At 33.4% G+C, this 129,142-nt stretch overlaps 2 protein-coding genes and 3 long non-coding RNA genes across 6 annotated transcripts in view; 2 read left to right on the top strand and 3 right to left on the bottom strand.

The window, feature by feature from the left end:
• Window positions 1–14,676: 14,676 nt before the first annotated feature.
• LOC122513609 lies at window positions 14,677–97,008 on the bottom strand. Of its 2 annotated transcripts, none has more exons than XR_006302801.1 (3): window positions 96,629–97,008; window positions 88,744–89,759; window positions 14,677–14,933 (listed from the first exon to the last, which is right to left on the bottom strand). It is a non-coding gene; the product is annotated as an uncharacterized LOC122513609 (long non-coding RNA). The 2 variants fall into 2 exon arrangements; XR_006302800.1 differs by lacking the exon at window positions 14,677–14,933 and adding an exon at window positions 50,018–50,508.
• On the bottom strand, window positions 42,626–43,410 carry LOC122513610. The gene is made up of 2 exons (XR_006302802.1): window positions 43,273–43,410; window positions 42,626–42,932 (listed from the first exon to the last, which is right to left on the bottom strand). It is a non-coding gene; the product is annotated as an uncharacterized LOC122513610 (long non-coding RNA).
• A 2,277-nt stretch (window positions 97,009–99,285) lies between the features above and the next one.
• LOC122513512 (putative oxidoreductase GLYR1 homolog) overlaps window positions 99,286–129,142 on the bottom strand; it is a 38,176-nt gene continuing 8,319 nt past the window's right edge. The window contains exons 8-10 of the mRNA XM_043629911.1: window positions 101,656–101,766; window positions 101,062–101,506; window positions 99,286–100,968 (exon numbers count right to left, since the gene is read on the bottom strand). Coding sequence (XP_043485846.1) covers window positions 100,769–100,968; window positions 101,062–101,506; window positions 101,656–101,766 — 756 coding nt within the window. The 3' untranslated portion in view covers window positions 99,286–100,768. The remainder of the gene's footprint in view (window positions 100,969–101,061; window positions 101,507–101,655; window positions 101,767–129,142) is intronic.
• LOC122513516 lies at window positions 102,884–103,450 on the top strand. The gene is made up of 2 exons (XR_006302774.1): window positions 102,884–103,071; window positions 103,320–103,450. It is a non-coding gene; the product is annotated as an uncharacterized LOC122513516 (long non-coding RNA).
• Window positions 120,702–125,607, top strand: LOC122513511 (leucine-rich repeat neuronal protein 1). Its single transcript, XM_043629910.1, has 4 exons — window positions 120,702–121,549; window positions 121,909–123,767; window positions 124,045–124,327; window positions 124,551–125,607. Exons 2-4 carry the CDS (start codon window positions 121,918–121,920, stop codon window positions 125,205–125,207), a joined length of 2,790 nt encoding a protein of 929 aa, XP_043485845.1. The 5' UTR covers window positions 120,702–121,549; window positions 121,909–121,917; the 3' UTR covers window positions 125,208–125,607.

Here is a 129,142-nt window from a genome sequence, read left to right on the forward strand (position 1 = left end):
AGTAGAAGATGGACAGCAGACATAATAGACACAAAGATAGAGAGAGAGACCGCGAAGCACGCTTGTGGTGCGTGCGCCTGCGCGCGGCGCACTGCTCCGAACGGGACGATAGTCGACGAGAAACTGGGCACCTTCCGGTCGAAAGGAGAGGCCGCGCGCGATGTACTAGGGAGATGGCAAGAGCGGAAGGGGGGTGGTGGTGTGAGGAGAGAAGAGAACTGGCTGTGGTGGTAGTAGAGTAGGAGGAACCGATGGAGTTGGCTGTATGTTCGGGGAACAGAGACGGAGGACAACCAGACGTAGAGACACAGACAGAGACAGTAAGTGAGAGAAAGAGCGAGGAGAGAGAGAGAGACAGTGTAAGAGAGAGAGAGGAGAGAGAGAGTGCAGTATATGTTACTATATAAGGTATATAACGCGTGTTGAAGGAGCGATATAACGCGTGTTGAAGGAGCGAGAGAGAGAGGTAATCCGCGACACTAGCGACCACACCAACACCAACCAGGAACGGCGGCACCGACTATACACACTTTGCCGCAAAGCTCGCTCGGAGGCACACCAGAGAAAAAAGCACGTACCGGGAGAGGAGAGGAGGAGAGGAGAGGAGTAGATAGAGTAGAGTAGAGTAGAGTATTGTCGGGGGGAGGAGGAGGGGGGGGGCAAAACGGATGGACGAAGAGAGGCAAGAGACCAAAAAAGAGACAGAGAGAGAGAGTGATGGAAGAAGGGGAGGAGGGGGTGGGAGGCGCGTATTCGATGGTAGAAGGGAGATTATCACAATGGCCCGCGCGCGCCACCCTCCCCGCCGACCCCCCCTCGCTTCTTCACCTCCTCATCCTCCACCACCTTATTCTCATCCTCATCTTCCTCCTCTTCCACGACGACGTCGCCGACGTCGACGTCGTCGTCGTCGTCGTCGTAGTTCGACCGACACGCCGCCTCGCGCGGAAACCGCCCAGGCCAGCCACCCGAGACCGATATAATAGTACCGGACTCTTCTGACAGCCGTAAAAGTGGTAGTAGTACTCTGTTTATAGTCACTCCTCACCCCCCTCCCCCCCTCCCCCCTTCTCCCCATCACCCACCCCCTCCTCCTCCCAATGCTGCTTTACCAGTACACTCATTCGCATTCTCTTCGCTCTTTTTCGTCGTCATCGTCCTCCCCCTCCTCCTCCACCTCCCCCTCCTCTTCCTGCTACCTCTCACCCCCCTCCCTTTTCCCTTCTTCTCTCTCTCTCTCTCTCTCTCTCCTTATTTCTCCTACGTATTATATACACGATACACGGCTTGTGCCTAGCTCTTGGTTGACTCGCTGTTGCTGCTGTTGCCGCTAAAAAACTGTACTCTACCTCCCCTCCAATCCTCCTCCTTCCTCCTCCTTCCTCCTTCTGTTCCTCTCTTCGTCTTTTCATCTCATTCTCTAACTCTTTTCTTTTCTTTTCTTTTCTTTTTTACTTGGATATAATACACCCGCGCGTACTACACATATACAATGCGGTTGTTTCGATGTTCCCCAACGTTCAAAAGCCTACAACTTCGCGAAGTATATTTCTACTTATCGATAGAAGCAAATCACGTTCCGTTCTTATCTATCCTACCCTAAAAGTTATCGAGTGTGTATATGTATGTATGTGTATGTATGTATCTTTCATTCGAGAAATAATTATTATTTATTTGGAGCATGTAATAGATAGTAATAATGATAACAAAACGATTCATAATTTTTCTATCGATGATCAATGCGATCGTTTAGATGAATAAATGTTTATTTATTAATTAATATTTATTATTAATTATTTATATTTATATTTATTATATTTATATAATTTATATTTATTATTATTATTATTTATTTTTTTTTAATTATTAATTATTATTAATATTCATTAATATCCAACCACGTGGAAAATCGTATAAACAATATCGTTAGCGTGAATTCATTTAAAAAAAAAAAAGAACTTATATCGAAGATGATCGAAATATATAAATCGAACAACGTTCGGATCGATGTTAGGAAAAAAAGGAAAAAGAATAAAGTACGATTAAAAACCCCGAACAGATTCGTTTTTCTTACGCGTGTATAAATTATTATTTGAGATACGTAAGAGAAATCGTGTTAAATAATTTTAAACGAAATAATCGAATATATCGTTTTCGCGAACGTTGATATTTATTTAAGACTTTTTTTTTATGATAAAACACATTCGAGAAACGAGATCGATTAATTTATTTATATAATAATACCGTTCGATTAGTTTATATCATCGTAACGTTCAATTAAATTTCAAATTTTGCGATTTTGTTGTAAATAAAAAATAAGAAAAAAGCGTGGCAAACGTTCTGTAAGATAGAAACACAGTCGCAAATATAAATTAATATTTATTTATTAATTATATTATAATTATTATTATTTATTAATATTGATTTATTTAATAATAAATATTATGCGAGAAAAAGAGAATAGACGAAAATAAAAAACGTTCACGTGGGGGATGGGGTGGGGGTGGGTGGTGGGTGGTGGGGGTGGGAGGAAATGATTGGTCTCGTTCAGGCAGACGCCATCGAGTCGTCGTCGATCGGTTTTCGCTTAAATTGCCGTGTTGAATAAAAAAATCCCGGTTAGTTATCCTGTCATTCTATTCGATCTGTCGTCTGGTGACAATCGAACGAAGTTTGGTGGTGGTGGTGGTGGTGGTGGTGACCGGGTGCCCTGACCTACGACACGGTATCGCGACTTGTCCTTCGTACCACCCCCACCATTCGGACTATCGTTACGTTATTCTCACTCTTTCTCTTTCTTTCTCGAGAGGAAAACAAATATTTAAGGGAAATATTAAAACCGTAATTATTATTTTTCACTCCTATAAATATTAATCGATAATAATATCATTTTTTTATCAAAAAAAAAGAAAGAAAATTACGCGAAAATTGGGATAAACGATTACAGTTCACTTTTTCTTTTAAATTTACACGATTTTTTTCCCCTAGATATCAAAGAAATATTTAAAAAGAGATAATAATTAGATAATTAATTAAAAAATAAAATATTCATCACATTTTGAGTGATTCGAAATATCGTATCGTATGGTAAAAGATCGTTAAAAATTTCTTCTATAAGCGATGATGGTAACATAACATTGACTAGAGGAAAATCTCGTTTAGCAAAGTAAAATAAAGTGCGACAAATTCTTCCTAGATGTCAGGAGGGATCAAGTCTCGACTCTGAGGAAGTGGAAAATGAACAGTAGATGATGGAACTAAAGACAGCAAGAAAGAGAAAGAGAGAGAGAGAAACAAACGATGCAATTCGCACTTCAGGCGTCCTCATTCAAATTCAAACTCTGTAAACGATAGCGTTAACATTAAAACGACCATCAACAAGTTAACAATGTAGGAAAAGCCAGACTGTAAAACACCAAGTTTCAGATAAATATATCAGCTTGAACGAGGCTCGTAGAAAACGTGTTATCGTCTAAATAATTCTATCTCTCTCTCTCTCTTTCTTTTTCTATCTTTCTTTTTTCTCTTAGATTGTCTATTTCGCGAACAAATAAAACGATGCATTTGAAATGGGGGCCAAGAAGAGAAATCAGTCGCGCGTGTTTAGGTTTTTACGACGCGTACAACTACTACAACACCTCTGAAGAAAATTCGCGCGTTTCTTTTTCTCGTCCAACGATGCGCGAGAGAAGAAGAGTACTCCGACTAATAATAGTTCGCCAAAACCTAGATCTTAGTCAGTAGATTATTTTTATCTTCGGCTTGTGAGCGAGTAACTACCACGACGACGACGACGACAACGACGACGACGATATCAACGCTACTCGAATTCCCTTTTTGAAAAGCGCGCCAATCTAACACCGGCCATCTTGAAATTACGTACGCGTGACGACGAACATCAACTACGGCCTTGGTCAAAACCTACGATTAATTATTGTCGCAGATCGTAAATTACGTTCAACGGTATTAGACGTAATAAAATATAACAAACGTTTTCTCAAACATTCTCCTCATAAATAAAAACATTTTATATTTTCTATGTTAATTACATTAATAAATATATATATACGAGTAATGCGTAAATTAAAAAATGAAAAGTAAAAAACAAAAAATGGTCGATAAGTAGGAATAGAAAAGAAAAGAAAAGAGATGAGTAAAAAAAAAAAATAAAAACAAGAATTGTTGTTCGAACGCGTTTCATCGATCGATGGCTAGAGTCGAAAGAGGAACAAAACAGGAGGAGGAGGAGGAGGAGGAGGAGGCTGCGTTCCATTGCCCTAGATAAGAGAGCTCAGCTTTACCCTCGCCCCCTTCCCCTCCCCCTTGTCCCCATCTTTACCCCTTTACCCCTCTTCGCCATTCGTCGTCCACCATCTACCTCATCTCTCGTCTTCCTCCCTCCTCCTCCTCCCGTTCCTCTACTCTGTCTCTTTCTAACTTTCTTTCTCTATATCTAGTTCTAGACCGTTACAACTATACTAGACGATTCCGACTTCCTACGAAGGTAGAAACGGGGGGTGGGAGGGAGGGAGGGAGGGAACGATCTCTTCTTACAACATGGATGGAGGTGAGACAGGAATGAGAGGAGGAACGAGGCCACCGCCCTGAACCTCTTCGCGAGTTTCCTCTTTCGCATGAAATTTCCTACATTGATTCGCGAAGAGTAGAAAGAGAGAGAGAGAGAGAGAGAGAAAAGAGTAGGAATGTGTATTCGTATGTATGTGTGTGTTGTGGGTGGGTGTGTATGCGCGCCTTCCTTTCCTGTCGACCGAAATAGACATTGACGAAAAGAAGCAGAATAATCGCCGGTAGCCACGCGAATTTTCGTCGTCGTCGTCGTCGTCGTCGTCTCTATATTTCTTCGTTTGTTTTTTTAATCGTTTCTATTTGAATTTTGAATTTTCCCGCTCAATAAAATGGCGCGACAATTCGAATTTGTCGTTGTCGTCGTCGTCGTCGTCGTCGTCGTCTCTTATGTTTTTTCGTTTGTTTTTTTATTTGTTTCTATTTGAATTTTGAATTTTCCCGCGCCGCGTTAAGGCGAACTTCGCGCTCAATAAAAATGGCGCGACAATTCGAATTCGTCGTCGTCGTCGTCGTCGTCGTCGTCTCTTAAGTTTTTTCGTTTGTTTTTTATTTTTTCTATTTGAATTTTGAATTTTCCCGCGCCGCGTTAAGGCGAACTTCGCGCTCAATAAAAATGGCGGGACAATTCGAATTCGTCGTCGTCATCATCGTCTCTTATATTTTTTCATTTGTTTTTATATTTGTTTCTATTTGAATTTTGAATTTTCCCGCGCCGCGTTAAGGCAAACTTCGCGCTCAATAAAAATGGCGCGAAAATTCGAATTCGTCGTCGTCATCGTCGTCTCTTATATTTCTTCGTTTGTTTTTTTATTTTTTCTATTTGAATTTTGAATTTTGAATTTTCCCGCGCCGCGTTAAGGCGAACTTCGCGCTCAATAAAAATGGCGCGACAATTCGAATCTCGAGACACTCTTTTTTTTTTTCACGTGTTCGATGTTCGTTTTATATACGCGTTTTCTTTCATTTTAATAAATTAATTAACTCCTAACCCCGATTTCCAGGTACCTCCACCCCCTCCCCATTCTCCCACCCCCAAGCCCGTCGTCGTGAGGATAAAATTTTTCATAAGAATTTGAAATATCGTTTGGAAGAATGAAAATCGATTATATTACATCGATCTTGTTTAGTTTCGATTATTCTCGACTTTTTTTTCGATTTCGATTATAACACGCCGTTCCTTCCGCTAAATTTCTATCGCGAGAATCTATCATTAAATTAAGTCGCGTTGCTCAAGAATTTTATTTAATAATTATACAAAATAGTTCATTTCTCGTAATACTTAATCTTTCTCTCTCTCTCTCTCTTTCTATCTTTCTTTCTTTCTTTCTCGCTCATAGGTAGTGTTTATTCAAACCGAGTTCCACGTCATTCGATCAAACAAACAAACAAAAAAACTGTAAAAAATCACGCGAAATTTCAAAATTTTGTTTATTGTAATAAAAAAAAAATTATACAAAAATTCGTATTTTATTTTCATCTCTAACAAATAATTTATAATTTTGATTTACAATTTACTACATTTGTCATTGCAACGAAAGACGTTAAAAGATCGAACGATAATCAGGCGTGGGGTGGTGGGTGGGTGTTAAGAAAAGGAGTGAGGGGAGAGGGGGTAGGAATGAATACTAATCCTTTATCCTTCTCTTTAATCTTAGCACGAAAAGAAAATGGTAATCGCGTATGGTAGACGATAATAATTCGTTAAAAGAAGTACCTAAAGCAAATAAATTAATGCTCGGAATAAAAAAAAAAATATCGAAGAGAACCACCACTAGGAGGAAGAACGGGGGTGGGTGGGTGGTGGGTGGTGGTGATAGCAACGACCAACTTATATTCATACCAATGAGAAAGAAAGAAAGAAAGAAAGAAAGAAAGAAATACAAAGACAAAGATAAGAGAAATAGAAATAGAAAAAAGAAGAAAAGATAAAGAGAAAAAGAGAGAGGGGAAGTTCGAAAGAATTACGACGAGCTATCACGAAAACAGAGACTCGTACCACCTCCCTCCCACCCTCTCTTCCACCCTCACCCTCTCTCTCTCTCTCGTTTTCAATTTTTATTCTTTTTCTTTTCTTTTTCCGAAAATACACAATACTCGTTTCATGAACATGAATACTACCATTACTTCAACGATCCTTTCTCTCTCTCTCTCTTAATCTACCTTCATGCACCTACCACCCCCCACCCTCTAACACCCTCTAACACCCTTTAAATGTCCACCAACGTCGACGTTCCTATTTATAAATCCGTTATCGCGTTATCGTTACATATACGCTACCGCACACACAAACTCAATTACTATGATATGTTTTAGTAGACTTATGACCATCACCCTCACCCCTCCCACCTCCACCCTTCATCCCCTTTCTCGTTATCTCTCTCTCTCTCTCTAACTCTCTTTATTTCTTTCTATTTCTACTTCTTTTTATAAGTTTGAACGCATTATTATACGAATGCACATTTATATATGTTACTTTAAGCTCGTATATGTGTAACTGTATATGTGTAATACGTTTAAGGTGTGTATGTGTAACTGCACGCATTAGTTTATCGGACGGATATCGTTCAGCTCGTAGCACGAGCTGTACAAACGAGTCTCGAGGTTTTTTATTTAAGTGTACCCGTTCATCTCTCTTTCTCTCTCTCTCTCTCTATGTGTGTCTTTTCCTCCCCCTCACTCTCTCCCCCTTTTATAGATGCGTACATACATACGTTGAACTCGGGTATATATTTACTCGCGTATTCGTGCACGTGTTTGTTCCCCCCGCCCCTCGTAGTTTACAACGCGGCTAGTTTTACCTATGCATTTTTTCGATTTATCGATTAACTACACCTATACTTTAAACATCGCGCTCATCAATGTGTTTTTTAATATATCTGATGAATAAATTTATTATAATTAATAGGAGAGACTATATGTGTAATTATGAAAGTGGTCTAAGTCATATATTTCTTGTTTCGAGATATTGAAACGAATTATATATGAACATTCAATGAATTTTATATAATATTGAAATAAAAAATACTATCTAACGGTTCATTTTTTACAATACCGTGAAAATTATATTGAATTCGTTTAGTTTCGAATAACGTGATGTGAAATAACTGATACATTTATTTTTTTTTTTTTAATTTTGACTTAGACCGATTTCATAATTATATGCACATATGTAATGTTTTATCTGGAAATAGAAAAAAATGATATAATAATGATTAGATGTAATTATGATATAGTAAGAAGAATTGAAGAAAATGTTTGTAATACGAACAAATATGAAAAATATAACATATGTGAACATATAATAAATATATTATACATTTAATATAACAAAAAGATGTAAATTACACGGACGACGTATGTGCACCGAGAATTATTTTTAAGTAAAATATTTAAGTATGAAAAATATGATAGTTTAGGGAATGAAAAAACCACGAATAAAATTCAAATTAAAAGATGCAGTGTTCGGAATGGAAAGAATAACGCAAATTAGATAAATTAGATCAATTAATAAATAGCAAAAATTTACCGATATACGATTTTACCGAATATTAAACAAACAAATATTTATAAACTATCAGTGCAATGTTTTAGCACAATATGATAATTTGGGGAATGAAAAAACACGGATAAGATTCAAATGAAAAGATGCAGTGTTCGGAATGGAAAGAATAACGCAAATTAGATAAATTAGATCAATTAATAAATAAAATTCACCGATATACGATTTTACCGAATGTTAAACAAATAATATTAATAAACTATCAGTGCGATGTCTCAACACAGTGAATGTACCGTTTTTAAGTATTATAGATATAGTAAGCATGCAATACGCGAACCACCCCCCCAGGCATTCAAGTCTCCGAACGCGGCAAATGAGTTTTTAAGCAGAAAAAGGATTCTAATTAATATTATTTGTACCTCGATGATATTTTCAACGGAAATTATTTTCAAGAGTATGAGAAATACTCTTTCGTATCCTCTTACCCCGTTCCTAATCATTTTTCTAATTCATTTATACAATTTTACATATTTATACAATTTATACATTTATACAATTTTACTATTTATACAATTTATACATTTATACAAGTATATTATTTATACAATTATATTATTTATACAATTATACATTCATGCAATTATACGTTCATGCAATTATACGTTCATGCAATTTTTTTTCTTCTTTTTCTTTTTTTCTTTTTTCAATTTTTTTTTTATTATAAAAAACAAATTTTAACTTTTAGGAGCAGGGATACGAACTACCAATCTTTAAACGATTTTATAATATACGAATATTATACAAACGAACGTTTCCGGTTTTAACATTTTCCCCCTTTTTTTTTACTAATTCGGAAATTGAAAAAAAGAAAGTTTTGTAAATTGAGGAAAAGCATGACAGAGTTGAAGATATGGAAGGGTTTATACAGAAGAAATACTAAGACATTAAGAAATTTAGTTATATTACCGTTGCATAAGGAAAATCAAAATGAAAATACTTTTATTTACATTATTCTTCCATTCTTTCTACTTATTTTGATTTTAATATTTAGGAATAAGATGTTTTTTGATGACTAGAAGAATATTTATCACGAGAAAAAATTATTTCCATTAGTTTTAAGTATACTATTTCCTATCCCGTACCGTTTTTAATGATTTTTTTAACTCACTTATACTAATCCCATCCTAATTTCTATTTCTTTAATAAACATATAATACATATATACACGAAATCAAATAATTTTTCGAATATAATTCTGATCTATATACTATATAATAATAATAATAATATATATCTATATACTACAAAATAATTTCTAAGTACAGGGTTGATGAAAAGAATTCTTTTCATCCACCCCCCCCCGATAACCGCGTCTAAACTTAAATATATTTAATACGTAACACATACAACCGTCGGAAAAAGTAAACGCTAATCGGGAATGAAAAAATAAAATTAGCGAATTAAAGGAAAAACTCCAAAACGAGTTATTCAAATAAATAATACAAAAAATCACAATCGTGAAAATGAAAATACGTTAGTTTTCTCCGATTGGCTGTTACTTTATCCGCGAGATTATTAATTACATTATCTCAATTACAAAGATATAAATAAAACACATGCGAGTAATATCGTTTGTAATAAATGTAATTAGTGTTACGAGATAAAAAATAAAATACTTACATTGGTAAATATGGGGAAATACCCCTCTCTTCACAGTTTTCGATAAACCTTTGGATCCAATCCCAAGTGACATTTTTGTCTCTATTTATAAAATTCTGGTAATATTCAGAATTTTCGATCCAGCAGTCACCGTAATTAACTTTAGATGGAGTCCAAAAATCTTCTGGATCCACATTAATATCATATGAAGAAGATGGAATTGGTTCGGGTTCTGAGTTTGTTGCAGTCTCACATGTCACATTATTTGTTTGTGGAACATTTGTGTCTGTATCACTAGTACGCGGCACTTTTGTGCCCGAATGTGTATCATTTTTATCATTTTTTCTTTTAGTAACTTTGTCTTTTCGCGGTTTTGAGTTTGTAGTCTCACGTGTCACATTATTTGTTTGTGGAACATTGTTGTTTCCATTACTAGTACTCGGCACATTTGTGTCCGAATTTTTATCCTTCGGATCATTTTTCTTCTTAGTAATCTTGTCTTTTCGATCATTATTTTTAGGAACATCATTATTTCCTGATCCATTCACGTTTGTAACTATATTATTTTGAAGATTTGCGTTTGGTAAACTATTATTTGAAACGTCACGTATCGGCACAGGATTGTTCCGAGCTTTTATCTTTTTAACAAGTTTTCTAAAAGCCTCCTCCCTTGCCTCAGGATCTAGTCTTGGATCACTTAAATTACAATCATATATGGCATCAGGACTATAAGTTGTAGGAATATTTATATTTTCATAAATACTCCTCGTGTAATTCTCATTCATTTTCAACCTTATAAATTTTACTTTCTTAGAGGGATTCATTATTACTTAATTATTTTCGTCAAAATATAAAAAAAATCAAATCATTTATAATATTAACACTCAGTGTAATTACACTGTATATACTGTAATATAATGGCCTACTAGCACAAACTATAGTGTAACATTCATATATACTTATACACAAACAATAACAATAACAAAACTGGAGATCACAATTATGCACAAAAAAGAAACTAAGTTCTATCTGTACGAAATCAGAGAAAAACCCGTCCATCACGCAGCTACTCGTTTGGTCAAATGATCAAAGATCTCGCACGTGAGCACGGTTAAGGGATCTAGCGCTGCATGATCGATTCGCATTGGTCAAAGTAGGAACCACGAACGGTTGTCTTTCACGAATAACATTTCGTTCTCTACTACAGTAAACGTCACCTCCACCAATAATTCGAGAAGGGGGGATAGAAAAAAAGAAACGACCAATCATCGTTCCCATTTTTAAACAATTCCGACCTTTTCTAACAATGTCCCCACTCTCTAACAATCCAAAAAGAGAAAGTCTGCGCGTTAAAAAAAAAATTATATAAACTATTAGAAACGAAATATAATATTAAGGAAGAAGGTGGAAAGTGGGTGGTAGGTTGGAGGATGAGGGGGGTCAGAATGCATTCGTTAGAAATGTAGGGGTGCTAACTCGAAAAGTTTAAACAAAAATTGTTTATTGTAACATATTTTGTACGTCTATGTCTTGTTCTGACATTCCAGAATGTTCTGACATTCCAGAAAGTGAGAGAGAGAAAGATTGACAGTCTTAGGGAGGGAGTGACAAAGAAAAAGAAAAAATCGTTAGCAAACGAAAAATAATATTAAGACAGAAGGTGGAAAGTGGGTGGTAGGTTGGAATGAGGGGGGTCAGAATGCATTCGTTAGAAATGTAGGGGTACTAACTCGAAAAGTTTAAACAAAAATTGTTTATTGTAACATATTCTCTACGTCTATGTCTTTTGTATTCATTTCAGAGAGTGAGAGAGAGAAAGATTGACAGTCTTAGGGAGGGAGTGACAAAGAAAAAGAAAAAAATCGTTAGCAAACGAATAATAATATTAAGACAGAAGGTGGAAAGTGGGTGGTAGGTTGGAATGAGGGGGGTCAGAATGCATTCATTAGAAATGTAGGGGTGCTAACTCGAAAAGTTTAAACAAAAATTGTTTATTGTAACATATTCTCTACGTCTATGTCTTTTGTTCACATTTCAGAAAGTGAGAGAGAGAAAGATTGACAGTCTTAGAGAGGGAGTGACAAAGAAAAAGAAAAATCCGTTAATAAACGAAATATAATATTAAGCCAGAAGGTGGAAAGTGGGTGGTAGGTTGGAATGAGGGTGGTCAGCATGCATTCATTAGAAATGTAGGGGTGCTAACTCGAAAAGTTTAAACAAAAATTGTTTATTGTAACATATTCTCTACGTCTATGTCTTTTGTTCACATTTCAGAAAGTGAGAGAGAGAAAGATTGACAGTCTTAGGGAGGGAGTGACAAAGAAAAAGAAAAAATCCGTTAACAAACGAAAAATAATATTAAGACAGAAGGTGGAAAGTGGGTGGTAGGTTGGAATGAGGGGGGTCAGAATGCATTCGTTAGAAATGTAGAGGTGCTAACTCGAAAAGTTTAAACAAAAATTGTTTATTGTAACATATTCTCTACGTCTATGTCTTTTGTATTCATTTCAGAAAGTGAGAGAGAGAAAGATTGACAGTCTTAGGGAGGGAGTGACAAAGAAAAAGAAAAAATCCGTTAACAAACGAAAAATAATATTAAGACAGAAGGTGGAAAGTGGGTGGTAGGTTGGAATGAGGGGGGTCAGAATGCATTCGTTAGAAATGTAGGGGTGCTAACTCGAAAAGTTTAAACAAAAATTGTTTATTGTAACATATTCTCTACGTCTATGTCTTTTGTTCTGACATTCCAGAAAGTGAGAGAGAGAAAGTTTGACAGTCTTAGAGAGGGAGTGACAAAGAAAAAGAAAAAATCCGTTAGCAAACGAAAAATAATATTAAGGAAGAAGGTGGAAAGTGGGTGGTAGGTTGAAATGAGGGGGGTCAGAATGCATTCGTTAGAAATGTAGGGGTGCTAACTCGAAAAGTTTAAACAAAAATTGTTTATTGTAACATATTCTCTACGTCTATGTCTTGATCTGACATTCCAGAATGTTCTGACATTCTAGAAAGTGAGAGAGAGAAAGATTGACAGTCTTAGGGAGGGAGTGACAAAGAAAAAGAAAAAAATCCGTTAACAAACGAAAAATAATATTAAGACAAAAGGTGGAAAGTGGGTGGTAGGTTGGAATGAGGGGGGTCAGAATGCATTCGTTAGAAATGTAGGGGTGCCAATTCGAAAAGTTTAAACAAAAATTGTTTATTGTAACATATTCTACGTCTATGTCTTTTGTATTCATTTCAGAAAGTGAGAGAGAGAAAGATTGACAGTCTTAGGGAGGGAGTGACAAAGAAAAAGAAAAAATCCGTTAACAAACGAAAAATAATATTAAGACAGAAGGTGGAAAGTGGGTGGTAGGTTGGAATGAGGGGGGTCAGAATGCATTCGTTAGAAATGTAGAGGTGCCAATTCGAAAAGTTTAAACAAAAATTGTTTATTGTAACATATTCTCTACGTCTATGTCTTTTGTTCACATTTCAGAAAGTGAGAGAGAGAAAGATTGACAGTCTTAGGGAGGGAGTGACAAAGAAAAAGAAAAAATCCGTTAACAAACGAAAAATAATATTAAGACAGAAGGTGGAAAGTGGGTGGTAGGTTGGAATGAGGGGGGTCAGAATGCATTCATTAGAAATGTAGGGGTGCTAACTCGAAAAGTTTAAACAAAAATTGTTTATTGTAACATATTCTCTACGTCTATGTCTTTTGTATTCATTTCAGAAAGTGAGAGAGAGAAGATTGACAGTCTTAGAGAGGGAGTGACAAAGAAAAAGAAAAAATCCGTTAACAAACGAAAAATAATATTAAGACAGAAGATGGAAAGTGGGTGGTAGGTTGGAATGAGGGGGGTCAGAATGCATTCGTTAGAAATGTAGGGGTGCTAACTCGAAAAATTTAAACAAAAATTGTTTATTGTAACATATTCTCTACGTCTATGTCTTGTTCTGACATTCCAGAATGTTCTGACATTCCAGAAAGTGAGAGAGAGAAAGATTGACAGTCTTAGGGAGGGAGTGACAAAGAAAGAGAAAAAAATCGTTAGCAAACGAAAAATAATATTAAGCCAAGTGAGGAGGTGGGTGGTAGGTGTGGATGAGGGTAGCACGGGCATCTGTATCTTGAATTTTTTTTTTTCTTGTGTATCCTGTAAAATGTACGTTTCCACGACCATGTCATATTTGCCTAAACTCGTTTTTACGTTTGAAGTGCATACATTTACCACCGTGTAGTGAAGAATTTCGGGTACGTTATATTTCTTCGTGCGTCAATACGGAAATGTTTTCCTCACATCTGTTTACGTTTACCATCTTACCTTCGTTATTTTAAATATATTTAAAAACTATTCGTTTCTCAGAATTTGATTTTATATGGAAAAGGGTAACGAAATTTGAAAATCGAAGTTTTTCCGGATTTTTTTTCTACTCGTAAATCATTTTGACTATTGAAAAGAGTCAGAAACTTTCTCTAAACCCGTAGGAAGGAAAAGGGGAAAGAAGGGTGAGGCGTATTATTTGTACGGAAATGTAAATATTAAAGATCATGGGTTTTCCCGATTTTACTGAAAGAAATCTTTTCTCTAGTAGTAGATATATGGTATTTCTGAATTAATAGAAAAAAACCTTGGACTTTAGACTCTTGCCGAAAATTTGTCCACAGCAAAGTCATCGAAAAAGGGCTTGGAAAACTCAGCTCCAAAATATTGATCGTAGATATTTCAATTTACTGAAAATGTAGTTCTTATTCTGAAATATAATATTGTAAAAAAATATTGTAAAAGGTATTGTAAAAAAAAGAAGAGAGGTAATTTTACAGTAAAAAAACAAAATTTATTTTATATTACATATATATATAATAATAATAATATAAGATATACGGAAAATAAAAATATAATACTTTTTATTAATAAATATTAAAGATGCAATACACTGCATCGTTTAATTTACATTTGGTCGCATTGACAATCGGATTTTAACCCCGCGAGAAAATGAACATACTCGATAAGCGATAAGCGTATACACCGGAAAATACACTTTTAAAGAAAGACGTTACAGCAAGTGGAAAATGTCCAAATACGTTTCTGTATTGAGTGAAGATAAGAGGTGAATGTGGTAGTGGACCCTCACAGCGGGATACTCACAGCGGGATACCTTAACTCGAAGTATCGGTGCACGTGACGAAAACTTAACCTTGAACCTAGGAGTAAAACGCATGACTAATACGTAATTTTACAGATCAGAACCTAAACAAATAAACGAAAGAACAATGCAAGAGAAAACTTTTCGAGAGATAATGACTTTGTTAACCTACTTTCAACCTTTCGTTAAGAGTAAACTAAAACGTTCGAGATTATAGAAATATAATGCGACAACTTTTATCATAGCTAGAGAGAAAAAAGAAAGAAACGGGGAATGTTTTACAGTAAAAAGTCATTAAATATTATTTCCTTCATTGCATAAGAATTTGGTTGTTAATTCTTGTAAAATATTATGAATCGTCGATAATAAATGTAGGGAAAATCCAAAATCCTTTTAATTAGGTAAAACTAATGCATATCTTATCGTTAATACTTTAACGATATTATAATGTATCTCGCAAACCAATGTAAATATCATTAAGAAAGATATCTACAAATCGTTAATAGAAGATATCTTTATGTGTAATATCCACCACCCACCGCCCAACCCATTGAACAACGAACGAAACTATTAGGTAAACCGATGATCTTACGAAAGGAAAGAGGAAAACAAAGATCTGCTGAAAAAGAAAAAAACAATATAGAATATAAAAAAAGAAAAAAGTATTACGGTCGTTCGTTGCTTTAATTGTAATATCAATTTTACCGTATTAAAGTTCGAAAAATCAATTTATACTTGACATAGCAAAATGATATTATTCATATAACATTATTAAACATATTAACAAAATATAAAATTATCCCCAACCACCCACCACCCACCATCAGCTACGCACCACCCACCACCCATCGCTCATCGCCCAACCTATTGAAAAACGAACGGAACTATTAGGTAAACCGATGATCTTACGAAAGGAAGGTGAAAAAGCAGGTCTGTAGAAAAAGAAAAAAAAATATAAAATATAAGAAAAAGAAAAAAGTATTACGGTCGTTCGTTGGTTTAAGTGTAATATCAATTTTACCGTATTAAAGTTCGAAAAAATCAATTTATACTTGACATAGCAAAATGATATTATTCATGTAACATTATTAAACATATTAACAAATATACAATTATCCCCAACCACCCACCACCCACCATCAGCTACGCACCACCCACCACCCATCGCTCACCGCTCAACCTATTGAAAAACGAACGAAACTATTAGGTAAACCGATGATCTTACGAAAGGAAGGTGAAAAAGAAGGTCTGTAGAAAAAGAAAAAAAAATATAAAATATAAGAAAAAGAAAAAAGTATTACGGTCGTTCGTTGGTTTAAGTGTAATATCAATTTTACCGTATTAAAGTTCGAAAAAATCAATTTATACTTGACATAGCAAAATGATATTATTCATGTAACATTAATAAACTTATTAACAAATATACAATTATCCCCAACCACCCACCACCCACCATCAGCTACGCACCACCCACCACCCATCGCTCACCGCCCAACCTATTGAAAAACGAACGAAACTATTAGGTAAACCGATGATCTTACGAAAGGAAGGTGGAAAAGAAGGTCTGTAGAAAAAGAAAAAAAAATATAAAATACAAGAAAAAGAAAAAAGTATTACGGTCGTTTGTTGGTTTAATTGTAATATCAATTTTACCGTATCAAAGTTCGAAAAAATAAGTTATACTTGACATAGCAAAATGATATTATTCATATAACATTAATAAACTTATTAACAAATATAAAATTATCCCCAACCACCCACCACCCACCATCAGCTACGCACCACCCACCACCCATCGCTCATCGCCCAACCTATTGAAAAACGAACGGAACTATTAGGTAAACCGATGATCTACGAAAGGAAGGTGAAAAGAAGGTCTGTAGAAAAGAAAAAAAAATATAAAATATAAGAAAAAGAAAAAAGTATTACGGTCGTTCGTTGGTTTAATTGTAATGTCAATTTTACCGTATTAAAGTTCGAAAAAATCAATTTATACTTGACATAGCAAAATGATATTATTCATGTAACATTAATAAACATATTAACAAAATATACAATTATCTCCAACCACCCACCACCCACCATCCACTACGCACCACCCACCACCCATCGCTCACCGCCCAACCTATTGAAAAACGAACGGAACTATTAGGTAAACCGATGGTCTTATGAAAGGAAAGAGGAAAAGAAAATATAAAATATAAAAAAAAGAAAAAAGTATTACGGTCTATCGTTGTTTAATGTGTAATATCAATTACACATTAATCAATATTATATTTTACATTAATTTACATTAATTATTATCAATAAAATCACATGTGTCGGGAACGTTATAGGTACAATAAAATTACCTTCTACATAAATTATCTTATAAAAATTGTTATATTTTCATAGTTTATTTATATTTCTACCATTAAGAATATAATTTTCTAATTTCAATCTCTGTATTTTAGTTTTGTATGATAATTTACAAAACATTGTCCAAGACTCAAAAGAACCGTTTACTAATTCAAATCTTATCTCTGTTACGATGTTTTATTTGAACCTTGATACGAAAGGGTATTAACAGTTGAGGAACATTCTCAAATACCTATACGGCATTCCTATTGTTTATAACACAATTGTTAATTATTGTTAATAACGCAATCAAACATAAACACCGTTTAGGCAAGTAAAAAATAGCTAAACTGGAATTTCTTTCGGCTACAATCTGATTTTTTGATCTAAGGGTAAATTAATGACGCTGAATCGAATAGTGCTTCGTTATAGTTTAGCTTTTTTTGTTAAGCCTACGTTGTCGCGTCTCATGCGTCATCCGACCTGCGGCACGAACAGCCGTGGCGCACGAGAGGCACCTTCCGACCGCAACAAGTTAACCTGGTAATCTTATCGTTAATACTTTAACGAAATTATAATGTATCTCGCAAACCAATGTAAATATCATTAAGAAAGATATCAACAAATCGTTAACAGAAGATCTCTTTATGTGTAATATCAATTTAACCGTTTCAAAGTTCGAAAAGAATGAGTAATATTTAAGTGTTTGGGAATAAACATTCCCAAGGAACGGCGGCAACCTACAGTTGTCGCACCAGGAAAACGCATTGTTCCCGAGCGCTTTTTGACGCCTAGCCGCAACGCCGGCCTTTTCGGCAGCCCGGCAGACAATAGAGTTAAAATTCTCAAACGGTTACCACGTGCTCACAAGTAAGTCATCTCAGTTTGCTCATTGTCAAGCTCGTTCCGTTTCTCTGATCACTCAAATGATTAACACGTTCACGCCGGGGTAGCCCACCGGTGGGTCGCACGTGTCTGTTTTGTGGGGCGGCGCGATCCACCGGTTGGTCGCACTTTTCCTTTACCGTGGGGCGGCGTGATCCACTTGTGGATCACTTGTTTTCAGAAAATTTGTCATTAAAAAAATAAGTTGATTTTATTTTTTCTCAACATTACTCAAAAAACGTTCTTTAAATCGCCTCACGTACGAAAACACTTAACGACCACCTATTTGTAACGGAATTATTTAAAATTCAAATTTGCAATTGTAAAGTACTCGGCGTTCATCTCATTTTTTATTTTATTTACTCAACATTAACAAAGAAAATAATATTATTTATATAATATTATTAAACTTATAACAAAATATGAAATAATACCCCAATAACCCATAACCCACCACCCACCGCCCAACCCATTGAAAAACGAATGGAACTATTAGGTAAACCGATGATCTTACGAAAGGAAAAGGGAACAGTAAAAGGTCTACGGAAAAAAGAAAAACAAAATATAAAAAGAAAGAGGGAAATTTTACATTAAAAAGTCATTAAAAATTATTTCCTTTATTACATAAGAATTTGGTTGATAACTCTTGTAAAATATTATCAATCGTCGATAATAAATGTAGGGACAATCCAAAATCCTTTTTCTAATTCATATCTTATCGTTAAGACTTTAACGAAAATTATAATGTATCTTGACAACCAATGTAAATATCATTAAGAAAGATATCAACAAATCGTTAATAGAAGATCTCTTTATGTGTAATATCAATTTAACCGTTTCAAAGTTCGAAAAGAATGAGTAATACTTAATTATTTGGGAATAAACATTCCATAAACAACCTACAGTTGCCGCACTAGGAAAACGCATTGTTCCCGAGCGCTTTTTGACGCCTAGCCGCAACGTCGGCCTTTTCGGCAGCCGTTGCCCGGCAGACAATAGAGTTGACATTCTCAAACGGTTGCCACGTGCCCACAAGAAAGTCATCTCAGTTTGCTCATTGTCAAGCTAGTTCCGTTTCTCTGACCACTCATCAAACGATTAACACGTTCACGCCTTGGCGAAAACCTGCGTTCCGCCACCTGTGGCGGGAGCGTCTTACCGCGTTACGCTTCCTGGAGCGGGGCAGTATCGTTGCTAGTTTGAACACGCTTATTGCGGAATCATTACAGTTTGAGGCTTCTAATGCGCTAAATGCGAAATTGGAACAATTCTGACATTGTTTAAATGTAAATGCATGGTATATCCACAAAAAATGGGCAACTAAAAAAATTCCAATTTTAAAATTTCGAGAACAAATTATCGATCATCTTTTGAACAAAGATCATCACAGAGATATCGAAGAAGCTGAAATAGAAAAGAGAAATCCGTCAAGAAAACGTACACATTTTCTACAATCATACAAAGGGGCGTGCCAGGAACACAAGAAAACGATGTAAACAATGTTACAAACAATTATCAAAAAAACAAAATAGATTATATGCCGCGAAAAAAAGTAAAAAAGTAACGACATATTGTACGCGTTGTAAGGGCCAGCCCACATTATGCTTAGAATGTTTTAAAAAGTTGCATAAATATAAATAAATAATTGTTATCAATTGAAAATATTAAATGTTAATGTTTATAATATTCAATTTTTATATGTAATGTTGAGAAAAAATAAAATCAACTTATTTTTTTAATGACCAATTTTCTGAAAACAAGTGATCCACAAGTGGGTCACCCCGCCCCACGGAATGGACAAGTGCGACCCATCGGTGGGTCGCGCCGCCCCACAAAATAGACACGAGCGACCCACCGGTGGGTCACCCCGGCGTGAACGTGTTAAATCGCCTCACGTACGAAAACACTTAACGACCACCTATTTGTAACGGAATTATTTAAAATTCAAATCTGCAATTGTAAAGTACTCGGCGTTCATCTCATTTTTTATTTTATTTCCTCAACATTAACAAAGAAATAATATTATTTATATAATATTATTAAACTTATAACAAAATATGAAATAATACCCCAATAACCCACCACCCACCACCCACTGCCCAACCCATTGAAAAACGAATGGGACTATTAGGTAAACCGATGATCTTACAAAAGGAAAAAGAAACAAAAATATAAAATATAAAAAAAGAAAAAAGTATTACAGTCGTTCGTTGCTTTAATTGTAATATCAATTTAACCGTATTAAAGTTCGAAAAAAATAATTTATACTTGACAAAGATAATATTATTATTCATGTAACATTAATAAACATATTAACAAAATATAAAATTATACTCAACCACCCACCACCCACCACCCACCCACCACCCACCATCAACCAGCCACTGCCCAATCCATTGAAAAACGAACGAAACTATTAGGTAAACTGATGATCTTACGAAAGGAAAAAGAAAACAAAAATATAAAATATAAAAAAGAAAAAAGTATTACAGTCGTTCGTTGCTGTAAGTGTAATATCAATTTAACTGTATCAAAGTTCGAAAAAAATAAGTTATACTTGACAAAGATAATATTATTATTCATGTAACATTAATGAACATATTAACAAAATATAAAATTATACGCCACCACCCACCACCCACCATCCACCACCCACCACCCACCACCCAACCTATTGAAAAACGAACGAAACTTTTAGATAAACCGATGATCTTACGAAAAGAAAGGCAAAAGAAAAGATCTGCAGTAAAAGAAAAAAAAAAAGAAAAAATAAGAAAAAGAAAAAGGTATTACGGTCGATCGTTGCTGCGGGATGATAGAAATGTGCAACTTTTTACAAAAGATGACAAGGAGGAACAGCGAGGAGAAACAACAAATGGAAACAACAAATGGAAACAGCGAGAGAGAAAAGTGGAAGTTATAGACAGTTGTTTGCAATAAATAAAACATAGTAATTGTCAGTAGTGTATAATGTTCTATGGAATCGATAACCACCTCTCATCCTATTCCACCCTCACACCCATAGGAAATGTGTACTGTTTCCTCTTCCTCTCTCACTTTCCCTTTTTTTGTTTCTTTGCGTTTTCCTCTCTTTTTCAACAAGAATACGAACATAAATCAATGTAAGACCTTAGATTTCTTGTAATTGTATTCTTTTTTTTTTATTATACCTCCATAGAATCCTATACCTCACTTTATTTTTTTTTATTATACCTCCATAGAATCCTATGTGTTTTATTTAGAAAACTACGCAGCACCGAAATTCTTTCGGAAACAGACGAACAATCTAGAAAATTCGTCGTTAGAAACCTTTCGATTTCATTTCGTAGAGATGGAAATAAAAAGAAAGAGAAAAAGAAGAAAATTCGTTGCTAGAACCTTTCGAATCGATTTAGTGAGGAAAGAAATAAAAAGAAAGAGAAAAGGAAGCATTGAGAAGAATAAAAGTAGGAATAAGTCAAAGAATTTGGAACTAAATCTATTGAAAATTGAATTGAAACGATGTATTATTTCGAATCTTTCTTTTTTGAATGTAACAAATCCATTAATTATATCGAAAATGAAAGTTAAAACGTGAAGCACACAACAACGTCTTCAAACAAACCTTTGTCAAAATGAATTGTCTACTGCAAATAATACCTGTTTGACAATAGGAACATTCTTAGAGAGAAATTTAGGTAGAAAAAAAGAAAGAAACAGACGAAAAGGTGAAGTAAAATCAAAGAATAAATGGAAAGAGAAAAATAAAACTAAATAAATTACATTGACAACCGCATCCAATTCATTTTGTCTGTATTTTCTACTAATATTTTTTTAATTGGGTTACATCTGCAAAACATTCTAACATTCTTGTAGAATTTATAAGCATTTGGTTAGCTTAATAGAAATAAAAGTTAAAAAAAAGAAGGTTCGTAAAATAACACGTTCCGACCGTAACCGTTGAAAAATTCTATTCAGATCTTTCCAAATACTTTGGATAGGTGATTTCTAACAAAATAATATTGACACAAATAACATCAAAAGTTCCGCACGATTTTAATGAAAAATCAAAACCAAACAATAGGGCATAATTTTAGAAAGAAATCAAAGAAAATACTAAAAGAAATATAAAAAAAAGGTCCATGATTTTAGAAATCTTTTCACATTGTTCCTGGTATAGTAAAAGGTAGAAACATCTGTGCCTTCGAAGGGTCTATTTTTTTTCAAAAGAGGATTTGACAAAAGGAAAAGAAACGACGAACACAAATACATGGACAAATTAAAATGAATTTAAAATCAAATGGTAGACAAATTTTTAGCTTACTAGATTTTTATTTGAAAATTATTAATATTACAATATTTTTAGTATACAAGTAAATTTATAAATAAGTATATTAGCGTGTACTTACATAACATATTTAATCAGTAATACTTAAGAAGATATTTCATAAATTTTAAGACATTTCGTTAGGTATCGAGTGTAATTATAAAAAAAACAACATTGAAATAACGTTAAAAATCATGGATGATCAACATTATTATACATGAAAAAAATACTAGTGGATTATTTATATTATTAAATATTATTATTTATATATATATATATATATTATTATAGTATTATCTATTTCCTTGTTACGAGTCAATACTCGTACATTTCAATAAGTATTGAGTCTAATATTAAACAACATTTAAGTTACGTTAAAAATAATGTATGATCACAATTATTATACATGAAAAAAATACTAGTGGATTATTTATATTATTAAATATTATTATATATATATTATTATAGTATTATCTATTTCCTCGTTACGAGTCAATACTCGTACATTTCAATAAGTATTGAGTCTAATATTAAACAACATTTAAGTTACGTTAAAAATAATGTATGATCACAATTATTATAGATGAAAAAAATACTAGTAGATCATTTTCATCCTCACTCTTCAAACCGTTGCTAAGCACGCCCTACAGGGCCTATTAAACAAAGCACTCGTCCCATTCTTCCACTGGACGCTTACGACGACACGTCTTAGATAAGCAGCAAAGAATTTACAAAGAAAGCGACAAACAAAGCGATTTAATTTAGAAACGAAATAAGAAAAGTATAAGTATTCCATACACTTCCATAAACGAGGTGAACCTTTTTGTTGAATCCGTATACAAGCGAAGCGAGCAAGAGGTGAGATACGTGTTTAATCTTTTGTTTAAACCGCAATTCCTTATTATATTTAATTTAACAACCAGAGCTTTTATGCTACAAGGCTTTTTCCTGACGAGCTAATATAATATTATACTTTGTATTGATTTAACCAAGTGTTTTTCTTTTTTCTTATTTGTTGTTTTATTTTATTAATTTTTTTAATAATTGTATTTTATTTAATTTGTATTTAATATCTTTATTTTATAAAAGTTTTTATTAAAGTCATATTTTATTTTATTTACAAATGTAGAGTACATATTGGCATTCGGGAAAATTGTAGTTATTTCATATTGAATACAATGAAGATGGAAAAGTAAATGTTGTGTGGCTTAAGTTTTCAGATTCACTAAAGATTGGCAAGAAAATCGTACAGAAAGTTGCTGGACACGTTGCGATTCAAATTAATAAAACAATAGTGCCGATCGAACGTAGATCTTCAACTATTCTCCTTAGCAACAATACAAAAATTAAGGTAAAGCGTTCACATTTATCTATAGTTTAAATTGAATTATTTGTTATTAATTATTGTTGAAAATTTATTTATTTTATTTTAATTATTTTAATTTTGAAGTTATTATTAAACTATAATCTCTTGCAGCTTTTTATTGACCAGGATCAGTATACATTTAAATTTCTGTTTTAGTTTTCAATATGCCTAAAACTAATGCAGAGAAATGTAGAGATTATCGTCTTCGTAGGAAAAGGAATAAGGAAAATAAGGAAAATAATGAGGAAAATAAGGAAAACATAATGCACGCTAATGCCACACGTTGTAGGGTTCTTGGGCTGCGAAGAAAAATTATTCAAAAAGATTATGAATTGCCTGCGAATGAAATTTTATGTACTCCGTCAACTTCTAATTTACTTTGCGAACCATCGGCTAAGTCTGTGATTACCGGTACAAATTTAAATAATTTAAATGTCCCAGCAATAACTAATATTATTGCTAATTATTTATTTTTTTTGTTTGATTTTTATGTTTTGAAGTTATTTGAAGTTACTTACATTTATTTTATTTAACATTTATTTTACAGTTATTTCTTCAAGAAATCCAATTGTCTGCGAATGGAACTTTATGTGCCCCATCGACTTCGAATTTACTAGTGACTTCTGAACCATTGGCTCAGCCTATGATTAACGGTATAAATTTATACAATTTAAAATTCACAGCAATAACTAATAGTACTGCTAATTATTATTTTTGAACTTATACTTCTTTTTGGTACGTTTGGGAATTTGGTCTTTATTTTTTACTTTTACTTCTTCAAGATGCATCGTTGTCTACTGCAAAAGATGACTATCACAACTATATTACTGTGCAAGCTGATGTGCATATGGAAAATTCTTCTATGCCTTGTCATCATCGTATAACATCAAAAAACATTACATTAACAAACATGGAGCAAAGTTCACGATCTCAAGCACGAAATAATCAATATTTTGCTGATGCTTCGATTATACATGTATTGTCTAATCAAGACATTGTACCGGATGAAGAACGCAATTCGTTAAACCAAGACACAATCATGGATCAGAAATTACCTCAATCAGATGTACCCTCTATTTATTCTAACTCTTCAGACCAGTAGTAATTAATCATTCCACTGGCGAGCAAATTGATATGGATTTAGATCCTTCTTTACCATATAGCAATTATCATCAATTTAAACGAGCTCATAAGGAATTTAAAATAAAATTCTTGGGCAATTCATTTGAAATCCATGCTCAGTATGTGACAGATTGTGGTTTAAAAAGGATTTAAAAGAGCCATCTAATGAACATAAGGATATTCTAATACAATTTATACCTAATGTACCTATGGAAAATACTAAGCTTTATAATACATGCATACAAGCTTTAAACAAGAAGAATATTGCTCTAATATCAACATATAACGGCTTCAAATATCCAGATGTACCTTAGCATCTACCACCTTTATATTTAGTTTTTGAAAGATTAATTTCGCCACGTATTTCTTTTATGCAAATCAGACGTCTGAGACATGTGAATGGTAAATACGCCAGTTATGGTCAATTAATTAACCATCCTGTTTCAGTTAATACAATAGTCAAATCTCTTCAAAGAAATATCGATAACGATTATTGTATAAATGTACATATTAAACGTAAGAAAATTGACCGATCTAGTTACTTACATGGCATTGTTAACAAGCCTACAATTAAAGCTTGGCTACAATTTTTAATACCGTCTCCATTGTATAAAATGTACGATATTAAAATTGATGATTCATATTTTAATGATAATCAAATTCACGACAAAGTTGGACAAAATGATGTCAGCGAACACATTCCTGTAGAAGAGAGTCTTACGGCGCACCAACCGACATTAATGTGGGATGAAAAACAATATTTACGTATTGCACCTGGCGAAGAAAATTTACCTCAAAGTATATTATTTGATGAATTTTTTTATTTCTTATTTCATATTTAATTTTTTATTTCTTATTTTATTTCTTATTTATTTTAATTAAACCCTTCTTCTTCTTCATGTATAAAAAAATAAGATTATACTTATTTTTTTTGAAGTTATTTTTGATGTTGTTGATGCTATATTCATTTTGGTACGCCAAAAAAGTATAACTTCTAAAGTACGTACATAAGGAACACACACGAGTTTTTTTTATAAACTAAATGATTCAATATAACTTAGATAGTGTTTGTCATTTCAACATTATATGGAATTTATTCAGCCCATAATTATGAAAATGGTCTAAATATAAATTAACAAAGAAATAAGTGTATCAGTTATTCCACACTACATTATTTTATAAACTAAATTAATTCAATATAAATTAGATAGTATTTGTCATTTCAAAATTATAGGGAATTTATTCAGCCCATAATTATGAAAATGATCTAAATCAAAATTAAAAAGAAATAAGTGTATCAGTTATTCCACACTTCATTATTTTATAAACTAAATTAATTCAATATAACTTAGATAGTGTTTGTCATTTCAACATTATATGGAATTCATTCAGCCCATAATTATGAAAATGATCTTATTCAAAATTATCAACAAAATAAGTGCATCAGTTATTCCACACTACATTATTTTATAAACTAAATGAATTCAATATAACTTAGATAGTATTTGTCATTTCAACATTATGTAGAATTCATTCAGCCCATAATTATGAAAATGATCTTATACAAAATTATCAACAAAATTAGTGCATCAGTTATTCCACACCACATTATTTTATAAACTAAATGATACAATATAACTTAGATAGTATTTGTCATTTCAACATTATATGGAATTTATTCAGCCCATAATTATGAAAATGATCTTATACAAAATTATCAACAAAATTAGTGCATCAGTTATTCCACACTACATTATTTTATAAACTAAATGAATTCAATATAACTTAGATAGTGTTTGTCATTTCAACATTATGTAGAATTCATTCAGCCCATAATTATGAAAATGATCTTATACAAAATTATCAACAAAATTAGTGCATCAATTATTCCACACTACATTATTTTATAAACTAAATGATTCAATATAACTTAGATAGTATTTGTCATTTCAACATTATATGGAATTTATTCAGCCCATAATTATGAAAATGATCTAAATCAAAATTAACAAAAAATAAGTGTATCAGTTATTCCACACTACATTATTTTATAAACTAAATGAATTCAATATAACTTAGATAGTATTTGTCATTTCAACATTATATAGAATTCATTCAGCCCATAATTATGAAAATGATCTTATACAAAATTATCAACAAAATTAGTGTATCAGTTATTCCACACTACATTATTTTATAAACTAAATGATACAATATAACTTAGATAGTATTTGTCATTTCAACATTATATGGAATTTATTCAGCCCATAATTATGAAAATGATCTAAATCAAAATTAACAAAAAAATAAGTGTATCAGTTATTCCACACAACATTATTTTATAAACTAAATTAATTCAATATAACTTAGATAGTGTTAGTTACTTCAACATTATATGGAATTCATTCAGCCCATAATTATGAAAATGATCTTATACAAAATTATCAACAAAATTAGTGCATCAATTATTCCACACTATATTATTTTATAAACTAAATGAATTCAATATAACTTAGATAGTATTTGTCATTTCAACATTATATAGAATTCATTCAGCCCATAATTATGAAAATGATCTAAATCAAAATTAACAAAAAAATAAGTGTATCAGTTATTCCACACTACATTATTTTATAAACTAAATGAATTCAATATAACTTAGATAGTGTTAGTTACTTCAACATTATATGGAATTCATTCAGCCCATAATTATGAAAATGATCTTATACAAAATTATCAACAAAATTAGTGCATCAGTTATTCCACACCACATTATTTTATAAACTAGATGATACAATATAACTTAGATAGTATTTGTCATTTCAACATTATATGGAATTCATTCAGCCCATAATTATGAAAATGATCTAAATCAAAATTAAAAAAGAAATAAGTGTATCAGTTATTCCACACTACATTATTTTATAAACTAAATGATTCAATATAACTTAGATAGTATTTGTCATTTCAACATTATATAGAATTCATTCAGCCCATAATTATGAAAATGATCTTATACAAAATTATCAACAAAATTAGTGCATCAGTTATTCCACACTACATTATTTTATAAACTAAATGATTCAAAGTAACTTAGATAGTGTTTGTCATTTCAACATTATATAGAATTTATTCAGCCCATAATTATGAAAATGATCTAAATCAAAATTAACAAAAAAATAAGTGTATCAGTTATTCCACACTATATTATTTTATAAACTAAATTAATTCAATATAACTTAGATAGTATTTGTCATTTCAACATTATGTAGAATTCATTCAGCCCATAATTATGAAAATGATCTTATACAAAATTATCAACAAAATTAGTGCATCAGTTATTCCACACCACATTATTTTATAAACTAGATGATACAATATAACTTAGATAGTATTTGTCATTTCAACATTATATGGAATTCATTCAGCCCATAATTATGAAAATGATCTAAATCAAAATTAACAAAAAAATAAGTGTATCAGTTATTCCACACTACATTATTTATAAACTAAATTAATTCAATATAACTTAGATAGTGTTAGTCACTTCAACATTATATGGAATTCATTCAGCCCATAATTATGAAAATGATCTAAATCAAAATTAACAAAAAAATAAGTGTATCAGTTATTCCACATTACATTATTTTATAAACTAAATGAATTCAATATAACTTATATAGTGTTTGTCATTTCAACATTATATGGAATTCATTCAGTGTTCAAATATAATCTTTCAAATATCTCGAAACAAGATATCTATGACTTAAACCACTTTCATAATTATCCTCCCCTTTCCACCTCACTCCTTCTCCATCTCTTACTCTTCGTACTTTTCTCTATCATTTGCCATATACGGATCGAATAATGTTTTCATAATTGAGCATAGACAACGCATTCTCAAATACAACAAAGCCAGGTAAATTCGAAACCACGAGCAGTTAACCGCGTTACGCAGCATTACAAATCGGCCGAAAACGTGCTCGTGTGCGTGCGCATGGTGAGCATGGTGTGTGCGCGCGTGCACGTGCAAACATTGCTTACGTATTCCTTCCACCCCTCCACCTCCTCCTCCCAGTACTCGTAAACGTGAGTACGAGAGGGTGGTGTACATGCGCACGTTCTACTCTTCTTCCCCCCCCCCTATCCTATTCTCTATTCTCTCCTTCTCTCTCTCTCTCTCACTCTCTCTCTCTCACTCTTATTGAACACGCATAAGGTATTTCGTAGCGCATATATCAACGAATTACAAATTCGTCGAGTTCATCGGCTTCGTACGAGCAAACCGAATTTTCCTCTCTCTCTCTCTCTCTGTCTGTCTGTCTGTCTGTCTCTCTCTCTCTTTCCTCAACGAACCCTTCTCTCCCACTATCTTTTTTTTATTTCTTAATTTAATCTTTTTTAATATTATTAATTTAATTTTTTAAGAAATAGAAAAGATTAATATTAAATTAATTAAAAAAATTAATTTAATATTAATCTTTTCTATTTCTATCAACGAACCCTCTTTTCTCCCACCCCATTCGACTAATTCTCTCCTACGACCACCATCACACCACGAGCAGCATCCCTTTTCCAGTTTCCTGTTTTCTACCTTCGTGCAGTTAACGAGAATACGCGATACAAGCAAGTGTCGAGAGGAGAGTCGTTAACGACGAGAAGAATTCGTGACGCGTGCACGCCACCCCAACCAACCCACCCACCCACTCACTCACCACCGGTTTCATTAATTTACGAGAAACGCGGGATGGTAAGTTGCTTTTTATCTTTGGAAATATTCCAACCACTCTTTCTTTCTCTTTTTCTTTTTCTTTCGTACTCATCCCACGTTACGATTTTTAATATCAAACTGTATACCGTTTTTTCTTTGTTGCTATACCTCAGCTAGCACCGATAACGATACAAATTAACTTCTTATTTATGTGGGATGCGAGCACCTCCGGGCCAAAAACTTAGATAGGCATTCGTGAGGAGATTGGACGGTGGCCCTGGATAGTTCAATTGGTTAAAGAGCAGTTGCCCGGAAAGCGGAAGATCCGGGTTCGAGTCCCGGTCCAGTCTGTCCAACGGCCCAATTTTTTCACGAATCCTACATTTTGGGGGCTCAGCCGGGATGAAGGTTTGCTTCGTGTCATATTTTTACGGCCGGGCAATAATTAGGGAAAAATAATTAATTGAACATCTATCAAAGAGAGGTTACGCCGACGTCTTACGTATAGTGGCGACGTGAACGGATTGGCTGGGGAACTAGGCAAGACGGCCTTTAGACAGCAACGCATCCTTCATTTTTATCTGTAACGTTTAAGTAGTTCACGATTTTGTGTATAATTAAGACACACCGATATATTGAAACTTTTTTATAAAATATTATATATCACCTATACATTTGCATATGTAATTTTTGTGTGTAAATACGGTAATCTCTAACAACGCCTAAGCTAACAATTATTATAATAATAATAATGATAATGATGATACTAAAAAAAGAAAACAAGATAAAACGAAATACGTGTACTTCGAATAGTATTACGAATTGTTAAAACGTTTTAACGAACGTTTTTAAAAGAAAATAAAATACAAAATGTTAGAAAGTAAAATAACGTTGAACTAAAACACTCGTGTAAGTATCGTTTAAAACAATACTCGAGTTATAACTATTAAATCTTCTAGGATTACTTGGGATTGAGTTTGGTTTTCCTTTCTTTTTTTTTTTTTTTATTTCTTCTTCTTTTTTTATTTTTAATTCTTATTTTTATTGTACTCATTCGTACCGTGTACTTTTGTATGTATTCTCGCGCGTGCAAACGTTGGTTTGTGTCTGTGTACGTCTGTATGTGTGTTTATACGTATATAGAGTAGTTTTACTTCGCTACTTTTATTTTTCTTTAAACTAAACGGGAGAATCAGAAAAGTAAGTAAGAAGAAAGAACGGAAGAACGGTGATATCAAGTGCAGAACACTCCTCGTTTTCTGCATAGTTTATGTTCTCGAGTCTGCGTTCTTGAATTTGTCGCATACTTCGAACATTCTAAAGACTTTTTTCCTCTGTATTCTGTAAAACTTTCGAAAGAAGGAAAAAAAGAGAGAGAAATAATATCATTTTGTATAATGTATGTAACTATGTACAATTTATCGATTGATTTTTAATATTCTCATATAAAAATCGTAAGAAAATATTCAAAAAGATATGTAAGGAAACGATTTCGATATATCGATCATCTATCGATCATCTATCGATTGTCTATCGATTGTCTATCGATCTTTGATAAATCAATAATATTGCCATATCAATTTATAAAAGTTATTAAAAACAAAGTTGAATATAAAATCGATCATTTATCGATCTTCGCGAGAATGCAATACAAATGATATTAGAAATGTTAGACAACATTTTATTTTTTAAATAGATAGATATTACAATATTATCGATATCGAATATCATATCGATATTATCGATCATCGAAAAATAGATATTAAGGTAAAAGCCCCCTCTGTTGGCCAGGCCCCCTCTATTGGCCACTTTATGCAACAACAGTGATTATAAATTATATGCTGATGTGCACATGGTGACAGTTTTTTTAAAAAAAATTCTAATTTTAAAATATCATTGAAAGTAATTCGGATTATTTTAAAAATATATTTGAAAACGAAAAAAAATAAAGTTGTGCAAGACTTCTGTTTTTGGATGGTTTCTTGTTAAGTAAGGTAAGGATACTGTGATTTTTATTAACCTATATATTTCATTCTTGACAATAGCAACCAAAATATTTTTTTTTTCTGCAATTAACATAGCTTAAAATTATTATAGAAATTGAAAATTAAGTGATTTTTAATTATTCTCCATTAAAAATATGGTGGCCAAGCATGGAGACAGTATTATTGCCTCTGTTTTATCATTACCCAACTTATGGCTACTCGCTTTGAGGTTATATATATTTGTACATAAAGTATTCAACTAGTTTTTTTAATACTAATGAGTAATTAATTTCTTTGTACACGAGTATTGAATTATTCAATTTTGATTTATTTAATAAATTAGTTATTAATTAATTATTTATTTTAAATAGGAAACATGGCCAAATGAGGGGACATGCGTGGCCAGAAGAGGGAGAAAGTTGGCTAAAAATAGGGACATTGCAAATCTATGTTTTTTTTAATTTATTATTAAAATATTTATGAATAATTTGTCTTTTCTTTATTTTTATTCAAAGCTGAAAGCTCAAGCTTACAGGTTAAACCATTAGTTTAGATGTAAGTTATTTTATTGAATGAATATAATTTTTTTAAAAAAGAAAACGGCTTAACTGGCCAACCGAGGGGGCTTTTACCTTATGTACAATTTATCGATTGATTTTTAATATTCTCATATAAAAATCGTAAGAAAATATTCAAAAAGATATGTAAGGAAACGATTTCGATATATCGATCATCTATCGATCATCTATCGATCATCTATCGATTGTCTATCGATCTTATATATATAATAAATATATATAAATAAATATATTATATATAATATATAATAAATATATAGTATGAATAATAATTATTATTATTCTCATAATTTTTAATTGATAATATTGAATAACAATCGATATCTACATATCTATAATCAAACGAATGAATCAATATAATCGATCTTCCACAGATTAATCCAGTGCCCTCTACCTGTTGACGCGTATAAAAGTGGAAAGAACTCGTGCGCAATTCCGGACGATAAACTCTCAACTATCACGAAAAACAATGGTGAGTGTTACAGTAGATGCTATTACGAGAATCGAGATTACGAGAAAAGAACTATTTTCAAACGATTACGAAATCATCCTCTGCTTGCTTGCTTCCTTTTCGTAGTAGTAGTTGTGTCGTGTTCGTATCATGCATGCTTGCTTGGGCTTCCAAGTAATACGCATTCGCGACACATACACGTACAACTACACCTACACATACGCATATATGTAACACGTACACGTACACCTACACATACGCATATATGTAACACGTACACGTACACCTACACATACGCATATATGTAACACGTACACGTACACCTACACATACGCATATATGTAAACACGTACACGTACACTTACACATACGTATATATGTAACACGTACACGTATGCTCGCACTTCGTTACTAGTGGTAATGTACAGTTATAAATAGTTTTGCTTCACCGCTATCTTCTTCTCTTATATTTTCTCTATCTATCTATCTATCTATCTCTCTCTTTCTTTTCTAACGACTGGAACATGATCATCTTTTACGTGTGTTGGAATTACGTTGACGATAATATCAACGCGATTAAATTCATTTTTAACGTCATAATAACTATCATTAACTCATTTTCAAGAATTAATATTGTATAATATTATTTACCCAAAAAAATAATATCAAATATAAATAAGTTAGATAAATTTAAATATTATATAGAAGTAAGTAGGTGTATTTAATATTATATAATAATATTATTCATTAAATGAAATGTTATATTAATATAGTATAACTAGTATGTATGAGAATGGGTTTAACTATACTAAGTTTATATTTTATTTAATATACTTTTAAGTTTATATTTTATTTAACTATATTAAGTTTAACTATACTAAGTATGTGTGGGAATGGGGTTGACAATATTTTTAAACTATAAAATAGAAAGAATGTTTCTTTATTTCCAAAAAAAATATCAAATAAATAACATAAATTTAAATATAATATAGAAGTAAATAGGTGTATTAAATATTATATAATAATATTATTCATTCAATGAAATATTATACTATATATATATAACTTTTTATTATACTATATATGAACCGCTTATTTTGAAAGTGGCCTAACTCCATTTTTAAAAAATAAAGAAAAAAATAAAAAAATAAAAAATCTAGGATACGCATAGAACAAATAGTTTCACTCTATTAATTTACATTACACGCGAAGGAAAGAGAGAGATAGAAATATAAAACCACGATAAGAATGCGCGATAAACATGCGGTTTAAAGATCACCGTTTTCATTGTAAACAAGTAGTAGTATATCTAATTTTCTCGTTACAAGATATTATAAATATACGTAACATCAAAACATTCAGATTAAATCAAATACAAAAGATAATATTCTATTAATGTTCTAATTCAATAATCTTCAAAACAAATAATATATAATAAATTTTCAATATAATTATATCAATATTCTTATTATTCATTCGATATTTATCGATATCTATATCGATTTATAGAAGTTATCAAAAACAAATAAAACAAAGTTAAATATAGAATCGATCATTTATCGATCTTCGCGAGAATGCAATACAAATGCTATTCAAATTGTTAGACAACATTTTGTTTTTTAAATAGAAAGCAATTATAATATAATCGATTATTTATCGAAAAATAAATATTAGCCTAATAAAACTCTAAGATAATGAAAAATATAAAAAATAGAATAATAATATTTATTTTTATATATTATATAAATATATTATAAATATTTATTCTATTAGAATAATAATATTTTAGAATAATTATTAAATAATATATAATAAATTTTAAATATAATTATATCAATATTCTTATTATTATTCTCTCTTTGAAATATTAAAATCATTAGAATCATTTAAAAAAGAAATGCATTCAGATAAGTCAAACACAAATAAAAGTGTAATTTGAAACTGTATTAGAATAGAAAGAGAGAGAAAGAGAAAGAGAGTGAGAGTGAGAGTGAGATAGAAGAGTATATGTTTTGCTAAGAATATAATCCATTATTCGTAGACAAGGCCGAGGGAATAAATTAAGCGTTAAGACGCGTTAATCGTGTAGGTGGTTTATACACTCGCATTTATGTTATTAAAATCTCCAGTTTAAATCTCGCGAATGCACTTATCTTTACCGTTCATCGTCCTTCTATCTATTACATTCAAATGTATTCCCTTTCTCGAAAGCTTCTGTCTCTGTCAGTTATTTTCATTTCTTCTAATCGTTTCAAAAAATTCATTTCTTTCCCACCTATCATTTATTATTTAATTTAATTTTTTGATATATAAGTGCTCTAATTTCTTTTTTTTTATTTTTATTATGTTTTACAACAACTTTCTATGCTGTAAGCAATCATGTAAAACGTAAAGAGGTGTACAAGGGGTTTTAAGATTTTCAAAAGTAACTGAACAAATTTATAACATATTTCAATTGAATTTTAATTATTGATATACTTTTTCATTTAATTCTAGTTGTGTGTATATAATTACTGCATTTATTGCTTCGACTATTCCTATGATTTTATTATACGTGTTGCATAATTCATTCTATATGTAATACAATGTTTTTATTCGTGTCTGGTTAATCCTTCTATTTATTACAGTTAAATTTATTCCCTTTCTCAAAAGTTTCTGTCTCTGTCCTCCCAGTTATTTTCATTTCTTCTAATCGTTTCAAAAAATTCATTTATTTCCCACCTATCATTTATTATTTAATTTAATTTTTTGATATATAAGTGCTCTAATTACCTCTTTTTTTATTTTCATTATGTTTTACAACAACATTCTATGCTATAAGCAATCATGTAAAACGTAAAGAGGTGTAAAAGGGGTTTTGAGAGATTCAAAATTAACTGAACAAATTTATAACAAATTTATTTATATATAATATAATTAAATATAATATATTTAATTATATTATATTATTATTATTATTATATATTTTATTATATATTTAATATTATATATTTTATATATATTTATATATTTTATTTTATATATATTTATTATATTATTAATATTATATATTTTATATATATTTAATTATATTTTATTATATATATATTTATTATATTTATATTTATTATATTTTATATTTATTATATTTATATATTATATTTATACTATTTATAATATAAATATATATATATATATTTATATTTATATTTATTATATTTATATTTTATTAAATATAATTTATATTATATAAATTTTAATAATTTATATAACAAATTGATAACATATTTAAATTGAATTCTAATTATTAATATATTTTTACATTTAATTCTAGTTGTGTGTATATAATTACTGCACTTATTGCTTCAACTATTCCTATGATTTTATTATACGTCTTACATAATTCATTCTATGTGCAATACAATGTTTTTATTCGTGTCTGGTTCTAATGTTAATAATAATTATTACACGTGGTAAAACCTAGCCGTGCATTCTAAGAAAAATTGATCTATCATAAACGAGTACTAGGAATATGTAAATTTAATTCTCTAACACATATTTATTTCGTATTAATATATATTTTAGATTTGCAAATGACTCCATTGAAACAATCAGCAAATTTGTAGGACACGAATATCGCGTGTATAACATTATTGTTATTTCACACAAACACACACATACGTGTGTGTTCACCACTCGTATAACACGTTCAATTACTTTTTCTTTATTTTTTACCCTTGTTATTTTTTTTATATTCTTCAACGACTATTATCCTTTCACTATAGGATTTTTATCAATATTCCTATTCCACTTTTCTCCGTTCAATAATATTTGTTTAAATCTATGTGCGAGTGAGAACGGGAGGCAGAGAAAATATATTTTTTTTTCTTTTTTTTAAATTGCAGAGATCCCCTATTAATTGTTTATACGTATATACAAATGTAATCTTGTTGAAGTATTGGATTAATTAAATGCAATAACTCATATTTATTTGTTTATCTCTACGAATGGATGATTGTTTTCGGTTTGGTTATATTACATTTTACAATAAAATAATTTTCATCTTTGTTTATTTAACTTTATTCGATGTATCGAAATAATTGTTAAGTTCTACAAATATATACAGGGTGTCGCAAGAATTGCACGATCCAGTCTCAAAAAAAAAAGAAATATATGAACATCAATGTGTGCGATAAAAATCTGTTTCGAGGGTTTTCAATCTTCCAAATTTTAATATCAAAGCTGCACCGTGTCGTTCTAATCAATTAATCACAGATAATATCGATGAAATCATGGATAAAAATTGAGAAAGAATGACGCATCTACGGGACACGATATCGATAAGAATATATCGATTATAAATTATTTTTAAACAATTCGAGAATATCTAACAAATACAAAAGACAACATTTGTTTTAATTGTGCATTAAAATAAAAGAGAAAAATGAATATAATATCTTTTTTCATATTTATTTTGAATTATCATGGAAAGTTTTTTCGGATCTTTTTCGGATTTTTTTCGGATCTTTTTCGGGTTTAAGTAGAAGCTACGCTAAAAAAAGGAAGAAAAAAAAGATGATTCCAGTTGAATAATAACAGAAGTTAAACGAAAAACGATGAATCGATAAATATACGCCGCTGCGATGAATCCCCATTTCAGAATTGAAGTTTCAAAGTAAGTTCCGTAAGCGTGTTAACAGCGATTAGATAAGACGAAAGGGAAAATTATCGATTCCGTTCGGCAAAGCAACGTTCGACGAGAAGCAACGAAGTTGAAATACTCAATTATGTAGGAAGATATGGTGGTGCTGGTACTAGGATGCTTCTGCTATGTTATGCTATGCTATGCTATTCAATCCAATGCAATGTGATGCAGTGCAGTGCAGTGCAGTGCAGTGCAATGCAATGCAATGTAATGCAATGAGATGAAATGAGATGAGATGAGATGAGTCGAGTTGAGTTGAGATGAAATGAGTTGAGATGAGATGAGATGAGATGAGATGAGATGAAATGAAATGAGGTGCGGTGAGATGCGTTTGTTTGTAAGTACTACATTCGTACAACTGTTTTATTGAATCTAACGTAATTCAAACAATACTCCCGACAAGATTCTCTTAACAGGGAGAAAGATTTGACGAGATAGAATAATTGATAAGGGAGACACGTTCCTAACATACTTTTCCAAATGCCTACCAATCCTGATGGATCCTTTATTAAAACGTTAATAATACAAAAACATCGATTAACGCAAACTGAATCAATTCATCGATAATCGTATTGAGATAATCCAATAATACAAAAGCACGAAAGTTAAATAAAACGTTAATAGGGAAAGTGTTGCACGATCGAATAATGAATTCAATCGATAATCGTACAATCTCGTTTTACTTTCATACGAAATTATTCGCACAAACGTATGTTTCTTTTTTTATTATTGTTCTACGAACAATTCCACTTTTCTTCGACGTTATTCTTATTCGTTTAACTTAGGATAATTCACATTTTTAATTTACAAAATACTCTACTTTTTTATTCTACGTTTAACCCTTTAACATTGACATTTTACAGGTACTTTAAAACACATTTATAAACAAACAAGCGTATAGAAATAATAAAATATCATCAATTTATTCATTTATATATCGAAAAAAAAACAAACTTTGATAAATACTACGCTCCGTAATTAGTTTCGGTTGAGTTGACGCTTAAAATAGGCTACCGGGCGCCGTATCGGCGCCGCTCGAGTGCAAACGGTTAATCTGCATATATAAAATACATTAGATATTTTATTTAATTTTCCTAAAAAAATAATAGAAAAGAAAAGAAAGGAAAGGTGACGACTAAAATAATAATATACAAAATATTTGATTTAAAAAAATCTCAGACGAGAGTAAAGCTCTGCAGATTTCTTCTTCTTCTTCTTCTTCTTCTTCAAATTTCTTTTCAGTGCTGATCTTCTTCGTCCTTTTTACTCGAGTTAGTCGTTGAGAATCTCTCACTCTTAATTCAGCGACCTACGCAGCGCCGATGTCGACGTCTTCGTATCCCCCACCCCCACCCCCACCCCTCCTCATCATCCTCTTTCTCCTCCTCTTTGCTAGCTTGTCGTCTTCGTCGTAGTCGAGTCAGCCGAAAGTATTTGGAGCGTTCTCGTCTCTCCTCGAAAGTTCGACCCTCGGATTCCAAACGGACTGCTTGCTTGCTCTCTCTCTCTCTCCTCTCTTCAACACTTCGTGAAAAGACAAAATGTCAAAGACGATTCTTCTTCTTCTTCTTCTTATTTCCTTTTTCTTTCCTTCGTCCACCACCACCACCACCACCACCACCACCACCACCACCACCATCATCACCTCCATTCCTCCCTCGGTGTCTCGATTGGCTCGGAAAAATAAAATAAATTCGTGACACGATTCGATTAACTTCGATGAACCCCCCTTTTATTCTCTCTCTCTCTCTCTCTCTCTCACTCTTTTTCTCTTTCTATAAGAGATAAATCTTCATACCTAACCTCTGTTATTAATATCAACAATTTTATTATGAAATTGGATCTACAGTGAAAAGCAGAATTGATTATTCGTATCTGTAATTTTGAGATAATTTTTATTTGGTTGTATAATGCTAACTATACTTTTAAATTCTTCTACATAGAAATGAATTGAAATAATTCATTTCTTAAATATGGCTACGTGTACCACCGGTGGTACACGTGGCCTGAAGATCAAGTTTAACGTGTACCACCGGTGATGCACATGGCACGGAACGTGTTAAGTAGTACTTAAGTAGTACTTACATCCCCTATAATGTTTTTGAAACATTTAACATATTTGGATACATCTAATGAGACTAATTTAATGATTTACATCAAATTTGACTTCAATTATAATAAAATGTTTTTGTTGCAATCATATTTATATTAGTTGAAAAATTTGTCATTGTATTGCATCGAAAGAAAAATATCGATTGTTATAAAATAACAGTGAGGTATACGAATAATTTCGGATTTGTTACAGATCACGTAGAGATTGAATAAAATATAAACGATTAATTAATACTTCATTAATCATTTATAAATGAAGTTGATCGAACGTGTTATATATTATCGTACCAATCAAATTTCATACACGCGTCCTACATAATTAATAAATATATGAATATTTATAAACATACATATTATCAATCTAAAGTTTCAGTAGACCATCTGCATTCGCGTTACTCATTTACGTACCTAATTAAGTTGAAAAGTTCTCGGTTTATTCTTATCTACAAGTTTTCAGAACATTTCGACGAATAAATGTGAGTTTGACCGAAGAAACGTAAATTGTTTTGTATATTAAATTGCAAACTTTTCAACTCACTTAGATGCGTACAAGTTAAAAATCTTCATTCCTTCAAATCACGCACGTGTTTTAGGTACTTAAGTGTTATTAAGTTTAGGTATTAAGATACAAATGAGATGAAAAAAATTGTCTAAATTTTTCGGGTATGCTTACTAACTTACAATTAGTATCCTATTTATTTGAATACTACTGCAATTGAAAAGAATAATTTCCAAACGTAGATGCGTACAACTCACAAATCTTCATTTAGTTAAACATTCCTTCAAATCACGCACGTGTTTTAGGTACTTAAGTGTTATTAAGTTTAAGTATTAACCCTCTATGGGCCGAATTTTTGTTTTAAATCCAAAAAAATTGGTGGAACAAAAAATCAGCAATTATAAACCTATATATGCAAATGAGAACAAAAAATTTCGGTTCAAACAATTTTATTGCAGTAATTACACTATGTGACTTTCAAGTCACAGCGGCCTATAATGTTTGAAACCGTGTCTATGAAAACTTAAGCGTGAAATGCCACAAAACAGTTTGCACTTGGCGTTAAACATAAATGGACATTGCATTTAGAACATTTAATTTTTGGAACTCCTTTACATCCGGGATTTTTACAACGTCCTCTGTTATCCGAAAAAATTGGCCAATGTGCTACTTCATCCTTTCGCACGTCTTCTACAGGTAGTATTGAATTTGATCTCCTTTTTCTTTTATTTTGCAATTGTTTATATACTTCGCTTGAAGCAGGACGCCCTTTTTTCTTTTGGGTTCCTTTGCGTTCCTGACATAAACAAGATGCATTTTCGGTTTTGAATGTCAATAAACTATACTGACGGCTGGGGCTTACAGAATGCGATATGCAATCTCGCTTATATAAGAGCCAAGCATTGACCACCGCTAAATCTAACAAATGAAACATAATGCGGTGGTACCATTTCTTTGATCGAATTTTTATTCGATAGAATGCTATCAATGAATCAACTAAATCTACACCACCCATGTGTTGATTGTATATTTTTACTATATAACGGAAGAAAGCATAACCTTATTATAAATGTACCGAAATCTGCCATGATGGCCCACTGTTACTTCAAAGTTACAAAACTTTATTATAAAAAAAATGACAAACTGAAAATTGAAATGCAAACAAATAGATTGTTACTGATATACGTACCCAGAGCTATTATGTGCACTTTTTTTCTTTCGTAATCACTATTAGAATTTCAAATAATATCAAGTCAATCAAAATGTTTCGCTTATACGTACTCCGGACAGTTTGCACAGCATTTACTTTGTTATTTCAGACTGAAGAAGCTAGCAACGGTCATAAATATTGATACTGGTTGTCATGACAACGTTAAAGAATTAAGATTTATGCGACATTTTACAACAAAAGGCATAATTATTTGGTAAAATATCAATAAATTGAAATGTGACCTGAAAGTTACACGGGCCCATAGAGGGTTAAGATACAAATGAGATGAAAAAAATTGTCTAAACTTTTCGGGTATGCTTACTAACTTACAATTAGTATCCTATTTATTTGAATACTACTGCAATTGAAAAGAATAATTTCCAAACGTAGATGCGTACAACTCACAAATCTTCATTTAGTTTAACATTCCTTCAAATAATGCACGTGTTTTAGGTACTTAAGTGTTATTAAGTTTAGGTATTAAGATACAAATGAGATGAAAAAAATTGTCTGATCTTTTCGGGTATGCTTACTAACTTACAATTAGTATCCTATTTATTTGAATACTACTGCAATTGAAAAGAATAATTTCCAAACGCAGATGCGTACAAGTTACAAATCTTCATTTAGTTTAACATTCCTTCAAATAATGCACGTGTTTTAGGTACTTAAGTATTATTAAGTTTAGGTATTAAGATACAAATGAGATGAAAAAAATTGTCTGATCTTTTCGGCATGCTTACTAACTTACAATTAGTATCCTCCTATTTATTTGAATACTACTGCAATCGAAAAGAATCATTTCCAAACGTAGATGCGTACAAGTTACAAATCTTCATTTAGTTTAACATTCCTTCAAATCACGCACGTGTTTTAGGTACTTAAGTATTATTAAGTTTAGGTATTAAGATACAAATGAGATGAAAAAAATTGTCTAAACTTTTCGGGTATGCTTACTAACTTACGATTAGTATCCTCCTATTTATTTGAATACCACTGCAATCGAAAAGAATCGTTTCGAAACGAGAGCCGTTATATCATTTACAAAGGGGTGACTAAATTAAGTGTATAAACATATATACAAGTTTTTTTCCTGCAAAGGAACTTTTTCTCCGTCCGTTATTTTCAATCGGAAGCAAATGGTGTAAAACGCTGACATAACAATTAGCAGCCCCGACTCTCCGTCAAGATCAATAAACAAGGCGTCGATCTTCTGTGAGTCATACTCCTCGCACCCCTCGACTCCCTCAATCCTCACCCCGTTACAATCCTCCCTCCCCCTGCACCCTTCTTTCTCCTCCTCCTCCACCTCCACCTCTTCTTCCTTTTCCTTTGGCGATTATCGCGTCGGTTCGACCACCAACGTCAGCAGCGTCATATGGTGCTCTCGCTGGTGTAGCCTTCGAAACCCTTCTTCCTTCCCTCCCCCTCTGCCCCAACCCCTCTGCTCCCCCCTCCTACTCTCCCTACTCTCAATTTCCCTCTCTTTTTTTCTTTTCTTTTCTTTTCTTTTTTTATTCTTCTTTCTTTCTCTTATATACTCGTTTGTCTCGCTCGTTCAAAGGCACATCCCCCGTGAGAAAAACTGTGCTCTCTCCCTTGGCCGGGCGACGTTTGCATCACACCTGACATCTTGTCGCACGATATTTACAACTAACAATACTTTTTCTTACTACTTTTTTCTTTTTTATTCAATTATTTATATGTATATATATATCTATTTCTTTTGTTAACATTTTATTGACCGTTCGTAGTTGAAGCTGCCACTCACTAAGTACCGAACTTAGTCCCAGTACCGGCTAATTTTCCATCTGTACGAAAACCGTCGATAGTTAAAAGCCGATTAATAGGCTAGCGGTCGATAAGAGTTGACAATCGAAAAGCCGATTAATAGGCTAGCGGTCGATAAAAGTTGACAATCGAAAAGCCGATTAATAGGCTAGCGGTCGAAAAGCGCTAGCAATCGAAAAGCCGATTAATAGGCTATCGGTCGATTAAGTATTAATAATAAATTTGTCAGGGGCCAGATAAATGAGTAGAAATTTTCTTGGAATTGTTACGATTGACAAGAAGATGAAAATTGATGGAAATTAAAAATATATATTGAAGATAAAATAGAAATAAAATAGAAAAACACATTGCATTTCTTACCGTGGCTTCTTCATGACTCCTCGAGCGTACTGTAACTCGGCCTGTCACGTGTCTCCGCACGTAGTAGTAGTAGTAGTAGTAGTAGAAGTAGTAGTTGTAGAAGTAGTTGTATAAGTAGTAGTATAAGTAGTAGTATAAGTAGTAGTATAAGTAGTAGTATAAGTAGAAATAAAAGTAGTAGTAGTAGTAGTAGTAGTAGTCGTAGCACCAGCACCACCAGCAGCAGGTCTCATGGCATCCGTGTATAATCGGCGCCTAGAGAATTGAACTCAAACTTCTTTCTGCCGATTCGAATCGACGAGAAAAAGGGGGGGGCATATATTTTTCCCTAGGCGGATCGGAAAAGTTCCCTAGATCCACTTTACACGTTCCTCTACCTCTTCCTCCTCCACTTCTTCCTTTTCTTCTTCTTTTTCTTCTTCTTCTTCTTCTTTCTCTCACATGCATCAGAGTTTCTATTTATCCTTAGTATCAATATATACCTTTCTATCTTTCTCCAATAAACATTCAAAATCCCTTTTCCTCATTTCACGTGACGAACAACAAGAAGAGGGAAAGAGAGAATTTACGACAGTGGGGGGGGGAGAACGAGAGAAGGAAAACTCTGGCAACGTCGCCTTGATTCGCTCGTTTGCCTCTTCTTCTTCTTCTCTCTCTCTCTTTCAGTTTCTCTCCCTGCTTGTAACGTCACCGGGTGCTTCTCGTTCTCTCTCTCTCTCTCTCTCTCTTTCTTTCTCTGTTTGTGTCTCTTTCTATCTTTCGGTGCGCGCGTTGCTCTCCTTCTTTTTCACTAGGTGCTCACCGCCACCACGGCGGCGGTGGTGACGACGATGACGACGAATACGAACGTTTCTCTTTCCGATATTTTACACTAACACGCGTCCGAACTGCACGTACACGACGATGACGACGATGACGACGATGACGACGACGACGACAAACGAAACGTGTCACGCATTCGCATCAATATACAAACACTACCCACGAACAACGAACTTTTCTCCCTGTATTATACACGCGAGAACACTTTTACTAGAAACGCGCGTGTCGACACCCTCAACACACACCACCTCAACCCCTCGACAACCCCCAACAAGCCCCAAGCCCTGTTTTTATTTCTTCTGCTTTTCTTTTCGTTTCGTTTTTGTTTTTTTTATTGTTTTTCGAAACGCAACAGAGAGACAAACACGGTGATTGTTCGATAGAAACGGGGGGTTGTTGGTTGATTATTGGTGAACGAGAAAGTGTAAGAAGGTAAGAATAAATGTTTGATTATAAATAAATAATAGAGAGTGTGTGAGAGAGAATGATACGGTGTACGCGTTGCCACCTAACGTTGGAGGAGGACTACGTTCATCAAGATCATCAAAATTTGTCCAATTGAATATAAAAATAGAACGGAGAGGAATGACGTTCTATTTTTTTATTTACTTTTTTGCAATATCATCGAAGTAGCCAACGAAAAATCAGCAAAAATTGTCAATCGTCGGTTTTATTTGAGCATTTTTATCTGAAAAGACGAATGAAACTGAACCTTTTTCTTTTGTTTGTTTTTCTTCGTAAAAGGGGACGATTGTTTTCGTTATTTTATTTCTTTTCGTGGTTGCAACGATACCAGCGGGAGGTGGTGGGGTATTATTTATGTATAAATATTATGAAAAAATATGATCTCTGATGTGTTTTGTTAATACAATAGACGAGTAGTAATAGAAACGTGTCGTTGTCCCAGCAACATCAGAATAATCACGTCGTCCAGCATCATCAGTACCACCACCATCGAAAACATAGCCGCTGGGAGAAAACACACGGGCATCATAATCGGCCCACGGTTTCACTACTCGTACCGTACACCACCACCGTAGAAGAGGAGGTGCGCGCGCGCGCTCTCGCTCCTTCTCCCTCCCTCCTTCGCTCGCCCCTTCGTCGCCGCGGGAGGGAGAGAGAGAGACAAAACACCGAGAGAACGTTCTCTCTCTCTCTCGTGCTACTAATCGACTCGGTTCTCGTTTCTTCTTTTTCCCTTTTACCACTCTTTCCTTCCTTCCTTCCTTCCTTTAACCAACAAACGATGATGATTTTCTTTCACTTATTCCAAAATCCAACTATTTCTTTTCAATCCCCCTTATTTATTTATTTATATATATATTTATTTATTTATTTATTTATTATTCGAATTATTCTCTCTATCAATCCTTCCTATCTTCCACCACTTATTTCTCACTCTTCCCTTAAACTCTCTTTCCCTTTCCCTTCAGCACCTCGTGCTCGCTGGCTAGCTCGCTCGCTCGCTTTCTTGCTCGCTTGCTTGCTGCTGCACCGTTCTCCCTTCTTAGAATTCAGCAATTCTTCCACCACTAGTAGCTCATTTCAAACGAGCTGTAGTAATAAATCACCACGAGATTCTTCAAGGTAGTCTCGAATAAAGGTTAATAATTTCCACTAGAAATTTTCCACGACATAGATTATTACGACGAGGACAAATAATAGTAGGATAATAAAGGCCGGTCAGTTGCACGCGCGCAAAGACCCGCGCACCCTTTGAAATCCCACCATGTCCGTTATTACTTTTCGACGGTACTCCATTTAACTAGCGCTGGCGGAAGCCATATTGCGATCACTGTCCGTGCCACTGGCGGCTGAGCGCCGATCGACGGCAGCGAACCGAGCCGAGCGGTGGGGTGGGGTGGGGTGGGCTGGGGGTTGGTGGGGGGGGAGGAGGCAACGGGGGCGCTCGTGTACTGCCACCAATGACGCCGTTGGGGAGAGAGGGCTGAAGCCGTACAGCCTATTGGTCGAATCCACCTGTCGCGGATACCGACATCTTGTGGACAAAAAACTCACGCAGAGTTTCACGGTCAAGGGATCTACCTTACCGACCGTGGTAAACCGGACCCAATGTTCGGTTCTTCCCAACATCTTTTTTTTCTTTTCTACTCTTCAATTTCTATTGGTTTTCTTTTGTTACAAAGCAAGAACAGTAAATACGACGAGAAGGGACTTTAATTGTTTCTTTAATAGGATCTGTTTTTCTACTTTCTTTTTGTTGTGCGTTGAGTGTGCTGAATGCACACACACACACAGAATGACGTCCAAACCCCAACGTCACTTTCAACGTCACCAACGTTACAACGGACTTTCTATCGTAGTTTCATAAAGCTTGTTAAAAGTAGGTCGTCCTGCCTGTTTCAAAGATTTTTATACTTTCGTATCTATGTGCATGCATATATATATATAGAATATATTTACGCAGTAGAAGCAAATGCTTATTTTCCTTCGTATCATTTTTAATAAGGACGCCGAAGATAAATAAGATGGATGGCTCACTCGCGTTAACTGCAATAACGCAAATCGTATAGGATAAAATAAAACGACGAATTTAGAATTTCAAATACTTCGGGGTATCATCGTTGGTCTCGTTTAACACGTTGGATCGTGCCAAAAATAAAATGAATTACAAAAAGGTCTGATAAATACAACAACAAAAAAGAGAACAGGAAATACCGTTTCGATTGTGGCAGGGATTGCGATAAACCCCTTCTTCTTCTCGTTGTCTCGGAACGTTTAATCGTTGTTCAACGTGTCAAAAGAAAAAAGGGGGGCAGAAATCGAAACACGGTGACGCGCGCGTGCACGCTTTTTCAAATCATGTTTCGCGTACTTGTTAAGCAACGAACCAAAAAAAAGAAAATAGATAAAAGAGAGAGAAAGGAAAACAAGATCATTGCCGTCATCTAACGACGGACGAGACGAATTTACAAAAGAGCATACGTTAGCTAGAAAATAACGAGCTTGGGAAACGTGCCAGGTTACGAAGAACTATCATCCAAGCAAGAGTTTGAAACGCCATTGGTGTGCTGTTTTGCCTGCTGGTACTACTATTGCTGGTGCTGGTGCTGGTGTGCTGGTGGTGTTTGAATCGGTACACCAGTGTTAGATCTACCCTTCTTTCCTCCTCCCCCTCCTATTCTCTTCGTCCCTCATTTCGCCATCCAGAAAATAACACGCGATAAAAAGGGATAGAAATAGTGGAAGGAAGGAAGATTATGCAAGCGATGTTACAGTTCGTTCGACTTTACAACGAGAAAGCAAATTGCTAATTAACGAGCCGTCGCCACTTTGCTGTTGGATCGAGGCTGCGAGTATAACGCAGGATGGGTGTCTTGATTAAACGAAGGAAACGTGCTACCAGCTGTTAGAGAGAATCCAAAAGGGGGAAGGAAGGGAGAATGGATCCTCGAGGAAAGATTTCAACCAACAGATTTTACCCCCGTTTTGCTTTCTACTTCTACTAGTTTTATTATTGTTTCATACAAAATCTAAAAAACAAGTATAAACGCGAGTATAGATATATGTATAACTAAATACTTTGACGTTTCTCTGTTATTATGCATATAATCTCGATGAGAAGAGGAACATTTTCCCTCATTTCTCTGACCCACTAACGGAGAATCTTAAGAAAACGACACATGCGCAAACGGATATGCAACAAGTACTCGCGCCCTCGATGAGAATATGCGCGGACACGTTTTTACCGGGCTTCTTCTTCTTTTCTATATCCCTATCATTCTCTCTCTCTCTCTCTCTCTCTCCCATTCTTTTATTTTCTAGCTTCTATCCCCCTCTCTCTCTCTTCTACAAAAACCCTTCTTTTACCCCTAGTCCCTATTTGTAGATTTCATGTTATTGCAATCATAATCGGGAAATGTTATAGCATAAGGGACAAGATTTCGTAGGATGTCAACGATCGTAAAGATTGCCAACTGTAAAAGGACATGCAACAAGTCCTCCTCCTCCCTCTCTTCTTCTCCCTTTCGTCAATGGCCTCTTTCGGACGATTCTCCACCTCCTCCTCCTCCTTCTCCTCTTCCTCCTCCTCTACTTCCGCCCGTTACTTTACATCATCGGTGACGCACGACTTCCGTTACGTCACGCGACGCCCACTGACGTAACGTTTACTCCAAAGAGCCCACGCACAGACATAGAAAGAGGGTGGGTGGTTGGGTGGGTGGGTGGTTGGTTGGTTGTGAGAAAGTGAGTGAGAGAGAGATGCGTGTTTCATTGATCGATCCCTCACTCATTCCCTTTTCCTATCATCCGATATCCCGATCGGATATCTCTTAGAATGTTCGGGTACTTCTTAAAACGATCTCAACATCATCGAAGTTATTCCAAACATTTCATTTTAATCTGATAAAAATGAAGATATTTATTATTTATTATTGAAATCTTTTGGAAAGTGATTATACAATTTTTGTTCGAATTCAATCGTAATTCGTATGATTTAATTCGATTGTAATATTTAGAAATGTTTTGTAATTATTCAACGATACATTTTTGAATTTTCGAATGAATTTTTTTCTAAAAGGTAAATAATAATATTAAAGTAGGTATAACAGGGAATTTAGAAGGGTTATAAATTCTTCTTGAACATTCTTTTGAACATAACAAATAACACAATAAATTTGAAGATTATAAATAATAATAATATTTGAATGTATTATTTAAAAATTGTACCGGGATACAAAAATATGTTGGATAATTTGAAAGAGAAGTACAATTGAATAAAATTGCAAGTAATAAATTCTTCTTGAACATTCTTTTGAACATAACAAATAACATAATAAATTTGAACATTGTAAATAATAATAATATTTGAATGTATTATTAAAAATTGTACCGGGATACAAAAATATGTTGGATAATTTGAAAGAGAAGTACAATTGAATAAAATTGCAAGTAATAAATTCTTCTTGAACATTGTTTTGAACATAATAAGTAACATAATAAATTTGAACATTGTAAATAATAATAATATTTGAATGTATTATTAAAAAATTATACCGGGATAAAAAAGAATATTAGACAATTTGAAAGTGAAGTACAGTTGAATAAAATTGCAAGTGATAAATTCTTCTTGAACATTGTTTTGAACATAACAAATAACATAATAAATTTGAACATTGTAAATAATAATAATATTTGAATGTATTATTAAAAAATTATATCGGGATAAAAAAGAATGTTAAACAATTTGAAAGAGAAGTACAATTGAATAAAATTGCAAGTGATAAATTCTTCTTGAACATTCTTTTGAACATAACAAATAACATAATAAATTTGAACATTGTAAATAATAATAATATTTGAATATATTATTAAAAAATTATATCGGGATAAAAAAGAATGTTAGACAATTTGAAAGAGAAGTATAATTGAATAAAATTGCAAGTAATAAATTCTTCTTGAACATTGTTTTGAACATAACAAATAACATAATAAATTTGAACATTGTAAATAATAATAATATTTGAATGTATTATTAAAAAATTATACCGGGATAAAAAAGAATGTTAAACAATTTGAAAGAGAAGTATAATTGAATAAAATTGCAAGTAAATATTCAACGTAGAATAAAATCGAAATGAATATTACGATATTCGATGATACTTTTTTTATTCCTGTAACGATCGCATGAAAGAATAAGAAGAAGAAGAAGAAGAAGAAGAGGGTCGAAGAGTAGAAAATGACGGGGAAGACGAAAAGGACGAAGAGGAGTGGATACTTCAACGAATAACGAGTCTCTAAATTCTACGTAATAGTTTAAAGGGCAGCCGGTCGGTGGCACGGTTGGAAAACGAGACCCTATTGACGAGAGAACCTACCTGACTCGTTTTAAAACCCCTCTTTCTTATCTTTCTACCACGTGAGCCCTTTTCTTATTCTTCTTCTTCTTCTTCTTCTTCTACTTCTTCTTCTTACGAATTGAAATCCATTACATTCGAACGTTTGGTAACACGATCGATAAAAGTATGCTCCAGTTACCTTGACATTGAACAAAAAATTAAGCAAAATTATGCAATTCTGTGGACCTTTTTCTACTTCTTCTTCTACTTCTTACGAATTGAAATCCATTACATTTGAACGTTTGGTAACACGATCGATAAAAGTATGCTCCAGTTACCTTGACATTGAACAAAAAAATAAGCAAAATTATCCAATTCTGTGGACCTTTTTCTTCTTCTACTTCTTCTACTTTTTACGAATTGAAATCCATTACATTTGAACGTTTGGTAACACGATCGATAAAAGTATGCTCCAGTTACCTTGACATTGAACAAAAAAATAAGCAAAATTATGCAATTCTGTGGACCTTTTTCTTCTTCTTCTTTTTACGAATTGAAATCCATTACATTTGAACGTTTGGTAACACGATCGATAAAAGTATGCTCCAGTTACCTTGACATTGAACAACAAAATAAGCAAAATTATGCAATTCTGTGGACCTTTTTCTTCTTCTTCTTCTTCTACTTCTTACGAATTGAAATCCATTACATTTGAACGTTTGGTAACAGGATCGATAAAAGTATGCTCCAGTTACCTTGACATTGAAACAAAAAATGGGTAAAATTATCCAATTTAATGGCTTGAAAAGTGCATGACAACGAGAAATAAATAGATAGTAGTAAAAGAAGAAGAAGAAACGTTATCAGGATATCTTAATCGATGGAAATAAAGCAATTCTTGGCTCTTGTCCTTCCCTACTTTGATTTTTTTTTTCGTCCAAGTTCCGATAGAAAACACGATGACGATTCGAGCTCGGGCGTTAAAGGATAACGTCGACGAATAAGTCGAGGAGCGAAAGTGGGCGAATATAAAAGGAAAGAACGGTGTGGAATAAAAGGGACGCGTCTAGGATAAAAAGGAAACGGAAAGAAAGAAAAGAAGAGAGAAAGAAAGAGAGAGAGAGAGAGAGAGAAAAAGATTGTTCAAAGTAAGGGAAGGTAAAAGAGCATGGCCTTTTTCTCAGCTTCTTTGACCGACCCATGTTCTGTGGCTAGTAAAAAAAGAAAAAAAAAAGACACGACGAAGAAAAAGATAGAAAGAGAGAGAATGAGAGAGAGAGAGAGAGAATCCCTTTCTATTGATTTCCTGCCGAGCGTGGGCCAACGAAGGGAGGATTAGGTATTGCTGCTCTTCTTTCTCTTTCTCCCTTTTCTATTTTTCTCCTTCGTTCAGGTCACCCTTTTTTCCTCTCTTTCTCTCTCTCACTCTCTCTGTCTCTCTGTCTTTTTTTCTCTTGCAAAGCACACTTCTTCCATCCTTCGACACAACACTTATCCTGTAATCGAGCAAGCAGCACTTGGCTGGCTTGGCAGAGAAGAAGAAGAAGAAGAAGAAGAAGAAAGCGAGAATAAGGGTTTAAATACAACTGAGGATAGCAACAAAGTTTTTCAAACGGAACGGCTAGAAGAAAATAGAAAAAAAAAATAAAAACGATAAAACCTTTAACAAAAATAAAGATAAACGAAAAGGATTTGTAGGAAAGTTGAACGAATAGAAAATAAATCTGAAACGAAACCTAACCTAGAGAGATTAAAATAAAATAAAAAAGTGTATGACGATATGATTATGGTCGAGTCAACTTCGAAGGAACTGTTCATTTTATGGGTGTCCTAAAGAGAACGGTGTTTTTGTCGACAATGCTGGGATTAGGTTGCTTGTAGCTTAGTAATGGAGACGGTATTAATAGTAATGATGGGGGTTGGTTCAACAGTATAGGCCTGTTAACGCTGCCGTTGCTAACTGACTGGTAATAATAGTAGTTGTAGTGTAGTCAAAGATAGTAATAGTAGTAGTGACCGTGGCATCGGAGTGTTGCGTTTGCACACAATCCAACACGAGTCTGTTCAAGAATCATATTGATGGTAGGGATTAGTAGTAGTAGTAGTAGTGTCTAGTAGTTATAATATTAGTAATGGTGGTAGTAGTGGAACTGATGAGTGGTGGTAGTGGTACTGCTGTCCCTAAAAAGATAGCAATGGTGGTAGTATGGTAACAGTAGTAGTAGTAGTAGTAGTAGGCTTGCGTACAAGCCTCGTGACGTCAGAACCCACCGAGTGTAACCCATGAATCCACACCTCAAGCATCCCTTTCCACCATCACCACCACACCACCATCAACCTCGACCCTTTACCCCTACTACTTCTGTTGCTGCTACTGCTGCTGCTGCTTCAAACGTTGCTTCCTTCGTTCTACATCCCATCGTCAATGCTTTTTCGTCTCGTCGTAACCACACCCTACCTTTATTTCCCATCCCACCACCCCAACCTCTCCACCCCTCGTGTCTCGAGACACTATCGGTAATATCACTTCGATATATGCGTCTAAGCAATTAATGGTGTCGTGTCTGTCCTCAAATTATTCCCGTACGAACCTAATCGATAATGTGATATGCATTGGGTTATACTTTTTTACAACCCTTATTTATTTTTCTTTTTTTTTTATTCTTCTCTCTCGATTATCTTATCATCTGTCTCTTCGTATTTAAACGATAATTAATTAAATGTACGATTTAGGTGGTAATAGCCAATCAGAAAATAACTACACCAAATTGAGAACCATGTTTCCTCAAATGACTCGTTCGTAGATCATATTAATCGATACTAATGGTATTCAGAATTTATGTTAATCGTATCTTTCATAATTTACAATAACAAATGTAATATACATTCTACTCAAGATCTATCAAACAAAATTGATTTGACGAAAAAATCAACAAACACCTCGATGCAACCCTGACTCATGTAACTCATAATAATATTCTTACCTGGAGTGCGGATTAAAGTACAAAAAATTAAGTAGAAAGGTATACAAGTATGCCATATGATCGATATATCAAAAACACCATTTGAAAATATCTAAAGAAACCATGTGGTACACGTTAAACTTGATCTTCAGGCCACGTGTACCACCGGTGGGACACGTAGTCATATTTATTTAACGCGTTCAACATCAAATGGCTTGAACGACAAGTCAGGCAAAAATAACTTGGCACGAAACGTGTTAAAATATACACACAAGTATACTTTATCATTTAAAAGAATAAATCAATGATTTCCATGGGAAAAATGATTGAAAAACAAATTCTTCGAGATAAGTGGAATCAAACGAAAACAATGTATAATGAATCAAAGTTTTCAGATGATTATCAAACCGAATTCTTCAAAGATCTAACTCAAGCATCGTCGATAAAGCAATGATATTAAAATTATCGGTCGGTGTTGCCCCGTTAATCGATTAACCTTTATTTATTCCGTGCTACGATAACCGCGACATTGCGGAGCCAATAGGGAGACACGATAACGGACTGGTCAAAGGAAAGGAAATTAAGTTAGATAATGTGGGACGTTCATTCTCGTTACACGACTCGATTACCATGTAATAGGAAGTATAAGTACGATACAGTTACCATTGTAACTATATATATAATATGTGCATATGCACACACGTTGTGCATGCATGCAAAAGTTTCCCTATTTTTGTCACGGTTATTCCAATTAACTTACATTATTATTCATTCAGTCAACCCTATCTCTCTCTCTCTCTCTCTATTGAAAAGAACAATTTTCTCATGACACTTTTCTATCTTCCAAGAAAATAAACAACCGAGTAAGTAGAACACAACTACTTCACAAACTTAGATTTTGTTCCCTTCGAACGTGTTTTAAGCGAGAAGATAAGTTTTGCATAAAGTATTCAACACTAATTCGTTTTATTATCAATAAACGAGAAATGTATTTATTTGTCTTTATTAGAGACAAAATATGAGAATAAATATTTCAAGCCTTTTTCATAATTTATCGTATCGTATTAACGAATTTATGATAAACTTTATGATAAAATGGATAAACTTACACATCTTGGGGAAAAATGAGAAGAAAAACGAGATATAATCAATTTTAAAGTTTAATAGATGGAGATATACATCTTTATGAGATTACTTTTGAATATTATTTCATTTTAAAATGATTGGAAATTATTGAACAATACGAATTGTACCGAAACCCGTCTCTTTTCTTTCTTTTGAGCTGGGATTGCGTCAGGGTTGAAAGTTGGGTTGATGGGGGGGGGGTGATGGGGAGTGATGGGGGTAGTCGGAGAAGGCCAGTGGGAGGGAGAGGGGGTGTCAAACGAATAGAACGGGCAAAGGGTCAGCGTCTTCGTAATGCTTCTTCGCAAGTACCGTGTTATCGATTAACAGTAAATCGTCGAGACTTGCACAGATGCGCGACACGAGTTGACAGAGGGTTAGGAAGATAATACGTCTATATCGGTGTGACTGCACATTGATTTAGTGGTGGTTAACCCGGGTTCCCCTAATACTATATGCTCGACAATGACTCACCGTTTATCCCTATATCGAAGATAGATCCTTATCGATAAGGTTTGCAGGATCCCTAATTGCACAAATTTTAATATTCGTCGATATTACTTTTCAGGTAATTTTATCCAATCACGATTTTCATATACCAACCCTTAACAAGCACTCGAGCGGCGCCGATAAGGCGCCCGGCTGATTTCAAGTGTCAACTCGAGCGGCGCCGATACGGCGCCCGGTAGCCTATTTTAAGGGTTAACTCAACCAAAACTAATTACAGAGTGCAGTATTTATCAAAGTTTGTTTTTTTTCGACATATAAATGAATAAACCGATGATATTTTATTATTTCTATACGCTTATTTGTTTATAAATGTTTTTAAAGTACCTGTAAAGTGTCTAACTTAATTTGGCCGAAATCGTCTCGAGTTGCTGTTTAAAAATCAAAGATTTATTCGATACGACTTCTTATCGATCTCGATAAACATTCTTTCCTTTTTTTCTTTATTCTGTGGGCTAATATTTGTGAACTTGAAGAAAAAAGTGTCCGTTCGTTAATTCATGAATGTCATAGGTTTTTCCTTTTTATCTTATTATTTTTAAAAGAATGTTTAGGTAAGGTCCAATAAAAAAAAGAATTTGGGAGAAGAAGAAGGGACATTTTATTTATTTAATAATATTTTATTGAGCCTAGAACCTAGGCTTCCCCCTAAAAGCCATTAATTACAGTGTAGTACAATATAATATGTAGGTGAAACAAAACGGAAATGAATATTATATAATTATTATTTAAACTTATCATTATAATAGTAGTAACCCATAGAAAGTAGATAAAAGTAAAAAGAAAATATTAGATAAAAGTATACTGGTTTTATAATAGTAGTACAGCAGTATTGGTTCAAAGCAACAAACATATGATTAAAAACAAAAACAATAATGTTACTCAATAGAAACTTTCCTTTCCCAAATTCGTTACAGTTTGGGATTGTGGAAAGTAAGAAAGAGAAAGAGAAAGAGAGAGAAAGTCAGAATGAAAATGAGACAGCTCTACCTAACATAGAAAAGACATTTTGTGTGCTGCTACTCGTCGAGTATATGGGTCGAGAAATGCCTTGCACGTGCTAAATATATATCGGCGCGTGCACACACACACACACATGCACATACATGCACACACATGCACATACATGCACACACATGCGTACATTCTCCGTCCCTATCCTTTTCTTTTTCTTTTTCTTTTGCTTTTTGTTTCTTCTTTTTCTTTCGTTCGTTTAAAGCTTCACACTCGCGCACCAACCAAACGAGAAAACGAGAGAAGACATTTCTTCTCTCCTTGAGAAGGCTCATTTACCCTTCCACACCAACGAGGGAGAAAGAGAACGACTCGAAAATAATAATAAAAAAAAAACAAAATAGAATAGAAACGTAGAAAGTTGGGGGGGAATAAATAAATAAATCAATTTTTATAAAAAATATTTTTCCCCGTTACTATTTCATTTTAGTTGGAGTATAATACGAAGATAAATTGTTTGAATTCTAAAATTTGTCTAAAAATTCGTATTTGGAGATAGATATTATTTTTTTAAAACATTCCCCAAAAATTATTCTTCTCTTCTATTCCATTCCATTTGATTTTCTATTCTTAACTACTTTCCTTTTCACTTTGTTCTTCACTTTTCTTAGACAAGCTGCTTCTTTCTTACTGTTGTTAACATACAATGGACTCAATACTAAAAGAAAAAATACTTTCCGTTCTCTCAACAATCGGGTAACCTATAAAAATACTTTCAGTGATTTATAACTCTATCCAAATTATGCCTAATTGTTCGTTTTCTTTTTTGGTCTCCTCTGTTATTTTTAAAATCAGCAAGACTAACATAACCTCTTTACTCTATTAGAATCTTTTCGTAGTCTGTAAAAATTTTTCCATTCGTTTGACCATTTTTCATTTATAAGAATCAAATAATCTCTACTATTTCTACTATCTATTTTCATTCTATTAGATTCTGTTAACTTCTATTTTAACAACTCTTCAACTTTCTTCACATCTGCCCAATTATTTTTTGGTCTCCTTTGTTATTTTTAAAATCAACACGACTAACATAACCTCTTTACTCTATTAGAATCTTTTCGTAGACTGTAAAAATGTTTCAATTCTTCTGACCATTTTTTTTCATCTACAACCACTATAATATCTACTATTTCTACTGTTATTTCTACAGTTATTTCTACAGTTATTTCTACTACCAATCTTCACTCTTTTAGAATTTGTCTTTAGCCTTGAAAAATCCTATTCATTCCTTCCTTCGACCTTTTTTCCCTTGTGACCATCCTCCTCTTCATCATCGTCAAAACGCATACCTCTACCGCCACCTACTAAGATAATTCTAAGAATCCTATTTTTCGTCTATCAGAAAATGTATATCTTTCAACATTGTTCGCAATTTGATGAAACTTTAACGACGGATGGTAAAGTTTTAGAAAATAAATGACGACTCAATTTATACCACTCGAAATATAAAGTTGACAAAAATTTTGATTGTTAATTTCGTTCGATGAAAACAACAAAATATTTAACACCATTTTCTCGACGATCTTTACGAAATACAAACGTGATTTGTCAGAGGAACGTGTCCTACATTCGACGACGGGTCAATTAAATCGCTCGCCGTCGTCTGGAAATCGTCCAAGTGCGACGCGAGACTAAACTTCACGATAGAGAAAACGATGATGATGATGATGATGACGACGATGATAAAGAAGAAGAGAGGAAGAAAAAGAAAGGTGCGACTAGGGAGAATACGAATGAGAAGGAAATGTTTCGTTAATACGTGGCGCTATCGTTTAACGCGAAGTTAATGGAGAATGAAGCTCGGAAGATACTCCGAGAAAACGATAAGATCGTTTAAATGAAGTAAAAGAGAGAGAGAGAGAAAGAAAAAGAAAAAGAAGAAGAAGAAGAAGAAGAAGAAGAAGAAGAAGATTGAGAAGTGAAGATGAAGATTTTCAAGAGAAAAACAAGATTAAGAGTAGGAGGAGAAGTAGGAGGAGTAGAAGTGGAAAAAGAAGAAGAAGAAGAAGTCAAGGTCACGCGATAAGAGAAGACATCTTTAACGATCGAGTTATCCTTCTCGTTGCATATGCTTTTACCGACCGTTGGTAACGAATTTCACGGTAGGAATAGCTATGATCGTATTCCGTGAAAAGTGAGAGACGCATTTTAAGTTGTTCTCGGTGTGTTGGGGCGTACACGTGCGCGTGCGCATACGAAGAGAGGAGAGAGGAGAAGAGAGAGAAGAGAAAAAGAACAAGAAAATAAGTAAAGAGAAGTATAATAAAGAAGATAAAAAGAAGAAAATAGAAGAGAGACCGTATAAGATTGAAGGGGGGAGGGGCTGCTTCTCGTTTCTCTTCTTTTACCTTTTCACTTTTTACCCCCCCCCACCCTCTAACTCAAGGGAGTATATATAAATGAATTATCGATAAGGTCGACTCTCGCGAAGGTCGTTTCTTGACCTTCGATTTTCCGTCCGTGATCTCGAGCTACGAAAATAACGAATCCGTTAGAACTAACTCTCCTCCTACGTAAAAGTATCCCCCACGTATATATAATTACTCGCTGAATAAAAAAGAAGTATAACTTCAAAAAGTAACACGAAAAAAAAAAATAAAAGGAAATAGAAAAAAAGAAAGAAGAAGAATAAGAAGAAGAAGAAAAATAAGAACTCGGAAAGAGAAATAAATGTAAGCTGCAGCCTACGAAAACTAATATAATATAAGTGTTGGTAATCCTAATCTAATAAAAAATAATTTATCAACGTTCTAACGAATGCGTTGCATGTATTTATCAACGGGGACAGACAACGTAATACATTTCTCTCAGTTTAGAAATCGTTCTCGTTTTAATCGTTCGAATGATCTGGGTCTAATGATTTTTTGAGGTTATATTTCTTTTTTTTCGTTGGTTTTCTTATTCGTTTAGACGAATTTTAGGTGAAGACAAAATCTGGACTCTTCGTCAGAATTGTTGTCTTATTCTTGTTTCTCTTGTTTTTCTTTTACTTCTTCTTGTTGTTGGTCTTTACGCGTTACAACAAGACAAGAAAATCAACTAAACAGCCAAGAAAGTAAGCAAGCAAGCAAGCAAGCAAGCAACCAAGCAAGCAGACTTCGGTCGAACCACCGCCGGTTCATTGGCCAGGCCACTTGTCGCCTTGAAGCCAATCGCTTCGTTCGTACTCCGTTCGCATTCCGCTTGTAATACAACTCGTCTCGGCTGCTGATAATTTAATAACGCCTCTGTAATTTACGATCGAACGATTTTTTACTTCCCAAAGGTCTAAACCCTATCATCCCGAGTTTTCTTATTTCAATCGTTGACCATCCTACCTCTCTCATTAGACCAAACCATATGGTTCCTTTTGCTGTTCTTACTCTTGTCAATATTACCATGAATTTAATTTGACGATATGACTGTTCAGGAAATCTCAAATAATTTTTTCATCGATCAACCCCCTCCCTCCTGCCAATCCTAATTTCCTTATTTTATTCATAGTCATCGTTTTGATTAGGAAAACCATATGGTTGCTGTTAAATGCTCTTTTTAATATCATTATAATAAGATGAATTTATGATTTTTATTTAATTAACTGCTAACAATTATTCTTTCTTCACCTCCCCCCCCACCTTTTATTAATTCTTCTAATCGTTTTCATTTAAAACAATTGTCGTTGTTGTTGCTGCTGCTGCTGCTGTTGCTGTTGTCGTCGAATTGATAAATTTCCACGAGAAAGATTAGTCGGGTCGACGTGAAAAGGGGTCGATGAAATTTCTAGGACTTTTCCTCTCGATTTTGTTGCACGTCGTCGGCAGTATTCGTGAGACGACGAACATCTTCCTTTGACAAGGAAAGCTTGTTCGAGCGAAAAATCGACTTATCGAGGGAAGAGAAGCTGTTTCCTACGAGACAAAGAGATAACTCTCACCCCCCCCCACGATTCTTTTTTTCAAACTTCTTATCAAAGATGGTCCCCGATGTCTCTCTCTCTCTCTTTCTCTCTGACACTAACTTTTTATCTTTTTATCTTAAATTCGAATTGATAATTTGGTAAGAAATTCAATTATATCAAATATTCGCAAACTTTTATACGAATGAATTTCAATAGATTATTTTTTATTGTTATTTGAAATGATTTGAAATAGAAATAATATAATAGTCCGACAAAAATTCATACCATTCCTTCCACTATTCATTCGTATTCTAATTTTAGGTCTCGCACGCGCATAAGTTAACACAAGCTTGCACGCGGAGAACGTATGCGTTTAATTTCCTCTCTCTCTCTCTCTCTCTGTCTCTGTCTCTCTCATTTTGTCTATCTATCCAACGATGGCGGAACTTTCACTTGGTAGACGAGGAGAACGTAAACAAAGCGTGCTTCGACGTTCGCACGTGACAAATTTATGGAGATTAGCGGATGGTCTTGATCGATGTTTGAATAAGTACGTGAGTAGTACCTACTCATTCTAATTCGTAGTCGGTACTTTGAAGGTTTGATTTACGAATCGAATTGAATCTAATCAAATAGTAGTTAGCGGTCAAATTAATGACAAAGAAAAATAGAAAAAAAAAGAAAGAGAGAGAAAAATTACAACTTTGATATGAGAGAGACACACACAATTCAGGATTTAATACGTTATTAATATTTAACAATTAATTCTTTCTCACCTATTTTTCTTTTTATTTTCTCTCCAAGAATTAAACCGAAGAGAAGGTGTTACGTTGGTTAAAAAAAAACGATTGAGGTATCTATTTAGAAAAAAGGGGAAGAAGAAAAAAAAATCAGTCCGAGTATATTTCCGTAATGAGAGCATGAAAATAAAAAAACGTGAATCTTAAGGATTCTCCGAGCACGACACGTACCCCTACCTCTTCAACCCCCCATCGGAGATTTCCGTCCCCTTCTGTTTTTGCTATTAATAGCCCTTTTCCACGGATTACGGAGGAGTACAGAAAGAAAGTACGAGAAGAAGGGACAACAAGACAGAGAGAGAGAGTAAGAGAAAAGTCCGCCTACTATTAGATCGCAGTTGCATCTGGAAGAAAAAGGGGGAGGAGCAACATCAACCGAGTAAAATGAACACCAACGGCAACGACACAACGACGACGGCAATAGCCAACAGCAATAGCCGACACTAACGGCAACTGCAACTGCAACTGCAACTGCAACGGCAACAACGTGCAACACGACGTAACGCAACGGGAATTACCGACGTAACTCGTCACACGTGCTGAATATTTTCGTTGTACCGACACACGTCCGGAATAACCCGACGACGGGGAATTTATGGAGGATTCTCCCTCTCTCTCTCTCTTTCTCTATTGCACAGCAGGACGCAGATGGGGAGAGGAGGAGAGAGAGGAGGATGAGAGCCGACTTCGCTATCCACCTTCGTCTCTCTCGCACTTACGGGAGTAAGTGAGAAAAGGGTGGGAGGGGTGGTTAAGGGGGAAGGAAGAGAAGAGAGGGAGAGGGAAAGAGAGGGAGAGGGAGAGAGAGGATCGGCGCGTCGCTGGTATTTACAATTCTCCTCGTTGCGGCAACGAGAGAATCAGAGAAATGAGAGAGTGAGAGTGTGTGTATATATGTGTGTGTTGTGTGTTTGTGTGAGAGAGAGAGAGAGATAAAAAGATAGTAGGAGCGAGTGAGAGAGGAAAGGTTAAAGGGAGGGAAAAGAGAAGGGACGAAGCATCCTGAGAGGCTGCTACGGATCGATGCCGTGTTATCAAATCACGTTCTCTCCTCCGCCCTCCCACTCACTCTCTCTCTCTCTTTCTTTCTTTCTTTCTTTCTTTCTCTTTCTCCTCAACGACGAACGCGTCGTCTCCAGCAGAGCAGAGACCCTTCGAACGTTGAACAACCCTACGACGAGCCTTACGACGAGCCTTACGACGAACCCTACGACTGCCGAGAGACGCCTAAACGACGGAATAATGGCGCTTCTTCTTCTTCTCTACTTCTTCTTCTTCTTCTTATTTTTGTTCTTCTTATTCTTCTTTCAAAGCTCGTTCAATTATTTCCTTGAGAAATATCTTCTCAACGTACTCGTACAACCTGTCGTCGTCCGCTTTCTCCGTACCTTCCTTTTACTTTTAATTCTTTTTTTCCTCTCTCTCTCTTTCTCTTTCTCTTTTTCTCTTTTTGAGGTTATACTTCTTTTGGCGCGTTTGGGAAAATGTGATAGGAGTGGATTTTTTTCCGAGCGACACGAAAAATCGACACCACGAAGTTTGTCGCGGTATTTACGATGCGCGGCAAAACGATTTCAAATTTACTGCATGAAGTTGTCTCTTCTTCTTTTTTTTTTTTTTAAGCGGGTCACCCATCCGAGTACTAATCGTACTCAGCGCTGCTTTACTTAAATGATCGAAGCGGGAACTAATACTATCACCGTGCCATGACAGTTGACGCGTGAAGTAACTCAATATATCTCTGTTATATTTAATGTGGACTGATATCTATATTTTGATACTTTCTTTTTCTTTTTTTTATTCTTTCTTATATATATAATAATTATTATTTTTTTTTTTAGGTTATTTTTTTCTTTGAAGTTTATTTTCGAAGTTATTTTTGAGTTTATTGAGGTTATGTTCGTTTTGGTACGGCAAAGAAGAAGTATAACTTTTTACGTACATTATTTTTTGTTTTTTTCCAAAAGTGTCACCCCCACCCCATCCCATTTTATTAAACATACTTCAAATTTATTTATATTTTCTTTGAATTGAATAATTTAGCAGAAAAACTAGCATACGTCTATGAATAAATCCAATTGGTAAATCGAACGTGGATTATAGGAAGACCACAATTATTGCGATTATTATAATGATTGATTTGAAATGTTTCGTAAACGCGATTTGTTAAAGGAAGAAAAATTCGATCATCGGCAAATAACACGTTCGTTCCTTCAAACGAGTTCACGAAAGTCAGGGAGAAACGAAAGCCACGCGAGAGGTTGCTTGCCAGTTGAGAAAGTTGGCAGCAACCTTAAACAGGCTCAATTCTTCAGCTACTCTACTCTATCGAGCTGCTGTTGTTACCAACGTAAGCCTGTGGCTTCTCTTTCTCTTTCTTGTCGTCTTTTGAATACGATTAAATATTTCCTTAGAAATTATGTGTTGTTTATATTACCCATTTCCTTCAACTCCGTAAACTTTACTAATTGTAAGCATTTCTATTTATGGTTTCTTGGTCGCATGCGGGAACACGCGACTAGGGGGGCTAGGGTTGGGCCTAGGGTTTGGGGAAAAGCTGGAACTTTGGGTACGATCAAAGAAAATTCTTTTTCTTTTTTTTCTTTTTCTTAAGAATTGTCATTGTCATTGTTATGTATTTGTTATAGCAATGTTGAATTCTTACGAAAAGTTTCAAATTTAAAGTCTCAATTTAATTCAAATATTAAAGTAGTCTAATAATTAGCTAGTTGCAATTTTATTGATCTTAGGAGTAATTGGAATTACGTAACGAGAATTCTATATAGTAAATTATATTTAAATAATATAATATTTAATCGTGTTTGTAACAAATCTAAAAAAACTTTAATTATTGATCGAAATATGTGTGTAACAAACATAAAAATGTAAAAATGTGTGTAACAAATCTAAAAAACCCTTTAATTATTGATCGAAATATTAACGCGAATGTTACGAAAATAAAAAGAATTAACAACAACAACAACAAGAAAAAACAAACGATAAATTTCATATACGTATGATGATCACAGAGATGAAAATCAAAATCAAATTCAAAAATAAAAAAGAATTAACAAGAAAAACCAAACAATGAATTTCCTACACGTACGATGATCACGCAGATGAAACATGTTCAAAAAATCCTAAAACGGATATTTATACGCGAATAAAAAAAAGGTATGTTGGGTAGAAAAAATAAGGGTGATAGAATGAAAGTAACAAGACGATTTAACAAGGGGAAACGTAGAAGAAACAAAGTTGAAAGTAAGAAGTGTCAGGGTTGGATATGCCACCACCTCCACCACCACCACAAACCACCACCAAGTCGAAGGAAAACTCATTGAAAGTCTAAAGATAACGTCGATAGCTTGCCACCGAAAGGAGAAAGAGAAGAAGGAACAATAAGTAAAGGAGCTGGAAGTGTGCAGGAGGTGAAGGAGGTGCAGGAGGTGCAGGAGGAGGAGGTGGAGGAGGAGGTTAGCTTGCCACCGAAAGAAGGAAGAGAAGGAGGAACAAGAAGTAAAGGAGCTGGAAGTGTGCAGGAGGTGAAGGAGGAGGAGGTGCAGGAGGAGGAGGTGCAGGAGGAGGAGGTTAGCTTGCCACCGAAAGGAGGAAGAGAAGAAGGAACAAGAAGTAAAGGAGCTGGAAGTGTGCAGGAGGTGCAGGAGGAGGTGAAGGAGGAGGTGCAGGAGGAGGTGCAGGAGGAAACGATAAAAGCAGCTAGGGATAACGAGAGCGGAAACTCGAGTACTTATACGCGAGACGAACCGTAGGTAGGTAGGTCGTTTCTCTCTCTCTCTCTCTCTCTCTCTTTCTCTCTTTCTCTTTCTCTTGTTGAAAAGCAGGTGGATAGAATTCCGTGAGGTAGTACTCGCACGGGAAAAGAAAACGGAGGAGGTATAGGTGGAGGTAAAGGTGGAGGTGGAGGAAGAGGTACGAAGATCTTCAAACCGGATGATTCCCACAACACCTTCTTCTCCTCCTTCTCCTCCATAAGAGAGAGAGAGAGAGAGAGAGAAAGAAGACTTAACGGAACTCCTTCTACGTTATCCTGACGTCACATTTAAGAACCGAAGAAGAAGCCAGCGTGTTCCTCGTCATCGTCGTGTCGTCAACGAGAAATTCTATCGACCCTATTCCAGGTATTCGATACGACCAATACAACGACAACCCCGTGTTCTTCATGGAGGTATGCGATTTTATTTTTTTTTTCTTGTTTTTTCATTTTATTTACCATCGAATTTCATCGGGAAAGTAAAAAATACGAAATTGGGGATAAATAGAAAATTGTTATACGTGTAACAATAATAATAATAATTATTATGGTGGTGGTGGGGTGGGGGTTGATAAGAAAGATTTTTTCTGATGATCAAAAAAAAAAAAGGAAACATCAATCCAATAACGACGCAAGTAACTATGAAACGATGAAAAAATAGTCTGATGCGTTTCTAAAAAGGGGTGTTGAGTGGGAGGTGGTTCGTACAGAACAACGACAGTTACGTTTTAATAATAATGATCAGAGTCGCGGTCATTGACGTTTCAGGAACTCGCAGTTGACCTCGAAGATACCGAACCAACGTCAAGAAAACCATTTGGAATTCGGATGTGACGTGAAATTAATTCTTTTGTTTTTTCTTTTCCTTCTTTTTTTTGTCTCGGTTGATCGACTGTAATACGTAAGAAAGAATGAGAGGAAAAAAGTAGGGAAGGGGAGGGAAGAGAGAGAGAGAGAGGGCAGTTACTATGGGGGTCGGCCAAAATGTAAGACAATAACGGGTCTTCTCTTCCTACCGAAGAACCTTGAAACCAATTTTTACCGTTCCTCCCACTCCTACTACCGCTATTCCAATTCTATTTTCTTACTTCTTCTCCCCTTTTCCGATCTCTTTCTTTCTCTCTTACTTTTACCGTACCCAATTTTCCAGTAAAATTACGAATATAATATTCGAGGGCAAATTCCGGTGAAATCACTAACGTTTTAGTTGTTGTTGGTTGTGTTCTGTTGTGTTGTGTTGTGTTGTGTTTTCACTTAATACTCGAGATTCCACACTCCGATAAGTTTTCTCGCTACCCAAGCGAATTATTCCTCTTCTCATTTTACAATATTTTTATTAAAACATTGTATACATCTAATGTAAGTACTTGCATAAGTATGTCTTTGTCATCAAATTGTTCATAAAATGGGCAAACGTTATGCATAATTTGTCTATTACGAATAAGAAGAAGAAAACTAGTGTGTGTACTTATGTGTGTACCAAGACGAACATAACCTCAATAACCTCAAAATTAACTTCGAAAAAATAACTTTACAAAAAAAAACAAAATAATAATAATAATAATAATAATTATCATTATTAATTTTCTTTGTTACTTTTTAATTTTCCTTGTTTATATTATATTTTTAATCGATCGATATATTAGATATATATATATATCGAATTACTTTATACGTCAACGGCCATGGCGCTGTGATAGCATTGTTCCCGCTCCGATCATTTAGGTAAAGCAGCGCTGAGTACGATTAGTACTTGGATGGGTGACTTGAAAAAAAAAAAAAAAAAAGAAAGAGACAATTTTCATGCAGTAAATTTCAAATTCTTTCAAAACTTCATGGTGTCGATTTTTCGTGTCGCTCGGAAAAAAATCACTCCCAAACGCGCCGAAAGAAGTACAACTTCAAAAAAGGGTCAGATTCGAAAGGTTTAAAGATTCGAAGATAAGAAAAAAAGTGAAGTGAACGAATGAGCATGAGTGCAACAACAACTCGTAGTCGGAGTCTCGTTCCGGAAGCTAAGGAGGAGGAGGAGGAGGAGGAGGAGGAGGAGTTCGTTGAATGCAATCTCGGTCTGGCTGGTAACGAACGGCAGGAAGAAAGATCGACGATGCCGATGTAATTCGAAGGAACTTGCCGGCCTGGTGACACAATGTAATAATAAAACTACTACCGAGATATTTCCAAACTTAAGTAGGACTAATATTTACAGTAGTAGTAGTTAATAGTAGACATTATTGTGCTGGTAATATAGTATTGTAGAGTTGGTTTTAGTAGATAGTTGTGGTTTGTATTATTGGGCTGGTATGTAATAGTAACGAATAATATTGTGTTAGTAGATAGATGTAATTGTTATTATTCTAATAAAATTTGTTTATTGCGAAATATTAGATAATTGTAAATTTTATTATTCTAGCAATACTTATGATTGTATTATTATTATTATTATTAGTAATAGTAGTTGCTATTATGTTAATAATCGATAGTAATTGTTATAATATTAGACAATATTTGTGGTCATACCACTAGTAGCATTTCTAATGAACGTGATAATATTTATGGTTGTTGTTATTGTTGCAATATTAATAATTTCAACAATATTAATAATAATTGTTCTGCTAGTAAAAGTGATACTGGTAATGATAATACGAGTTACAATAATAATAGAGGTTAGACACTCGACAAATGTGTTTAGAAATGAGCTAACACGATAAACTGTAGCGATACGTTACATTGAAAATACGTTGAGAGCAATCTCAACTCTCGAGAATGACTTCGAAAGTGTTTAGAATACTTTCTACGAATCCTAATTAAGGAAACGTGGCTAACCTTTCGCCAACGGAAACTTGTATAAGAGACAAAGACTACAAGATAACACTTTAACGATGATTGATTCGTTAATTGTGCGTTAGACAAGTATATTCTAATTACTAATAGATAACAATTTACATGTTTTAAACAATAAACACGTTAATAGAATAATCATCGTATTATTTACATGTGAAAATAATTACAGTAACTCTCTCTCTCTCTCATATTCAAATTAATTGATTCAAATATCGTCTAATCAATAATACAAACAACATAATACAAGAGTAACATCAATTTCAAAACATTTTATTCATTTAAATATCAATATATTAATATAATTAATAAATAATATTAATAACATTAAATTAACAATCATAAAAAGTATCCGTATATGGTATTTCAAAAAATGTTAAGTACCAAAAGCAAAAGGGGACGATAGGAAAAAGTTAACGCGAACGACATGGATGAAGTTCGATGTCAGGAATGGCGTTTCTTCAGTTCAGGAGTGTGTAGATTTTAAAATCACATCGAAGTGGTTAATCTCGAGCACGTAGAAGAAACGGAGTGCCGATGTTGAAGACGACGAATGGAGGTGGGGGAGGGGAGGTGTGGGGGAGGAGAGGGGGGAAAGAAAGAGAGAGAGGAAGCCACTTTTGAAGAAGAAGAAGAAGGAAGAGGAGTTGGAATAGAAGCTGGAGGAGGAGGAGGAGGAGGATGAGGGGGAGGAGAAGGAGGTGCACGCGCATACCGAGGCCGTTCCGTCTATCTACCCCTTCCATTGTTTCTCCTCCATGTCTCCTCCTTTGCTTCGACCATGGTAAAAGGCACGATGCTACTGTGTTACATATTTAAGGTACCTTCACACCAAACACGACTGACTTACTTCCTTCACCTACACCCCCCCCACCGCCACCACCCCCAACCCCCCACTTCCTCCACCACTTTCATCTTTTTCACAACCACCTCCATCAAACACCATGACCACTGACTCCTCCTTTCTCCATCTTTCTCTTTCCCGCCATTTCTTCTCTGATTTCTTATCCTTTTTCTTTTTGGTTTATTTTTTATGGTAAAGCACGATGGCGTTTGGCCGATCGAAAACGACATATCCGTCGTAACACTTTCACTCGTGTGTGTGTGTGTGTGTGTTCTATCGAGAAATAAAACTTGAAAGCTTGGAAAACTCGGTTAGCAATAATAATAATAATAATAATAATAACAACAACAACGATAAAAAGTAGACTCCGCTTCGATTAACATAACTGCATTTGTGTATACACTTTCTTTACGGTTTTTTACATACAAGTTGCACATTATTGTTGTTTGTATCTTTAATACGAGAAAATAACTATTACCTATACGTGTTAACATATCTTTTTTTCTCTTCTTTTCAAACGTTTTGAAATGAAAAAACAAAATAATAAAAATAGGAAGAGTTATTTTTATTGTGCCCGTAAGTATTATAATTTACGAGCAAACACAATTTGATTGTACCGATAAAATAAAATAAAGAAAAAAACAATATTCATTCGCGTGTGTTTCAGACATTTAAATTCGTTACATGAAATCCGATTGTTTCGTAGGATTAACATATAAATCGCTTAGAAAATAATTCAATAGAAATATTTCTAATGTATAATTTATAAACAGTTAGAATATTAAATTTGTTTAAAAAGATATCGAGAATTAATTGGTTAGAAAAATAGTGAAAATTTGATTAAATAATCGCATTTAAAATTAATACAAAAAAAAAAATGTTGTTAAAATTCTCTAACAAAAGTATACTTTAAATAATTACAAAAGTGGATTTATTATCGTAGAAATAAAATACGTGTGCATACGTTCGTGTTATTCCAACGATAATCACGTGAATAAGTATTAAAATATACACACATATACATATACAAATGTATTTACGTCAAACGAGTTTTATGTTAAGAGAATTGTCGAAGAAAAATATTTAGCCGTAGAAAATCGCATTTGAACTGTCTAAAGCATGCAAAGTAGTCCTCCTTCGAGAGAGACAGAGACAGATAGATTAGATCTAATAAAAAGAAGCTACCTTGTATGTGTATGTGTGTGTGTTGTATTTTTTTTTTAATACGTTAGTCCCATTTGAGGCCAGTATTCGGAAAATGAATAAAAAAAATTCACGAATGGAGTAATGGGGAGGGGTAGGGGGAGGGGGGTGGGGGGAGGGGGGAGGAATAGAAACGCGAATAGAAAAATATATAATACGATAAATAAATGAAATAAAATGTGTTTTTTTGTTTTTTCATTTACGTTGGTTGAACTCGAGTAATGTTTCGTTAAAACGATTATTAAAAGTAAACGTTAAGCAAAACGTTAGGTTGTGTATAGTTTCTTCAATTGTAAGTTGCGGTTGTGAACGTGACCGAAAAGACCGAGTTCTCTCTCTCGCATTAGAAATCCACCGGTGAAAGTGTTAGGCTCTACGAGCACGACGGCTTCTCGAATGCTTCGAGAACTTTAACTGCTGTTAGACGATTCCTTATTGCGACGTTAGATACGAACATTGAAATTCATTTCTAATATATATTCGGACTAATTTATATTTCATTTTTTTTATTATACATTTTTGTTTTATAAATAATCTGATTTTTATTAATAATTATTTTATTTGAATTTTATTTACGATTTTTCTAATTAATTTCATATGTGTTTTATGTAAATTTAAGAAAGTCAACTGGTAAGATTTAAGATTTAAATGATCTGTGTGTGTGTGTGATTATAAATAATAATTATTATTATATATAAATATTATGGCTCGTATCTATAATTTTTACAGATAATCTGCTTTTTATTTTTTTTACTAATAATTATTTGAAATATATTACGAATTATAATTAACGTTCATGTAAAATTAAATTTACATGAAATATATATCAAATAATCTCTTATCATTTGTCTAACCAAATGTTTTCTTTTACTTTTAAATATCTAACGATTTAAATTAATGTCACTTACTATCTTCCATTTTATATGAATTTAAATATATGTAAATTCGTAAAAAGAAATATATAGATGATTTATGTTTCCATTAATTGTCATATACGAATATTATTACTGATAAAGTATATCAGATAATCCTGTTATTTCTAAGTTAAAATTTAAACAATAATGTGTTTTTTATGTAAATTTAAGAAAGTCAACTGGTAAGATTTAAGATTTAAATGATCTGTGTGTGTGTGTGATTATAAATAATTATTATTATTATATAAAATTATGGCTCGTATCTATAATTTGTACAGATAATCTGCTTTTTAATTTTTTACTAATAATTATTTGAAATATATTACGAATTATAATTAACGTTCATGTAAAATTAAATTTACATGAAATATATCAAATAATCTTATCATTTGTCTAACAAATTTTTTCTTTTACTTTTAAATATCTTACGATTTAAATTAATGCCACTTACTATCTTCCATTTTAGGCCAGTCAACGCGGGCCAAACCCGGAACTTTTCTTGTTTATGCTTCAAAATTTGATCTAAGGGTAAGTTGACGACGCTGAATCGAATGGTGCTAATTATAATAAAATCAGCAACCGGCATCTTGGGGAAAAAGGGTAAAAAAGGGTAAAATATAGCCTTATCTTAGAATCTAGGCATTTAATCGAAAAAAGTTTCAAACAAAAGTTGTAGAGAATTAAAATATACATAAAAAATGTTCTATGAGTTATCTTCGTATTTTCAAAAATAAGCGAATAAAATTGGATTGAAGATGGGAACAAAATTTTAAGAGTGGGAGAAAGCAAGCTTATCCCTCCGTCGCGTTTTACACGCGAGCGAGCTAGTATGCGTGCGAGCGTCCGTGTGCACTAATACACAAACGAAGGATCTTCGGCAATCTTCGGGACTCTCGGTCTTGATGAAAGTGCGAGTGAGAGAACAAACCAATATTTCTCTCTTTTTATTTATCATGCGATAACGAGTATTATTGTCCTTGGCCATCGATTGTTGAGCCTTCTGATATTTCTCTTTTTATATTTTTTCTTTCGGTAGCGAGAATTTTACGTCTTGGCCATCGAGCGTCGAGCGTTTTGTATACGAGTGCGAGTGAGAAAGAAAACCGATATTCTCTCTTTCTATTTTTTCTTTCGGTAGCGAGAATTTTTCGTTTTGGCCATCGTGCGTCGAGCGTTTTGTATATCTATATATATCGGCGTATAAGCGCGGCATTTTTAAATCGAATCTTGATGCTTATGGCACGCCGTTTCTTTATTTATTGTCAAAAATAATGAACCTTGAGTAAAAAAAAAAATAATTCATTTTAACAGAAACTATTATTATTTAGTTGAGAGTAAAAATAATGAATTAATTTTGTGTCTCGCCATAAAATTAATTAGAATAATTAATTGATATAAATTCTTTGCCTCACAAAAATTTATTTGTATATCAAATTGAATACGTATTCTTTTAAGACGAAATTTAAAATTTAAATATTTTTCCTATTAAATTATTATTTTATAAAATTTAAATTACTGACTTTTTGTCTCGTAAAAATTTATTAGTGTATCAAATTAAATACATATTTGAAAAAGAAGAATTTTATATCCACACATAAAATTAATTCAAGATATATATGAAAGGATATTCTAAAAACGTGGAATTTATTTTTTGTCTACACATAATTTTAATTCATTTTTATTATGTTATAAGAAAACAGTAATGCATTCTGATTCATCTTCGAAGTCTTAAGAATTCTACGAAAAAAATTGAACAATTACCAAGTGGTGCGTTAGCGTAAGTAGTAACGTCTTCGCTTCTCGCGCTGGGTTTATTAACGTTCGATTCTTCGTGGGGAATTATTTTTTTTATAAGTTTTTCTATCCTTAGGTTTATAAATTATTTTTACATTTCCTAATTTCTAATTATATATAGAAAAAAAATTAAAATTATTACAAAAAAATTAAAAGCAATAAATTTTTTTACATCCTGCACAAATAAAGGAAGTTTATTACTTAAATTACAAATTCATCCTGTAAATATCATCCTAAAAACTGTATCGTTTCGACACGTTAAAAATAATTTTTTTATTTATTGGATATTATTTAATTTATAATTGGTAATTTTATTATCGCGTAATAATGTTGATTTCCTAATAAAATTTATATCGTAGTGCAAAATTTGAAAAAAATCTGAGGTGAGACTCACTGATCGTCTCCTTGTTAAGGATAGAAAAACTTATAAAAAAAATAATTCCGCCACGAAGAATCGAACGTTAAATACCCAGCGCGAGAAGCGAAGACGTTACTCTTACGCTAACGCACCACTTGATAATTGCTCAATTTATTTCGTACAATTCTTAAGACTTCGAAGATGAATCAGAATGCATTACTGTTTTCTTATAACATAATAAAAATGAATTAAAATTATGTATAGACAAAAAATAAATTCCACGTTTTTAGAATATCCTTTCATATATATCTTGAATTAGTTTTATGTGTGGATATAAAATTCTTCTTTTTCAAATATGTATTTAATTTGATACACTAATAAATTTTTACGAGACAAAAAGTCAGTAATTTAAATTTTATAAAATAAATAATTTAATAGGAAAAATATTTAAATTTTAAATTTCGTCTTAAAAGAATACGTATTCAATTTGATATACAAATAAATTTTTGTGAGCAAAGAATTTATATCAATTAATTATTCTAATTAATTTTATGGCGAGACACAAAATTAATTCATTATTTTTACTCTCAACTAAATAATAATAGTTTCTGTTAAAATGAATTATTTTTTTTTTACTCAAGGTTCATTATTTTTGACAATAAATAAAGAAACGGCGTGCCATAAGCATCAAGATTCGATTTAAAAATGCCGCGCTTATACGCCGATATATATAGATATACAAAACGCTCGACGCACGATGGCCAAAACGAAAAATTCTCGCTACCGAAAGAAAAAATAGAAAGAGAGAAATATCGGTTTTCTTTCTCACTCGCACTCGTATACAAAACGCTCGACGCTCGATGGCCAAGACGTAAAATTCTCGCTACCGAAAGAAAAAATATAAAAAGAGAAATATCAGAAGGCTCAACAATCGATGGCCAAGGACAATAATACTCGTTATCGCATGATAAATAAAAAGAGAGAAATATTGGTTTGTTCTCTCACTCGCACTTTCATTCAAGACCGAGAGTCCCGAAGATTGCCGAAGATCCTTCGTTTGTGTATTAGTGCACACGGACGCTCGCACGCATACTAGCTCGCTCGCGTGTAAAACGCGACGGAGGGATAAGCTTGCTTTCTCCCACTCTTACAATTTTTTTCCCATCTTCAATCCAATTTTATTCGCTTATTTTTGAAAATACGAAGATAACTCATAGAACATTTTTTATGTATATTTTAATTCTCTACAACTTTTGTTTGAAACTTTTTTCGATTAAATGCCTAGATTCTAAGATAAGGCTATATTTTACCCTTTTTTACCCTTTTTCCCCAAGATGCCGGTTGCTGATTTTATTATAATTAGCACCATTCGATTCAGCGTCGTCAACTTACCCTTAGATCAAATTTTGAAGCATAAACAAGAAAAGTTCCGGGTTTGGCCCGCGTTGACTGGCCTATTTTATACGAATTTAAATAAGTAAATTCGTAAAAAGAAATATATAAATGATTTATGTTTCCATTAATTGTCATACACGAATATTATTACTGATAAAGTATATCAGATAATCCTGTTATTTCTAAGTTAAAATTTAAACAATAATAATAATAATAATAATAATAATAATAATAGAATCGTTCTCGAATAAACGTGCAGTTAAATAATTTCATAATCTCGTTATATTTTTTAGTAAAATCATTCAAATTTGATGCATGTTAATAGCAGTACTGTGTGTGTGTGTGGGTGTGTGTGTGCAAGTGCATGGGAACCAAGCACGTTTTATCGACTGTAAACATAGCAAAAGTAAATAGATGTATAGACTTATCACATACACATATACACACACACGCGTAAGTATGATATCTACGCACCTATGACGATACTAAAAAATAATAAAAAAAGTAGGAAGTAGAATGCGAGAAAAGGAAAAGAATAGAAATTGTTGGAGACGAGTATCAAAGTTAACTGTTGTGTGGGCGTTGGCCCTAGACAAGAATATTTTTTTCGTTCTAAAGAATGTCTACTTCTACTTCTACTACTTCTACTTCTACTTCAACTTCTACTTCTTTTACTTTCTTCCAATACGTTGTCTGAACGTCCACTTTTTACGATTATCTTATTTGTATTTTTTTTATCTTTGTAAATACTTAACACCGAGATATCATATTATCCAATAGATAATAATCCGAGAGGAAGTTTACACGAATTGGACTTGGACTTCTATTTCAAGAACAAGTCAAAATAAAAAATAATAAATTTCTATACGGAACAGAAATTTTATTATAATTAATTATGTTTTTATTTTTTATTATAATAAATTATATTATATATTTATTATAATATATTAAATTTTATTATAATAAATTATGTGTCTCTTTTTTTTAATGATTTTAATAGATTAAATTCAATTCAATATATTATTACGTATTATATTTCTAATAACTATTACATTTTTTATTTTTACTTCTTCTATTTCAAGAACAAGTCAAAATAAAAAATAATAAATTTCTATACGGAACAGAAATTTTATTATAATAAATTATGTTTTTATTTTTTATTATAAAAAAATTATATTATATATTTATTATAATATATTATTAAATTTTATTATAATAAATTATGTTGTCTTTTTTTTTTTAATGATTTTTAATAGATTAAATTCAATTCAATATAGAATTACGTATTATATTTCTAATAACTACTACATTAATAATTGATTTTCATAAGTTTATTTGAAAGATTTTCTGACAGATTCATAGTTAGTTTAATATGTACATAGTACGTGCAAATGTATGTACAGTGTTTTCTCAAAGAAAAGAGACAGTAAAGAACAAACTTCGAACATACGTGTGTTTACTCTCTTCTTGGGAATATTGTTTTTTAATATTCACGATGCGAATTAACTCGTTTGTTTACTTGACGTTAATGACTTAAGAAAGTGACTCAGGTCACGTCATTTTCTTACGTTGAACAATATAAAAAAAAAATAATAATAATAATTAAAAAAAAAAAAAGAAAATCATTATATCTCGACCTTACACGCACATTACATTTACCTTTTATGGTAATACGTGTAAGAATACAAATTCACATACTTCATTTTTTCCTTATTCCACATTTCTTACGAACAACTCAACACACGTTTGATAAAATTGTTTGCCGATTGTTCCTCCCTCCCACCCTCCTTCTATGATCTTACAAAAACTTGGAAATAAAAAAACTGGTGTGTGTACTTATGTGCGCACGTAAGAAGTTATACGTTCTGTTGGTGTACCAAAACGAACATAACCTCAATAACCTCAAAAATACTTAAAAAATAACTTAAAAAAGAAAATAATAATAATTATTATATATATATCTAAGAAGAATAAAAGACAAGAAAAAGAAAATATCAAAATCTAGATATCAGTCCACACTATTAGGAAGATATATCGAATTACTTTATGCGTCAACTGTCATGGCGCCGTGATAGCACTAATTCCCCTCGATTGATTAAGGGGTTATACGCAGTTAGAATTTACAAAAATCTATTTTTTTTTTTCATGTTTCGGAATGTACATATATTTAAGTAATATTCTCTGAAAATTCAAATCGATCCGACAAATATTCTCTTCACTTCAGTAAGCTGCAAACAACAATTTTAACTATGTGTAACGTCTCTTTGAAACTTTAAACGCGTTTTGCTCAAAACGGTATTTTCCAAAGTCGGTGATCTCGATTTTTCAAAAACGGCTTACCGATCGGTTTCGAATTTTTACACACAATCTTCTTAGATATATTCCTCAGGTATTAAGTATAAGGAAGAATTTTTAAAAAATTATTACTATTTTTTGGTCACAATTTAGAGCGAAAATTTTAGTCAAACAACCACTTGTTCTTTCAAAATAGACGCCATTTTGTCAAAAATCAAAATTTTTATTATTCCTTGGTTTGTACCTGCATTCCTCTATCCTTTAAAAGATCCACCCTATTTTTTCATTTCCACTCCAACACCGCCCAAAATGAAGATCCCCGAGCCACACGTCTTTTTTTTAGCGGCCGTTCAGGAAATCAGCTACAGGAGCGGTGCCAGATTAATATTTTTCATAATCGACGCGCTATTGTATTCTCAAAAGTTGGCTCTATTTGAATTACCATCACTTTTGTTTTGAGAAATAAAAACTGTTTTTAAAAAAATTCATGAAAATACGTCTTTTTCGAGCCTCGCAACTGAGTACGATTGTACTTGGATGGGTGACCGCTTGAGAAAAAAGAGACAACTTCACGCCGTAACCTTGAAATCGCTTTGGCCGCGCATCGGAAATATCGACAAACTTCGTGGGTGTCGATTTTTCGTGTCGCTCGTAAAAAAAATTACTCCCATCACATTTTCCCCAAACGCGTCAAAAGAAGTATACTTCAAAGAAGAAGAAGGAAAGAAAATAGAGGAGAATAATAATAATTGATGATAAATTGAAGAATACGAAACTTCTGAAAGATTGTTTTTTAATGAAGTAATTATGGGCAATGTCATTATCGAACGATATCGATTGTTCCTGTTTCTATCAACGTTTGTTATCGTATTTCGTTCAAGGTCGACGAACCGAGTACTATACTCTCGTATCGCAGGTGTACTCTCCTTGTATTATTTTACTCTATCTTTTTGTCAATTCAATATTACTAAATAAAAATACAATGATAATTCGAGAACAATCAAATTTTGTTCAAATTAAATGTACCGTTGATCCGTTGAATAAAATTACAATAATAATAATAATAATAATAAAAAAACAGTAGAGTGTTTGAAACAATGATTTTTAATCGAAAATTCGAATACGAAGTAAAATAAAATAATTCTCTTATTTTTCCATTCGAAAAATATGTGTGTGTGTGTATGTGTTCGATAACCCACGATAATAATGTCAAACACACTCGTTTTTAAAATAAAATAAAATAAAATAAAATAAATAAATAAAATTACTTAACGGTATCGAAAAGCATTGTGTCGAACATATGCTTGTTAAATCATCATCATCATTATCATCATCATTATCATCATCATTATCATTATCATCATCATCATAATTATCATTATTATTATTGTTACTACTTTGTACGAGATAACATCGAGCATAACAGTTTGTTCAATGTAAATGGTCTTGCATGTGTACACGATCAACGTGTGCCAGCATATTCTATATACACAAATACATATACAGATACATGTGATGTTTTCTCTAGCGTGCACGCTCGTGATAAAAGCTTCGTAATCTTGGTAATAAATCGTCCCGGTAAAAAAAGATATCGGTGATGAACATATTTTTAATTCTATCAATCAAATACTCGTCATTATAATATCTGCACGTGTCTTCTATGTATTTATTTATTTATTTATTTATTTATTTACTTATATATACATAATTGCAGAAGTTAAATAATTAGGATGTTAGAAAAAATATCTGAGATTGTATTGAAAACGAAAAATTGGTCATTTTGATGAAGCATATGTTTGAAATCATTTTGTGAAACATTTTCTCTAACTTTTGTCTATTTTATTATCAGTGTCACATTTTTCTAATTAAATTAAATTAATATATATTAATTTTATTATTAATATATATTATTTTTTTATTAATAAATAATTATTAATTAAATTTTATTTTGAAAAACTTTCTAAGATGAAAATTTCCAATTTATCTTTTATCTCTTTTATTTATTCAGAAAACATATTTTCCAGATTTTTTTTTTACTTAAATTATTCGTATTAACATGTATTAAATTATTGCAAGTGCGATCAAAAGAAAAAATATATTAAAAGATACATTTTATAGGAAGAAAATTAATTGTTTAAAAGTGACATATTTAAATCGAACGTAATTATGTTGAAAATAAACAACTTACTTTCTTAATTCAACTTGTTTATCAATTCGTAAGATGGTCATTTATGATTTTGACCTGTAGTAAATATTTCTAAATATAATATACACGTTTTTCTATCTTATATGCATAAACATAATATACATTTCAAAGATGTATGATAAAAAAAAAAGAAAAATGTAGATCCATTTTCTTTGTATTGTGGTGTTTCTTGGACTTTGACCTATCCAAATGATTTCACAAACGAACGAAGGGGGTAACCATATTTATATTTTTAGAAATATCTATGCATAAGGTGTATATATATGTGTGTGTGTGTATAACATTGATCTAGAAAATTTGCATAGATATATATATAATAATATATTATATATTTTATATTTTATATAATAGTTATTTAAATAAAAAATTATATATTTAAATAACTATTATATAAAATATATATAATTTATATAATAGTATTTAATATAATAGTTATTAAATTTATATAATAGTTATTTAAATAAAAAATTATATATTTCAATAACTATTATATAAAATATATTTAAATCAAAAATTATATATTTAAAAAACTATTATATAAAATATATTTAAATAATCTATTAAATTATCTATTTAATATATTATATATTTTATATTTTATATAATAGTATTTAATATATAGTTATTAAATTTATATAATAGTTATTTAAATAAAAAATTATATATTTAAATAACTATTATATAATATATTTAAATAAAAATATTATATATTTAAATAACTACTATAAAATATTTACATAAAAATTATATATTTAAATAACTATTATATAAAATATATTTAATAATATATTAATCTTATCTATTTAATATTTATCTATTTATATTTTATATATATACTTATTATATATTATCTATATATCAAAAGGAAAAAAAAAGGCAGAAACAACACTTTTTTAAACACCACATTCCAAAGTCTTCCGTGTACGTGCACGTATACAAACCATTATACAAACACGTGCAAACCTTAGTATGAATTATACAAATGTTTAATAAATACGTGTCGACCATTGATTAAAGAAAAAAAACGATGCTTAAGATTGCACTCGTGTCAGGATTATGTAGAAAAAAAAACTACAAGGTTTTTATTATAATCTTCAACTAATTAAGTCGTTCACTCGGTTGATTTGCAATACTTTTTTTTTTATTATCACTAACGAGAAGAAAAAGAAGAAAGAAAAACAAGAAAATGGGTGGCGTTAGGGAAACAAGTTTTTTTTATCGAAGTAGGCAAGTTTTTTTAAACGTTGAAGATGAAGTTCAGCCTCGAAGTGTTTTTTTTATTTAAATAACCTTCATTTTTCTCGAACGTATTATATTTCGATTGAAACAATACGTTACGTAAGAGTGAAACGATAAGATTAATTACCAATCGTAATTTGCGCTAGAATAAAACTTGACAAAAATTATTCTATCATTTAAAAAAACTTATTTCGTTTATTATTAATTTTATAAATCATTTGTGTAAAACATGACGTTCAAATATTTTATTAACAGACGTAGCAATTAATTCGTTGCAATTAAAAACATATTTAATAATTATTAAATAAAATATTTTATTAATAATATTAATTATTTTATTAATATTAAATTATAAATATTTAATAATTATTAAATAAATTAATTATTAAATGATTAATAATTATTAAACATATTTAATATTTATGTAACAATAGAAATATTTCTTAATCTTCGTAATATTTCATCAACCAATATTATTTTGAATAACATTAGTCAACCTAAAAAAAAAAAAGAAATAAATAATCACGAAATTGATGCAATTATTATTTAAATAATATCATAAATCTTAATGTGAATTGTTAAACCTAATATTATTCTAATTACGTATATTTAAACGTCATATTAAACAATTATTAATTTTATAAATCATGTGTAAAACACACTTATATATATAGAGATGATTAGTATTATTTGTTAAACGATTTTTAATCATTTCCTATTTAAATGACCACGTTCAAATATTTTATTAACAAATATAGCAATTAAAAACATATTTAATATTTATTTATAATGTAACAATAGAAATATTTCATCAACATCGATATTTCGTAATATTTCATCAACCATTATTATTTTGAATAACATTAGTCAATCTAAAAAAAAAAAAAGAAATCGACAAATAATCACGAAATCGATGCAATTATAATTTAAATAATATCATAAAATCTATTGTGAATTGTTAAACCTAATATTATTCTCATTACGTATATTAAACGTCATATTGAACAATTATCAGATTTAGCAATTAATTCGTTGCAATTAAAAACATATTAATATTATTTATAATGTAACAATAGAAATATTTCTTAATTTTCAAAATATTTTATCAACAATTATTATTTTGAATAACATTAGTCAATCTAAAAAAAAAAAAATAGAAAAAAGACAACAATTAATCACGAAATTGATGCAATTATAATTTAAATAATATCATAAAACCTAACGTGAATTGTTAAACCTAATATTATTCTAATTACGTATAGTTAAACGTCATATTAAACAATTATTAATTTTATAAATCATGTGTAAAACATACTTATATATATAGATGATTAGTATTATTTGTTAAACGATTTTTAATCATTCCCTATTTAAATGACCACGTTCAAATATTTTATCAACAGATTTAGCAATTAATTCGTTGCAATTAAAAACATATTTAATATTTATTTATAATATAACAATAGAAATATTTCTTAATCTTCAAAATATTTCATCAACCATTATTATTTTGAATAACATTAGTCAAAAAAAAAGAAAAAAGAAACAAATAATCACGAAATTGATGCAATTATAATTTAAATAATATCATAAAACCTAACGTGAATTGTTAAACCTAATATTATTCTCATTACGTATATTTAAACGTCATATTAAACGATAAAACAAAGCTTATAAAACTAATCATATTAATTCAAACAAATTCGTATAATCAAGTTTAGGGGGAGGGAAATCTAAGATCGATTGTGTTTCATTATCCCGAACCCTTCTAAATCAATCAACTCGATCCTTTTGTCGATACCCAACAATAAGCCCTTTTACCAACACATTCGATAACGTATAATTCAAACTAACACGTCAAGGAAATTGTAGAAGAAACTTTATCGAACACGAGGAAAATAGTCGAACGTAAGAAAAGAGAAAAAAAATAGAAAATACGAAGGGGTGGGGGAAGGGGATGCAAAAAGATTATCGGTGAGGGTTGGACAATTGTTCCGGCGCCTGTTGGCCTTGAAATAATGAACACGGTGGCGCCAGCTTGATTTTTCTACTTTTTTTTTTTCTTACACACTTTCCACCACATTTTTTTACCTCGAAAACTCGTCAAGGGGTCAGGGAGTGTAATTTTCAAAATATCGATTCAATTCAAATCACGTGAATTTCATTTTCAGTTTATAGTCATTGATAAACAAGGTCTCAGATAAATGTTTGTTTTATATATTTAGAAATATGATTTCATCGGATGAGAAAACAAAAAAATGAATTAATGAAAATGAAAAATAAAATATTTGTATACGTGTGAACTAAGATTTAATATTTAACTGTATTTAATATTTTACTTTACTATACTACTTTAATATTTAACTGTATTTATATATACACGATTTTATCTATTTAAACAGAATATATTATACAGTGATATTTGTAAGTTTATGTTTCTCGTTGAAATAGGAAAACGTCTTCCGCATCGATCGGCGAAAACATGTTTGCGAAGAAACGTGAAGCCAGTTCAGTGCTACGAACAAATAATCAGTACCAGGGACAACCAACTATTTCAACTATTTTTATTATTTTCTTTGGTTCTTTTTTTTGTTTTTGTTTTATATCGAATATTCCTACTACGAATTTTCAAAATAATATTTAATTGTATTTAAATTATTGTCGTCATATTATTTTATTATTAACAACTAATTGTGTCATACTGATTTTATAATAATTAGAAAATAAAATAAAAAGTTCACGTAAAAAATATAAAATAAATAATAATAAAAAATAAAAATATAAAATGAAACATACGGTAATCTTTTTTTAATGATATTTTAATACGTTAACAAAATATGATAAAAAAACGATATCCCGAATACAGGTTTTTCATTCTACGAATTAGAAATGAATGATAATTACAATAGTAATTAAAATGTAATATTGTCTTTATTATTTTTCATTTTTATCAATTTGTCGTTCTCAACACAGTCAAAGTGAACAATTTTGGTCTGGTTGATGCTAAAAATGTTAGAAATAAAAATGGAACAGCTTCTTACGAAATAAAACAAAAAGAATATGACAGAGAAAGTTAGAATATTCGTTCTAATATTGAACGAGTTGAATATACATCCTTGAACTACTTCAAAGATTTCGTGTAATTGTAAACACCGGGAAAGAACGAAAGAAAAAGACAAAGAAAATTGGTATTAAATCTAAACTCATAACAAAAATCTGTTTTATTTTGTTTTATTTTTTTCTTTTATAGAAATTTGTCAAGCGTATGCAAATGAGATAGAGTTTCTAAAGAAACTAAACTCGTAGTGGGGTACTGTGGTTAGAAAGTAAAGTAAAAAACTTTCTGTAATAAATCAAAAATGATAAGAGATCTATATTATTATTATTATTATTACGTTTAGAGATTGATCTAACATTAAAATGATGTAAAGTATCGAAATAAATGAAAAATTAAAAGTATCCTTTGTACAACATAAAATGGAGGTAATAAAATAGAGGTTAGGTTGTACGACATAAAAGGTTTGTCTTTGTTAAAATATAATATTAATTATTATTATTTCGTTTAAAGATTGATCTAACATTAAAATGATGTAAAGTATCGAAATAAATGAAAAATTAAAAGTGTCCTTTGTACAACATAAAATGGAGGTAATAAAATAGAGGTTAGGTTGTACGACATAAAAGGTTTGTCTTTGTTAAAATAAAATATTAATTATTATTATTTCGTTTAGAGATTGATCTAACATTAAAATGACGTAAAGTATCGAAATAAATGAAAAATTAAAAGTGTCTTTTGTACAACATAAAATGGAGGTTATAAAATATAGGTTAGGTTGTACGACATAAAAGTTTTGTCTTTGTTCAAATAAAATCAAATAAATTCCGATATAATAAAATAAAAAAAATGTTTGAAAAATTATCGAATATCTTGAATCATTAATAATATTTTAATTACGTTAATAAATTATAAGAAAAAAAAAATAAAATCAAATAAACAAATAAACACAGTCCAATATAATAAAATAAAAAAATGTTTGAAAAATTATCGAATATCTTGAATCATTAATAATATTTTAATTACGTTAATAAATTATAAGAAAACAAATAAAATCAACAATTTTGTTAGATGAAAAATGAGAATATTGTTTTACCATGAAAATCGAAAGTAGAAATCATTTCTAATGAAGATAACTAACCAATGGTGGTTATTGTTATAAAATAAAATCCAAAATTCTATCCACGTGTCAACCTTCACTTTGTTATCCAGAATAAGAATATACATTACGTGCGTATTTGCTAGGTGATACACGATAAACGCGATGATTTTTGTACAGTCGACCCTGTCCTACATACGAGTTCTACCTACTTCTACCTATGCATGTGAAACGTGTGTAAAACGTACACACACATACGTAGGTGTTATCCTCCTATGTTAAAAGCAACCGGTAATAAACGTTTCTCCTGTTCACCGTTTCGTTTATCACCATCATCATCGTCATCAACATCATCAACATCATCAAATTCGTGAAATTCAAGCTCATCCGTTCTCTCTTTAATTTTCTATTTCATTGATTACTAATCGCTTGCTAAAAGAACAAAAATAAAACAAACAACAAAAAGATAATAATTAATCTGATTAATCTCTCGAATTCATGTGACTTTAAAATAACGAAACACTTTAAATTTGTGTATCTCAACTTCGATTTCACATCTTATCGGCATTAAAATTAATACGCTTCGAAAGTAATCGAATTTACTTGTTACTTCTTTTTTTGTTTTATATATTTCAACTGGATCATGTAATTAATATTATATATAATTATAGTGATCTGAGTAATATATTACAACTTTCACGTATTACATTATGTAATTATTCAAGTTGATATCATAGAGAAAAAAATTCATTTTTCTCATAGAATGTTCATATATTGGTTTCATTTAGAAAATCAAATCTAATATAACATCGTAAAAATATTTTTACTTCCTTATTTATTTTTTTTTAAATTAAATTTGTTGTAAAAAAAAATAAAAAAGAAAAAATGATGTATAGGAAGAGAACGTATTGGTTTCATTTGAAAATCAAATCTTAAATATTCTTATTTATTGTTTTTTTTTAAATTAAATTTGTCGTAAAAAACAATAAAAAAGAAAATTTGCGTTACACGTATGCCGAGAAGAAAAGAAAAAAATGATTTATCGAAAGAGAATTATTACGAAGGTACGTTCGTTGGTTACGATTTAAACGTATCTGGGAAAACACGTGATAGGCTCGTGCGTGTATAAATACGTACACACACACACACACATACATACATATATCGGTGAAAACAAGAAGTAATAGAAATACAGTAGAGGAAAAAGGAAAAAAAAAAAAAAAGAAATAAAAATATAAGAGAAGAGTGAAGTAGTAAATAGGAGGATCGTTTCGCTTGAGGTAATTCCCCGCAAAGTGAGTAAGTGTCCCTCCTCAATTCTCGTTCGTTCGTTATTATCGTTTTTCAAAAGTTTTATCGTCGATAAAATATGCGACATGTCTTCTTGTTGCTTGGCATGAAAACGAGGGAAGCGCAACCATTAAAAAACAAGAACAAGAAAAAGAACAAGAACAAGAACAAGAACAAGTAGAAAAAAGAACGGAAAAAAAAAATGGAATAGTTCTTTGACGATACCTAATCGCACTTAATTACGAAGAATAATAATAGGAAGGGTCGAGTAAAAGTAAAAGAAGGGGTAAAAAGTGAAACAAGACGAGCCATTCGGACAGGTAGCAAACGCAAAGTTAAAAGGAAAGAATAAAAAAGATATGCGGTATGAAAACGAGAGAGAGAGAGAGAGAGAGGGAGAGAGAGGGGGGGAAAGAAAAAACGAACGAAAAAAAAGAAAAAAAATTGTCGCGACACGTCGCGCTTTTAGACGGGACTTCGAACAACGCGTTCATTATCAATTAAACGCGACACACTCATACAAGCAAAGAGACAGAAACACAATGAGAGAGAGAGAGAGAGAGGGGGGCACACTTTACCCGTAGTAAGAGTTATCGGTTAATTCCTCTTTTTGAAGCTTTTATTTCGAGAGTGCAGTCGGCCAATGCAATGCTTTTTACGTTGCACAGGTCGAGCTGAGCCGATCGATTCTCGAAGCATCGCAAGCACGCGAGAGTGAGTGAGAGAGAGAGAGAGAGAGGGTGAGGAGGGTGAGGAGGAGACACAACCTTCCCTCATCTATTCCCACGTAAATACATACGCGTTTATCTATCCATGTGTGTTACGTTTCTACATGTTTCAATGTATTTGTGCACGTGGTTACGTCCTGTGCATGTGTATGTATGTGTGTATGTGTGTGTATGGGGTACGACGGAGGACGAATAGTAGACTCCTAAGCGAGTAAAGTATCCGCTTGTTATACTCTTCGTGCATTACACCCTCTTTTACGCATTTCTTTTTTATGCACGTGCGCGTCCATCAGCGAGAAACATCGTTTTGCGATTTACTTAATAAGCGAACGAACACCAGGGCTCGTTTTAACGAAATGTAAAATAACAAAAACGTTGCAGCAACGCGAACGCGTATTTTCCCCGTTTCTCGTTCGATGGGATTAATCAAATGTTCGGGGATTGTTTTTTAAAAAGAAAAATAATATAATTGTGTCGTAAAAATTGGAATACATCGTTGGGAAGTTTATCAAGGTCAAATTCGACGTATCATCGATATTAATCGAATGTAACTTTTTTATGTAATATTCTTTTAAGCGTACTCTGGTTTGAAGAAAAAAGTAGAAAAAGAAAAGAGAAAATCGTTAAAGGAAAAATATTCTCTGTCTCTCTCTCTCTCTCTCGTTTAACTTTTATATTTATATCATATGCTATTACTTTCATTTTATGTTGTAACTAAATTCTGAGAAATATTCGAAACGTTTTAACCAGCGTGTATGTGGTGCGCGTGCTCTTATGTACGAGTTTTTTATTTATCGGTTCACGGACTACTACCGTCGTGATAAAAAGTACGAACCAAAGTGACATTCCTATTGTTCAAATTCGTAGTCCTAAAAATATCGACTTTGCCTTTAGTTTTCAACGATCTGAATTGTGTTTCGATACTGACAAAATTTTATATGCTTCTATGCACACGTGTCTCTCTCTTTCTCTCTCTTTCTTTGTATATAAATAAAATTCGTTCAAGTTCACGTAGTTTTTTAACGATTTCACTTGAAATTATTTTTATCTAAAAGTGAATATAACAAAAATTCGTACGGACGACGCGCGACGATGATTCGCATAGGTTGAGTGTGTTTTTTTTTTTTTTTCAATAACATCTTAGAAATAGAGCATCAATTACTGTTTTTAATTTGGTTGTCGATTCAATGCGATTGCTGTACATTTTTTAATTTAATTTGGTGTTCGGGAACTCGATCAAACACGTGAACAATGCACCCAAGCTGACTATGACGCGACTAACTTCACGCTGTTAACTTCATAACGCTGTGCGCGCGCATCGCGAATACCGAGACAAACTTCACGCTGTTAATTTCGTGATCGCTGTGCGCGCGCATCGTAAAAATTCACTCTCATCATTTTTACTCAAACGCGCCGAAAGAAGTCTAACCTCAAAATGAAAAGAAAAAATATTAGATTGGCAACTAAGTGGTCCTTCCTCTTTAAAAGTAGGAATGAAAGAAAGTGAGAAAAACAACGAGAAAATAAATATTGTTGTTTAAAGAAGTTTGAATCAAACGAATCGATTCGAATTCCAAGATGATCACAATACAAAGTAGCGCGTGTGAAACTTTCCAGACAGTTGGATTCTTCTTTTTTTCTCTCTCTCTCATTCATTGGTCGAAAGAGAAAGTTGAGATAAATTTCAAATAATGCGTTTTAATAATATTACTAACGGATGAAAGAAAATAATCGAGAAATGTAATAACGAATAGATTAAAAATGTATCGCGAAAATATTCATTTGGATTCTTACTGCGACAAGTATTTGCTATCAAAAACATTCGCGTGCTATTATATATTATGTATAGATATAAATATATATAGGTATATCAGTTCTGTATGTGGGTATATCACAGAAAATGGAAGTCGCGACGTCTCGACGCTCGGCGTCGTCAACAAATAGTAGTTCGTCTATCATATCTATACACATACATGTACACACACACATTCGCAGAGACGAACACGTAAATAAAAAAGAAAATAAAAATACAAAATTATATGTATACCTTACATAAAATTAAAATTATACATCTAATTTTAACTATATGAGTTATCTTTTGCATTAATTCTTTAACCTTTGGTATAGACTGATTATATTAATAAAAAGTATGCATATAAAAGAAGAAATAAAATTTAAAAAAAAATACTGTGTATATATAAATATAATATAATATACAATTATAATATAGAACATTACGAGATTGGGGTAGTTCTAGTTTTTGTTTAGGTTACGATTGCATTCCTAATAATTGAATTTTGTTACAATTATATTAAATATATGATTTAACTTTTAGTTTAAGAGATTCGTTATACATATATACACAGATACGTACCTTTAGATTACGTATCTCAACATCCTAGATATTCTACACAAGCACACACAATCATACAATCATACATATACCAAAAAATAAACACATATACACATCAAAAATATATGTTCATGTGTTTTTGTTTCTACTACAATATTTACTCGTATGCATATGCATGTGTATACATATAAGTTTTTATACGTTAGGTAGATGTATATATGTGTGTGTTGGTTGGTTTCGTCTGGAAAACGCATCGCGTTACGCGTTTGTAACGCGCTCAAACGTAACGCGCGCGCTCATAAAGAGAGGCGCCTTTCGCAACGCCTCCTCCTCGGCTCATCGTCGATCCTACGGTTTCACTTTGATGCCAAGCGGATAAAACTGTGTCGGAAGGTTACGTGACTCCATCTAAACATTCTTCGTTCAATCTCAAAGCAACCGTCTTAATACCGAACAAATGCGTATTAACCCTTTTCAACTGCGTTTATATTCCTAACCGAGTGAACAACAGATCACATATACACATACATATGTACGTACACGGATAGAGATATGTTCTCTCGCGTGTCGTGTAAAAGGAACGAATCTATTAGACTAGAACGTTCATTAGAATACATTTTTTTTATTTCCCCCACCCCATCTTTCCTCTATCCGATTGACCCAATCTACTTCCTGTTACCTCAAAAAAAAAAATGAAGTAGAGGAAAAAAATGTAATCAAATTTAACCGAAAAATTTGTTCATCAGGATTACGTCGTCGAAATTAGGGTGTCCCAATCCCCCTCCCAGAGGGATCGTTGTTAAGTTTATTTTCTAAATTTTAGAAATTTAATTAGTTTCATTTCTAAATTTTATATCAATGAACAAAAATTAATAAACTTCGCGCAACGTTGTTTTCATAATCTTATTTTCTGTTCTTTCTTCTGCAATTCCGACGATAATAACGGTAGTTATAAATTTTTAGAATTGGAAAAGAGAAGATAACGAATGAAAAGAAAAAAATGATTTGAAAAGAACACTGCCGCGTTATAGTTTTATATTAACCGTTGGTTACGACCGAGTAAACGGAATTTTATGCATATGTTGATAATGACGTCACTCGTGACGTCGCGACACTTTTCTACGATAATAGAAAAAAATAACAAAAAAAAAAGAAAAGGAAAGATTAAAGACTCACCTCGATAAGGTGCCCTTGAGCAAAGGATTCCTGTCGTCATAATATCCGCCGGACGAAGTCATTTTCAAGTAATCCAAGGAACGGGCACGTGGCACTCGGCACTGACACTACGGCACTGCATCACTGTGTCGCGTGATCCGTTAGCCTAGCTTTCCATTCACCGCAGCAGCAACAACAGCAGCAGCAACGACGACGACGACCACAACGACGACGACGACGACGACGACAATGAGGAGGAGGAGGAGGAGGAGGACGTTCGAACGTATCCGCGACGACGCATCGTCGCCAAATTAATCGAAACGAGCCGCGTATGTCCTAAAAGACAGACGACGATGCTTTTCGTCCGCTTCGTCCTCGTCCAAAGTCACGACCGTTGGGGGACGAGGGGCCCGAGGGGCCCGAGGAAAGGGTAGGGGGGTCAACTTATCACGGAAACAAATCAAACGATCCCTTTCGAATGATTTTGTTTTCCCTTCCTCCTCGAACTATTCGATTATTCGTCCAACTTCTCTTGCTGCCAGTTGTTAAACACTGCCACTTTTTAAACACCGACGATTATTTATATTTTTCTTGTCTCTGACGTCACGTATACACTACTACTGTTAGCTGTTACGTCTATCATGATTTTGTTGTTGTTTTTGTAACGTTTAATTATTGTCATCGAACATCGTGGATAGGAACGGAAAAAGAAAGAGCAGTTAACTCGTTTAGAGTAATCGTTCACCAACACGCTCACTTAATTCAAGTTATAGCAATCACTTAGAAACGGAACAACTTTCGGCGTACGAGGAAGATATATGTAGAAGTCTTCTTCTTCTTTTTTCTTCTTTCTTCTTCTTTATTTATTTCTTATACATACCACAAGGTCCGTTCTAGATGCTCGATCACTTTCACGATTTAAAACCAAATTATTTTGTTCTTTTCTGGAACGAGGTAATCACCGGATTGCCGCTTCGTAGATCCCAATACTCCGTTCACGTTGGTGGCACCGTTCTCGCTCCGCGGACGTTAAAGACCTGCATCATGATGATACGCTTGGATTATTCGATTATCTACCTACCTACCTACCTACCTACCTACCTACCTATATCTCTACATAGGTATTTATCTATTTATCTATCTATATCTTTGAGTCATTCTGTGCATCGCGAAGTTCATTGAACGAGAGATACGATTTTGTTCAATTAATGAAGGAAAAATCATTCAACATCAACATTCAACATCATTCAATCATTCAACACCTACCGTGTTGAATGGATGCAAGGATAATGTCAATTTAAATTGGAATAAAAATGAGAATACGTTCGCGATACATTCGAGTCTGCCTTGAATGCGCCGCCATTTTGGATTATCTACTCTACGCGAGGTTTACGCGGGAAGGGAAACATTTGTAACGTTTGACGATTGATCTATATTAACAATTAATTTCTATAATTAATAAAATATTGTATAATATCTTATATTAAAACTTTGATTTATATTTCTTATTGCTTTTAATCTCGTTGCAATTTAACAACTCTGGACTCGTTTAAAATACTTTCAAGGACCAATTCGAAGGTTCGTAACGACTTACTCGTAAAACCAGGAAAACTCGAATCCTTCAAGGATGCAATTACGAAAATATATAATATATTTTTCTATCTTTTTTTTTAAATAAACCATGACGGACACAACAGTGTATGTCGAACAATTCAATTTAATTGTACAATTGAGACAGTTGAAACTTTGAACAGTAGCTCGAATAACTCGAATATAATATGCACTTCTTAGAATATCCAAACGAATGGAAAAAAATATGAGGAATAGAAATAGAAATAGATACTGGCGACGGGTGGGGGTGGGGGGTGGGGGCGGGGGCGGGGGAAGGTAACAGTAGTCTACCTGTAATTTATTATACGAATGCGCATAAGGAATATTATCAGGTAGATGCGCGCGAAATCGTCCGTTACAGCGGTATGTCGTAAGCCATAATTATTCCTTTCTCCTGAGTTTTCAAGACTCGTCTATGCACTTTCACCACCGCTTCTTCTACCCCCCCGAATCGGATATCTGGATTTTTCAAGGAAGATACGATTCGTTTCTCATTATTTCGAAGGTTATTACTGTCTCTTAGAATAATAATAATAATAATAATGGTAATAGAAATTGGAAAAAAACTTCACAGAAACCTGTAAGTTGTACTAAATCCGAATAAAATTAATCACCGTTGTGACTAATATATCTGATCAAAGTTTTCGTAATTAGAATACACAACAAATGATTTTATAATGAATGCTCAAATTATTTTATCAAACATATATTTTCTAAAATCAAATGACTCATGTAAAACCAACAAAATATTCTCAATAGACGGAATAGAAATTATAATAATAATAATACGGAAATATTATAATTAATTAATACGGAAATAATAAATAATTACGGAAAAGAAAGACATAATCAAATCTAATTTATTCAAATAAACTAAGAATCAAAATAAAGCGACACATTATACCATAAAACAACTACTTAACATAAGAATTGATAGACAAAGTGGAAAGTGTAAGACCGACTGTCGAAAGGAAACACACAAACACACAAACACACGAATATACTTGATCACTATTTCTCTATTTCTCTTTCTATTTCTTTCATAGGCTCTGACATTTCCAAATACAATACTACGATTACTCGAATACACGTAGTGCTGAGGAAACGTGCACAAACGGTTTGTTTGTGCATTCTCGAAAGTAAAGGGTTATTTTAGAAATTAGTGAAAAAGTTTTGACCGAAGTTCGGCAAATTTTCTGACACCGTGGTGGTAACATTTGTCGACTGTTAAAAGAGAGAGACAGAGAAAGAGAGTGAGAGGCTACCTTCCGGATTTGATTTCTCGTACGAAGGAAATTCCGGCACGACACAGCACAACACGAAAGCAACAAACCAACCAACGAACCAACCAACCAACCAACCACTCCGAGACTTTTGCGCTCTCAGCTTCGACCGAGCACAAGAGTCGACCGAGTAAAAGCGTTACGCGATTCAAGGACGTCGTACACTGAGAAACTGACACACACACCGATCGTATCTCGAGGAGGTAAAGCTGAGGATCGTTCGTTTACTACTATCTATTTCTTTTTTTCTTTATCTTTTCTGCCTCTTTCCCTTTCTCCAAACCCCCCCTTCCTCTTTCTATCTCACTCCCACTTTTTCAAACAATTGGTGAATTCGGATTGCTAATAAAACAGTAGACGGGATAAGAAAACATCAAAAGTAACTAAACGATAGATTCATTTTGTGTTCAATTCTTCCCATTCGTTTTTTAATCCATTCTTATACCCCCTTTTTATTTTTTACCCCTAATCGTACAACGAACAAGCGTCAGAGTCCCCAATTGCAAACGAAAATTCTTTTATATTGTTGTTCCTTTTTATAAAAGATAGTCAGGATAGAAATAAATCACATAATTTATCTTAATTTTACCCCCCCCCCTTGTCGTTTAAACGTTCAAAATGTCTGTCCGTCTGTCTGTCTGTCTCTTTGTTATTTAAAACAATTGAGAAACAAGAGAAAAAAATATATCCATCGAAGAATAATGTTCGTCGAATACGTTAAACGATGAGAACAAGAAAATGGATGGTGGAATAAGATGGAAAATAAGCGAATGGTACAAAGAATAGCACGCACTGGCATTGAAATCACCAAAAATCTTTCCCTATAATGAGCTAAAAAAAAAAAAAAACAATCGATTCGCGTTATCGAATGTTATCGTGAAATTTTAATTACTACGCCAATGTTATACCTAACTTAATCTGTACATCAAACATGGAGAACGAAAGAAAAGAGAAAGAGAGAGAGAGAGAGAGAAAAATAAAGACAAAGTTTATTGGAAAAAAACATTTCAACGGCAACGAGAAATAGAGTCGTTCGAAGAGGAAAGAAAAAAACAAAAACATAGAAAATAGAAAAGATGAAGAAACAAAAAAGCCCACACACGCACAAACACACACACATTTATACGTACAAATAAATAAATAATAAAGGAAGGGAAAGAGGTGTGCAAAAAAAGAAAAAAAAGGAAACATACGCGAAAAATATATAAAAGTTAATTTTCACGTAAGGATTACGTTTCTCGAAAAATAAGCCAATCCGCGTTAACCGGTTCGATTCCCCACTAAAAGAGACTCGCGAACGAAATCCGTTCGCGGCGCGTTACCAACGCCGTTCCTTTCCCCCCAGTTTCCCCCCTGTTACCTCCCACCACCCTATGACTCCAGGTCTCCTCGCGGACTTCCCCTTCTTTACTTCCCTCCCCCGCTTCCACCATCATCCGTGTGCTAAGCGATACGTGCGCTTACTCTCCACACACACACACACACACACGAACGAACACATATCCACCGTTCGTGCGTAAATATGTCCAGCATTCGTTGCATATGTATGCACATTTATAAGATACACATTCGTATAAATATATATACATATATGTGTGTGTGTATGTGTGTTTTGAGAGCACACGCTTACACGGATCGAACTTGAAGAAGAAGGAGAGACGAGAGAGAGAAAACAAGCTCGAAAGATCTCGAGCTTCTTCGCAAAAGCGACAGATAGCATGCCTCCCTCTCACCTCTTACCCCCCTTCCGCCACCACCCAACCTCCACCACCACCACCACCGCCACACGCTACTTCTACTTCTCTTCCACCACTTCTTTTGCGGCTCCACGCGCGTTTATTTACACGCGCGAGCACGTACACCGAGCGTGCGTGCGAGCGAGTGAGAGAGAAAAAAGCACAGAAAGAGAGAGAGAGAGAGAGAAAAGGGTGGGGGGATAACGCGCGTCGCGAGCTATTTTTCAAAGGCAAGGCACGACACCACGAAGAGACGATGACGATGACGACGACGACGAAGGAAGAAGAAGAAGACGACGACGACGCATCGTTACACACACACACACACACACACAACGAGAACGATCGGCCTCGAAGACGACCGAACCCGCCGCCGACCGTCGTAAGGTGGCGCGCGCGCGCGCGCACACGATTCACCGGATTTCTCGCAGCTACTAACCGCGACTTCATCTTTTTCTCTTTCTCTTTCTCTTTTTATCACTATTCTCTATCTCTCTTTATTCGTGTACACATGTTTTTGGGCGCACGTGTATGCAATATCCGTGATATACGTATTTGATTGCATGTTTATATGTTTGTGTATGTGTATGTGTGTTATGTGTGATCTGATCTGGCTGCTCTCTCTCTCTCTTTCTCTTTCTCTTTTTCTTTCTAATCGTACATGTGTGAGAAGAAAAAATGTTTACACACTTGTGTAGTAGTCGACCTACCGAACGAGAACGATTTAATTTTCCACGAATTCCCCTCTTCTGATCTTGACTTACACATTTTTATGCTCTCTTCCTCCGATTATCGTATATATTTATATGATTTCTTTTTATATTGAATATTTTTATTATTGTTTCCGATGTACGTTGTAATTATTATTGTGCGCGGTTTGATCGAATTTTGAAAAGAGCATTCGATTACGATTTTGTTTTACCGTTATTAGGATTGAGATCAAATTTCGTTTCTTGTTTAGTGAGATAATAATAAACATAGAGAGACGTTATTATCCGCGAGAGAAAATATTCTACTCATTTAAAAGATTGAAGTATTTTCTAAGGCGCGCATTACTGTATTTAATCGATGGAATTTAGAAATCGAGAGATAAGAAATATCTTCGAATCTGATGATGATACAATGGGGGACGTTTTTACGCGTGTTTAGTTTTTTTTCTCTCTGTTTATTTCTTTTTATTTCTTTTCTTTTGTTTTTTGTTTTTTCTTCTTATTTCTCTTTAACACTTTTATGCGTAAATATATCTGTTCGCTAAATAATCCGTATCTCTTAGAACGTCGAGAGTCAAGTTCTCCTAACCTTATCTTTGGCACAAGTACGTGGAAAAGAAATATGTCGTCGCGATATTCTCGAACTCGGGCGTTCAAACGCGATGCCTCGATCGATGATAGGTCGAAGGTGATCGATGGTTTATCTCAGACTCGTTCATTCGTCGTTGAGAACACGCGCTATTATCTTCTCGAAGATGCACATACACACATTTACATATTTATGTATATATATTCGTGCATGGAAACGTGCTATCAAACTTTCAAATATTCTCGCAGCATCTTAAATTCTTTTCCCGGGCTTTTTATCTAATTGCACAGCGCTTTTTCCTTTCGAAATGAAGAAAAGAAATTATAGAAAGAAGAAAAAAGTAAATGAAAATAATATAAGAAAGATACTTTGCACAAATTAGAATAACATTATTGGAAGAAAGTTTATATACTTTCTTATTCGTATTAAATAAAACTTTTGAAATGTAACACAAAAACCGTATTAACGATTTCTCTTATCGTTCGTAAAATAATCGTCGCCATTTATTTAACCATAATACGTTAACGAAATTGAATCCTAAAAATAGTCTCGAGTTAACCAATAAGAAAAGCATGCTTCTAACTTCGTGCATCGTCACATGGTAATCGACGAATCACGCACGTTTCTCGATTGAATCCAATTTTATATTAATATTATATATTAATATTATATAAATATAATCATTAATAATTATATTTATAATAATAATTAATAAATATTTATATTAATATTATATATATTAATATAAAATATTAAATATTATATATTTAATATATAACCAATTTTAGGTTAGAATAGTAAAATAAACGGATTATACAAAAATGCGCTATAGATAGATAAATAAATAAATAAATAAATAAATAAATAAATAAATGAGTAATCTTTAAGTAAACGGATTATACAAAAATGCGCTATAGATAGATAAATAAATAAATAAATAAATAAATAAATAAATGAGTAATCTTATACATTTAATTTTGAAGAAATACTTACGAACACGAAATACTTAAGATATCCAAAGATACGTATACGATATCCATACATAGATATACAGATACACTAAAAAGTAATAAAAAAAGGAAAAGAGAAAGAAAAACAGAGCGAGAGAGAAAAGAAGCAAAAATCATATGTGTGCTAGCTAGCTAGGCTCAATCTGCTTGCGCGTTCTCGTTTAAACAGCCGAAGGAAGAAGTACATACATGATGCATCCATCCACATTGATAAAGCGCACTGAACACAGATGTTACTGACTCGAAATAAGACAAGCGACTATCGAGCAGAAAATCGATGTTAACGCCATGACCCTCAACTTCAAAAGAAATATTTTACAAATTTCTCAAAACTTCTCATTTGCTCGTTCACTGCCCCTCTCTGATTTGTTCCCCTCTCCTGGTATTCTTCTTCATAGTTATTTTTTTCCTTTTAGAGTGGGGGGAAGGAAACGGAAGTGGAAAGCATAGTGATATTTTGGGTAGATAATTAGTAATATTATTCTGAATAAAATAAAATAAAATAAAATAATATTGAAGAGTCCCGTGTAAATATATATATATACATATATATATATATATATATATATATATATAAGGTGCCCTGAAAACCTCCATGCGTTGCTAAGCAGGCTTAAGCAAGGATGTGTATAGTTTACGATATCTTGCTTTCTAAAAAGACATCGATGCGCACGAACGACGCGGCGACGGGTTAGGATCGAATTGGAAAGAGATACTACTACGTCATTGGAAAGACGGAATGAGAGAGAGAGAGAGGAGAGGGGGGTTGAGGAGAGGCAAAGAAAACGGAAAAATAGGAGGCGTATGTAACGTGATTGAAGAAATATCGAACACACGAACTGAAGAATAATTTCGAAGTATGTCTGTCCTTCTGTGTCTCTGTGTACGTATGTATGTATGTGTGCATGCGTTTTACAGAAATACGAATAACACAAAATAGATATGTAGATATAATTCGTATCCTTACTAATAAACTCTTGAAGCGTGTGTCGTATCGTCAGTGAGGGGATAACAGAAAAGAAGAAGAAGAAGCGTAGCCGAACGATTTTCTAGAAGATCTGCTGACGCACGATGTTGTTGCATACATCTGTTTTCTTTTTTTTAATATGTCCCTCGAATATCAGTACTCCATTTCGTTTCCTTCTTCATACATATGTTTTATATACTACCGTATTTCTATATGCGTATGATTTTGTGTGTATATATACACATATATATATACGTGTATGTAGTTTAAATATACATATATGTATTCTCGTACATAAGTCGCGTGTAAACGTACAATAAAGACGGCGCGTGGACGGTCGCGGCTGAACTGATCGTGGGGGCCGAGCCACAGGTGTCATCGCTCGGCAGCTGCCCCCCTCAGCCCCGAATACCAACCCATAGCAGCACCGTATATCCGCAACTAACTCCATCTCTTTCCCTCTCTTTTACCCTTTCTCTCATTCTCTCTCTCTCCTTTCCTCTCATTCTACGCAACATTTAACGAACGCGTGCGCGCAACGGTTTTCTCTATTTTCCGCGAAATTTAAACGCATCACCTGTTACCACCTGCTTCTTCTTCTTCTTCTTTTTCTTATCACCTTTCCTCCTTGATAAAGTGGATTTAATTTGTTGTTACTTCTTTTTTTTTAATATACTATATTTTATTATATTATAAATTTCATGAAAACTAAAAGCCTTTTCTTATTCGTAGATTTAATTGGGGAGGGGGATAGATAAAATAAACAAATGTTAAGGCATACTTACACTTACATAGTATGTAAATGGTCACGTTGTCGAATTTAATATTACCTGTAAAAAATCCGATACCTGATATTAAGATCGTTAATTTAAATAGATATTTATTCAAAAACCAGTGTATTTTCGTGATAAAACATATAACGCCTAGTTATTATTACGGCATAACGCACGTGATTTACGTGCACTCTCATTCATCCGATACGCACTCATCACGCATAATTACTTTTCTTTATTTCTTTCTTTTTTTTTATTTTCATTTTCGTATTATTATCCCTCGTGGCTTTTATTTTCTTTTTTCTTTTACTTGATTGTATCATTCTACTAGTTATATTTTTATACATACATATATATATATACACGTATATATATGTATATATGTATTTATTTATAATACTTTTCATTTTATTCGCCATACTTATCCATAAAATGTTATCTAATTTATATTACCTTACTTAGTTTCTTTTTGTAACCCATTCCTTCATTCATTACGCGTACAATATTTCCTTCATTTTAACATTTATAGTTGTATGAAGCTGTATATCTAATGTATTTCTAATTACATATACAATATTTGATATGGCGCGCAGCCACCGATAGCTATACACTACGCAATTTCCCACGCACCGAAAACAACAGGTTTTTTTTTTTCTTCTAAACAGATAAAACATCCCCCCCTCGACTTCATTCCCGTACCCCACCCTCTATCACTTTATTTTACTTTACTTTACTTTACTTTACTTTACCTTTTACTTTACTTTCGTTTCTTCTCTTGTTTTTTCTTATCTTCTCCATTCTCGCGTCATTTTAAAAAGAAATTAGCCCCCAAACGAGAGATTCCTACGTACGACTATTGCGAAAGATTTTTGTGCGCCCTCTCGCATTTGTCATCTAAATATCTTTTCTAACGATTTAACACGTTCGTCAAATATTCTGTTCAAACTAACGGAGAAGAATTACCGTCTAATTTTTCAAACATCGCATCGAAACATTTTTATCGATTGATTTGAATACAGAAAAATGGAAGCTTTAATAGAAAAAAAAAAAAAACAAAAACCAAAGTATTACATTTTCTTATTGTTTTTTTTTTTTGTGTTCTTCATTATAACCTTTACAAATTATTGAGATGAAAGAATAATTTAAATTAATACATATATATATATATTCACATATATATATATTCATAAATCATTTATTTAATTATCAATTTATTTATTTTTTCTTATCTTAATAAAAACTATCGAAGATCGTTGTAGTTATGTTGTAATTATTGTTGTTGTTGTTGTTGTTGTTGTTGTTTGTATTTACTGAATCTTACTCAACGTTCTTAATAAAACAAAGATATATATATAACGATTCGGTTGGAATAACTCTTTACAGAGGAATAGAATTACTTATATATATATATATATATTTAATGATACATCGATAATGGTGATAAAATTATCATTCTTCTTTTTAAATAAGTAAGATATTTCATCTTCATTTAATAAAAGAAAAAAAAAGAAAAAAAAAAAAAGAGGAAACGGAAAAAAAAAATATACCAACAACCGGAAACGTGTGCTGTTCGATTAATAATATACACCATTAGCGTTTGTTCTTCTTCTTTCGTACGAGTTTTCTTGTTTTTTTCTTTTTTTTTTCTTTTTATACGCACGTGCGAGACAGACACACGTCTCCAAATAAGAAAAACATTTTTTACGAAGCGACAGAATTCATTCTTTCATTGTTATATATATATATTATAATAATCATGGTCATCGTCATCATTGTCGTCATTGTCGTCATCGTTGGTCATCGTCATCGTCATCGTCATCGTCATCGTCATCGTCATCGTCATCTTCATCGGCTCGTTCTTTTTCTTCTTTTTTTTCTTCTTCCTTTATACGTATTATAACATGCTGGTGTCTACGTAATAGTGGAACGTAATACGCAAATTTTTGCGCGGGTTGTCGATCGTTGATGCTCTCGAAACGCGCAAGCGAACTTTCGAAGTTAATAAATGAACGCCTTCTTTCTTTCTTTTTTTTTCTTTTTTATTATTTTATCTTCTTTTTCTTCTTCTTCTTCTTCTCGTCTAAGGAAATTTGTTGCGTCGTGTAGCATCGTAAGGCACATTTTCGACGCGTCCCGAGTCTCCACTTCGATTCGACGTTCTCGTTCATCAATATACATTTTAAGAGTATAGTTTTTATAATAGTTGATGGTAAAAGATAGAGAGTAAGTTTTTTTTCTTATTTCTGGACGCGACTCGAGAGAAATTAACAACCATCGACTCGCGTCTCTGTCTCTTCTTCATGCGCATCATCGCATTTTTTTTTTCTTTGTTCTTCTTTTTTTTACCTTCCCCCTCCTTTTCGAAAGAACGAATTTCTATACGCTCCTTTACCCTTTTTTTTTTTCTTATTTTTTTTGTTCGCGTTACCGCGTCGTGCGAAGAGAAGACCAATGTCACGTGACATTTACTATCAACGATAGTAAAAAAACCATGGTACAATTATACACACATTTATATATCACCTTTTTTTTTATATTTTCACCCTTATCTCTTTTCCAACCATTCTCCACCACCTCCTCCTCCTACTCCTCGATTCTTATTATTTACGCAGTAATTGCACCTTCCTTTCTGTGTAATAAATGTATGACAATTGCATATGTGTATATTTGTATATGTGTGTGTATATATATATATATGCACGCCTACGTATACGTATGTGTAGATTTGAATCTCGACACCACGAAGGATAAAAAGAAATTATCCACCGTTATTCGATTATTTCATAAACGTTTCTCTGATGTTTTTTGTTTCTGTCTTTTGTTTTCTTCTTTCTGTTTTATCTGATCTCTGATTATAAAAGTGTCCACCACTCTGGTCAATGATATTATTATTTTAATCTTAGTTTTCTTTTCTCTTTTGTAAATAATTATTTTAAACTTACTTGATTAGATTTTGCGAAAAATGTTAATACATTATTATTATTATTATTATTCCGCGATAAATGCATCTTTTTTTACTCGGACATTTTGGGTGTTGTGTTTTCGTTTGTTTTTGACGTGCATAAGATGATGCTTCATTCATTCTTTCTTCTTTTATTTTCTCTTACTTCGTTGTGTTTCTTCTTTATCTTGCTTGCTTTATATCTTTCTTTCTAGATGAATTCATTAATTCATTCATTGTCAGATATGTGGACATTACCAATGATTTTCGCGACAAGTCGACGCACTTGAACTATTCTTCTATCTCTTTCTTTCTTTCTTTCTTTCTTTAATTCTCTCTTTCCGTCTATGTATTAGCGCTGGGAAACAACGTTAGGTATTGCAATAAATATGATCTTAGCAAAAGCCCGACGATGTTCTTCCTTCATTAAAACCTGGCTCGAATGTATACAGCTGAGGCATCATGCTCCCCGTAACCGACACGTTTTGCATGCTTGTAAACTTCATTCGCCGCTGCAGCCAATGGCAAAGGTTGTTCTAATTGATCACTCATTTCTAACGACAGTCTAAGATCTTTCTGCATGTGTTGGAGCGGTAATTGCGTTGGGAAACCACCTTCGATAATAGCTGAAATATCAACGATAATCAAATGTTAATCATTTATTTATATATAATTAATTACAAATGTTATTCAATATATATTTTTTTAGAAACTCTTACCTTTTCCTTTATCGATAATTGCTGGACAAGCTAAAGAGGTCAATTCTAAAACTTCAAGAACATCCTTCTGTTGAAGCCCAGCTCGATCAGCGAGTGCCATACTTTCGGCAAGACCCGCCAATGTCACGCCAGCCATCAATTGTAACACGAGATTCATCTTGGAAGCGTTGCCAACTACGCCAAGGTAGAAACTGTTTTTACCCATTGCCTCGAAACACGATTGGCAATCGTCAAACAGCGTACGATTTCCAGCCGCAAGAATGACCAATGTTCCTTCTTGAGCTTGAGTCTTGCTACCTTGGACTTGTGCTTCAAGGTAACGACCACCCTTCCCGTTAATCGCCTCGGCGATGTCCTGCGACGTTTCCGCGTCTATTCCTGTCATTTCTACGTAACCCTTGTCAGAAGATATCTCCATCAATACTCCGCAGTTACCAAATACCATCTGAAAGATTAAACTTCGGTTAGTTTGTTGATACGTTTGCCCCCCATCTATTTGCTGGCTGACTGGCATTTTACTACTTCAAAGATCTATTTCTTTGACCATTTGCCTACTTTTTTTTTATTTGATTTGATTTGATTTTTAATACATACGTGCTTAGCTGCTTGCGGATCAGCCACGCAAGAAAATGTGATGTCGGCTGCCAGTACGACGTCCGAAGGTGTTAATCCCTGCTCTGCACCAGCCTTTACAAAATCCGCACACTAAAATAAATAAACAAAGTGTCAATTAATAATTTCATACGCGAAATAATGCGATTTGAAAATATGGGAAGTTTTAAGTTCATCCATTTTCATTACTTTTTAAGTGGAAATATTTAAAAAAAAAAATATAAATGAATGATTAATCCTTCGGCAAAAGATCATTAACAGGAAATGATGTAAAATTTTTAAATATTTCATGCCCCGAGTATTTGGATTCAAATAATCCAGAACTAACCGGTCTTCTCGAAAAGCATCATGGCGTCATCTGTGTAACAGTGAAAGGGTTGAAAGTAACAACTACAGTTTGAAACACCGAGAGATGGCGCCACAACTAGGAACGATTCGTCTCGGTTCGTTCTCGTCGTGGCGTCAACTTCCGGATGGCTACGAAGCGATGAAAACGGTCATGGCGAGTTGGCCACATCGACAAACGACGCCATTACGAGGGACGCTGTTGAAACGCGTTTCTCTTTTAATCGCGCTTAGAAAACGTTCTAATGTGACTTTGCAGTAGATGTTTTACCAATGAATTCACGTTGGAAAAGATTTCAATCGATGATTTCGTATAAATATAAATACACACACACACACACACATATTTATTTAGTTCTCTTTTTAAGAAGAGAGAGAGAGTGTGTGTGTGTGTGTGGGAGAGACAGAGAGAGAGAAAGAGAAATAGAATGAGAGATAATATAAAAGGAAAGGCAGAACACGATGCGCAGTTCTCGCGTAGAATTCTCTGGAAGTTTCACAACGCATGCATCGGAGACCGTCATAGGACAAAGATGGCCGCGTTACTCGTCGACGCGACGCGAACCGAGGCCGTTTCGAATTTCTCGAACGGGATACCCTCGACAACTCGTTTTGAGACGTTTATTCTTGCTTGTTATTTCGTTTCCTTCGCAACAAATTAAAAACAACAGGAAAAAAAATAGAAACAAAAAATATCATTTTCGTCAAAATGTTTTTGTCGTGTCGCTACTACTACTATTATTATTATCATTATTAATTATTCTGCCAAAACAACTTTTTCAGTCCGCATTTTTTGTTTTCTTTTTTCGTACAAAAAAAATGCTATCTGGGACGAGGCCGACTGGTCGCTGCTGCTGCTGCTGCTATTGTCGCTATTTCTTAGCTGCTGATATTTGCCAGCCCGGAAGGACGCTTCCTTTCCGAGAAAAAGAAGTTTCTTAATGAAACGTGGTTTACTTGGTGGCCGATTATCGGTCGGCTACCGCAATTTCTTGGGTGTCATGTTGAAGTGAACGTATTTATACGTTCGTTAGTTCGTTCGTACCCGTAGAGGTACGTACGTTTGTCGCATGTCCACCGCCCTCTTTTACTCTTCCCCTTTCTCCCTTTCCCATCGACCCTTCTTCTTTTTCCTCCACCACGTCGAATCCCTCCTCCTCCTCCTCTCCTCTTTTCCTCCCGTTCACAATATATTATACGCGACGACGCATGTTTACGCTCTCGTCGGAGAGGTCGAGAGCACATTATTACAAACGTGTTATATATTTGTATATCGTGAAAATGAATTTCGTTTCTTTTAGGTTTACTGTTACCAACAGAACTTCCGTAAAAATAAATTTCAACGAAATGAAAATTCATGGGCGTCAGCGAAATGCTGAATTTATCATGAAATCGATGCTTTCGTAAGAGAATATTGTGGAAATATATACGAGAATGAGAATGAGAGAGAGAGAGAGAGAAAAAACTTGTAGTATGTCTGTGGTGTTCGGTCACTCGGCCAGAACCGAAGCATTACAACAAACCGACACACGCCTGTCGCCATCTTTAATGGCTGATACAGAAAGACCACTTTTCTCCCTCCTCCTTCTCTTCCCCTCCTCCTCGTTCTTCTTTTTCTTCCTCGAAATAACCTAACCATGATTTTTTTAAAATACACACACATTCCTCCTCGATCTCGTTCGTTTCCTTTTACGCATACATGCACGGATGTTTGTAAACGAAGAAGAGGAATCCACCCAAGAAAGATATGCGAGTGATTCTAATACACGGCAGACCGAGTCCTTGAAATTCTTTACGTGAGCTCGGTGCGATCATGAAAATAACAAAACAGCGGATATCTCGCTGACAAATGACTTTTCCTGATTTCTAGAAGCCACGTTAAATGCAACGAACTAATCAATTCTTATTCAAACGATAATATCCCGTCTCTATATTCTTCTTTTAACAATGTTTGAACAAACAATACGTCGACCTATTGAGAGGAAGTTACGTTGAGTTTCCCTTAGTTGTTTTACCGGAAGCCACAGATGCGGCGTGGTTATTCCACGTTGAATAAACTTGGATGGTTCGTTCGTTCGTACGGTAGTTTCCTAAACGTATAAAGCGAATCGTTGTTAGTGTACCGTTGCAAAGAGATATGGCCGCCATCATGTGTTACATCACAATTTCGAACAGTAGGAAATTCAGACATTTTTTTTTTCTTCAAACTCTTCGCGTACGTGACTGTCGTTAAGGTAGCGCTTAAGCTTTTTTTTTTATTATTCTTTCTCTCTTTTTTTTTATCTCTACTTCTGAGTTGTTTTTTTTTTTTAATCTGAAAAAGCAATAACATCTTCGTCACGGTCGACTTATCGTTCGAAATGATTATCCTCGTCTCTTCTCTCTCTTTCTCACGTGGCATATGTTCTAACACATATTTTGATAAAAAATAAAAAGAGGAATGGCTGATAATCAACGATTAACCAATACGATGATAAGAAAAAGAAAAAATACAAGAGGAGAGAGACAGAGAAGGAGAATTCGAATGAGAATTTTGTGTTGTATTATCTTTCTTCTCTTCCCTTCTCTCATTTCTACTCCCTCCCCACCCCTACCACTTCTTTTTCGTGACGTACGCGAAACCAGCAGCACGAGACGATGACGACGACGACAACCATTCGTCATTTGAACGGCCTCGTTCGTTCGTTGTTGGTTGTGTTTTGTTGCCACGTTCACCCGCAATTTTCTAGAGCGTTCGCATTCGTCCCGGAAGTGACGAATCCCGATTATCTGTTGTTATTTCTTTACTTTTCAAATTTGGCGGTTAATTCGAATTGTCGGAGGAATCGATGAAAACTATAATTAGAAAGGATACTTTTGATTAATAATTGAAATAACATCATCAACGATTTAATGAATTACGAGATGGAATTTTGGTTTAAATCAGTTTGAAAATATTCGTCGAACGATCATAAACGAGTTTTCGTCAAAATTGAAAGATGGTGTCGCTTATCATTCGTTTATCTATCGCTATGATATAAAATGTTATCGCTGTTACGTTGCTATTATTGTCCCGAGAAACAGTACACTCTATTCTAAAAATTAATTATACGCTTAACTAGTTTCTAACACTTTCTTTGAGAATAATAATAATCATTATATCATCGTTGTAACAAATTTTCATTGCTAAAGCATCAAATTTTATCTACTTTAATCACGAATTAACAAATACGAATATTTTATTTTATCGTCAAACGTGAATAATTTGAAAAATTCACATTCAAATTTAACAAAAACAAAAAAGAAAGAGTGATTACTCTAATCATCACGATTTATTATTATTATTATTAAATAATTTATTATGGAATGTGTAATAATTCGATTGAGTACTACGTCATAGAAGATTCACGTATGAATCCCTGATTTGATTTCTAATTTGCGCGGGAATAATTTTCATAAATACATAGGCTACATTTTAACCGAGATGTATCATGACGAACAAACACACACCTATACAATACAAATTTACCAACAGATGTATGTATATCTGTACACTTTTAGCTTACAACAAGTTTGCGATAGGTCGATGGTGGTGGTGGTGGTTAGCACACGATCGATAATTCCCAATCAAATTGCCAACTCGAATCACGTTCGTAATCATTGACGCCGTATCCTTTTATTCGACGTTTAGTCGAAGGATTCAATCAAATTCTAACGCTAATATTGATAAATGATTATAGTATTTTAAGGATGAACTTTGGAAACGTAAGAAATGTTCATTTAAGTTCGTAAACAAGGATAATCAATTTTGTGCAAGGTGGGTGGGTGGGTGGCCCACTAACAAAGTACGAAATACCAACGAACAATCTAAAATATCGATAGTGTGACATAGAAGGATGATACTTTATTACAATCGCTGTTTCGTGAACCGATAAATTGATTTTAACGATCGAAAAGAAACCTACACGATTAATTAACATATGCAGCAATACGATATACTTGGAACTTTCATTTTTCCACTTCACTCACTCCCCTCTCTCTTAAAACCTTCGTCGCGTTACCTACAAATAATTGTTTAAACTCAAAATAAATTTTCAATTCGATTAATTAGATAATTTTTCTAAAAAAAACCAAAAAAAAAACATGAGATCTCTTAAAACCTTCGTCGCGTTACCTACAAATAATTGTTTTAACTCAAAATAAATTTTCAATTCGATTAATTAGATAATTTTTCTAAAAAAAACCCAAAAAATCAAATATAAGATCCTTCCTTATTCATTTTCCGTACGATTTTACACGTGCAAAAAAGATATATTTGTTTCCTTATCATTTAACATCCAATTAATCTCCAATCGTAATTGTTTAAACTCAAAATAAACTTTCAATTCGATTAATTAGATAATTTTTCTAAAAAAACCCAAAAAATCAAACATAAGATCCTTCATCATTTATTTCCCGTACGATTTTACACGTGCAAAAAAGGATATATTTGTTTTCTTATAATTTAACATCCAATTAATCTCCAATCCTAATTATTTAAACTCAAAATAAATTTTCAATTCGATTAATTAGATAATTTTTCTAAAAAACCCCCCCAAAAAACACATAAGATCCTTCGTTATTTATTTCCCGTACGATTTTACACGCGCAAAAAAGATATATTTGTTTCCTTATCATTTAACATCCAATTAATCTCCAATCCTAATTGTTTAAACTCAAATAAAATTTCAATTCGATTAATTAGGTAATTTTTCTAAAAAAACCAAAAAAATAAAAAAACATGAGATCTCTTAAAACCTTCGTCGCATTACCTACAAATAATTGTTTTAACTCAAAATAAATTTTCAATTCGATTAATTAGATAATTTTTCTAAAAAAACCCCCAAAAAAACACATAAAATCCTTCATCATTTATTTTCGGTACGATTTTACACGCGCAAAGAAGATATATTCGTTTCCTTATCATTTTAACATCCGATAAATCTCAAATCCTAAAAATATCTAACATTCATTGTAAGTAAACACGCGAGAGACCCGGATTTCATTAGAAAATCAACCCATTCCAGAAAGATCGTCCGTCTTTCGATTATCTTCGATGAAAAAAAAATCAACAGGACGACGATCCGTGAAAAATATTTCCAATCCAAGAGGCGAACCACCGATTTCACGCAATGCGACGAGGGATGACCTTGAACCGGAGAGAGGAAATAGAGATACATATTGGAGGAAGAAGAGAAGGATGAAAAATTTCGAAGGTCTTGGTAAAGAGAAAGAGAAAGAGAGGGGTTCTTGCATGGTCTGCTGCTTGGCACCGATTGCTCGATGCAACTACAAAGTGTTCTCTCTCTCTCTTTCTCTCTCCTACTCTCTCCTACTCTCTCTTTACATGATTGCAAATACGTTTTCTACACGCAAAGCTGGATAATGTAATACTTTGAGTAAATACCAGAGCAGTTAGATTGCAAAGAGAGATTTTACTCCTCCTGCTTCTTGGTAATTTTGTTTAAGCGTAGGTGGATCAAGAAGGAAGAGGAAAAGGAATTGAAGAAGAAGAGGAAGAAGGGGGGTGAGTGGGGGAGGAGTGGGAGGGACAGGGGGAGGATTAAAAGCGTTTCAATGGTTAAAAGGGTATCCAGTCTCATCCTCTTCTTCTTCTTCTTTTTTTTTTTCTATTTCCACTTCCTCTTCCACACTTCCTCTTCCTCTTCCTCCTCATTCATCTTCTTCTTTTCGATTAAACGCAGCAAACAAGGTCCGGACGCGACGATGCGAATGAATGACGAGAAGAAGTAGAAGAAGAAGAAGAAGAAGTGCATAGAAAAGAAGCCACCACAGCAACACTTTCACGCTCGATTGCTTTCTTTGCTTCAACATTTCCTCCTCCTCCTCCTCCTTCAGCCCTTCTTTCTCTTCCTCTTCCTACTCTACCCTACCACCATTTTTTCTTCCTAAGAAGAAAGAAGGATAACTATAACTCATAAAACTAGTGTGTGTACTTATGTACGCACGTAAAAAGTTACACTTCTTTGGCGTATCAAAACGAACATAACCTCCATAACCTCAAAAATAACTTCAACAAAATAACTTCAAAAAATAAAGAAAAATAATAATAATATATATAAGAAAGAATAAAAAAAATATAAAAATATGACCTGTGATGTGAAAAATATGAAAAATGTGACCCGCTTGAGAAAAAAAAAGAAGAAGAAGAGACAACTTCATGCCGTAAATTTGAAATTGTTTTGGCGCGCATCGTAAATACCGACAAACTTCATGGTGTCGATTTTTCGTGTCGCTCGGAACAAAATCACTCCTATCACATTTTCCCAAACGCGCCGAAAGAAGTATAACTTCAAAAAAAAAGAAAAAAAACATATAAATAAGAACCTCGTCAAACGATACTAAATTCTCGAACGAACGATCGGAAAATCGATCTAACAAGTATATAACAAGTATATAACCAACAAAGCGTTAACTGTGCAATCGTAATACGATCTGACTTTTCACGTTGCTTGTAAAAATGATGAGGAAAAAAAAGAAAATCAGAAAAAAAGTAAAAACTATTTATATGCATACAAAGAGAGAGAGAGAGAAGAAGAGGAGGAGGAATTTTCCCACGTATAAAAAGGATTTCACATAAAAGTAGTGGAATTTCAGAAGTGTGGGAGGTGAGTATTATTGGTACGAAAAATACAAGTTTACCTTTTTTAGTTGAAATGCACCACACCTACTGGGATATGAAAAAGGAAGTCTTACCCTGTACGATCAATCTCTCTCTCTCTCTCTCTCTTTCTTTATCTATCTATCTTTCATTCACTCACACACTCACTCACTCACTATATATACCTAACCTAACTAACAACCTAGCTTCCTATCTACACTCTACCCACCTTCGTTTCTGCGAATGGTGCAAAATTCAAAGGGAAACACGTTCCCCTCTCCTCCCCCTCTCCCACCCCCCTCAATGCTTAGTCATGATATGCTGCTAGCACGAGTTTCAATCAGGTTATCCGTGAAAGATTCATTATACTAATGATTATAAAATCAGTCTATAACTAATCCAATGTATTGTTTAAATAAATGTTTATAAAATCAGTCTACAACTAATCCAATGAATTGTTTAAATAAATGATTATAAAATCAGTCTATAAATAATCCAATGTATTGTTTAAATAAATGATTATAAAATCAGTCTATAATTAATCCAATGAATTGTTTAAATAAATGATTATAAAATCAGTCCATAACTAATCCAATGTATTGTTTAAATAAATGATTATAAAATCAGAGTATACCTAATATAATGAATTGTTTAAATAAATGATTATAAAATCAGTCTATAACCAATCCAATGAATTGTTTAAATAATATTCAATTAAAAACGAACTTTATACGCATCTAATAATAATTAGACTGATAGTAGTAGTAGTAGTAGTTAAATATAAATCGAGTGGATACGAGTCATAAAAAAAAAAAGAAATAAAAAAATAAAAAATAAGACAAGAAAAAATACTTTTGATTTACTCGAATGAACTTATTTTGACGATAAATGATTTCTTTTTTTTTCCCTCTCTCTCGACCGATTGTTAAACCCAAAGGGAATAAAAAAAAAGCTCGAAAGTAAGAAAGATAGGCGTTAAAGTTTTACAATAAGTAGAAGAAAAAAAAAAATGCTCGAAGAGGCTAACTAATGTCGAGTGTGGTGGTGGTAAGTGAAGAAAAATAAAAATAAATAAAAAAAAAAGGAAAAAAAAAAATTCGTACACGTGGGTGGTGGGCGAAGTACCAAGTAGAGAAGTGAGTAGTTAGCAAGTTAGTGATAGGAAAAAGAGGGGGTGGGGAGGGGTGGGGTGGGGGAGGAGAAGGAGGCCCTGAACACACTGACGAGTATATCGACCTCTCGTGTCGTGTGTAACTTTTGCTTACGGTGAACGCACGCTAAAGCATATAGTTAATTTTGATAGCAAAGGAAGGCTCTTAAGAACATTCTCTCTTCGTGCAACCTTATACACCAGAAACTACAGATACTTACGCTAGATAAGAACACACACACACACACACATACACACATATGTACACGTAGATACTGAGTTAAGAACGCGAATATATCTGTCTGTCTGTCTGTGTGTGTGTGTGTGTGTGTGTCTGTTGTGTGTGTGTGTCTGTCTGTCTGTCCTGTGTGTGTGTGTCTGTCTGTCTGTGTGTGTGTGTGTGTGTGTGTAAAACTTCTTGAGAAAAGAAACTTGCTGGTTGAGAAGGTTCGCGAAAGCGTGGGAGGATCATGAACGAGACTTGGATTATGTTTGTATGGGGAATAAGAGGGGGAGGGGAGGGAGATAAAGAATACAAAAAAATATCTGACCTCATTTCGGGAAAAAGATTTTAGATATTTTTTTTTGGTTTCCTTTTAGAAATACGTCACAAACTTCAACAATTTTCTTTCGGAGAGGAATTTTTTTTTACTACTCTCAATTTATTATTTACATTTTTATTCTTTTTTTTTTTCTCTTTCTATCTCTCGGTTATTCTCTCTCGTGCGTGAATTAAAATATTAATATTTCTTTTTTTTTGTACAAAGTTAAATGAAATAATTCAACTGTGTGAATAAATGATACGACGACCACCATTGTGAACCGATGAATTCAATTGAAAAAAGGTTCAAAATTGAATCGAGGAAAATCAATGTTTTGATATAAAAGATTCGATGATACATTCGTGTGTTTTAAATTTAGAATATTTGAATCTTTTTTTTCGTATCAGGCTTCAATACTTTTTCATCCAATCGTGCAGATTTTTCCTATAATTTCACGTAATTGAAATAAATCGTATAAAAAGATTGATTTTTCAATCTAAAACGGGATCGGTAGATGAAAATACACGTGAAACTTTTCCTTGAGTTTTCTTAGAAGGGTTTAATTATCGATTCTTATTACTTGTATACCGTGTATAATCCTAATGAACCCTTTACAACTGCATAGAATTGAAAACAAAAAATGTTAATCGAATGTTATAACAATCGACAGGAATGAGAAACAAACAACATTAACAAATAGATAAAATAAATTAAATTTTCTAATAAATAAATAAAATAAATATATATAATAAATAATAAAAATAAATTAAATTCTCTAATAAACCTTTACAATTGCATAGAATTGAAAACAAAAAATGTTAATCGAATGTTATAACAATCGACAGGAATAAGAAAACAAAAGTATATAACAAATAGATAAAATAAATTAAATTTTCTAATAAATAAATAAATAAATATATATAATAATAATAAAAATAAATTAAATTCTCTAATAAACCCTTTACAACTGCATAGAATTGAAAACAAAATGAAACAAAATTAATCGAATGTTATAACAATCGACACGAATAAAAAAACAAAAGTATATAACAAATAGATCAAATTTAAAATAAATTAAATTTTATTTTTAATTAAATAAATAATTAAATTAAAATAAAATTTTAAAATAAATTAAAATAATTGTTTAATTTAAAAAATTTTAAATAAATTTATTTAAATTAAATTTAAAATAAATTAAAAATAATTTTTCAATTAAATAATTGTTTAATTTAATAAACGATTATTATATAATAAATAATAAAACTAAATTAAATTCTCTAATAAACCTTTACAACTGCATAGAATTGAAAACAACAAATATTAATCGAATGTTATAACAATCGACACGAATGAGAAAACAAAAGTATATAACAAATAGATAAAATAAATTAAATTTTGTTCTAATTAAATAAATAATTAAATTAAAATAAAATTTTAAAATAAATTAAAAATAATTGTTTAATTTAAAAAATTTTAAATAAATTTATTTAAAATTAAATTTAAAATAAAAATAATTTTTCAATTAAATCATTGTTTAATTTAATAAACGAGATAGAAGAAGAAGAACAAATAATCCACTTTTGGATTACTCAATGAGAATAAATGAAAAAGATGGGTAGAAAAACTGGCTCGAATTTTCGTCGAATGTGTCCGAGCATTAAATCTTCGTTTAATTTTTATTGCGACTTTGGCAAAATCTCTTTCTCTCTCTCTTGAGAGAGAGAGAGAAAATGAACATTAGTAAAACATCAGTGGGTAGAAAAATAAGGAGGTGAAGGATGAGGAAGCTAGGAAAGAGGGTTGCACATATGTTCATCGGTGTGTTGGTTCGAAGTAATTAACATGGCTCACGGATAATACTTGTTTCAAGGTCTGTGACTACTTTGCGTGTATGAGCTAATGAACGAAAGATCGATCGATTCTACCTACGTGCACATCATTAGAAAAACCTATCCTTTCTTTTCTACACACACACACATACATACATACATACATACATAAAACACACGTATACACATTTGACTCTTCTCATAAAACTTGCTCGCGTACGTAACACGCATGCTTTCCCCACTGTTTTGGTCTTCTTTTTAAACGTAACACACCATCGTCGTTATATGAATACGTGCAACGGATAAATGGTCGAACACACGACACCGACAATTCTTCTTTTCATTCATTCAACGCGACACAACGACCACAACGATCGATATAAAAAAAACTACTACTACTACTACTACTGCGAAGTGTATAATACATTTTTTACTTTCAACATATTATTTTCAAACGTCAAGATATAATTGATGTGAATCGGAAATATTTTTTTTTTACGATTAGAAAAAATAAAATGGAAGAAAATTGTGCTTTTTTTAGGTTAAACGAATAAACGAGACTCTCACTCGACGGTTGACGTAATCATCGAATATTTATTATATATTAATATATATTTTTCGTTGTCACGTAAAAATACAAGGAAAGAAAGAAAAGTAAAAAAAATTAAAAAAATTACACCGTTAAATCTTATCTTTATTCCTTTTCAGCGAAGGGTAAAAAGGGAGGGGGAAAAATCCTTGAAAACTACGAAGCTCGTACTATCAAAGAAAATATCCAATCTATATAAGTATACCTCGGGAACTTTTATAAGAACTATTATTTTTCTTGGATGTTAAATTAAATTTGATGAAAAAGAAAATATAAGAAGGCACGATATAAAAAAAAAAAAAATTATGAGATAAGAAAACGAATGAGAGAAAGAAAAAATATATTAATTGTAGTACTTTTTTCTAATCCACTTTAATTAAAAAGATTAAAATAATATTCTAAGAAGAAAATAGGAAAAGATATCTATCGAATATACGAATTTCGATGAAGGAGGGGGGCGGGGGGTCGTTCAAATTTCAAGCTGTCCGTATTCCTTCGAGAGAAAAACAATGAAAAAGAAAAAAACTATCGACAATGTAACACAGCGACGTTACGTGTGCCCAAATAGGAACGAGGAGAAAATATTTGCGTTATTTCGCGCAGAGTCTAGGAAGATTCATAGTACGAAATTCCTCGGGGTCGCTTAGGAGTACTCAACCCCTGTTACGGCAACTTCCCCCACCCTTTCCATCATTTCTATTCCCCCTCTTCGACACTTTTACCCCCACTCTTCGTCCAGTTCACTCTTTTCGCGTCTCGCTTTCGATCTAAAAAGTATGAAGGACCTTTAGAAAATGACAGAGGAACGAACAGAAGAAGGAGAAGAAAAATAAGAAGCCAAAGATGAAGAAGAAGAAGAAGAAGAAGAGGAAGAGGATGTGAAGAAGAAAACGGGATGACGACGAGGAAAGTCGAGCTCGTCCCGTTGCGCTTTGCTCGGCGCTTATAAATAAAGAGCCAGTTGCCAACAGTGTTGCCAGTTTAGTCGACTATTGATCCATCCAACTAGTCGGTCACAACCAGGCAAGTTCCCTCGACAAGACCTGGCAACGTTGCTTTGTTCCCAGCTGATCGTTCCTTCTACACTCGACTCGACCAGACTTCTTGCTCGCTCGCTCGCTTGCTCTGACCTCCCCTCTTCTTTTCCCTTTTCTTTGCTTTCCACACGATGAAACCCTTCTTATTCGTGTACTTGTATATTCCCATATACATTTAAACAACATAATGATACACATATAAAACATAAATATAGGTTTGGGTATATTTTTGAGTTTATTCGATTTGCATTTTTGATTTTATTCTTTTCGGTAGATCATTTTTATAAATTATTTTATAAATTTACTTTCTCGTATATTTCTTTCTCTTTTTCTTTGCTTTTAGCTCAAACCCCACCCCCACACCTTGTACTTCTAACCTCTCTTTTTCTTGATATATTCCTTTGTGCCATTCGAGAGTCTTTCTCTGTCGCCCCTGGGCAAGAACGATACTCTCTTTCGAATATCACTCATTCACTCTCTCTTTCTACTTGTTTTTTCATAATGTTAGCAGACGGAACCCTTTTTCGTTGTTCTCGATCCGTCTCTTACGTAACCAAAAGAAGAAAATTATGCTCGCGATACGCGGCGTTCCACTTTCTCGTGTTCCCACTTGAAAGAACGGCTCGAACGTTTTGTTCCCTCGCGAGAAATACAAATTTTAATACTCTTCTTTTTTTTTGAAAGCTCCTTCTTAAAAGAAGTGGAAATCTTGAAAGTGCAAAAAGGTGAAAACTATTTTCTTTTTTTTGATTATTTTTAACGTTTCTTCATTTTATCGACGAATGAAGTAAATTTGATTTTTTGTTTAAGAAATAACAATAATAATGAAACATTATTTTTTCTCCCATCGATTTTCCAATCCTCTATTCTCTTATTCTTCGAGTTTAAGTTAGAGAAAGCTCAGGAGAGTGAGAAAGAGAGAGAGGACTGTCTGGGAACAACGTTACGTAACCAGAAAGAGGAAGAGAAGAAGGAGGAGAGACTGAGGTCGAATTCGTTTCACCGTGGCACGGTTAAGGTCGATCGTAGAATAGAAATTTCTATAACACTTCATAGAATTTTCGTCTAATCTTTTATTTCGATACAATTAATCAATCATATTGAAATTCTGCACACCCTATTCGTGAATACAACGTAAAACATCCACTTTAAAACATCCATGTATAATCGATTCGATCGATTGAATTTATTTAATCGAGAGGAAAACACCAAAAAATGAGATAAATTATGTAATTATTTAGAAAAATGTATAAATTAAAAAAAAAAGAAAAACAAATAAAATGAAACGAGCATCAGGATTGGAATTTCGATTGGATCCGATGTTAATGCAATGGATTTTCACCGTAACGAATGAAAATGAATTGTTTGGAAAATGAAGTATAAAAACAGGATATAGGAAAAGTTTCGTTGAGAAAGATTTTTGTAGTTTCTTTTGTTGGAATTAAACGAAAGGAATATCCTGGCGGGAGAGTGTATCATTGATTTAGCTTCCATAAAACGATAAATTTTTGTCCCTTTTCGGTGTTCACCATCGTACCAACTATAAGTCTTATTGATTTCACCTACGGGCTTTTATAACAAATACATATAACACATCCAATATCCACAGATTTCTCCTTCTTATCGTCTTATATAATAATACCTTAGTGTCGTCCACGTATTTTATTATCAACGACGCGAATAAATCGTTTCATTCGTTCGTTCGAGTGACTAAACTTTTTTTTTTTATATAAATTTAATTAATCGAACAAACAAACAAACAAACAAACGAACAAACGAACATCCATGTATAATTGATTTGATCGATTGAATTTATTTAATCGAGAGGAAAAGAAAAAAAATGAGATAAATTATCTAATAATTTAGAAAAATGTATAAATTAAAAAAAAGAAAAACAAAGAAAACGAAACGAGCATCAGGGTTAGAATTTCGAACAAACGAACAAACGAACAAACGAACATCCATGTACAATTGATTTGATCGATTGAATTTATTTAATCGAGAGGAAAACACAAAAAAATGAGATAAATTATCTAATTATTTAGAAAAATGTATAAATTAAAAAAAAAAGGAAAACAAATAAAATGAAACGAGCATCAGGGTTGGAATTTCGAACAAACGAACAAACAAACATCCATGTACAATTGATTTGATCGATTGAATTTATTTAATCGAGAGGAAAACAAAAAAATGAGATAAATTATCTAATTATTTAGAAAAATGTATAAATTAAAAAAAAAGGAAAACAAATAAAACGAAACGAGCATCAGGATTGGAATTTTGAACAAACGAACAAACAAACAAACATCCATGTATAATTGATTTGATCGATTGAATTTATTTAATCGAGAGGAAAACACAAAAAAATGAGATAAATTATCTAATTATTTAGAAAAATGTATAAATTAAAAAAAAAAGGAAAACAAATAAAACGAAACGAGCATCAGGGTTAGAATTTCGAACAAACGAACAAACGAACAAACGAACAAACGAACAAATATTTTTCTATTCTTCGTCTACTAACTTTTTTGGTCTCTTTTTCAATTCTTTTCTTTTTATTTGTATTCTCGGGGTTTTATAGCGTTAATTGAATTAAGGGTAAAACGAAATAATTCAGCTCAACACTTATCTCAGCAGGTCGACTTTGTTCTGACCATGACCGACGTCAAGGCAAGAAACTTCGAGCAAGGGGAATTAGGATTGAAGAGGAACAGAGAGAGAGAGAGAGAGAGGGAAAGAAAAAAAAAGAGAGAAAAGAAAGGTTTTTCGTAATCTATGAAACAGCACAAGGTCGAATATCTCTGTTTTATTTTCTCCTAGCCAAACAATTTTGATGAAAATTTACGAATAGGGGGAGATGATATTCGTTGACCTTGAGAAAACTTGAAGACTGTGATCGATAAACGAATTGATTTGAAATACAAAAAAGAAGAAGAAGAAGAAGATGCAAACAACAAACAAGATCGATTTCGTTTCAATTTCATCATTGAAATTCGCATAATTCGAATGGAAATTATTCCGTGACGTGTTTTAAAACGCGTAAGAAATCACGATGTGTATGTATATAAAACTTGAAAACAATTATTTTCGAAGATAAGAAACTGTGAGTCATAAATAAGCACGTTTATTATTTCGTCGACTGATAAGGAAAAATCAGATAGACAATTTCAAGCGTTTGGTTCTTTCCCTTTAAGAAAGAAACAAAGAAACAAAGAAAGCAAGAAAATATGATATTATCGGAACAAAATGATAAATATTTGTACGTCATGGAATTTTGAAGATAAAATAAAAATAGAAATTAAATGAAATGAAAAAAACAAACAGAGAGAGAGAGAGAAACAAAGAAAGAACAAAAGTAATAAATGAAAAGCTTATCTTACGTATATCTATTAACCGGATATCGATAATAATCAACATAAGAGTCAATGTTTCAATTTTTATCGTTATCTTTCTATACCCGGTGTTGAGTTTTCCTAAGGAGGACTTTGACACTCGTTCTATAGTCGATTAAAAAAAAAAAAAAAAACGAGAAGGAATGAGAAATAAAATAATCGATATTCCTATTAGACATACAACACAACACAACACACACATACACACACACAAAACATTCTCTTTTCAATCATCGAACTCGATTAAAAGTTAACGTTCATGAAAACCAGTCGATAATAAATTCGTGATGTATGATGTAACGTAGCAAAATACAGGAAGGAGGAGGATGTTTGAAAATTTGATAAACTTTCACTAATATTTCTTCTACCGTGCCACCAGACACATCAATGAAAAAATATCTAGTCAAAGAGGAACTGAATCATAAATCATACGGTTAAAGGAAGAAACAAAACATGATTCACATTCAAATCTTCAAATTAACCGTTTGCACTCGAGCGGCGCCGATACGGCGCCCGGTAGCCTATTTCAAGCGTTAACTCAACCAAAACTAATTTACAGAGTGTATTATTTATCAAAGTTTATTTTTTTTGACAAATAAATGAATAAACTGATGATATTTGATTATTTCTATACGATTGTTTGTTTATAAATATTTTTAAAGTACCTGTAAAATGTCTACTTAATTTGATTAAGTAACTTAAGTTAAGTTTGGTTGGTGGATAATAAATTCACGATGTATTACATACTCTCTCATTCTCTTTCTAAAATATTCTTTTACATGTATGCAGCTAAGAACACATACATACACATACACATATAAAAGAAAGAACAATGTGTTAAATACATAAAAAGAGACCAAAAATAATTCGGACGATCAATAATTTCAAAGGGGTTAGTTTCGTGTGTGTGCCTTGTCTTTCCACGTTCAAATATCTCAACGTCGATGATAACGACTATTCAAAAACAAAATCTCTTATCCAAATTGGCCTCTTTCATGTTGCCTCTTAATTAGATTAGATAATGAGCGTGCTCCAAATTTCTTTCTCGAGAGCTTTTTTATTCTTCTCACTCTAACTCTAACTCTAACTCTAATTCTATCTCTCTCTCTCTCTCTTTCTACTCTTATTAAAGGAGAACGTTGCGCATAGACTCTATCGATGATGCTGAGTCGCTGAGTTTAACGCCAACGCCTTTAACTGTGCCAATAAAGAGAAAGACTCGCATAAACGCGACATTGGCAACAGAATAATGATCGGTCAGAAGTCTCAAACGAGTCTACGTGTTTCTCTCTCTCTCTCTCTTCTGACATCCATTCTGATAATGAACACTTTGAAACGTCCTCGTCTCAACCCCTTCTATCTATCATCGTCACCCCCCTCCTCCTCCTCCTCCTCACTCTCTTCCCCCCCTCCTTTTCGTACTCACTTCACTTCGATCCTCTTAAACTCTAATCTTTCGTTGCAAAAGATCAGAAAGAGAAAGAGAATACAACCAACGACAAAGTCAAAATTATGCGAGTGTGATGCATGCTATTATATCCCATCAAGGACACAACTATACTAACGTTTGCAGCATACTTCGTGGACCGTTTAACCAAGTGATTTGCTGCAGGTGCAGCTTTACGATATGCAACTGCGAAGATGCAACTAATATTATTTGTTGATTTGGTGGTGGTGGTATTATGTCGAACGTTTTAACAAGCATGTGCGTCATAGTCATCCTCTATATGACGATTTTGCCAACATAACAAATTCTATTTTGTTAGGAATGGAAATAAGTTAAGAACGTTGATAGTTAATAGGTCTTGGGACACGATTTAAAAGCAGTTTATTTCGTCTAAATGTTTGTTCAAGTAAGTGGAAAATCAATTGATCAAAGTTATTGTTTTTTTTTTTTGAATTATTTAAATATGGGATATGGGAATGAGTTTATTTAAAAATATCGTTTCGGTTCAACACCACCTTCATCAATGAAGAGTGTTGGTTGGGTTATTATTATTGTTATTATTATTATTTTATTTCGTAAAATGTCAAACAGATTATACGAATTTATAATTCTTGACTCGCGATCTTTGTTCCGGGATTATATTCAAAATTAACATTGTGCGAATGCTAAAATTCATTTTATTCAATTATTAAGCTGTAACGCGAGCTATGTTTAACGTAAAAGTAGTAGGAGGAGGAGATTGAAAAACCAATAAAATACGTCATCACGCGTTGCGTTGTGTATTGGTGTGATTAAAAAAAAAAAAGAAAAACAAGAAAGAGACAAGGAAAACACGAGAGAAACATGAAAATCAAACAAAAAACGGAGACGCAAAATAAACGGGGGGGGGGGGAAAAAAGTCGAATAGGTTTGGTGATATTATTTTTAGTCAAATGGTGGAAGAAAATTCGCGAATATCGGATTCGAAAGTTCCCTCCTCCTCCTCCTCCTCCTCCTCCTTCCTCTTCTACGCCATTTAACAACGTTTGCCTGTGTTCTAACTTTAAATTAGAGAGTTTAGAATTTGGTCGAGAAAGAGGATTATTTCGTTCGTTAGGCTTTCTCGCGTGTTTCTTCGATTAATCGCGATCGGTATGCAAGCAACTTTTCTGTTTTCCTTTATTCGCGTCCATGTTAATTGCACCAGCAAGAATCAATCCATTATCGCGACTAAGCGTTTTGCAAATGATCGTTAATTACACAACAGTGTTGCGCGTAATTAGGCACGCCTACTTAAAAAGAACATTTGTCGGTGACACGAGGAAACGGTATGAAAATATTTACTCGTTTGCATGAATGTTTAGAGGAGGGGGGGGGGTAGAGAGGGAAGAAAAAGAAAGAAAATATGCTAATAAAAATGATTAAAGAAGCAGCTTGCTGACGCGTTAAATTCCAAGGTATAAAATGACGCGTTGAACAAAAAAGAAAAGAGAGAGAGAGAGAGGTAAAATAAAGTATCAGCATGGCGGTGGTCGTGCGAGTTCGATGGAACCTAATTTAAAAATGGCGAACATGTGGGAGTGGAACGTTCCAATGCAAGACCCTTGAATTCTTGAGAGATCCTAAACGCCGAGCGTTCCATTTCGTCTTCTTTATCGAATAGTACAACGCACTCGGGCACAACCTTTTTTTTCCTTATTTTCTTGTACACTCTTATATGATTGAATAGAAAATCTTATTCGTGTAAATATATTAAAAGAGTAGCTTCGAGTTATTTAATTATTAAACATTTCGTTTCGGAATATTTGCGTGATAATAAATATTTGTTAAAAAAAATGATATAAAAGAGAAAGAGAGAGAGATGGAAAACAGTGAACATAAAATGGCGTAAAGTATATAAAAAGAATTTTTTTCCCATGATAATGTCGGTCGCTAATTAGATCGTAAGAAACGTGTGCAGGCATCCGATTAGTCCCAGCCAGGGACTTTGAGAAATCCTAAACTTCTCTCTCCCTTTCCATAGTTATTTCGTTCGGCAGCAGATCTTTCACGAGGGGCTGACAGTAACGCTCGCTCGTTCCGTCTCTTTCTCTCTCTTGCTTAGCCTTTCTTCTTCTCCCTCCAATAGGAGCGAAGCGCGACGCGACGTTGCCGGATCGTTCGCGTCGGCGCGATTATGGAGTAGGTTCGACGTTGCCGGAACGGCGAGAGGAAAGAGAGAGAGAGAGAGAGAAATAGAGAGAACCGGTGGTAGCCACGAGGAGGAGCACGGTCGGTCGAACCGACCCAACAGTCAGTTTTTGCCTCTGGTACATAGTGGGCAACGCTGCTCGTGACGGAACTCACGAGCGTGTCATGTCACACGCGTGACAAGAGTGTAACGCCGCAACTGTACGGCGGGACAGAGACTGACGAAGACCCGGAAAGAGGGAAACTGGGGGAAAAAGGGTTGAACGAGAAAGAAAGGAAGGAAAGGAAGGAAGGGAGGGAGGGAAAAAGAGGGATAGGGATAGATAAGATAGAAAAGGTGAATTCGTGGTGCGTGCGGTCGTTGTGCCCTTGGCGGGGGTTCTATTATTTCCCGTGTATACGATTTTAGGCTCGAGAAAATAAATCGAATTCGTTAGACCACGCACGCACAATTATGTTACCAGCTCGACACGGCCACAGCAGTAATAGTACCGTCGCTGCCACCAATAACATCACCACCATCGCCACCACCACCACCATAACCATCATTAACCTCGCATCCAACAACAACGACGACGCCGATGAGAACGGCAAGCTGCCCGCTTTAAGACCACGCGTAGGATTTTTCGCAAACGGTTAAGATATCAGACACCTACGGTGGTGACCCTGCAAAATAATTGCCGGCTCGTTCCCAAATAATTCGCTTTTCCGCGGCCACGTCGTACATTTTGAATAGGTAGGTAGACGACGACGATAATAGACAAGAGAAAGTGTGTGAGAGAGTGAGAGAGTGGAAGAGTGGGAGAAAGAGAGAAAGAGAGAAATCAAGTAGGATTCTTCTTTTCATAGAAGGATTCGCGAACACGTGTGTTCGTTCAATACAAAAGGAAAAGAGAAAGAGAGAGAGAGAGAGAGTGAGTGTATGAGTGTATGTGTGTGCATGTGTATATTTGTGTTTGTAGGAATGCGCGTGTGACGTGAGATTAGAAACCACGAACTTCGTCTTCAAATTTAGTTCGTAGGCTGTGACGAAATAGAAGAAAGTCCCTTAGGACATGGGAGAATCTTGTAGTCGAGAATATCGTCACGTTGCAGGTCTTAGGAATGAGGAAGCGAACTTTGACAAGGGTTTCGCGGTGGTGGTTGATCTTACTGTTCGTGGTGGTGCGCGTCGAGGGTACGCAATCTCCTTCTTCTTCTTCATCGTCGTCGTCGTCGTCGTCTTCTTCGTCTTCGTCTTCGTCTTCGTCTTCAATCTCGGGAAAGAGATCTTCGACGGGGCTAGAATGTGCAGCCGGTTGCGAATGCACGTACAGCGAAGGGACGCGACTCTTCTGCGAGTCGCGCAGTTTCCTTGGTCTTGGAATACCGCGAGAAGCGGACACCGTTATTCTGAGGGATGTTCAAGCCGCCGCTATCACGGTAGCGGCATTGGAAACGTCAACCGTGCTGAGAAGTCTCATCTGGACGTCCAGTGGAATCGAAAGGATAGATCCTGGTGTATTTCGAGCGACGGAATCCCTCGAAAGACTCAACTTAGGTGATAATAGGCTGACGGAACTGCCATCGGACGTCTTCCATCCATTGAGCCGACTACAGTACCTGAATCTCACCGGTAACCGGTTGATCACCCTACCGCAGGTCCTCTTTCAGGGCCTCGACAATCTCCAGGAGATACGTCTAGCGACTAATCATTTGTCCGTACTGCCCTTCCAAGCGTTTGGTCCGGCGAAAGGGCTACTTCGTCTGGATTTGAGCCAAAATCGGTTGGTGTCTCTACCGGATCATAGCTTTAGGCCCAACAAACAATTGGAAGAACTTCGACTGTCAACGAACAGACTCACGAAGTTACCCTCGAGAGTATTTTCCGGTCTCGCATTGTTAAAAGTGCTCGAGTTGGCCGACAACGAGATCGATGTATTGCCACGTGGTCTTTTCTCCGAGCTCGCATCTCTGGAATACTTGGATTTAGGCGGCAATCCCGTCATTCGCTTGACGAATGCAGCATTTCAAGGTCTCTCAAGTCTACGATGGCTCAATCTCGAGAGGTTACCGATCTCCAAGCTACCCGAAGATCTCTGGCGACCGACGAGCAAATTGAGAACTCTTTTACTGTCTAATACTCGTTTGGAGATACTCCGAAATGAAAATTTCGCGGGATTATTGGAATTGGAGACTCTCGAATTAACGAACAGTCCTTTGCGAGAAATCTCGCGACACGTGCTAGACGATACGCCGTCCCTCAGAAGAATAGATTTGCGGGACAACGATTTAGCTTTCCTTCCAGCCAACGTTGCTCAATTACCGTATCTCGGAGAATTGCAGCTTCAAGGGAATCCATGGGCTTGCGATTGTCGTATGTTTTGGTTCGTTAAATGGGCGGAAAGCAGAACTCACTTACGTGCAGCTTTTAAAAGTGGCCTCAGGTGCGGACACGAAGTCGGCGGTACCATAGATACCTTGCAAACTCTTCGTTATCTAAATTGCACGCCACCGACTCTGGCACGAACATCTTCCACCGATCAGTATCTGTTGCTAAGTTCGGTCTTACTGGAGTGCGAGTTTAATGGCAATCCGGCGCCGTCCTTGACTTGGGTCACTCCGAAGCTCAAGGTTCTTCACTGGACCCCCGATCCGGCATTCCCCGATGCCTTTGTAGAACATCCTCATATACACGGATGGAAACTGGACGAACCGGTCGATGACGATGGGAGGATACGCATTCTGGAGAACGGCTCTTTGTATATTAGCAGACTACTCAGGCAAGACGTTGGACTATACAAATGCTTCGCCGTTAATCCTATAGCAAATGCAACGACCTACATTATGCTGGAAATGGATCCTGTGACACTTCATAATATTCAAATCTTCAGTATAGTCGTGGGCGGAGTCAGCGCAACGGCCTTCCTCCTGTTGACCCTAGTTTTGCAGTTGATTCGATACTTTTTCCTCAGGTGACTATTGGTGTTGATTTTCTTGTTATTTACGTCATCGATTGGTTTCCTAATCATTACGTAAGATCGAAAAAAACTTAACGTTCACGTGTTATATCCCTCCTATCGAAGAAAAACACATTCAATTACTTTTCCTTGAAGTGATTGATATCGCTTTTGCAAAGTAGTTCGGTAGAAGGTCACGAGCAATCGATAAGAAATTTACTTAAAGAATCGCTTCTATGGCTAATTTTGATCCCGATTAAAATTCTCCTAATCTTACCACGATATTTTCCAGGTGCGGTTGTATAAAATGGTGTCTTTGCTGCAGGCGCGTGGGTGCGACACCGAGAGCAAAACAAATTTATCAGATGTTGGATAACATTGAGCAGTACAAGAGTCAACAACTCGAGAGGTTGCGCGAAAATTATACTCAACAAGTGCACAGAATCAAGGACAATTGTGTTCAGCAAGTGGAATGGATTCGAGACAGTTACGAGGGTCAGATGAGACACATACGTGACATCAGGGACTATGGAACCAGTCATCTCACGGCACTAAGAGACCAATATTACGATCAGGTAATGATACAATAATAAATTTCATCAAAAAATTCAAATATTCTTCAATATCTTAGTCATATCAATTGAAAACAAAAAGAAAACTATGTTTACGTGCACTATCTTGAAATGAAACAAACAACGATGGGACACTCGCGTTGTTAGATTACCTTTTTTACTTCGATTACGATAAGAGAGAAATAAAATAAACGTTTTCAAAGAATTTCTTTTTCCTTGGTAACAGGTGAAGAGAGTACGAGATTACTCAACGAGTCAGCTTAATTGGGTGCGAGAAAATTACGTCTTCCAACGGAATAAGATTAGAAAATTCAGTGCTCACCAGGTACTACGGTTAAGGGAGAGCTACAAGTATCAACAACAAACGTTAAACAAAGTATTGGAAAATCTGCCAAACCTTTATTTCGACAATTGTCGAAGTGGTTCGTGTGGGAAAAGCGATTCCGTTGTTTTCGACAATAGCAAAGAGGATGGTTATGCAGGCCCGGACACGTACTTTAAAGCAAAGATCAACGACATGACGGCGGGTACCAGTTTGGAAGATATGAATAGCGAATACTACACACCTACGGAATTGTCCTCGGTCAGTCCGCACGGCATGGACACCCTGGAAGGCATTCATATTAATTATATCGAAAACAACGGGCCAAGGGCACCCCTGCAAATCATACTTCCCCCGCCTTCCCCAATCGTATTGCATTGCATAGAAGAGTACGGAAGCTCTACGTCAATTTGCAATGACTTCGACCAGAATAAACCGGTTTACAAAGGTTCCAGTGCTGAGAAGATACTTGCAGGTGAACCACGAAACGTCTCGGAGGTTCTCGGACTTCTAGCACCGTGCACCAGTTTACCAGAACTTCCACGTGAAACTAAACTTTAGCCTATCGGAAGCGAAGAAAAATCTTTGAAACAGCAACAACCAACAACAACAACACCACCAACAACAGTACTACTACTACTACTGCAAGAAACAACGCGACTTTTCATTCGACGATGGAATTGACGCGAAGAGAAGGAGGAGGAGGAGGGGGGTGCATTTTGTTCGGTGAACATTTTCTAGGTATATGGAATATAATAATAATAATAGTGAGAAAAAAAAAATGATTAAATGGAAGCTGTGCTTTCGTAAAATGGCCATTGTTCAAAGTTGTTCCGTGGCGCTTCTTGCTTAATCGCGTTTATCCTCGTCGAGAATTAAAATGGTGGAAGAACGTTGGGCTCCTACGAGACTTCAAGACAAATTATAAGAAGAACGAAATAATAAAACAGATGACGATTAACATACGACTACAAATCAATCCGAGGTGAACGAACCTTCAGTGCCAAGGAACCCGGAACACGGTTTTTTTTTCCCCTGTTTCTCTTTATATCAATTTTTGTCTCCTTTTAATTTTTCTTTTTGTTTGTTCTAATTTTTTTTTTTTAATTTTTATTCCGTGCGTTCGACGATAACGTCACAAATTCGTATAATATGTGCGCGAAACATTATGAAGGAGGTGGTGGAGGAGGTGGAGGACGTTTAAATGAAAAATATATATGGAAAGAAAAAAAAATGCGGACAGATTCCAAGAAATTGAAACAAAAATATAAAAAAAAAAAATTACGCGTCTCTTAGAAACTGTCCGCGATTATTAAGCGGGGGAGGGGGGGCTGGCTGCGTGCTTTTTCTTTTGATTGTTAATATGTATATATACATATATGTTTTTGAAAAATGAAATAGATAAAAATAGCATTCGAAAGAGAAAGAGAGGGGGTAATTGAGTGTGAGTGAGTGAGTGAGAAAAGGAAGAAAAATTGTTATAGGAATGAACCGTGTGTGTTGTTTAAAGAAAATTTGTTTATGAAAAAGAAAGACAATTAAAGAAACAAAAAATGACAATTTGGATATGATTTTTGAATGGAAGAAGTAGTGCGCGAAATGGAAAGGTGGTACGACAGAGAAAATAAGGGTAAAGGGGGGGGATTAGTTTGAATTAATCATAAAAGATAATTGTACGATGATTATGATGATGATTATGATGTCACGAAAAGTAATGTGAAAGAGATCTTTATCCTCTCAAGTATGTAATAATACATAAGTTTGAAAAAAAAACAAACACACATCTCGCGGCGCCATTTTAATCACGAGTTTGTGCGTATGCCGAAGAAGAAAAAGAAGACACAACTCAACAAAAATACAACAACAACGCGTTTTGCGAAAGACTGATTTTTAGTCGCGCTAACGGTCAACACACACATACATAATTACACCTACACATTAATAGAAAAAAAAAAAAAAATATACAGTGTGACCATAGTCGTCGATTTGGCGAATACGCGATTTAATTCGCCGTTTTTTTGATAGTTCCGCTATTGTTCCGCTTTTTTCTCCCCCCCAAAAAAAATGGACGATTTTTTATTCTTCATCGAAAAAAGGAAGAAACAAGCGTTCAGAAATATTTCTTCTTCTTCTTCTTCTTCTTCTATTTTTCATTCATTTATCTGTTTCTTTATTTCTTTGTTAACACAACAGAAACACACACTTTCTCTCTCTCTCTCTCTCTCTTTCTTTCTTTCTTTTCCGTTTCTAAAACTCTGAACGCCTGTTTGCTATTTGTATTTTCAATTATTTTAAACTACAATACTTTTAAAAAACAAATATCACCAATTGTCTCTAAAAAATGAGAGAAAAGAACAAATATTTAAAAACAAACAAACAAAAAATATATATATATATATATATATACACAAATATATATGAAAATTATTAAAAAGAAAAAAGTTTATCCAGAGGAAAGAAGAAAAAAAAAAAAAAATCATAAAAGTGTAACACACATTAACGCATGTACTTAATTCATCGTCGTATTATCACCGAAATTCGATAGCCCGTCAGAATGCATCATCGTATTTGTCATTCGATGAATTTGAATGGATAAATCATTAAAAAAAAAAAAAAAAAAAAAAAAAAAAAAAGAAAAAAAAACAAAGCAAAAGAATAAAATAATATTCGGCCTTAAATCATAGAAAAATTTGTAACACACGTTAAGAGTCAAAATGTTATAATTCATATTTAGTTTCTTTTTTTGGGGGTAGGAGGGGAGGGGGGTTTGAGTTAACTCTTTTTAAATATCCTATTTTATTTTGTTCGCGAATTATTTCTATTTTTTTTTGTTTTTTTTAATAACATAGAACAATCTAATATCTCTTCTTAAAATAATGATAAAGTTCCAACGAAAAATAATATATCAATCTCTCTCTGACTTTGTTCTTCCTTTTTTTTTTTTTATACTATCCTAATAATTCTCGTTCGCCTAATCACACCGCTTCTAAACACCATGTTTCCTATAAATGCGCACGCGCATATTAGAAATGATAGATAGAGATAGATAGATAGATAGATAGATAGAGATACGATTTTAACTTTAGCTTCTCTAGTCTTCCTTGTGTATTTTTATTTAAACGAATTTATTCGAGAAAAAAAAAAAATAAAAAAAATAAAAAAAATGGTAATAGACAGCGGTGGTGGTGGAGAGGAATTTTCGTGGCGATCGAAATTTTAAAGTGAAATTAAGAAAAAAGAATAAAAAAAAGGGGATGGAAGAAGAACAAAAATTATATATAAATATATAAATATATGTTAAAAAAAATTGAATAAATAAATAAATAAATAAATAAATGATTAATTAATTAAATAATAGTAATAATAATAATAATGATAATATTAAATATTTAAATAACAACAAAATAAATATGTTGTGTAAATGAATATAATTAAAAGATTCTGTGATTTAAAGAAAAGCAAGTAAACGAAGAAGAAGAAGAAGATGAAGAAAGAATAAAAAATAAAAAAATGAAATCGTTCTACGAGATCAACGAACGGATTTTTAAGCAGCTGTGATTAGTCAATATATATATATATATAAAGCTCGTGCCTTTTGCACGAATAAATAAAAATACAAGTATACATACCGATGATATCGCTTATACACGAAAGCGCATCGAAAATTATTAATATTTCCTCTCTTCGCTACGTATTTTATGAAGGGGATCGATTTAAGATCGAACAAGGGGTGGTTTAGTACCAGAAAAGAAAGAAAAAAAAAAAAAAAATAGGAAGATGAGGATGAAGGAGGATGAGGAGGAGGGAGGTGAAGGGAGGTGATGGTAAAAGGAAGCAACGATTACACTTTCGTTACATTTTTTATCGAATAAAATGAAACTTTAAAAATTAAAGTTAAAAGTTAATGTTAAATTCTGTAGGAAGCAACGATATTACAGTTTCGTTACATTTTTTCTTTTAATCGGATAAAATGAAACTTAAGTGTTAAATTCTGTTGAAGTTATGTTTAAATTCACTAATAGAATTTCTCTCTCCCTCTCCCTCTCTCTCTCTTTCTAACGAAAGTGCATAAAAATACATGCAGCATACATGCATTCATACATTCATACATTCATACATTCATACTATACTGTGTAGATAATAAAATACAACGAGAACGATGAAGAAGTTTCTCGATGATGATGATTCATTTAGTTAAGTTACGTTTGTTTCTTTTCAAGAAAAAGAGAGAGAGAGAGAGAGAAGAAAAAAATATAAAACACTGATTTTTCTAAAGCACGAAACACAAGCACACAAGAATATATAAAGAGTACTATTCACGCTTATCTATCTCTATCTCTATCTCTATTTTTATCTTTATCTTTGTATCTACATTAATCTTTATTTCTCTCTCTCTCTCTCTCTCTCTCTCTCTCTTGCTTTACTTCAATAACCTACATAAAAAGAATACAATAATTGAACCTTCTTAAGAATTGAATTGTTTGAAAACGTTTTTT

This window comes from Polistes fuscatus, unplaced genomic scaffold (assembly GCF_010416935.1).
Source record: "Polistes fuscatus isolate 324 unplaced genomic scaffold, CU_Pfus_HIC Scaffold12, whole genome shotgun sequence".
NCBI lineage: Eukaryota > Metazoa > Arthropoda > Insecta > Hymenoptera > Vespidae > Polistes > Polistes fuscatus.

Excerpts from the sequence above, each read along its gene's own strand:
- LOC122513511 (XM_043629910.1), top strand. The coding sequence starts at position 121,918 with ATGAGGAAGCGAACTTTGACAAGGGTTTCGCGGTGGTGGTTGATCTTA. Across the intron at positions 123,768-124,044 it reads ATTCGATACTTTTTCCTCAG|GTGCGGTTGTATAAAATGGT; the intron begins GTGACTATTGGT and ends GATATTTTCCAG. Across the intron at positions 124,328-124,550 it reads GAGACCAATATTACGATCAG|GTGAAGAGAGTACGAGATTA; the intron begins GTAATGATACAA and ends CCTTGGTAACAG.